The following is a 144,179-nucleotide window of genomic DNA, read 5'->3' on the forward strand; positions in this document are numbered from 1 at the left end:
GTACGAATACGGGTGCATACGAGTAGAATTGTTGATGAAACTGAACGAGGATGTAATTGTAAGCATTTTTGTTAAGTAGAAGTATTTTGATAAGTGTCTTGAAGTCTTTCAAAAGTGTATGAATACATATTAAAACACTACATGTATATACATTTTAACTGAGTCGTTAAGTCATCGTTAGTCGTTACATGTAAATGTTGTTTTGAAACCTTTAGGTTAACGATCTTGTTGAATGTTGTTAACCCATTGTTTATTATAACAAATGAGATGTTAAATTGTTATATTATCATAATATTATGATATATAATATATCTTAGTATGATATATATACAGTTAAATGTCGTTACAACGATAATCGTTACATATATGTCTCGTTTCGAAATCATTAAGTTAGTAGTCTTATTTTTACATATGTATTTCATTGTTAATACACTTAATAATATATTTACTTATCATTTAACATAATTAACCAAGTGTATCAATATCTTAATATGATTCATATGTACCTAGTAAGACGTTGTTATAACGATAATCGTTATAAATATCGTTTTCGAGTTTCTTAAATTAATAGTCTCATTTTTATGTATATAACTCATTGTTAAAATACCTAATGAGATACATACTTATAATAAAATCATGTTAACTATATATATAACCATATATATGTCATCGTATAGTTTTTACAAGTTTTAACGTTCGTGAATCACCGGTCAACATGGGTGGTCAATTGTCTATATGAAACCTATTTCAATTAATCAAGTCTTAACAAGTTTGATTGCTTAACATGTTGGAAACACTTAATCATGTAAATAACAATTTCATTTAATATATATATAAACATGGAAAAGTTCGGGTCACTACAGTACCTACCCGTTAAATAAATTTCTTCCCGAAATTTTAATTAGTTGGAGGTGTTGACGTATCTTCTGAAAATAAATGAGGGTATTTCTTATTCATCTGATCTTCATGCTCCCAGGTGAACTCGGGTCCTCTACGAGCATTCCATCGAACCTTAACAATCGGTATCTTGTTTTGTTTAAGTCTCTTAACCTCACGATCCATTATTTCGACGGGTTCTTCAATGAATTGAAGTTTTTCATTGATTTGGATTTCGTCCAACGGAATAGTGAGATCTTCTTTAGCAAAACATTTCTTCAAATTTGAGACGTGAAAAGTGTTATGTACAGCCGCGAGTTGTTGAGGTAGCTCCAGTTGGTAAGCTACTGGTCCGACACGATCTATAATCTTGAATGGTCCAATGTACCTTGGATTTAGTTTCCCCCGTTTACCAAATCGAACAACGCCTTTCCAAGGTGAAACCTTAAGCATGACCATTTCTCCAATTTCAAACTCTATATCTTTTCTTTTACTGTCCGCGTAGCTCTTTTGTCGACTCTGGGTAGTTTTCAATCTTTGTTGAATTTAGATGATTTTCTCGGTAGTTTCTTGTATTATCTCCGGACCCGTAATCTGTCTATCCCCCACTTCACTCCAACAAATCGGAGACCTGCACTTTCTACCATAAAGTGCTTCAAACGGCACCATCTCAATGCTTGAATGGTAGCTGTTGTTGTAGGAAAATTCTGCTAATGGTAGATGTCGATCCCAACTGTTTTCGAAATCAATAACACATGCTCGTAGCATGTCTTCAAGCATTTGTATCGTCCTTTCACTCTGGGCATCAGTTTGTGGATGATAGGCAGTACTCATGTCTAGACGAGTTCCCAATGCTTGCTGTAATGTCTGCCAGAATCTTGAAATAAATCTGCCATCCCTATCAGAGATAATAGAGATTGGTATTCCATGTCTGGAGACGACTTCCTTCAAATACAGTCGTGATAACTTCTCCATCTTGTCATCTTCTCTTATTGGCAGGAAGTGTGCTGACTTGGTGAGACGATCAACTATTACCCAAATAGTATCATAACCACTTGAAGTCCTTGGCAATTTAGTAATGAAATTCATGGTAATGTTTTCCCATTTCCATTCCGGGATTTTAGGTTGTTGTAGTAGACCTGATGGTTTCTGATGTTCAGCTTTGACCTTGGAACACGTCAAACATTTGACCTTAGAACACGTCAAACATTCTCCTACATATTTAGCAATATCGGCTTTCATACCTGGCCACCAAAAATGTTTCTTAAGATCCTTGTACATCTTCCCCGTTCCAGGATGTATTGAATATCTGGTTTTATGAGCTTCTCTAAATACCATTTCTCTCATATCTCCAAATTTTGGTACCCAAATTCATTCAGCCCTATACCGGGTTCCGTCTTCTCAAATATTAAGATGCTTCTCCGATCCTTTGGGTATTTCATCCTTTAAATTTCCCTCTTTTAAACTCCTTGTTGCGCCTCCTTTATTTGAGTAGTAAGGTTAGTGTGAATCATTATATTCATAGATTTTACTCGAATGGGTTCTCTGTCCTTTCTGTTCAAGGCGTCGGCTACCACATTTGCCTTCCCCGGGTGATAACGAATGTCAAAGTTGTAATCATTCAACAATTCAATCCACCTACGCTGCCTCATATTCAGTTGTTTCTGATTATATATGTGTTGAAGACTTTTGTGGTCGGTATATATAATACTTTTGACCCCATATAAGTAGTGCCTCCAAGTCTTTAATGCAAAAACAACCGCGCCTAATTCCAAATCATGCGTCATATAATTTTGCTCGTGAATCTTCAATTGTCTAGACGCATAAGCAATCACCTTCGTCCGTTGCATTAATACACAACCGAGACCTTGCTTTGATGCGTCACAATAAATCACAAAATCATCATTCCCTTCAGGCAATGACAATATACGTGCCGTAGTTAGCTTTTTCTTCAATAATTGAAACGCCTTCTCTTGTTCATCCTTCCATTCAAATTTCTTCCCTTTATGCGTTAATGCAGTCAAGGGTTTTGCTATTTTGGAGAAATCTTGGATGAATCTTCTGTAGTAACCAGCCAATCCTAAAAATTGACGTATATGCTTCGGAGTTTTTGGGGTTTCCCACTTTTCAACGGTTTCGATCTTTGCTGGGTCCACCTGGATACCTTCTTTGTTCACTATGTGACCGAGGAATTGAACTTCTTCCAACCAAAATGCACACTTTGAAAACTTAGCGTACAGTTTTTCTTTCCTCAATACTTCTAGCACTTTTCTCAAATGTTCTTCGTGCTCTTGATCATTCTTTGAGTAAATAAGTATGTCATCGATGAAAATAATGACAAACTTGTCAAGATATGGCCCACACACTCGGTTCATAAGGTCCATGAACACAGCTGGTGTGTTAGTCAATCCAAACGGCATAACCATAAACTCGTAATGACCATAACGCGTCCTAAAAGCAGTTTTTGGAATATCATCCTCCTTTACTCGCATTTGATGATATCCAGAACGTAAATCGATCTTTGAATAAACCGACGAGCCTTGTAGTTGATCAAATAAGTCGTCAATTCTAGGCAGTGGATAACGGTTTTTGATGGTAAGTTTGTTCAACTCTCTGTAGTCAATACACAACCTAAATGTACCATCCTTCTTCTTGACAAACAAAACAGGAGCTCCCCATGGTGATGTGCTTGGTTGAATGAAACCACGTTCTAATAGTTCTTGCAGTTGGCTTTGCAGTTCTTTCATCTCGCTGGGTGCGAGTCTATAAGGAGCATGAGCTATTGGTGCAGCTCCTGGTACAAGATCTATTTGAAATTCAACAGATCGATGTGGAGGTAGTCCCGGTAATTCTTTCGGAAATACATCGGGAAATTCTTTTGCGACGGGAACATCATTGATGCTCTTTTCTTCAGTTTGTACTTTCTCGACGTGTGCTAGAACATCATAGCAACCTTTTATTATTAGTTTTTGTGCCTTCAAATTACTAATAAGATGTAGCTTCATGTTGCCCTTTTCTCCGTACACCATTAAGGGTTCTCCTTCTTCTCGTACAATGCGAATTGCATTTTTATAACATACGATCTCTGCTTTCACCTTCTTCAGCCAGTCCATGCCAACTATTACATCAAAACTCCCTAACTCTACTGGTATCAAATCAATCTTAAATATTTTGCTACCCAGTTTAATTTCTCGATTCTGGCATATATTATCTGCTGAAATTAATTTACCGTTTGCTAATTCGAGTAAAAATTTACTATCCAACGGCGTCAATAGACAACTTAATTTAGCACAAAAATCTCTACTCATATAGCTTCTATCCGCACCCGAATCAAATAAAACGTAAGCAGATTTATTGTCAATAAGAAACGTACCCGTAACAAGCTCTGGGTCTTCCTGTACCTCTGCCACATTAATATTGAAAACTCTTCCGCGGCCTTGTCCATTCGTGTTCTCCTGGTTCGGGCAATTTCTAATAATGTGGCCCGGTTTTCCACATTTATAACAAACTACATTGGCATAACTTGCTCCAACACTACTTGCTCTGCCATTACTCGTTCCGACACCATTTGTGAAATGTCCCGTTCTTATTGATTAAAAACGTTCCATATTAATTGATTTCGTTGCGAGGTTTTAACCTCTATATGAGACGTGTTTCAAAGACTGCATTCATTTTTAAAAGAAACCATAACCTTTATTTCATAAATAAAGGTTCAAAAAGCTTTACGTAGATTATCAAATAATGATAATCTAAAATATCCTGTTTACACACGACCATTACATAATGGTTTACAATACAAATATGTTACATCGAAATCAGTTTCTTGAATGCAGTTTTTACACAATATCATACAAACATGGACTCTAAATCTTGTCTTTATTTTAGTATGCAACAGCGGAAGCTCTTAGTATTCACCTGAGAATAAACATGCTTTAAACATCAAAAAAATATTGGTGAGTTATAGGTTTAACCTATATATATCAAATCGTAACAATAGACCACAAGATTTCATATTTCAATACACATCCCATACATAGAGATAAAAATCATTCATATGGTGAACACCTGGTAACCGATATTAACAAGATGCATATATAAGAATATCCCCATCATTCCGGGACACCCTTCGGATATGATATAAATTTCGAAGTACTAAAGCATCCGGTACTTTGGATGGGGTTTGTTAGGCCCAATAGATCTATCTTTAGGATTCGCGTCAATTAGGGTGTCTGTTCCCTAATTCTTAGATTATCGGACTTAATAAAAAGGGGCATATTCGATTTCGATAATTCAACCATAGAATGTAGTTTCACGTACTTGTGTCTATTTTGTAAATCATTTATAAAACCTGCATGTATTCTCATCCCAAAAATATTAGATTTTAAAAGTGGGACTATAACTCACTTTCACAGATTTTTACTTCGTCGGGAAGTAAGACTTGGCCACTGGTTGATTCACGAACCTATAACAATATATATATATATATATATATATATATATATATATATATATATATATATATATATATATATATGTATATATATATATATATATATATGTATATATATATATATATATATATATATCAAAGTATGTTCAAAATATATTTACAACACTTTTAATATATTTTGATGTTTTAAGTTTATTAAGTCAGCTGTCCTCGTTAGTAACCTACAACTAGTTGTCCACAGTTAGATGTACAGAAATAAATCGATAAATATTATCTTGAATCAATCCACGACCCAGTGTATACGTATCTCAGTATTGATCACAACTCAAACTATATGTATTTTGGAATCAACCTCAACCCTGTATAGCTAACTCCAACATTCACATATAGAGTGTCTATGGTTGTTCCGAAATATATATAGATGTGTCGACATGATAGGTCGAAACATTGTATACGTGTCTAAGGTATCTCAAGATTACATAATATACAATACAAGTTGATTAAGTTATGGTTGGAATAGATTTGTTACCAATTTTCACGTAGCAAAAATGAGAAAAATTATCCAATCTTGTTTTACTCATAACTTCTTCATTTTAAATCCGTTTTGAGTGAATCAAATTGCTATGGTTTCATATTGAACTCTATTTTATGAATCTAAACAGAAAATATAGGTTTATAGTCAGAAAAATAAGTTACAAGTCATTTTTGTAAAGGTAGTCATTTCAGTCGAAAGAACGACGTCTAGATGACCATTTTAGAAAACATACTTCCACTTTGAGTTTAACCATAATTTTTGGATATAGTTTCATGTTCATAATAAAAATCATTTTCCCATAATAACAACTTTTAAATCAAAGTTTATTATAGTTTTTAATTAACTAACCCAAAACAGCCCGCGGTGTTACTACGACGGCGTAAATCCGGTTTTACGGTGTTTTTCGTGTTTCCAGGTTTTAAATCATTAAGTTAGCATATCATATAGATATAGAACATGTGTTTAGTTGATTTTAAAAGTCAAGTTAGAAGGATTAACTTTTATTTGCGAACAAGTTTAGAATTAACTAAACTATGTTCTAGTGATTACAAGTTTAAACCTTCGAATAAGATAGCTTTATATGTATGAATCGAATGATGTTATGAATATCATTACTCCCTCAAGTTCCTTGGATAAACCTACTGGAAATGATAAAAATAGATCTAGCTTCAAAGGATCCTTGGATGGCTTGAAAGTTCTTGAAGCAGAATCTTGACACGAAAACAATTTCAAGTAAGATTTCCACTCGAAATAAGATTGTTATAGTTATAGAAATTGAATTAAAGTTTGAATATGATTATTACCTTGTATTAGAAAGATAACTTACTGTAAGTAACAAAGGTTTCTTGATCTTGGATGATTATTTAGAATGGATTTAGAAAACTTGGAAGTAAACTTGCAATCTTGGAAGTATTCTTGATTTTATGAAACTAGAACTTTTGTAATTTATGAAGAACACTTAGAACTTGAAGATAGAACTTGAGAGAGATCAATTAGATGAAGAAAATTGAAGAATGAAAATGTTTGTAGGTGTTTTTGGTCGTTGGTGTATGGATTAGATATAAAGGATATGTAATTTTGTTTTCATGTAAATAAGTCATGAATGATTACTCATATTTTTGTAATTTTATGAGATATTTCATGCTAGTTTCCAAATGATGGTTCCTACATGTGTTAGGTGACTCACATGGGCTACTAAAAGCTGATCATTGGAGTGTATATACCAATAGTACATACATCTAAAAGCTGTGTATTGTACAAGTACGAATACGGGTGCATACGAGTAGAATTGTTGATGAAACTGAACGAGGATGTAATTGTAAGCATTTTTGTTAAGTAGAAGTATTTTGATAAGTGTCTTGAAGTCTTTCAAAAGTGTATGAATACATATTAAAACACTACATGTATATACATTTTAACTGAGTCGTTAAGTCATCGTTAGTCGTTACATGTAAATGTTGTTTTGAAACCTTTAGGTTAACGATCTTGTTGAATATTGTTAACACATTGTTTATTATAACAAATGAGATGTTAAATTGTTATATTATCATGATATTATGATATATAATATATCTTAGTATGATATATATACAGTTAAATGTCGTTACAACGATAATCGTTACATATATGTCTCGTTTCGAAATCATTAAGTTAGTAGTCTTATTTTTACATATGTATTTCATTGTTAATACACTTAATAATATATTTACTTATCATTTAACATAATTAACCAAGTGTATCAATATCTTAATATGATTCATATGTACCTAGTAAGACGTTGTTATAACGATAATCGTTATATATATCGTTTTCGAGTTTCTTAAATTAATAGTCTCATTTTTATGTATATAACTCATTGTTAAAATACCTAATGAGATACATACTTATAATAAAATCATGTTAACTATATATATAACCATATATATGTCATCGTATAGTTTTTACAAGTTTTAACGTTCGTGAATCACCGGTCAACATGGGTGGTCAATTGTCTATATGAAACCTATTTCAATTAATCAAGTCTTAAAAAGTTTGATTGCTTAACATGTTGGAAACACTTAATCATGTAAATAACAATTTCATTTAATATATATATATAAACATGGAAAAGTTCGGGTCACTACAGTACCTGCCCGTTAAATAAATTTCTTCCCGAAATTTTAATTAGTTGGAGGTGTTGACGTATCTTCTGGAAATAAATGAGGGTATTTCTTCTTCATCTGATCTTCATGCTCCCAGGTGAATTCGGGTCCTCTACGAGCATTCCATCAAACCTTAACAATCGGTATCTTGTTTTGTTTAAGTCTCTTAACCTCACGATCCATTATTTCGACGGGTTCTTCAATGAATTGAAGTTTTTCATTGATTTGGATTTCGTCCAACGGAATAGTGAGATCTTCTTTAGCAAAACATTTCTTCAAATTTGAGACGTGGAAAGTGTTATGTACAGCCGCGAGTTGTTGAGGTAGCTCCAGTTGGTAAGCTACTGGTCCGACACGATCTATAATCTTGAATGGTCCAATGTACCTTGGATTTAGTTTCCCCCGTTTACCAAATCGAACAACGCCTTTCCAAGGTGAAACCTTAAGCATGACCATTTCTCCAATTTCAAACTCTATATCTTTTCTTTTACTGTCCGCGTAGCTCTTTTGTCAACTCTGGGCAGTTTTCAATCTTTGTTGAATTTGGATGATTTTCTCGGTAGTTTCTTGTATTATCTCCGGACCCGTAATCTGTCTATCCCCCAATTCACTCCAACAAATCGGAGACCTGCACTTTCTACCATAAAGTGCTTCAAACGGCTCCATCTCGATGCTTGAATGGTAGCTGTTGTTGTAGGAAAATTCTGCTAACGGTAGATGTCGATCCCAACTGTTTCCGAAATCAATAACACAAGCTCGTAACATGTCTTCAAGCGTTTGTATCGTCCTTTCGCTCTGCCCATCAGTTTGTGGATGATAGGCAGTACTCATGTCTAGACGAGTTCCCAATGCTTGCTGTAATGTCTGCCAGAATCTTGAAATAAATCTGCCATCCCTATCAGAGATAATAGAGATTGGTATTCCATGTCTGGAGACGACTTCCTTCAAATACAGTCATGCTAACTTCTCCATCTTATCATCTTCTCTTATTGGCAGGAAGTGTGCTGACTTGGTGAGACGATCAACTATTACCCAAATAGTATCATAACCACTTGAAGTCCTTGGCAATTTAGTAATGAAATTCATGGTAATGTTTTCCCATTTCCATTCCGGGATTTCAGGTTGTTGTAGTAGACCTGATGGTTTCTGATGTTCAGCTCTGACCTTAGAACACGTCAAACATTCTCCTACATATTTAGCAATATCGGCTTTCATACCTGGCCACCAAAAATGTTTCTTAAGATCCTTGTACATCTTCCCCGTTCCAGGATGTATTGAATATCTGGTTTTATGAGCTTCTCTAAGTACCATTTCTCTCATATCTCCAAATTTTGGTACCCAAATTCATTCAGCCCTATACCGGGTTCCATCTTCCCGAATATTAAGATGCTTCTCCGATCCTTTGGGTATTTCATCCTTTAAATTTCCCTCTTTTAAACTCCTTGTTGCGCCTCCTTTATTTGAGTAGTAAGGTTAGTGTGAATCATTATATTCATAGATTTTACTCGAATGGGTTCTCTGTCCTTTCTGCTCAAGGCGTCGGCTACCACATTTGCCTTCCCCGGGTGATAACGAATCTCAAAGTTGTAATCATTCAACAATTCAATCCACCTACGCTGCCTCATATTCAGTTGTGTCTGATTAAATATGTGTTGAAGACTTTTGTGGTCGGTATATATAATACTTTTGACCCCATATAAGTAGTGCCTCCAAGTCTTTAATGCAAAAACAACCGCGCCTAATTCCAAATCATGCGTCGTATAATTTTGCTCGTGAATCTTAAATTGTCTAGACGCATAAGCAATCACCTTCGTCCGTTGCATTAATACACAACCGAGACCTTGCTTTGATGCGTCACAATAAATCACAAAATCATCATTCCCTTCAGGCAATGACAATATACGTGCCGTAGTTAGCTTTTTCTTCAATAATTGAAATGCCTTCTCTTGTTCATCCTTCCATTCAAATTTCTTCCCTTTATGCGTTAATGCAGTCAAGGGTTTTGCTATTTTGGAGAAATCTTGGATGAATCTTCTGTAGCAACCAGCCAATCCTAAAAATTGACGTATATGCTTCGGAGTTTTTGGGGTTTCCCACTTTTCAACGGTTTCGATCTTTGCCGGGTCCACCTGGATACCTTCTTTGATCACTATGTGACTGAGGAATTGAACTTCTTCCAACCAAAATGCACACTTTGAAAACTTAGCGTACAGTTTTTCTTTCCTCAATACTTCTAGCACTTTTCTCAAATGTTCTTCGTGCTCTTGATCATTCTTTGAGTAAATAAGTATGTCATCGATGAAAACAATGACAAACTTGTCAAGATATGGCCCACACACTCGGTTTATAAGGTCCATGAACAAAGCTGGTGTGTTAGTCAATCCAAACGGCATAACCATAAACTCGTAATGACCATAACGCGTCCTAAAAGCAGTTTTTGGAATATCATCCTCCTTTACTCGCATTTGATGATATCCAGAATGTAAATCGATCTTCGAATAAACCGACGAGCCTTGTAGTTGATCAAATAAGTCGTCAATTCTCGACAGTGGATAACGGTTTTTGATGGTAAGTTTGTTCAACTCTCTGTAGTCAATACACAACCTAAATGTACCATCCTTCTTCTTGACAAACAAAACAGGAGCTCCCCATGGTGATGTGCTTGGTTGAATGAAACCATGTTCTAATAGTTCTTGCAGTTGGCTTTGCAGTTCTTTCATCTCGCTGGGTGCGAGTCTATAAGGAGCACGAGCTATTGGTGCAGCTCCTGGTACAAGATCTATTTGAAATTCAACAGATCGATGTGGAGGTAGTCCCGGTAATTCTTTCGAAAATACATCGGGAAATTCTTTTGCGACGGGAACATCATTGATGCTCTTTTCTTCAGTTTGTACTTTCTTGACGTGTGCTAGAATAGCATAGCAACCTTTTATTATTAGTTTTTGTGCCTTCAAATTACTAATAAGATGTAGCTTCATGTTGCCCTTTTCTCCGTACACCATTAAGGGTTCTCCTTCTTCTCGTACAATGCGAATTGCATTTTTATAACATACGATCTCTGCTTTCACCTTCTTCAGCCAGTCCATGACAACTATTACATCAAAACTCCCTAACTCTACTGGTATCAAATCAATCTTAAATATTTCGCTACCCAGTTTAATTTCTCGATTCTGGCATATATTATCTGCTGAAATTAATTTACCGTTTGCTAATTCGAGTAAAAATTTACTATCCAACGGCGTCAATAGACAACTTAATTTAGCACAAAAATCTCTACTCATATAGCTTCTATCTGCACCCGAATCAAATAAAACGTAAGCAGATTTATTGTCAATAAGAAACGTACCCGTAACAAGCTCCGGGTCTTCCTGTGCCTCTGCCACATTAATATTGAAAACTCTTCCGCGGCCTTGTCCATTCGTGTTCTCCTGGTTCGGGCAATTTCTAATAATGTGGCCCGGTTTTTCACATTTATAACAAACTACATTGGCATAACTTACTCCAACACTACTTGCTCCGCCATTACTCGTTCCGACACCATTTGTGAAATGTCCCGTTCTTATTGATTAAAAACGTTCCATATTAATTGATTTCGTTGCGAGATTTTGACCTCTATATGAGACGTGTTTCAAAGACTGCATTCATTTTTAAAACAAACCATAACCTTTATTTCATAAATAAAGGTTTAAAATGCTTTACGTAGATTATCAAATAATGATAATCTAAAATATCCTGTTCACACACGACCATTACATAATGGTTTACAATACAAATATGTTACATCGAAATCAGTTTCTTGAATGCAGTTTTTACACAGTATCATACAAACATGGACTCCAAATCTTGTCCTTATTTTAGTATGCAACATCGGAAGCTCTTAGTATTCACCTGAGAATAAACATGCTTTAAACGTCAACAAAAATGTTGGTGAGTTATAGGTTTAACCTATATATATCAAATTGTAACAATAGACCACAAGATTTCATATTTCAATATACATCCCATACATAGAGATAAAAAATCATTCATATGGTGAACACCTGGTAACCGACATTAACAAGATGCATATATAAGAATATCCCCATCATTCTGGGACACCCTTCGGATATGATATAAATTTCGAAGTACTAAAGCATCCGGTACTTTGGATGGGGTTTGTTAGGCCCAATAGATCTATCTTTAGGATTCGCGTGAATTAGGGTGTCTGTTCCCTAATTCTTAGATTTCCAGACTTAATAAAAAGGGGCATATTCGATTTCGATAATTCAATGATAGAATGTAGTTCACGTACTTGTGTCTATTTTGTAAATCATTTATAAAACCTGCATGTATTCTCATCCCAAAAATATTAGATTTTAAAAGTGGGACTATAACTCACTTTCACAGATTTTTACTTCGTCGGGAAGTAAGACTTGGCCACTGGTTGATTCACGAACCTATAACAATATATACATATATATCAAAGTATGTTCAAAATATATTTACAACACTTTTAATATATTTTGATGTTTTAAGTTTATTAAGTCAGCTATCCTCGTTAATAACCTACAACTAGTTATCCACAGTTAGATGTACAGAAATAAATCGATAAATATTATCTTGAATCAATCCACGACCCAGTGTATACGTATCTCAGTATTGATCACAACTCAAACTATATATATTTTGGAGTCAACCTCAACCCTGTATAGCTAACTCCAACATTCACATATACGTGTCTATGGTATCTCAAGATTACATAATATACAATACAAGTTGATTAAGTTATGGTTGGAATAGATTTGTTACCAAGTTTCACGTAGCTAAAATGAGAAAAATTATCCAATCTTGTTTTACCCATAACTTCTTCATTTTAAATCCGTTTTGAGTGAATCAAATTGCTATGGTTTCATATTGAACTCTATTTTATGAATCTAAACAGAAAAAGTATAGGTTTATAGTCGGAAAAATAAGTTACAAGTCGTTTTTGTAAAGGTAGTCATTTCAGTCGAAAGAACGACGTCTAGATGACCATTTTAGAAAACATACTTCCACTTTGAGTTTAACCATAATTTTTGGATATAGTTTCATGTTCATAATAAAAATCATTTTCTCAGAATAATAACTTTTAAATCAAAGTTTATCATAGTTTTTAATTAACTAACCCAAAACAGCCCGCGGTGTTACTACGACGGCGTAAATCCGGTTTTACGGTGTTTTTCGTGTTTCCAGGTTTTAAATCATTAAGTTAGCATATCATATAGATATAGAACATGTGTTTAGTTAATTTTAAAAGTCAAGTTAGAAGGATTAACTTTTGTTTGCGAACAAGTTTAGAATTAACTAAACTATGTTCTAGTGATTACGAGTTTAAACCTTCGAATAAGATAGTTTTATATATACGAATCGAATGATGTTATGAACATCATTACTACCTCAAGTTTAGTAGGTAAACCTACTGGAAGTGACAAGAAATGATCTAGCTTCAAAGGATCTTGGATGGCTTGAAAGTTCTTGAAGTAGGATCGTGACACAAAAACAAGTTCAAGTAAGATTTTTACTCGAATTAAGATAGTTTATAGTTATAGAAATTGAATCAAAGTTTAAATATGAATATTACCTTGAATAAGAAATATAACCTAATGTATATAACAAAGGTTTCTTGATCTTAGATGATTACTTGGAATGGATTAGAAAGCTTGGAAGTAAATTAGTAAACTTGAAGGGATTTTTGAAGTGTTCTTGAAGTGTTCTTCCTATGATGATTATAGCTTGATTCTTGAAGTGATTTTTGATGAAGATGATGATTAACTACTGGAAAAATATGTTCATAATAGTGTGTGTGTGTTGAGAGAGAATTAGAAAGAGAATTGGAAGTGAAATGGAGTGAATGATGAGTGGTAATTGGTGAGTAGTGAGTGGGGTTAAAAGGAGTTCTAGTTAGTTGACTAGCTCATGGTAGAAGTTAAAATTGATTAGTCATACATGAAATAATCAAGAGTGGAATCCCATGCTAGTTCCTATTGGTATATACCCATAGTAAGTACGTTTTGAAGCTGTGTATAATACGGGTAAGAATACGACTAGAATTCTTGATGAAAGAAAAGAATGGGAAAGTAACTGTAACCATTTTCGTTAAGTATGAGTGTTTTGATATATGTCTTGAAGTCTTCCAAAAGTATTTTAATACATCTAAATACACTACATGTATATACATTTTAACTGAGTCGTTAAGTCATCGTTAGTCGTTACATGTAAGTGTTGTTTTGAAACCTTGAAGTTAACGATCTCAATTAATGTTGTTAACCCATTGTTTATTATATCTAATGAGATGTTAAATTATTATATTATCATGATATTATGATATATTAATATATCTTAATATGATATATATATACATTTAAATGTCGTTACAACGATAATCGTTACATATATGTCTCGTTTCGAAATCCTTAAGTTAGTAGTCTTGTTTATATGTATATAACTCATTGTTAATATACTTATGGAGATACTTACTGATCATAATCTCATGTTAACCATATGTATATCCATATATATATCATCATGTCGTTTTTACAAGTTTTAACGTTCGTGAATCGCCGGTCAACTTAGGTGGTCAATTGTCTATATGAAACATATTTCAATTAATCAAGTCTTAACAAGTTTGATTGCTTAACATGTTGGAAATATTTAATCATGTAAATATCAATCTCAATTAATATATATAAACATGGAAAAGTTCGGGTCACTACAGTACCTACCCGTTAAATAAATTTCGTCCTGAAATTTTAAGCTGTTGAAGGTGTTGACGAATCTTCTGGAAATAGATGCGGGTATTTCTTCTTCATCTGATCTTCACGCTCCCAGGTGAACTCGGGTCCTCTACGAGCATTCCATCGAATCTTAACAATTGGTATCTTGTTTTGCTTAAGTCTTTTAACCTCACGATCCATTATTTCGACGGGTTCTTCGATGATTTGAAGTTTTTCGTTGATTTGGATTTCATCTAACGGAATAGTGAGATCTTCTTTAGCAAAACATTTCTTCAAATTTGAGACGTGGAAAGTGTTATGTACAGTCGCGAGTTGTTGAGGTAACTCAAGTCGGTAAGCTACTGGTCCGACACGATCAATAATCTTGAATGGTCCAATATACCTTGGATTTAATTTCCCTCGTTTACCAAATCGAACAATGCCTTTCCAAGGTGCAACTTTAAGCATGACCATCTCTCCAATTTCAAATTCTATATCTTTTCTTTTAATGTCAGCGTAGCTCTTTTGTCGACTTTGGGCGGTTTTCAACCGTTGTTGAATTTGGATGATCTTCTCGGTAGTTTCTTGTATAATCTCCGGACCCGTAATTTGTCTATCCCCCACTTCACTCCAACAAATCGGAGACCTGCACTTTCTACCATAAAGTACTTCAAACGGCGCCATCTCAATGCTTGAATGGTAGCTGTTGTTGTAGGAAAATTCTGCTAACGGTAGATGTCGATCCCAACTGTTTCCGAAATTAATAACACATGCTCGTAGCATGTCTTCAAGTGTTTGTATCGTCCTTTCGCTCTGCCCATCAGTTTGTGGATGATAGGCAGTACTTATGTCTAGACGAGTTCCTAATGCTTGCTGTAATGTCTGCCAGAATCTTGAAATAAATCTACCATCCCTATCAGAGATAATAGAGATTGGTATTCCATGTCTGGAGACGTCTTCCTTCAAATACAGTCGTGCTAACTTCTCCATCTTGTCATCTTCTCTTATTGGCAGGAAGTGTGCTGATTTGGTGAGACGATCAACTATTACCCAAATAGTATCAAAACCACTTGCAGTCCTTGGCAATTTAGTGATGAAATCCATGGTAATGTTTTCCCATTTCCATTCCGGGATTTCGGGTTGTTGAAGTAGACCTGATGGTTTCTGATGCTCAGCTTTGACCTTAGAACACGTCAAACATTCTCCTATGTATTTAGCAACATCGGCTTTCATACCCGGCCACCAAAAATGTTTCTTGAGATCCTTGTACATCTTCCCCGTTCCAGGATGTATTGAGTATCTGGTTTTATGAGCTTCTCTAAGTACCATTTCTCTCATATCTCCAAATTTTGGTACCCAAATCCTTTCAGCCCTATACCGGGTTCCGTCTTCCCGAATATTAAGATGCTTCTCCGATCCCTTGGGTATTTCATCCTTTAAATTTTCCTCTTTTAAAACTCCTTGTTGCGCCTCCTTTATTTGAGTAGTAAGGTTATTATGAATCATTATATTCATAGATTTTACTCGAATGGGTTCTCTTTCCTTCCTGCTCAAGGCATCGGCTACCACATTTGCCTTTCCCGGGTGGTAACGAATCTCAAAGTCGTAATCATTCAACAATTCAATCCACCTACGCTGCCTCATATTCAGTTGTTTCTGATTAAATATGTGTTGAAGACTTTTGTGGTCGGTATATATAATACTTTTGACCCCATATAAGTAGTGCCTCCAAGTCTTTAATGCAAAAACAACCGCGCCTAATTCCAAATCATGCGTCGTATAATTTTGTTCGTGAATCTTCAATTGTCTAGACGCATAAGCAATCACCTTTGTTCGTTGCATTAATACACAACCGAGACCTTGCTTTGATGCATCACAATAAATCACAAAATCATCATTCCCTTCAGGCAATGACAATATAGGTGCCGTAGTTAGCTTTTTCTTCAATAACTGAAATGCTTTCTCTTGTTCATCATTCCATTCAAATTTCTTCCCTTTATGCGTTAATGCAGTCAAGGGTTTTGCTATTCTGGAAAAGTCTTGGATGAACCTTCTGTAGTAACCAGCTAGTCCTAAAAACTGGCGTATGTGTTTCGGAGTTTTTGGGGTTTCCCACTTTTCAACAGTTTCTATCTTTGCTGGATCCACCTTAATACCTTCTTTGTTCACTATGTGACCGAGGAATTGAACTTCTTCCAACCAAAATGCACACTTTGAAAACTTAGCGTACAATTCTTCCTTCCTCAATACTTCTAACACCTTTCTCAAATGTTCACCATGTTCTTGGTCATTCTTTGAGTAAATAAGTATGTCATCAATGAAAACAATGACAAACTTGTCAAGGTATGGTCCACACACTCGGTTCATAAGGTCCATGAACACAGCTGGTGCATTAGTTAAACCAAACGGCATGACCATAAACTCGTAATGACCGTAACGTGTTCTGAAAGCAGTCTTTGGAATATCATCTTCTTTCACCCGCATTTGATGATACCCGGAACGTAAGTCAATCTTTGAATAAACAGACGAGCCTTGTAGTTGATCAAATAAGTCGTCAATTCTCGGTAGTGGGTAGCGGTTCTTGATGGTAAGTTTGTTCAACTCTCGGTAGTCGATACACAACCTGAATGTACCATCTTTCTTCTTGACAAACAAAACAGGAGCTCCCCACGGTGATGTGCTTGGTCGAATGAAACCACGCTCTAAAAGTTCTTGTAATTGGCTTTGCAGTTCTTTCATCTCGCTGGGTGCGAGTCTGTAAGGAGCACGAGCTATTGGTTCAGCTCCTGGTACAAGATCTATTTGAAATTCAACGGATCGATGTGGGGGTAATCCCGGTAATTCTTTCGGAAATACATCGGAAAATTCTTTTGCAATGGGAACATTATTGATGCTCTTTTCTTCAGTTTGTACTTTCTCAACGTGTGCTAGAATAGCATAGCAACCTTTTCTTATTAGTTTTTGTGCCTTCAAATTACTAATAAGATGTAGCTTCGTGTTGCCCTTTTCTCCGTACACCATTAAGGGTTTTCCTTTTTCTCGTATAATGCGAATTGCATTTTTGTAACAAACGATCTCTGCTTTCACTTCTTTCAACCAGTCCATACCGATTATCACATCAAAACTCCCTAACTCTACCGGTATCAAATCAATCTTAAATGTTTCGCTAACTAGTTTAATTTCTCGATTCCGACATATATTATCTGCTGAAATTAATTTACCATTTGCTAATTCGAGTAAAAATTTACTATCCAAAGGCATCAATGGACAACTTAATTTAGCACAAAAATCTCTACTCATATAGCTTCTATCCGCACCCGAATCAAATAAAACGTAAGCAGATTTATTATCAATAAGAAACGTACCCGTAACAAGCTCCGAGTCTTCCTGTGCCTCTGCCGCATTAATATTGAAAACTCTTCTGCGGCCTTGTCCATTCATGTTCTCCTGGTTCAGGCAATTTCTAATAATGTGGCCCGGTTTTCCACATTTATAACAAACTACATTGGCATAACTTGCTCCGACACTACTTGCTCCGCCATTACTCGTTCCGACACCATTTGTTCCTTTCGTTCTATTAAACCCTGGTCCGTAGACCTCACACTTCACCGCGCTATGACCATTTCTTTTACATTTGTTGCAAAATTTGGTGCAGAACCCCGAGTGATACTTTTCACACCTTTGGCATAGCTGCTTCTGATTGTTGTTGTTGTTGCGGTTATTATTGTTGTTGGGATGATTGTTGTAGTTGCTGTTGTTGTTGTTGTTGTTGTTGTTGTTGTTGTTGGGCCATTTGTTGTAGTTGCGATTGATGTTGCGATTGTTGGGATAATTGTTGCGATTATTGTTGTAATTGCTGTTGTTGTTGTATTGGTGATTCTTATCACCGTTTTTCTCCCACTTTCTTTTGACTTGCTTCACATTGGCCTCTTCAGCAGTCTGTTCTTTAATTCTTTCTTCAATCTGGTTCACTAGTTTGTGAGCCATTCTACATGCCTACTGTATGGAGGCGGGCTCGTGTGAACTTATATCTTCTTGGATTCTTTCCGGTAATCCTTTCACAAACGCGTCGATCTTCTCTTCCTCATCTTCGAATGCTCCCGGACACAATAGGCACAATTCTGTGAATCGTCTTTCGTACGTGGTAATATCAAATCCTTGGGTTCGTAACCCTCTAAGTTCTGTCTTGAGCTTATTGGCCTCGGTTCTGGGACGGTACTTCTCGTTCATCAAGTGCTTGAATGCTGACCACGGTAGTGCGTACGCATCGTCTTGTCCCACTTGCTCTAGATAGGTATTCCACCATGTTAACGCAGAACCTGTGAAGGTATGCGTAGCGTACTTCACTTTGTCCTCTTTAGTACACTTACTTATGGCAAACACCGATTCGACCTTCTTGGTCCACCATTTCAATCCGATCGGTCCTTCGGTTCCATCAAATTCCAAAGGTTTGCAGGCAGTGAATTCTTTGTAGGTGCATCCTACACGATTTCCTGTACTGCTAGATCCAAGGTTATTGTTGGTATGTAGCGCAGCCTGTACTGCAGCTGTGTTTGAAGCTAGAAAAGTACGGAATTCCTCTTCATTCATATTCACGGTGTGTCGAGTAGTCGGTGCCATTTCCTTCAAAATAGTCAAATGGAACAAATTAATCATGCAGAATATTAAGAGTAGTTAATAGTATTTCGTAGCATAATATGAACTCATTTATAAAAGCTTTTTCTTCATATTAGCGTTTTATAAGTTTAAATTCGGGTAGTACCTACCCGTTAAGTTCATACTTAGTAGCTAATATACAATTCAACTACTACAATTATATATGAAAAACTGATTATAATAATATTTCGCGTTCAAACTTTTACACAATATTTTACAAACTTACAATACCGCTTATTTTACATATAGTATGAAATATAGCACACAATAAATTTGATACAAGATGGTTGTGAAGATAATTCTAGCTAGTACACAAGTCGTTCAGCAAAGGCAATAAAGACACGTAATTCATATGTCCAGAAACAAGTCATGCATTCTGGTTTTACTAGGATTACTTCCCATCCTTGGTCTTGTGGAACATAACCGTTATGGCCGTTGATAAGACAGCGTGTTGTAACGTCGTCAATGGGACGAGGGTTACGTAATGTCCAACAGTCCCGTAACAATCTAAAAACCTCATTTCTTACCCCAATTACTGACTCCGTCACTTGTGGGAACGTTTTGTTTAATAGTTGTAGCCCGATGTTCTTGTTCTCACTTTGGTGAGAAGCGAACATTACTAATCCGTAAGCATAACATGCTTCTTTATGTTGCATGTTAGCCGCTTTTTCTAAATCACGAAGTCCAATATTCGGATATATTGAGTCAAAATAATTTCTTAACCCATTGCGTAAAATAGCATTTGGGTTCCCCGCAATATATGCGTCAAAGTAAACACATCGTAACTTATGGATTTCCCAATGTGATATCCCCCATCTTTCGAACGAAAGCCTTTTATAAACCAAGGCATTCTTGGAACGTTCTTCGAATGTCTTACAAACTGATCTCGCGTTAAATAGTTGTGCCGAAGAATTCTGACCGACTCTAGACAAGATTTCATCAATCATGTCTCCGGGTAGGTCTCTTAAAATATTGGGTTGTCTATCCATTTTGTGTTTTTATACTGTAAAATAGAACAAGAGTTAGATTCATAAAAAAATACTTATTAATACAAGCAATTTTTACATATATCATAAAGCATAAGCACACTATATTACATATATTACACCACACGAATACAACTATCTTATTCCGACTCGCTTGTTTCTTCTTTTTCGGTTTTGGTTCGTTTTTCTCAAGTTTCTAGGGATATATGATGTTCCCCTAATACGAGCCGTCGTTTTCCACATTGGTTTAGAAAAACCTGGTGGTTTAGAGGTTCCCGGGTCATTGTTACAACTTAAGGACTTCGGGGGTTGACGATACATATAAAGTTCATCGGGGTTGGAATTAGATTTCTCTATTTTTATGCCCTTTCCCTTATTATTTTCTTTTGCCTTTTTAAATTCAGTTGGGGTAATTTCTATAACATCATCGAAATTCTCGTCGGAATCCGATTCATCGGAGAATTGGTAATCCTCCCAATATTTTGCTTCCTTGGCGGAAACACCATTGACCATAATTAACCTTGGTCGGTTGGTTGAGGATTTTCTTTTACTTAACCGTTTTATTATTTCCCCCACCGGTTCTATTTCTTCATCCGGTTCCGATTCTTCTTCCGGTTCCTATTCTTCTTCCGGTTCCGACTCTTCTTCCGGTTCCTCTTCGGGAACTTGTGAATCAGTCCACGAATCATTCCAATTTATATTTGACTTTTCATTATTATTAGGTGAGTCAATGGGACTTGTTCTAGAGGTAGACACCTATCACATAATATCAAACGCGTTAAGAGATTAATATATCACATAATATTCACATGTTAAAAATATATAGTTTCCAACAAAATTTGTTAAGCAATCATTTTTCAAGTAAACACGGTCGAAGTCTAGACTCACTAATGGATCCTAACAAACTCGATAAGACACACTAATGCAAAATTCTGGTTCTCTAAGACCAACGCTCGGATACCAACTGAAATGTCCCGTTCTTATTGATTAAAAACGTTCCATATTAATTGATTTCGTTGCAAGGTTTTGACCTCTATATGAGACGTTTTTCAAAGACTGCATTCATTTTTAAAACAAACCATAACCTTTATTTCATAAATAAAGGTCTAAAAAGCTTTACGTAGATTATCAAATAATGATAATCTAAAATATCCTATTTACACACGACCATTACATAATGGTTTACAATACAAATATGTTACATCGAAATCAGTTTCTTGAATGCAGTTTTTACACAGTATCATACAAACATGGACTCCAAATCTTGTCCTTATTTTAGTATGCAACAGCGGAAGCTCTTAGTATTCACCTGAGAATAAACATGCTTTAAACGTCAACAAAAATGTTGGTGAGTTATAGGTTTAACCTATATATATCAAATTGTAACAATAGACCACAAGATTTCATATTTCAATATACATCCCATACATAGAGATAAAAAATCATTCATATGGTGAACATCTGGTAACCGACATTAACAAGATGCGTATATAAGAATATCCCCATCATTCCGGGACACCCTTCGGATATGATATAAATTTCGAAGTACTAAAGCATCCGGTACTTTGGATGGGGTTTGTTAGGCCCAATAGATCTATCTTTAGGATTCGCGTGAATTAGGGTGTCATTTCCCTAATTCTTAGATTACCAGACTTAATAAAAAGGGGCATATTCGATTTCGATAATTCAACCATAGAATGTAGTTCACGTACTTGTGTCTATTTTGTAAATCATTTATAAAACCTGCATGTATTCTCATCCCAAAAATATTAGATTTTAAAAGTGGGACTATAACTCACTTTCACAGATTTTTACTTCGTCGGGAAGTAAGACTTGGCCACTGGTTGATTCACGAACCTATAACAATATATACATATATATCAAAGTATGTTCAAAATATATTTACAACACTTTTAATATATTTTGATGTTTTAAGTTTATTAAGTCAGCTGTCCTCGTTAATAACCTACAACTAGTTGTCCACAGTTAGATGTACAGAAATAAATCGATAAATATTATCTTGAATCAATCCACGACCCAGTGTATACGTATCTCAGTATTGATCACAACTCAAACTATATATATTTTGGAATCAACCTCAACCCTGTATAGCTAACTCCAACATTCACATATAGAGTGTCTATGGTTGTTCCGAAATATATATAGATGTGTCGACATGATAGGTTGAAACATTGTATACGTGTCTATGGTATCTCAAGATTACATAATATACAATACAAGTTGATTAAGTTATGGTTGGAATAGATTTGTTACCAATTTTCACGTAGCTAAAATGAGAAAAATTATCCAATCTTGTTTTACCCATAACTTCTTCATTTTAAATCCGTTTTGAGTGAATCAAATTGCTATGGTTTCATATTGAACTCTATTTTATGAATCTAAACAGAAAAAGTATAGGTTTATAGTCAGAAAAATAAGTTACAAGTCGTTTTTGTAAAGGTAGTCATTTCAGTCGAAAGAACGACGTCTAGATGACCATTTTAGAAAACATACTTCCACTTTGAGTTTAACCATAATTTTTGGATATAGTTTCATGTTCATAATAAAAATCATTTTCTCAGAATAAAAACTTTTAAATCAAAGTTTATCATATTTTTTAGTTAACTAACCCAAAACAGCCCGCGGTGTTACTACGACGGCGTAAATCCGGTTTTACGGTGTTTTTCGTGTTTCCAGGTTTTAAATCATTAAGTTAGCATATCATATAGATATAGAACATGTGTTTAGTTAATTTTAAAAGTCAATTTAGAAGGATTAACTTTTGTTTGCGAACAAGTTTAGAATTAACTAAACTATGTTCTAGTGATTACGAGTTTAAACCTTCGAATAAGATAGTTTTATATATATGAATCGAATGATGTTATGAACATCATTACTACCTCAAGTTTAGTAGGTAAACCTACTGGAAGTGACAAGAAATGATCTAGCTTCAAAGGATCTTGGATGGCTTGAAAGTTCTTGAAGTAGGATCATGACACAAAAACAAGTTCAAGTAAGATTTTTACTCGAATTAAGGTAGTTTATAGTTATAGAAATTGAATCAAAGTTTGAATATGAATATTACCTTGAATAAGAAATATAACCTACTGTATATAACAAAGGTTTCTTGATCTTAGATGATTACTTGGAATGGATTAGAAAGCTTGGAAGTAAATTAGTAAACTTGAAGGGATTTTTGAAGTGTTCTTGAAGTGTTCTTCCTATGATGATTATAGCTTGATTCTTGAAGTGATTTTTGATGAAGATGATTATTAACTACTGGAAAAATACGTTCATAATAGTGTGTGTGTGTTGAGAGAGAATTAGAAAGAGAATTGCAAGTGAAATGGAGTGAATGATGAGTGGTAATTGGTGAGTGGTGAGTGGGGTTAAAAGGAGTTCTAGTTAGTTGACTAGCTCATGGTAGAAGTTAAAATTGATTAGTCATACATGACATAATCAAGAGTGGAATCCCATGCTAGTTCCTATTGGTATATACCCATAGTAAGTACGTTTTGAAGCTGTGTATAATACGGGTAAGAATACGACTAGAATTCTTGATGAAAGAAAAGAATGGGAAAGTAACTGTAACCATTTTCGTTAAGTATGAGTGTTTTGATATATGTCTTGAAGTCTTCCAAAAGTATTTTAATACATCTAAATACACTACATGTATATACATTTTAACTGAGTCGTTAAGTCATCGTTAGTCGTTACATGTAAGTGTTGTTTTGAAACCTTTAAGTTAACGATCTCAATTAATGTTGTTAACCCATTGTTTATTATATCTAATGAGATGTTAAATTATTATATTATCATGATATTATGATATATTAATATATCTTAATATGATATATATACATTTAAATGTCGTTACAACGATAATCGTTACATATATGTCTCGTTTCGAAATCCTTAAGTTAGTAGTCTTGTTTATATGTATATAACTCATTGTTAATATACTTATGGAGATACTTACTGATCATAATCTCATGTTAACCATATGTATATCGATATATATATATCGTCATGTCGTTTTTACAAGTTTTAACGTTCGTGAATCGCCGGTCAACTTAGGTGGTCAATTGTCTATATGAAACATATTTCAATTAATCAAGTCTTAACAAGTTTGATTGCTTAACATGTTGGAAATATTTAATCATGTAAATATCAATCTCAATTAATATATATATAAATGGAAAAGTTCGGGTCACTACAATTTGTTCCTTTCGTTCTGTTAACCCCTGGTCCGTAGACCTCACACTTCGCCGCGCTATGACCATTTCTTTTACACTTGTTGCAAAATTTGGTGCAGAACCCCGAGTGATACTTTTCACACCTTTGGCATAGCTGCTTCTGATTGTTGTTGTTGTTGCGGTTGTTATTGTTGTTGGGATGATTGTTGTAGTTGCTGTTGTTGTTGTTGTTGTTGTTGTTGTTGTTGGACCGTTTATTGTAGTTGCGATTGATGTTGCGATTATTGGGATAATTGTTACGATTATTATTGTAATTTCTGTTGTTGTTGTATTGGTGATTCTTATCACCGTTTTCCTCCCACTTTCTTTTGACTTGCTTCACATTGGCCTCTTCAGCCGTCTGTTCTTTAATTCTTTCCTCAATCTGGTTCACTAGTTTGTGAGCCATTCTACATGCCTGTTGTATGGAGGCGGGCTCATGTGAACTTATATGTTCTTGGATTCTTTTCGGTAATCCTTTCACAAACGCGTCGATCTTCTCTTCCTTATCTTCGAACGCTCCCGGACACAATAGGCACAATTCTGTGAATCGTCTTTTGTACGTGGTAATATCAAATCCTTGGGTTCTTAACCCTCTAAGTTCTGTCTTGAGCTTATTGACCTCAGTTCTGGGACGGTACTTCTCGTTCATCAAGTGCTTGAATGCTGACCACGGTAGTGCGTACGCATCATCTTGTCCCACTTGCTCTAGATAGGTATTTCACCATGTTAACGTAGAACCTGTGAAGGTATGCGTAGCGTACTTCACTTTGTCCTCTTCAGTACACTTACTTATGGCAAACACCGATTCGACCTTATCGGTCCACCGTTTCAATCCGATCGGTCCTTCGGTTCCATCAAATTCCAAAGGTTTGCAGGCAGTGAATTCTTTGTAGGTGCATCCTACACGATTTCCTGTACTGCTAGATCTAAAGTTATTGTTGGTATGTAGCGCAGCTTGTACTGCTGCTATGTTTGAAGCTAGAAAAGTACGAAATTCCTCTTCATTCATATTCACGGTGTGTCGAGTAGTCGGTGCCATTTCCTTCAAAATAGTCAAATGGAACAAGTTAATCATACAGAATATTAAGAGTAGTTAATAGTATTTTGTAGCATAATATGAACTCATTTATAAAAGCTTTTTCTTCATATTAGCGTTTTATAAGTTTAAATTCGGGTAGTACCTACCCGTTAAGTTCATACTTAGTAGCTAATATACAATTCAACAACTACAATTTTATATGAAAAACTGATTATAATAATACTTCGCGTTCAAACTTTTATACAATATTTTACAAACTTACAATACCGCTTATTTTACATAAAGCATGAAATATAGCACACAATAACTTTGATACAAGATAGTTGTGAAGATAATTCTTGCTAGTACACAAGTCGTTCAGTAAAGGCAATAAAGACACGTAATTCATACGTCCAGAAACAAGTCATGCATTCTGGTTTTACTAGGACTACTTCCCATCCTTGGACTTGTGGAACATAACCGTTATGGCCGTTGATAAGACAGCGTGTTGTAACGTCGTCAAAGGGACGAGGGTTACGTAATGACCAACAATCTCGTAATAACCTAAAAACCTCATTTCTTACCCCAATTACCGACTCCGTCACTTGTGGGAACGTTTTGTTTAATAGTTGTAGCCCGATGTTCTTTTTCTCACTTTGGTGAGAAGCGAATATTACTAACCCGTAAGCATAGCATGCTTCTTTATGTTGCATGTTAGCCGCTTTTTCTAAATCATGAAGTCCTATATTCGGATACATTGAGTCAAAATAATTTCTTAACCCGTTGCGTAAAATAGCATTTGGGTTCCCCGCAATATATGCGTCAAAGTAAACACATCGTAACTAATGGGTTTCCCAATGTGATATCCCCCATCTTTCAAACGAAAGTCTCTTATAAACCAAGACATTCTTGGAACGTTCTTCGAATGTCTTACAAACTGATTTTGCCGTAAATAGTTGTGCCGAAGAATCCTGACCGACTCTAGACAAGATTTCATCAATCATGTCTCCGGGTAGGTCTCTTAAAATATTGGGTTGTCTATCCATTTTGTGTTTTTATACTGTAAAATAGACAAGAGTTAGATTCATAAAAAAAATTACTTATTAATACAAGCAATTTTTACATATATCATAAAGCATAAGCACACTATATTACATATATTACACCACACGAATACAACTATCTTATTCCGACTCGCTCGTTTCTTCTTCTTCGGTTTTGGTTCTTTTTGCCAAGTTTCTAGGGATATATGATGTTCCCCTAATACGAGTTGTCGTTTTCCACAACGGTTTAGAAAAACCTGGTGGTTTAGAGGTTCCCGGGTCATTGTTACAACTTAAGGGCTTCGGGGGTTGACGATACATATAAAGTTCATCGCGGTTGGAATTAGATTTCTCTATTTTTATGCCCTTTCCCTTATTATTTTCTTTTGCCTTTTTAAATTCAGTTGGGGTAATTTCTATAACATCATCGGAATTCTCGTCGGAATCCGATTCATCGGAGAATTGGTAATCCTCCCAATATTTTGCTTCCTTGGCGGAAACACCATTGGCCATAATTAACCTTGGTCGGTTGGTTGAGGATTTTCTTTTACTTAACCGTTTTATTATTTCCCCCACCGGTTCTATTTCCTCCTCCGGTTCCTCTTCTCCCGGTTCTGATTCTTCTTCCGGTTCTTCTTCGGGAACTTGTGAATCAGTCCAATATATATTCGACTCTTCGTTATTATTAGGTGAGTCAATGGGATTTGTGTTAGAGGTAGACATCAATCACACAATATCAAACATGTTAAGAGATTAATATATTACATAATATATACATGTTAATAATATATAGTTTCCAACAAAAATGTTAAGCAATCATTTTTAAAGAAAACACGGTCAAAGTCCAGACTCACTAATGCATCCTAACAAACTCGATAAGACACACTAATGCAAATTTTCTGGTTCTCTAAGACCAACGCTCGGATACCAACTGAAATTTCCCGTTCTTATTGATTAAAAACGTTCCATATTAATTGATTTCGTTGCGAGGTTTTGACCTCTATATGAGACGTTTTTCAAAGACTGCATTCATTTTTAAAACAAACCATAACCTTTATTTCATAAATAAATGTTCAAAAAGCTTTACGTAGATTATCAAATAATGATAATCTAAAATATCCTGTTTACACACGACCATTACATAATGGTTTACAATACAAATATGTTACATCGAAATCAGTTTCTTGAATGCAGTTTTTACACAATATCATACAAACATGGACTCCAAATCTTATCCTTATTTTAGTATGCGACAGCGGAAGCTCTTAGTATTCACCTGAGAATAAACATGCTTTAAACATCAAAAAAAATGTTGGTGAGTTATAGGTTTAACCTATATATATCAAATCGTAACAATAGACCACAAGATTTCATATTTCAATACACATCCCATACATAGAGATAAAAAATCATTCATATGGTGAACACCTGGTAACCGACATTAACAAGATGCATATATAAGAATATCCCCATCATTCCGAACCACCCTTCGGATATGATATAAATTTCGAAGTACTAAAGCACCCAGTACTTTGGATGGGGTTTGTTAGGTCCAATAGATCTATCTTTAGGATTCGCGTTAATTAGGGTGTCTGTTCCCTAATTCTTAGATTACCAGACTTAATAAAAAAGGGCATATTCAATTTCGATAATTCAACCATAGAATGTAGTTTCACGTACTTGTGTCTATTTTATAAATCATTTATAAAACCTGCATGTATTCTCATCCCAAAAATATTAGATTTTAAAAGTGGGACTATAACTCACTTTCACAGATTTTTACTTCGCCGGGAAGTAAGACTTGGCCACTGGTTGATTCACGAACCTATAACAATATATACATATATATCAAAGTATGTTCAAAATATATTTACAACACTTTTAATATATTTTGATGTTTTAAGTTTATTAAGTCAGCTTTCCTCGTTAGTAACCTACAACTAGTTGTCCACAGTTAGATGTGCAGAAATAAATCGATAAATATTATCTTGAATCAATCCACGACCCAGTGTATACGTATCTCAGTATTGATCACAACTCAAACTATATATATTTTGGAATCAACCTCAACCCTGTATAGCTAACTTCAACATTCACATATAGAGTGTTTATGGTTGTTCCGAAATATATATAGATGTGTCGACATGATAGGTCGAAACATTGTATACGTGTCTATGATATCTCAAGATTACATAATATACAATACAAGTTGATTAAGTTATGGTTGGAATAGATTTGTTACCAATTTTCACATAGCTAAAATGAGAAAAATTATCCAATCTTGTTTTACCCATAACTTCTTCATTTTAAATCCGTTTTGAGTGAATCAAATTGCTATGGTTTCATATTGAACTCTATTTTATGAATCTTAGCAGAAAAAGTATAGGTTTATAGTCGGAAAAATAAGTTAAAAGTCATTTTTGTAAAGGTAGTCATTTCAGTCGAAAGAACGACGTCTAGATGACCATTTTAGAAAACATACTTCCACTTTGAGTTTAACCATAATTTTTGGACATAGTTTCATGTTCATAATAGAAATCATTTTCCCAGAATAACAATTTTTAAATCAAAGTTTATAATAGTTTTTAATTAACTAACCCAAAACAGCCCGCAGTGTTACTACGACGGCGTAAATTCGGTTTTACGGTGTTTTTCGTGTTTTCAGGTTTTAAATCATTAAGTTAGCATATCATATAGATATAGAACATGTGTTTAGTTGATTTTAAAAGTCAAGTTAGAAGGATTAACTTTTATTTGCGAACAAGTTTAGAATTAACTAAACTATGTTCTAGTGATTACAAGTTGAAATCTTCGAATAAGATAGCTTTATATTTATGAATTGAATGATGTTATGAACATCATTACTACCTCAAGTTCCTTGGATAAACCTACTGGAAATGATAAAAATAGATCTAGCTTCAAAGGATCCTTGGATGGCTTGAAAGTTCTTGAAGCAGAATCATGACACGAAAACAATTTCAAGTAAGATTTCCACTCGAAATAAGATTGTTATAGTTATAGAAATTGAATTAAAGTTTGAATATGATTATTACCTTGTATTAGAAAGATAACCTACTGTAAGTAACAAAGTTTTCTTGATCTTGGATGATCATTTGGAATGGATTTAGAAAACTTGGAAGTAAACTTGCAATCTTGGAAGTATTCTTGATTTTATGAAACTAGAACTTTTGTAATTTATGAAGAACACTTAGAACTTGAAGATAGAACTTGAGAGAGATCAATTAGATGAATAAAATTGAAGAATGAAAGTGTTTGTAGGTGTTTTTGGTCGTTAGTGTATGGATTAGATATAAAGGATATGTAATTTTGTTTTCATGTAAATAAGTCATGAATGATTACTCATATTTTTGTAATTTTATGAGATATTTCATGCTAGTTTCCAAATGATGGTTCCAACATGTTTTAGGTGACTCACATGGGCTGCTAAGAGCTGATCATTGGAGTGTATATACCACTAGTACATACATTTAAAAGCTGTGTATTGTACGAGTACGAATACGGGTGCATACGAGTAGAATTGTTGATGAAACTGAACGAGGATGTAATTGTAAGCATTTTTGTTAAGTAGAAGTATTTTGATAAGTGTCTTGAAGTCTTTCAAAAGTGTATGAATACATATTAAAACACTACATGTATATACATTTTAACTGAGTCGTTAAGTCATCGTTAGTCGTTACATGTAAATGTTGTTTTGAAACCTTTAGGTTAACGATCTTGTTGAATGTTGTTAACCCATTGTTTATTATAACAAATGAGATGTTAAATTGTTATATTATCATGATATTATGATATATAATATATCTTAGTATGATATATAATATATCTTAGTATGATATATATATAGTTAAATGTCGTTACAACGATAATCGTTACATATATGTCTCGTTTCGAAATCATTAAGTTAGTAGTCTTATTTTTACATATGTATTTCATTGTTAATACACTTAATAATATATTTACTTATCATTTAACATAATTAACTAAGTGTATCAATATCTTAATATGATTCATATGTACCTAGTAAGACGTTGTTATAACGATAATCGTTATATATATCGTTTTCGAGTTTCTTAAATTAATAGTCTCATTTTTATGTATATAACTCATTGTTAAAATACCTAATGAGATACATACTTATAATAAAATCATTTTAACTATATATAACCATATATATGTCATCGTATAGTTTTTACAAGTTTTAACGTTCGTGAATCACCGGTCAACATGGGTGGTCAATTGTCTATATGAAACCTATTTCAATTAATCAAGTCTTAACAAGTTTGATTGATTAACATGTTGGAAACACTTAATCATGTAAATAACAATTTCATTTAATATATATATAAACATGGAAAAGTTCAGGTCACTACAATTATTACGATTTGATAAATATAGGTTAAACCTATAACTCACCAACATTTTTGTTGACGTTTAAAGCATGTTTATTCTCAGGTGATTATTAAGAGCTTCCGCTGTTGCATGCTATTATATGGACAAGATTTGGTGTCAGCATGTTTGTATAATATTGTTTAAAACTGCATTCGAGATTTATTTTGTTGTAACATATTAATATTTGTAAACCAATATGTATTGGTAGTGTGTAAGTGAGATATTTGTTAGATTATCATTTCTGGATAATCTAAGTGGTGTCTTGTTAACCTTGTCGATAAAATAAAGGTTATGGTTTGTTTTAAAAATGAATGCAGTCTTTAAAAAACGTCTCATATAGAGGTCAAAACCTCGCAACGAAATCAATTAATATGGAACGTTTATAATCAATACGAACGGGACATTTCAGTTGGCATCAGAGCTGGTATAACACCGTCCATGTGTGGCTGGTTAGTCGTAAAGGAGGTTCTCACAGTGTTACATGTGACGAAGCATTGGCTCTTACTCCTTGTGATCTCTTACGAGGGTTGGCAGTAGCCGAGAGGCAGGCCCTAAAATCAGTATCTGAGGTACACTCAGTAGTCATCAGGCGGTTAGCTGGGAAGGCACTGGGTGGGACGGTGGTTGTCCCCAATTGTATTTCAGTTGGTATCCGAGCGTTGGTCTTAGAGAACCAGAATTTTTACATTAGTGTGTCTTACCGAGTTTGTTAGGATGCATTAGTGAGTCTGGACTTCGACCGCGTTTTTCTTCAAAAAAAAATAATTGCTTAACTTTTTTGTTGGAAACTATATATTATTAACATGTAAATATTATGTGATATATTAATCTCTTAACGTGTTTGATATTGTGTGATAGATGTCTACCTCTAGTACAAATCCCATTGACTCACCTAATAATAATGAAGAGTCGAATATACTTTGGGAAAATTCACAAATTCTCGAAGAGGAACCGGAAGAAGAGGAACCGGAAGAAGAGGAACCGGAAGAGGAGGAACCGTAAGAAGAGGAACCGGAAGAGGAGGAACCGGAAGAGGAAGAACCGAAAGAAGAAGAGGTTCTGGAGGAAGAAATATTGATACCTACAGTAAATCGGTTAAATAAAAGAAAATCCTCAACCAACGGACCAAAGTCAATAATGGTCAATGGTGTTTCCGCCGAGGAAGCAAAATATTGGGAAGATTACCAATTTTCCGATGAATCGGATCCCGATGTGGATTCCGATGATGTTATAGAAATTACCTCGACCCAATTTAATAAAGCAAAAGAAAATAATAAGGGAAAAGGTATAAAAATAGAGAAACCTGATTCCAACCCCGATGAACTTTATATGTATCAGCAACGTCCGTATTTCCTAAAATGTAACAATAATTCGGAAACCTCTAAACCACCAGGTTTTTCTAAAACATTGTGGAAAACGACAGCTCGTATTAGGGGAGCGTCATATATCCCTAGGAAATTAGCAAAACGAACCAAGTCCGAAGAAGAAGAAACGAGTGAGTCGGATTAAAGAGTTGTAATCATGTTGTGTAATATATGTAATATAGTGTGCTTGTGCTTTTTTGATAAATGTAAAATTGCTTGTATTGTTTGTTAATTATCTTTTATGAATCTAACCCTCGTCTATTTTTACAGTATAAAAACACAAAATGGACGTTAAGGGTAAACAACCGAATATTTTAGAAGACCTACCAGAGGATATGATTGATGAAATCTTGTCCAGAGTCGGTCAGAATTCATTAGCACAATTAGTTATGGCAAAATTAACATGTCAAACATTTGAAAGACTTTCCAGAAATGCCTTAGTTTATATAAGGCTTTCCTTTTATAGGTGGGGTATATCACATTGGGGAGACCGTAAGTTGCGCCGTGTTTTCTTTAAAGCATTAAATGTGGGGAACCCAAATGCAATTTTTTGCTACGGGTTAAGAACCTATTTTGACTCAACATATCCCAACATAGGATTTCGTGAATTAGAAAGAGCTTCTAACATGTAACATAAAGAAGCATGTTATGCTTACGGGTTAGTGATGTTCGCTTCTCACCAAAGTGAGAAAAAGAACATCGAATTACAACTATTAAATGAAACATTTCCACAAGTGACGGACTCAGTAGTTGGGGTAAGAAACAAGGTTTTTAGATTGCTACGAGGCTGTTGGGCATTACGAAACCCTCGTCCTTTTGACGACATTACAACATGCTGCCTAGCCAATGGTCATAACGGTTACTTTCCACAAGATCAAGGATTGGAAGTCGTTTAAGTAAAACCAGAATGCATGACCTGTTTCTGGACTTATGAATTACGTGTCTTTATTGCCTTTGCTGAACAACTTGCGTATTAATTAGAATTACCTTTATAGCTGCCGTGTAGCAAGTTATTATGTGCTATATTTCATCCTATATGTATAATAGTGGTATTGTATGTTTGTAAAATATTGTATAAAATTTTGAACGCGAAATATTATTGTAATAAGTTTTTCATATAGAATCGTAGTAGTTGAATTGTATAATAGCTACTAGGTAAGAACTTAACGGGTAGGTACTACCCGAATTAAAACTATAAAATGCTAATATGAAGAAAAAGGTTTTATAAATAAGTTCATATTATGCTACGAAATACTATTGACTACTCTTAAATTCTATATGATTAACTCAATTCTTTTGGGCTATTTATGAAGGAAATGGCACCGGCGACTCGTCAGAATTTGAACATGAGCGAGGAAGACTTTCTTGTTTTCCTTGCAGCAAACATAGCCGCAGTACAGGCTGCGATGCAAAATAACAATAACTCTGGATCTAGCAGTGGAACTAATTCCATAAGAAATCGTGTAGGATGCTCCTACAAAGAATTCACTGCCTGCAAACCTTTGGAATTTGATGGAACCGAAGGACCAATTGGATTGAAACGGTGGACCGAGAAGGTCGAATCGGTGTTTTCCATAAGTAAGTGTACTGAAGAGGATAAAGTTAAGTACGCTATGCATACCTTCACAGGTACTGCATTAACGTGGTGGAACACCTATCTTGAACAGGTAGGACAAAATGCTGCTTACGCACTACCGTGGTCGGCATTCAAGTAATTGATGAACGAGAAGTACCGTCCTAGAAACGAAGTCAATAAGCTCAAGGTAGAACTTGGAGAGTTACGAACATAAGGATTCAACATTACCACATATGAACGACGATTCACAGAGTTGTGCCTATTGTGTCCGGGAACGTTCGAAGATGAAGAAGAGAAGATCGACGCGTTTGTAAAAGGGTTACCAGTAAGGATTCAAGAAGATGTGAGTTCACACGAGCCCGCTTCCATACAGAAGGCAAGTCGAATGGCTCATAAACTCATAAATCAGATTGAGGGGAGAATTAAAGAACAGGCGGCCGAAGAAGCCAACATGAAACAACTCAAGAGGAAGTGGGAGGAAAACGGTGACAAGAGTCACCAGTACAACAACAATAACAATTACAACCACAACCGCAACAACAATCGCAACAATAACCGCAATCCTAACAATAACTACAACAAACGTCCTAACAACAACAACAACAACAACAACTACAACAACCATTTCAACAATAATAACAATCCCAACAACAACCTCAATAACAACAAACAATAGAAACAACCATGCTTCAGGTGTGCAGAGTACCATCCGAATGTGTTTTGCACAACAGTTTGCACCAAGTGTAAGAGAAGTGGTCATGGCGCGGCAAAATGTGAGGTTTACGGACCAAAGAACAACAAAAATAAAGAAACAAATAAGGTCGGAACAAATAATGCCGACGTAGTTTGTTATAAATGTGGAAAACCGGGCCACATTATTAGAAATTGCCCAAACCAAGGGAATACTAATGGGCAAGGCCGCGGAAGAATTTTCAATATTAATGCGGCAGAAGCGCAGGAAGACCCGGAGCTTGTTACGGGTACGTTTCTTATTCACAATACATCTGCTTATGTTTTATTTGATTCGGGTGCGGATAGAAGCTATATGAGTAGATATTTTTGTGCTAAATTAAGTTGCCCATTGACGCCTTTGGATAGTAATTTTTTACTCGAATTAGCAAACGGTAAATTAATTTCAGCAGATAATATATGTCGGGATAGAGAAATTAAACTGGGGGATGAAACGTTTAAAATTGATTTAATACCAGTCGAGTTAGGAAGTTTTGATGTAATAATTGGCATGGACTGGTTGAAAAAGGTGAGAGTAGAGGTCGTTTGTTACAAAAATGCGATTCGCATTATGCGTGAAAAGGGAAAACCTTTAATGGTGTACGGCGAAAAGAACAATGCGAAATTAAATCTTATTAGTAGTTTGAAGACGCAAAAACTAATAAGAAAAGGTTGTTACGTCATTCTAGCACACATCAAGGAAGTTAAACCTGAAGAAAAGAACATCAGTGATGTTCCCGTCGCAAAAGAATTTCCCGATGTATTTCCAAAAGAATTACCGGGATTACCCCCACATCGATCCGTTGAATTTCAAATAGATCTTGTACCAGGAGCTGCACCAATAGCTCGTGCTCCATACAGACTCGCACCCAGCGAAATGAAAGAATTACAAAGTCAGTTACAAGAACTTTTAGAGCGTGGTTTCATTCGACCAAGTACATCACCATGGGGAGCTCCTGTTTTGTTTGTCAAGAAGAAGGATGGTACATTTAGGTTGTGTATCGACTACCGAGAGTTGAACAAGCTTACCATCAAGAACCGCTACCCACTACCGAGAATCGATGACTTATTTGATCAACTACAAGGCTCGTCGGTTTATTCGAATATTGATTTACGTTCTGGGTATCATCAAATACGAGTGAAGGAGGATGATATTCCAAAGACTGCTTTTAGGACGCGTTACGGTCATTACGAGTTTATGGTTATGCCATTTGGGTTGACCAACGCACCAGCTGTGTTCATGGACCTCATAAACTGAGTATGTAGACCATACCTTGACAAGTTTGTCATTGTTTTCATCGATGACATACTTATTTACTCAAAGAATGACCAAGAGCATGAAGAACATTTGTGAAAACTGCTAGAGTTGTTAAGGAAGGAAAAACTGTACGCTAAGTTTTCAAAGTGTGCATTTTGGTTGGAAGAAGTTCAATTTCTCGGTCACATAGTGAACAAAGAAGGTATTCAGGTGGATCCAGCAAAGATTGAAACCGTTGAAAAGTGGGAAACCTCGAAAACTCCGAAGCATATACGCCAATTTTTAGGAATGGCTGGTTACTACAGAAGGTTCATCCAAGACTTTTCCAGAATAGCAAAACCCTTGACTGCATTAACGCATAAAGGGAAGAAATTTGAATGGAAAGATGAACAAGAAAAAGCGTTTCAATTGTTAAAGAAAAAGTTAACTACGACACCTATATTGTCATTACCTGAAGGGAATGATGATTTTGTGATATATTGTGACACCTCAAAGCAAGGTCTCGGTTGTGTATTAATGCAACGAACGAAAGTAATTGCTTATGCGTCTAGACAATTGAAGATTCACGAGCAGAATTATACGACGCATGATTTGGAATTAGGCGCGGTTGTTTTTGCATTAAATACTTGGAGGCACTACTTATATGGGGTCAAAAATATTATATATACCAACCACAAAAGTCTTCAACACATATTTAATCAGAAACAACTGAACATGAGGCAGCGCAGGTGGATTGAATTGTTGAATGATTACGACTTTGAGATTCGTTACCACCCGGGGAAGGCAAATGTGGTAGCCGACGCCTTGAGCAGAAAGGACAGAGAACCCATTCGAGTAAAAGCTATGAATATAATGATTCATAATAACCTTACTACTCAAATAAATGAGGCACAACAAGGAGTTTTAAAAGAAGGAAATTTAAAGGATGAAATACCCAAAGGATCGGAGAAGCATCTTAATATTCGGGAAGACGGAACCCGGTATAGGGTTGAAAGAATTTGGGTACCAAAATTTGGAGATATGAGAGAAATTGTACTTAGAGAAGCTCATCAAACCAGATACTCAATACATCCTGGAACGGGGAAGATGTACAAGGATCTCAAGAAACATTTTTGGTTGCTGGGTATGAAAGCCGATGTTGCTAAATATGTAAGAGAATGTTTGATGTGTTCTAAGGTCAAAGCTGAGTATCAGAAACCATCAGGTCTACTTCAACAACCCGAAATCCCGGAATGGAAATGGGAAAACATTACCATGGATTTCATCACTAAATTGCCAAGGACTGCAAGTGGTTTTGATACTATTTGGGTAATAGTTGATCGTCTCACCAAATCAGCACACTTTCTGCCAATAAGAGAAGATGACAAGATGGAGAAGTTAGCACGACTGTATTTGAAGGAAGTCGTCTTCAGACATGGAATACCAATCTCTATTATCTCTGATAGGGATGGAAGATTTATTTCAAGATTTTGGCAGACATTACAGCAAGCATTAGGAACTCGTCTAGACATGAGTACTGCCTATCATCCACAAACTGATGGGCAGAGCAAAAGGACGATACAAATGCTTGAAGACATGCTACGAGCATGTGTTATTGATTTCGGAAACAATAGGGATCGACATCTACCGTTAGCAGAATTTTCCTACAACAACAGCTACCATTCAAGCATTGAGATGGCACCGTTTGAAGCACTTTATGGTAGAAAGTGCAGGCCTCTGATTTGTTAGAGTGAAGTGGGGGATAGATAGATTACGGGTCCGGAGATAATACAAGAAACTACCGAGAAGATCATCCAAATTCAACAACGGTTGAAAGCCGCCCAAAGTCGACAAAAGAGCTACGCTGACATTAAAAAAAAGATATAGAATTTGAAATTGGAAAGATGGTCATGCTTAAAGTTTCACCTTGGAAAGGCGTTGTTCGATTTGGTAAAAGAGGGAAATTAAATCCAAGGTATATTGGACCATTCAAGATTATTGATCGTGTAGTGACCCGAACTTTTCCATGTTTATTTATATTAAATGAAATTGTTATTTACATGATTAAGTGTTTCCAACATGTTAATCAATCAAACTTGTTAAGACTTGATTAATTGAAATAGGTTTCATATAGACAATTGACCACCCAAGGTGACCGGTGATTCACGAACGTTAAAACTTGTAAAAACTATATGATGTCATATATATGGATATATATATAGTTAACATGGTATTATGATAAGTAAACATATCATTAAGTATATTAACAATGAACTACATATGTAAAAACAAGACTACTAACTTAAGGATTTCGAAACGTGGCATATATGTAACGATTATTGTTGTAACGACATTTAATTGTATATATATCATATTAAGATATATTAATACATCATAATATCAGGATAATGTAATAATTTAACATCTCTTTAGATATAATAAACAATGGGTTAACAACATTTAACAAGATCGTTAACCTAAAGATTTCAAAACAACACTTACATGTAACGACTAACGATGACTTAACGACTCAGTTAAAATGTATATACATGTAGTGTGTCATACCCCGTCCTAATCCATCTAGACGAAGTCACCAACATCTGGTCCCATTGCGATGATCGGCTCCAAGTAATGTTTTTAAAATGAGCTAATGCACTGCGAAAGATTTCTTTAATACCTGAGAATAAACATGCTTTCAAGTGTCAACCAAAAAGGTTGGTGAGTTCATTAGTTTATCATAATAATCATTTCCATAATTTTAATAAACCACAAGATTTTCGTTTCCATTTCTCATAAATATACGTCCCATGCATAGAGACAAAAATAATCATTCATATGGTGAACACCTGGTAACCGACATTAACAAGATGCATATAGAATATCCCCATCATTCCGGGACACACATCGGACATGATAAAATCGAAGTACTAAAGCATTCCAAATTCCAGAATGGGGCTTGTTGGGCTCAACAGATCTATCTTTAGGATTCGCGTCAATTAGGGGGTCTGTTCCCTAATTCTTAGGCTACCAAGCTAAAAGGGGCATATTCGGCTTCGATCATTCGACCATATAATGTAGTTTCGATTACTTGTGTCTATTTCGTAAAACAGTTATAAAAATAGCGCATGTATTCTCAGTCCCAAAAATATATATTGCAGAAGCATTTAAAAAGGGAGTAATGAAACTCACGATACTGTATTTCGTAGCAATTATGCATATGATGGCACTGAACAAGTGCAGGGTTGGCCTCAGATTCACGAACCTATATCATTTGTATATATATTAAAACATATCTTTGTAATCGAATAAGTTTTATATTATTATATATTATTTCAATTATTTATATTTATATTTATATATATATAAATATATATATATATATATATATATATATATATATATATATATATATATATATATATATATATATATATATATATATATATATATATATACTTTTATATATGTTGTATATAAATATTTTAATAACAAATTTTGTTGTAATAATAATAATAATATTAATAGTAATTTTGGTAATAATAATAAAGTTATAATAATAATAATAATGATACTAGTAATAATAAAAATGATAGTAATATTGATAATATTGAAAATAATAAAATTAGTGTTAAAAGTGATAATAATGATAATAATAATAATAATTATAATATTCATAAAATTAATAGAAATAATAATATTCCTAAAAATAATAGTAATATTCATAAAAATAATAATATTGATAATAAAAATAATAATGATAAAAATAATGATAATAATATTAAAAATAATAATAATACCTTTAATAATTCTTATATTATAATTAATAATAATAATAGTAATAATAATAACTAAAATTCATAATTTACTAATAATTATAATAATGATAATAATAAGTATAATTCTAATAATAATAAGAATTATAATGATAATAAATATGATGTTACTTATAATAATAATAATAATAATAATAATAATAATAATAATAATAATAATAATAATAATAATAATAATAATAATAAGAATAATAATAATAATAATAATAAGAATAATAATAATAATAATAATAAAATGTATTTACTACCTTAATGAGTGAGTTCCTTAAAAAAAATACCTCAGTCCGGGCTCGAACCCCAGACCTCTCGCCTAAACATCTCCCTTCCCAACCACTGACCCATTCGATTGTTTCTGTTTTAAACCGCTCAACAATTTATTTAATATGTAAGAGCCGTTTGCCATCTATATCCTTCTTTTCATTATCACCATCGAATTTCTCCTAATTCAAGTTTGGGTTTCGACCCAACTAAAATCTAAATTTAATAGTGGCCCAGTTAACAATTGGACATAATCCTGGAAGCCCAACAATCAGTTTAATGTTCAATAACCGCTTCTTCATGCATTGAGTAGGTTAACACGACAGGAAAACAAAAGTGGGGTCTTCGATTTATCAATCAAGATTATCATTATCATATTTATCTAGATACTTTCATCATCAATCATTCGTCTTCACGAAACATCACCATCATTGCTCGATACTTTCCTTCTTCTTCATGTCATCATTAAACTTTTATCATCATCGTCCACTCTATTTTAAAAGAAATAGAAAAACAAACGCAGCACTTTGGTTGCTGCTCGAACAGCTGGAAAAGATAACAAAAGCAAACACGCTGCAGCCCTTCATTTTATGTTGGGTTGTGATGGTTGTGGCTTGGACAGAAACAGTAACCCAAAGCAAATAGTAGCAGGTTTATGAAGGTTTGAGTGGTAATTTTAAATTGTTTTTTTTCGGCAAAAATATATAAGAGAGAAAGGGATAGGCAGAGAGAGAGAAAAAGAAGAGAGATAGCTTGAAGTGGTGGTTACAGTGGTTAGAGAAACGGCAGTAGCAGGTGTAGCAATTCAGTGATCAAAAGATGTTCCAATAATGGTTTAGCGGGTTGTTTTCGAACAAATAGAAATAGGAACAAGTAGTAGTGGTATAGGTGATGATGGTGTGGTGACCTCCTGGTAAAAAAAAGAAAATCGTACCAACAGTAAACAAAGTGATGGTGGCGGTTCACATGGAAGAGGTGAAAGTGGTCGTGGTTGATTTTGGGTCTGTTTGCCACAGGAAATAGCCATAGTAGCAGCAGTAGTAGTTTAATGGTATATCAAGTGGTGATATTGTGGTGTTGGTGTTTGATTAGTGAATATAAACAGAAACAACAGATTGTAGTATTACCTATTGTTATTGTAACTGCGAATTGTTGTAGGTGGCTTGATAGTGAGGTAGTTTTTGGTTGTGGTGGTAATAAAAGAGGCGGTTAGTAGCTGAAACGGGCTACTGTGGTTGTTGAGTGATGTTTTACAGCTTCAACTGTAGCTGAACATGAAAACGGGAACTAGATGATTCAAGCAGAGATGAAAAAGGATCAAGTAAGTGTAGTAATGTTTTCAAGTGGTGTTCTTTGATAGAAAAATGATGGGTCAATGATGGTTCGTGGGGTGGTTGTAGGGTGTTGAGTGGTTCGATGGTAGTGGTGATGGTTCTGGTGGTTTGAGCGACGGTTGTTGGGAGATTATGGTGATGGTTTGATCATGATGGAACCATGGTGGTGGTAATGGCTCGACAATGGGTTTCGTCCAATGCAACAGAATCATTGAGCAATAATCGTAGCTGCGAAACAAGAAGACAATTGTGGTAGTATTGGGGTAAAGAGGGTGTGGTATAGTTGTTGTTTGGGTCGACAAGGAAAAGAAACAAAAAGGAAGAAAAAGTGATGAGGTAGTGTCGGTGATCTAGCTTGTTATGTACCTCCATAAACACATGTATATTATGTACATTTATAATATAATGAAAAGAAAAGTTGTAGGTGATAATGTGGGTGATGGTTTTAGATAGGAAGAAGGGAGACAATATTAAGTGGGTTGATTATATTATATTTACATATAGATGAGCGATAGATTCCATGAACAAACACAGTATTTTTCAATCTACTCAATTCACGGATGCAAAGGAATTGAAAAAGTGGGTGTTTGATTTGTGAATAAAAACAGAAAGGAGATGAATTGATTGAAGTCACGGGCATACAAAAGAAAAGAAAAAAAATAGGGTTTGAGAGGGATATCTAACAGAATTCGTCTATATCTGATTTATAATATAACATTACTAATTAATAAATATATTAATAATTAATATCATAATAATAACTAATAATAATATTAATAACAATATTAATAAGTTGTATTATAATAATGATAACATTAATTATAATAGTTTTAGTAATAATGATATTACTAATAATAATAATATTAGTAAATTTAATAAAGTAAATTAATATTAACGCATATTTATTTACATGGAATGAAAATTATAAATTTTTCCATATAATATTTTAAATTATTTATAATACAATATTCATATGAGTAACTATGTATAGAAATTATATATATATATATATATATATATATATATATATATATATATATATATATATATATATATATATATATATATTACATATATTAACCTACCATTGCTAATATTTAATTATTCGTTATTAACTTCGTTAAGAAAATAAAATGAGTATTCCTAAATAATGTATTCGAAGATTTCAAAATATATAATTTTATATGTTCTAAAATACTATATATATATATATATATATATATATATATATATATATATATATATATATATATATATATATATATATATATATATATATATATATATATATATATATATATTCAATATTCTTCATTTACATATATAGTTATGTTTTAAATAATAATAATAATATATATTATTTTATTATACATTATTAATTCTAACAATCACATCATATAATATTTCAATTTACATTTCTAATTATTATATATATATATATATATATATATATATATATATATATATATATATATATATATATATAAACACACACACATACACATATCTATTTACAATTAATTGTTCGTGAATCGTCGGAACAGGCGAAGGTCAAACGAATTCATGAAAACAGTTCAAAAGTTTTTGAGACTTAACATTACAGACTTTGCTTATCGTGTCGAAACCATATAAAGATTAAGTTTAAATTTGGTCGGAATTTCCCGGGTCGTCACAGTACCTACCCGTTAAAGAAATTTCATCCCGAAATTTGAGTGATATGGTCATGGCTAACAATAAAAATATTTTCATGACGAATGTGAGTTGATAAATAGAGTCTTATCATTATTGATTAATATAGATAAAACGATTCGATTACTTGAAGCGTACGAATGAAGCTATCACTAAAGAGTGAAATATGGTTCATCTTAACTTTTGACGTTGTCTCGATTAAATTCCGGAAATCAAGGGATTTAAAAGAAAATCTCCAAAATCTATAAGATTTAATTCTTCGGTGAATAAGGAAATTAGGATCTCTTTAATTAAATGCGATGATCTACCTCGATTGCTTTATCAAGTAATTTCATTATAAATTTACCTCTTCCGTTTTATTATTCTCACCATTCCTATACTTTCTTCCCTAATCCATACATCTAAAAATTGTAATAATGCTTAATCCAGTTCTGATCCTTGTTCTTATTCTGACTATCGTACCTGTCTTTATTCTTTTCCAACTCTCACCGGTGGATTCTATTCACTTCTGCTATTACCTTGGGGTTATAGTATTTCTAATTATCCCGTGTCTTTATCTTGCTATACGTATTGATATACACGGTTTGTAATTTCTGTGTTTGTGATCGGCTTTATATTTCTTGTTATGTTTCGGAGCTCCATGCTCTTGTTTTTTTTTCCCTGACTTCAAGTCAAGCGAATAATGGTCTAGAATTCATAGATATAGAGTTTCGATTGATCATAACGTTCTAAGCAGGAGAAAACGAAATCTCACGATTTGAGTTCTTAGATTACTAGAATCACTAAGGATGGAACTGTCAAGAATATATTTTTCTTGATATGTTCAGAGGTGAAATAGAATGAACGAGTCATGTAACATGACACATGATGACAGTATAATCTGTGAATCATCATGTTTCATTAGAAATTTAGCATGACTTACTGTAATATTATCATGTTGGCCGGGCATCATTATATTATACTAACCCATGCTTCAATTCCCAACACTTCTCCACAATTCATTCATAATTTATACTTAGATTTTACAGAAGTTTCCAATATAATGGAATTCAAAAAACACGAAGAGGTAAATAATTTCGGACAAGAATATTTATGAAAATATCCTCAGAAATATCGAAGATATTTATGATGATATTTTCAGAATTTCTAAGATCGAAGGTTGACGAAGAAAGATTTTCAACAAGATTTAACATGACTACAGAGCAAGATATTCTCTAAAGATTTCATCGGATACAAAATTATCTGCATTCTTTGAATATAGGGTTTGGTCCTTGTATTTGTCCTTGGTCTCCTTCAGGGTTAGCTCAATCCGTTTTTCAGTACCAAATTTTCTATCGAGCGTTCCCAACCTTCCATTCTTTATTTTCAACCTTTTGGCCATTTAGACCATCTACAATTTTGCTGTTTCATCTGTATTTAATGTTACCATATCTTAATCATCGGTTATCAATCAGAGGTGGTTACAAGAGAATTATGTTTTCAGATGATTAAACGCTGATGGTAATATGGTGGAATATAAAAGGTTCCCCGGTAACAATAAAAGAGCACGCATATATTTCAAGGTTATAATAAGATTGTTTCGAACGAAAAGTCAAAATTAACTTGCTGGAGCTGTGACAAAATTTGCTACTTTGAAAGGGATTACTAAGTTATTTTGGGTAATAATAACACTAAAGGAATTAGCACAGCTACGTGTTAAATGTTCACTCAGGTTCCAAGAGTTTTCAGGTGTATAACTATATGCATCAATCTTTTCTCTCGTAGATGAAGTGCGGTTGGCTCATCCTCTCGATTGAGGTGTTTTCAAGAATCATGAAAAGTTTGAACGCAGATTATAATTGTCAAGATATAAATGGGGTTTAAGATGAAATCAAGTGGCAACTTGAGGAAATATTTAACTGTAGTAGATGTAATTTATTTACGATTTTTTTAAGTCAAAATGTGTTGTAATTACTATTTCCTACTCTTTTAATAATTTTTAATTGTCCATGATAGTAGTCCAATAGTCCAATAGTTCAACTCAAACTAGTATATTATAAGGACATAGTCATATAGGAACAGTTAGCTAGGAGCAGTCAGCTAGGATTTTGTTAGCGTGGATTCTTAAAAAAATTTCTCATAGTTAATTTGTCTGTTTCTAACAAATTTTATTTTGTCAAATGTTTTCTTCATTATGCCACTTGTTGGATTCTGATAAGTCAAAATTCAAATATGAAATTGAATGAAAATGGTTATTCTGTGGTGAACGGATTCGTATATCTGTGGATGTAAGTAGGATAGTAAGTGACTGTTGAATCAGATTCGAAGAATGTACAGTGTAACATGTTAATGTGAGATCTAAATATTTCTAGGGTATTACCTACCCGTTAAAATATTCCCATCATTAATAGTTTGCATAAGAGATCTTTTAATTACAATCTTTATGAGAATATACCTACATATATATTTTCTTCAGATGTAATCATGGATTTAATGACTCAATAAGATATTAATCTTATTTGATTTACCGTTAGAACGAGAATATATCATCTTTAAGACTTTAGAGATTACATAATCGTCATGTAGAACGAAGATAATAGATGTAGATTGATATGTAGAACAAAGATAAAGTAGATAGAACGATAGGTAGAACGAAGATTATGCTCGCGGTACAGATGGTGATGTCGAGGCTCGTGATGTAGATGTTGTTGTCGGTGGTGCAAGTGTTGTTGGTGTTGAGGTTGGTGATGATGTTGGTGTAATAAATATAGCTTGTAAATCACGCACTATTCTTGTCAGGGTTTCTATCCTACCCTCTATCATTTCTATCAAACCACTCATCTGATTCAATAGATCTTGATTATCAATTCAAAGTTCCCTAACTTCTTCTAATATCCCTCTTTGATTGGTATTTGGAAGTAGAGGTTGAATATTTTCTGATATTGCAGTAGTGTGACCTTCGAGGCGGAATATTTTAGCAAGAAGGGTGAAAACAGTGTTGCGCATAGGTTCACCGATGAGTACATCATTTTCTCTGATGTTAAGGGGTACGTTTGGTTCGTGGTAGGGTTCGCCTTCTTCATTTCTCCATCGAGTGAGTAAGTCTCGGACCCACCCCCATCTCCTCCAGAAAGCAAAATAGCTAAATGGTTGAGGCACTTCTGGTTCATTGACTTCGGAGTCTACTTCAATATACACCTCGAAATCGTTCCCGAAACTAATGGAATCCAAGCTAGATGTAGGATCCATCTCTCATGATCAGTTAAAGGATTTTGATATGAAATGATTTTCAGATATCGAATGATATTCTAATTATATAGAATATCTATACATACTTCCAAAGATCCCGTGAATTACGGAGGAAATTAAGGAAACGTGTTAGACAAGATTTAATGTGATGGGATATGAATTTTTCTGTACACCATCTATGCAATAATTGCAATAAGACATGTCGAGACTGAAAATAATAGGTAGATATTTTTTTCGACAAATAATGGTAAGCAAAACTTTTGACATGTAGACCAGGTTCAAGTCCAAAATTATTAATGTATTCTAACAACTACTAGGTCGAAGTCTAGACTCATTAATGCATCCTAACGACTACCAGTTAGACACACTAATGTAAGACCTGGTTCGCTAAGGCCACCGCACTGATACCACATGTCATACACCGTCCTAATCCATCTGGACGAAGTCACCAACATCTGGTCCCATTGCGATGATCGGCTCCAAGTAATGTCTTTAAAATGAGCTAATGCACTACGAAAGATTTCTTTAATACCTGAGAATAAACATGCTTTCAAGTGTCAACCAAAAATGTTGGTGAGTTCATTAGTTTATCATAATAATCATTTCCATAATTTTAATAAACCACAAGATTTTCGTTTCCATTTCTCATAAATATACATCCCATGCATAGAGATAAAAATAATCATTCATATGGAGAACACCTGGTAACCGACATTAACAAGATGCATATAGAATATCCCCATCATTCCAGGACACCCATCGGACATGATAAAATCGAAGTACTAAAGCATTCCAAATTCCAGAATGGGGCTTGTTGGGCCCAATAGATCTATCTTTAGGATTCGCATCAATTAGGGGGTCTGTTCCCTAATTCTTAGGCTACCAAGCTAAAAGGGGCATATTCGGCTTCGATCATTCAACCATATAATGTAGTTTCGATTACTTGTGTCTATTTCGTAAAACAGTTATAAAAATAGCGCATGTATTCTCAGTCCCAAAAATATATATTGCAAAAGCATTTAAAAAGGGAGTAATGAAACTCACGATACTGTATTTCGTAGCAATTATGCATATGACGGCACTGAACAAGTGCAGGGTTGGCCTCAGATTCACGAAGCTATATCATTTGTATATATATTAAAACATATCTTTGTAATCGAATAAGTTTTATATTATTATATATTATTTCAATTATTTATATATATATATATATATATATATATATATATATATATATATATATATATATACTTTTATATATGTTTTATATAAATATTTTAATAAAAATTTTTGTTTTAATAATAATAATAATATTAATAGTTATTTTGGTAATAATAATAATAATAATAATATAGTTATAATAATGATACTAGTAATAATAAAATGATAGTAATATTGATAATATTGAAAATAATAATATTAGTGTTAAAAGTGATAATAATGATAATAATAATAATTATAATATTCATAAAATTAATAGAAATAATAATATTCCTAAAAATAATAGTAATATTCATAAAAATAATAATATTGATAATAAAAATAATAATGATAAAAATAATGATAATAATATTAAAAAAATAATTATACCTTTAATAATTCTTATATTATAATTAATAATAATAATAGTAATAATAATAACTAAAATTCATAATTTACAAATAATTATAATAATGATAATAATAATTATAATTCTAATAATAATAAGAATTATAATGATAATAAATATGATATTACTTATAATAATAATAATAATAATAATAATAATAATAATAATAATAATAATAATAATAATAATAATAATAATAATAATAATAATAATAATAATAATAATAAAATGTATTTACTACTTTAATGAGTGAGTTCCTTAAAAAAAATGCCTCAGTCCGGGCTCGAACCCCAGACCTCTCGCCTAAATATCTCCCTTCCCAACCACTGACCCATTCGATTGTTTCTGTTTAAAACCGATCAATAATTTATTTAATATGTAAGAACCATTTTCCATCTATATCCTTCTTTTCATTATCACCATCGAATTTCTCCTAATTCAAGTTTGGGTTTCGGCCCAACTAAAATCCAAATTTAATAGCGGCCCAGTTAACAATTGGACATAATCCTGGAAGCCCAACAATCAGTTTAATGTTCAATAACCGCTTCTTCGTGCATTGAGTAGGTTAACACGACAGGAAAACAAAAGTGGGGTCTTCGGTTTATCAATCAAGATTATCATTATCATATTTATCTAGATACTTTCATCATTAATCATTCATCTTCACGAAACATCACCATCATTGCTCGATACTTTCCTTCTTCTTCATGTCATCATTAAACTTTTATCATCATCGTCCACTCTATTTTAAAAGAAATAGAAAAACAAATGCAGCACTTTGGCTGCTTCTCGAACAGCTGGAAAAGATAACAAAAGCAAACACGCTGTAGGCCTTCATTTTATGTTGGGTTGTGATGGTTGTGGCTTGGACAGAAACAGTAACTGAAAGCAAATAGTAGCAGGTTTATGAAGGTTTGAGTGGTAATTTCAAGTTGTTTTTTTTGGGCAAAAATATATAAGAGAGAAAGGGATAGGCAGAGAGAGAGAAAAAGAAGAGAGATAGCTTGAAGTGGTGGTTACAGTGGTTATAGCAACGACAGTAGCAGGTGTAGTAATTCGGTGATCAAAAGATGTTCCAATAATGGTTTAGCGGATTGTTTTCGAACAATTAGAAATAGGAACAAGCAGTAGTGGTATAGGTGATGATGGTGTGGTGACCTCCTGGTAAAAAAAAAGAAAATCGTACCAACAACAAACAAAGTGATGGTGGCGGTTCACATGGAAGAGGTGAAAGTGGTCGTGGTTGATTTTGGATCTGTTTGCCATAGGAAATAGCCATAGTAGCAGCAGTAGTAGTTTAATGGTATAACAAGTGGTGATATTGTGGTGTTGGTGTTTGATTAGTGAATATAAACAGAAACAACAGATTGTAGTATTACCTACTATTATTGTAACTGCGAATTGTTGTAGGTGGCTTGATAGTGAGGTAGTTTTTGGTTGTGGTGGTAATAAAAGAGGCGGTTAGTAGCTGAAACAGGCTGCTGTGGTTGTTGAGTGATGTTTTACAGCTTTAACTGTAGCTGAACATGAAAATGGGAACTAGATGATTCAAGCAGAGATGAAAAAGGATCGAGTAAGTGTAGTAATGTTTTCAAGTGGTGTTCTTTGAAAGAAAAACGATGGATCAATGATGGTTCGTCTGGTGGCTGTAGGGTGTTGAGTGGTTCGATGGTAGTGGTGATGGTTCTGGTGGTTTGAGTGACGGTTGTTGGGAGATTGTGGTGATGGTTTTATCATGATGGAACCATGGTGGTGGTAATGGCTCGACAATGGGTTTCATCCAATGCAACAGAATCTTTGAGCAATAATCATAGCTGCGAAACAAGAAGACAATTGTAGTAGTATTGGGGTAAAGAGGGTGTGGTATAGTTGTTGTTTGGGTCGACAAGGAAAAGAAAAAAAAAAGGAAGAAAAGTGATGAGGTAGTGTCGGTGATCTAGCTTGTTATGTACCTCCATAAACACATGTATATTATGTACATTTATAATATAATGAAAAGAAAAGTTGTAGGTGATAATGTGGGTGATGGTTTTGGATAGGAAGAAGGGAGACAATATTAAGTGGGTTGATTATATTATATTTACATATAGATGAGCGATAGATTCCATGAACAAACACAGTATTTTTCAATCTACTCAATTCACGGATGCAAAGGAATTGAAAAAGTGGGTGTTTGATTTGTGAATAAAAACAGAAAGGAGATGAATTGATTGAAGTCACGGGAATACAAAAGAAAAGAAAAAAAATAGGGTTTAAGAGGGATATCTAACAGAATTTATCTATATCTGATTTATAATATGTACAATTACTAATTAATAAATATATTAATAATTAATATCATAATAATAACTAATAATAATATTAATAACAATATTAATAAGTTGTATTATAATAATGATAACATTAATTATAATAATTTTAGTAATAATGATATTACTAATAATAATAATATTAGTAATTTTAATAAAGTAAATTAATATTAACACATATTTATTTACATGGAATGAAAATTATAAATTTTTCCATATAATATTTATAAATTATTTATAATACAATATTCATATGAGTAACTATGTATAGAAATTATATATATATATATATATATATATATTACATATATTAACCTACCATTGCTAACATTTAATTATTCGTTATTAACTTCGTTAAGAAAATAAAATGAGTATTCCTAAATAATGTATTCGAAGTTTTCAAAATATATAATTTTATATGTTCTAAAATACTATATATATATATATATATATATATATATATATATATATATATATATATATATACATATATATATACTTCATTTACATATATAGTTATGTTTTAAATAATAATAATATATATTATTTTATTATACATTATTAATTCTAACAATCACATCATATAATATTTCAATTTACATTTCTAATTATTATATATATATATATATATATATATATATATATATATATATATATATATATATATATATATATATACACACACACACACACAACCATATCTATTTACAATTAATTGTTCGTGAATCGTCAGAACAGCCGAAGGTCAAACGAATTCATGAAAACAGTTCAAAATTTTTTGAGACTTAACATTACAGACTTTGCTCATCGTGTCGAAACAATATAAAGATTAAGTTTAAATTTGGTCGGAATTTCCCGGGTCGTCACAGTACCTACCCGTTAAAGAAATTTCGTCCCGAAATTTGAGTGATATGGTCATGGCTAACAATAAAAATGTTTTCATGACGAATGTGAGTTGATAAATAGAGTCTTATCATTATTGATTAATATAGATAAAACGATTCGATTACTTGAAGCGCATGAATGAAGCTATCACTAAAGAGTGAAATATAGTTCATCTTAACTTTTGACGTTGTCTCGATTAGATTCCGGAATTCAAGGGATTTAAAAGAAAATCTCCAAAATCTATAAGATTTAATTCTTCGGTGAATAAGGAAATTAGGATCTCTTTAATTAAATGCGATGATCTGCCTCGATTGCTTTATCAAGTAATTTCATTATAAATTTACCTCTTTCTTTTTATTATTCTCACCATTCCTATACTTTCTTCCCTAATCCATACATCTAAAAATTGTAACAATGCTTAATCCAGTTCTGATCCTTGTTCTTATTCTGACTATCGTATCTGTCTTTATTCTTTTCCAACTCTCACTGGAGGATTCTATTCACTTCTGCTATTACCTTGGGGTTATAGTATTTCTAATTCTCCCGTATCTTTATCTTGCTATACGTATTGATATACACGGTTTGTAATTTCTGTGTTTGTGATCGGCTTTATATTTCTTGTTATGTTTCAGAGCTCCATGCTCTTGTTTTTTTTTCCCGACTTCAAGTCAAGCGAATAATGGTCCAGAATTCATAGATATAGAGTTTTGATTGATCATAACGTTCTAAGCAGGAGAAAATGAAATCTCACGATTTGAGTTCTTAGATTACCAGAATCACTAAGGATGGAACCGTCAAGAATATATTTTTCTTGATATGTTCAGAGGTGAAATAGAATGAACGAGTCGTGTAACATGACACATGATGACGGTATAATCTGTGAATCATCATGTTTCATTAGAAATTCAGCATGACTTACTGTAATATAATCACGTTGGCCGGGCGTCATTATATTATACTAACCCATGCTTCAATTCCCAACACTTCTCCACAATTCATTCATAATTTATACTTAGATTTTACAGAAGTTTTCAATATAATGGGATTCAAAAAACACGAAGAGGTAAATAATTTCGGACAAGAATATTTATGAAAATATCCTCAGAAATATCGAAGATATTTATGATGATATTTTCAGAATTTCTAAGATCGAAGGTTGACGAAGAAAGATTTTCAACAAGATTTTACATGACTACAGAGCAAGATATTCTCTAAAGATTTCATCGGATACAAAATTATCTTCATTCTTTGAATATAGGGTTTGCTCCTTGTATTTGTCCTTGGTGTCCTTCAGGGTTAGCTCAATCCGTTTTTCAGTACCAAATTTTCTATCGAGCATTCCCAACCTTCCATTCTTTATTTTCAACCTTTTGGCCATTTAGACCATCTACAATTTTGCTGTTTCATCTGCATTTAATGTTACCATATCTGAATCATGGATATCAATCCGAGGTGGTTTCAAGAGAATTCTGTTTTTAGATGATTAAACGCTTATGGTAATATGGTGGAATATAAAAGGTTCCCCGGTAACAATAAAAGAGCGCGCATATATTTCAAGGTTATAATAAGATTGTTTCGAACGAAAAGTCGAAATTAACTTGCTGGAGCTATGACAAAATTTGCTACTTTGAAAGGGATTACTAAGTTATTTTGGGTAATAATAACACTAAAGGAATTAGCACAGCTATGTGTTAAATGTTCACTCAGGTTCCAAGAGTTTTCAGGTGTATAACTATATGCATCAATCTTTTCTCTCGTAGATGAAGTGCGGTTGGTTCATCCTCTCGATTGAGGTGTTTTCAAGAATCATGAAAAGTTTGAACGCAGATTATAATTGTCAAGATACAAATGGGGTTTAAGATGAAATCAAGTGGCAACTTGAGGAAATATTTAACTGTAGTAGATGTAATTTATTTACGATTTTTTTAAGTCAAAATGTGTTGTAATTACTATTTTCTACTCTTTTAATACTTTTTAATTGTCCAAGATAGTAGTCCAATAGTCCAATAGTTCAACCAAAACTAGTATATTATAAGGACATAGTCATATAGGAATAGTTAGCTAGGAGCAGTCAGCTAGGATTTTGTTAGCGTGAATTCCTAACAAAATTTCTCATAGTTAATTTGTCTGTTTCTAACAAATTTTATTTTGTCAAATGTTTTCTTCATTATGCCACTTGTTGGATTCTGATAAGTCAAAATTCAAATATGAAATTGAATGAAAATGGTTATTCTGTGGTGAACGGATTCGTATATCTGTGGATGTAAGTAGGATAGTAAGTGACTGTTGAATCAGATTCGAAGAATGTACAGTGTAACATGTTAATGTGAGATCTAAATATTTCTAGGGTATTACCTACCCGTTAAAATATTCCCATCATTAATAGTTTGCACAAGAGATCTTTTAATTACAATCTTTATGAAAATATACTTATATATATATTTTCTTCAGATGTAATCATGGATTTAATGACTCAATAAGATATTAATCTTATTTGATTTACCATTAGAACGAGAATATATCATCTTTAAGACTTTAGAGATTACATAATCGTCATGTAGAATGACGATAATCGATGTAGATTGATATGTAGAACAAAGATAAAGTAGATAGAACGATAGGTAGAATGAAGATTATGCTCGCGGTACAGATGGTTATGTCGAGGCTGGTGATGTAGATGTTGTTGTCGGTCGTGCACGTGCTGTTAGTGTTGAGGTTGGTGATGATGTTGTTGTAATAAATATAGCTTGTAAATCACGCACTATTCTTGTCAGGATTTCTATCCTACCCTCTATCATTTCTATCCAACCACTCATCTGATTCGATAGATCTTGATTATCAATTCGAAGTTCCCTAACTTCTTCTAATATCCCTCTTTGATTGGTATTCGGAAGTAGAGGTTGAATATTTTCTAATATTGCAGTAGTGCGACCTTCGAGGCTGAATATTTTGGCAAGAAGGGTGAAAACAGTGTTGCGCATAGGTTCACCGGTGAGTACATCGTTTTCTCTGATGTTAAGGGGTACGTTTGGTTCGTGGTAGGGTTCGCCTTCTTCATTTCTCCATCGAGTGAGTAAGTCTCGGACCCACCCCCATCTCCTCCAGAAAGCAAAATAGCTAAATGGTTGAGGCACTTCTGGTTCATTGACTTCGGAGTCTACTTCAATATACACCTCGAAATTGCTTCCGGAACTAATGGAATCCAAGCTCGATGTAGGATCCATCTCTCATGATCAGTTAAAGGATTTTGATATGAAATGATTTTCAGATATCGAATGATATTCTAATTATGTAGAATATCTATACATACTTCCAAAGATCCCGTGGATTACGGAGGAAATTAAGGAAACATGTCAGACAAGATTTAATGTGATGGGATATGAATTTTTCTGTACACCATCTATGCAATAATTGCAATAAGACGTGTCGAGACTGAAAATGATAGGCATATATTTTTTTTTTTTGACAAATAATGGTAAGCAAAACTTTTGACATGTAGACTAGGTTCAAGTCCAAAATTATTAATGTATTCTAACAACTACTAGGTCGAAGTTCAGACTCATTAATGCATCCTAAATACTACTAGTTAGACACACTAATGTAAGACCTGGTTCGCTAAGACCACCGCTCTGATACCACATGTCATACCCCATCCTAATCCATCTGGACAAAGTCACCAACATCTGGTCCCATTGCAATGATCGGCTCCAAGTAATGTCTTTAAAATGAGCTAATGCACTGCGAAAGATTTCTTTAATACCTGAGAATAAACATGCTTTCAAGTGTCAACCAAAAAGGTTGGTGAGTTCGTTAGTTTATCATAATAATCATTTCCATAATTTTAATAAACCACAAGATTTTCGTTTCCATTTCTCATAAATATACATCCCATGCATAGAGATAAAAATAATCATTCATATGGTGAACACCTGGTAACCGACATTAGCAAGATGCATATAGAATATCCCTATCATTCTGGGACACCCATCGGACATGATAAAATCGAAGTACTAAAGCATTCCAAATTCCAGAATGGGGCTTGTTGGGCCCAATAGATCTATCTTTAGGATTCGCATCAATTAGGGGGTCTGTTCCCTAATTCTTAGGCTACCAAGCTAAAAGGGGCATATTCAACTTCGATCATTCAACCATATAATGTAGTTTCGGTTACTTGTGTCTATTTCGTAAAACAGTTATAAAAATAGCGCATGTATTCTCAGTCCCAAAAATATATATTACAAAAGCATTTAAAAAGGGAGTAATGAAACTCACGATACTGTATTTCATAGCAATTATGCATATGACGGCACTGAACAAGTGCAGGGTTGGCCTCAGATTCACGAACCTATATCATTTGTATATATATTAAAACATATCTTTGTAATCGAATAAGTTTTTATATTATTATATATTATTTCAATTATTTATATTTATATATATATATATATATATATATATATATATATATATATATATATATATATATATATATATATATACTTTTATATATGTTTTATATAAATATTTTAATAACAAATTTTGTTGTAATAATAATAATAATATTAATAGTAATTTTGGTAATAATAATAATAATATAGTTATAATAATAATAATAATAATAATGATACTAGTAATAATAAAAATGATAGTAATATTGATAATATTGAAAATAATAATATTAGTGTTAAAAGTGATAATAATGATAATAATAATAATTATAATATTCATAAAATTAATAGAAATAATAATATTCCTAAAAGTAATAGTAATATTCATAAAAATAATAATATTGATAATAAAAATAATAATGATAAAAATAATGATAATAATATTAAAAATAATATTAATACCTTTAATAATTCTTATATTATAATTAATAATAATAATAATAGTAATAATAATAACTAAAATTCATAATTTACTAATAATTATAATAATGATAATAATAATTATAATTCTAATAATAATAAGAATTATAAGGATAATAAATATGATATTACATATAATAATAATAATAATAATAATAATAATAATAATAATAATAATAATAATAATAATAATAATAATAATAATAATAATAATAATAATAATAATAATAATAATAAAATGTATTTACTACCTTAATGAGTGAGTTCCTTAAAAAAATGCCTCAGTCCGGGCTCGAACCCCAGACCTCTCGCCTAAACATCTCCCTTCCCAACCACTGACCCATTCGATTTTTTTTGTTTTAAACCGCTCGACAATTTATTTAATATGTTAGAACCGTTTGCCATCTATATCCTTGTTTTCATTATCACCATCGAATTTCTCCTAATTAAAGTTTGGGTTTCGGCCCAACTAAAATCCAAATTTAATAGCGGCCCAGTTAACAATTGGACATAATCCTGGAAGCCCAACAATCAGTTTAATGTTCAATAACCGCTTCTTCGTGCATTGAGTAGGTTTACACGACAGGAAAACAAAAGTGGGGTCTTCGGTTTATCAATCAAGATTATCATTATCATATTTATCTAGATACTTTCATCATCAATCATTCGTCTTCACGAAACATCACCATCATTGCTCGACATTTTCCTTCTTCTGCATGTCATCATTAAACTTTTATCATCATCGTCCACTCTATTTTAAAAGAAACAGAAAAACAAACGCAGCACTTTGGCTGCTGCTCGAACAGCTGGAAAAGATAACAAAATCAAACACACTGCAGGCCTTCATTTTATGTTGGGTTGTGATGGTTGTGGCTTGGACAGAAACAGTAACTGAAAGCAAATAGTAGCAGGTTTATGCGGGTTTGAGTGGTAATTTCAAGTTGATTTTTTTTCGACAAAAATATATAAGAGAGAAAGGGATAGGCAGAGAGAGAGAGAAAAAAAGAAGAGAGATGGCTTGAAATGGTGGTTACGATGGTTATAGCAACGACAGTAGTAGGTATAGTAATTCAGTGATCAAAAGATGTTCCAATAATGGTTTAGCAGGTTGTTTTCGAACAATTAGAAATAGGAACAAGTAGTAGTGGTATAGGTGATGATGGTGTGGTGACCTCCTGGTAAAAAAAAAAGAAAATCATACCAACAGCAAAAAAAGTGATGGTGGCGGTTCACATGGAAGAGGTGAAAGTGGTCGTGGTTTATTTTGGGTCTGTTTGCCACATGAAATAGCCATAGCAGCAGTAATAGTTTAATGGCATAGCAAGTGGTGATATTGTGGTGTTGGTGTTTGATTAGTGAATATAAAAAGAAACAACAGATTGTAGTATTACCTATTGTTATTGTAACTGCAAATTGTTGTAGGTGGCATGATAGTGAGGTAGTTTTTGGTTGTGGTGGTAATAAAAGAGGCGGTTAGTAGCTGAAATGGGCCGCTGTGGTTGTTGAGTGATGTTTTACAGCTTCAACTGTAGCTGAACATGAAAACGGGAACTAGATGATTCAAGCAGAGATGAAAAAGGATCGAGTAAGTGTAGTAATGTTTTCAAGTGGTGTTCTTTGATAGAAAAATGTTGGGTCAATGATGGTTCGTGGGGTGGTTGTAGGGTGTTGAGTGGTTCGATGGTAGTGGTGATGGTTCTGGTGGTTTGAGCGACGGTTATTGGGTGATTGTGGTGATGGTTTGATCATGATGGAACCATGGTGGTGGTAATGGCTCGACGATGGGTTTCGTCCAATGCAACAGAATCATTGAGCAATAATCGTAGCTGCGAAACAGGAAGACAATTGTAGTAGTATTGGGGTAAAGAGGGTGTGGTATAGTTGTTGTTTGGGTCGACAAGGAAAAGGAAAAAAAAGGAAGAAAAAGTGATGAGGTAGTGTCGGTGATCTTGCTTGTTATGTACCTCCATAAACACATGTATATTATGTACTTTTATAATATAATGAAAAGAAAAGTTGTAGGTGATAATGTGGGTGATGGTTTTGGATAGGAAGAAGGGAGACAATATTAAGTGGGTTGATTATATTATATTTACATATAGATGAACGATAGATTCCATGAACAAACACAGTATTTTTCAATCAACTCAATTCACGAACGCAAAGGAATTGAAAAAGTGGGTGTTTAATTTGTGAATAAAAACAGAAAGGAGATGAATTGATTGAAGTCACGGGCATACAAAAGAAAAGAAAAAAAATAGGGTTTGAGAGGGATATCTAACAGAATTCGTCTATATCTGATTTATAATATGTAACATTACTAATTAATAAATATATTAATAATTAATATCATAATAATAACTAATAATAATATTAATAACAATATTAATAAGTTATATTATAATAATGATAACATTAATTATAATAATTTTAGTAATAATGATATTACTAATAATAATAATATTAGTAATTTTAATAAAGTAAATTAATATTAACGCATATTTATTTACATGGAATGAAAATTATAAATTTTTCCATATAATATTTATAAATTATTTATAATACAATATTCATATGAGTAACTATGTATAGATATTATATATATATATATATATATATATATATATATATATATATATATATATATATATATATATATATATATATATATATATATATATATATATATATATATATATATATATTACATATATTAACCTACCATTGCTAATATTTAATTATTATTAACTTCGTTAAGAAAATAAAATGAGTATTCCTAAATAATGTATTCGAAGTTTTCTAAATATATAATTTTATATGTTCTAAAATACTATATATATATATATATATATATATATATATATATATATATATATATATATATATATATATATATATGTATATATATATATATATGTATATATATATATATTCAATATACTTCATTTACATATATAGTTATGTTTTAAATAATAATAATAATATATATTATTTTATTATACATTATTAATTCTAACAATCACATCATATAATATTTCAATTTACATTTCTAATTATTATATATATATATATATATATATATATATATACACACACACACACACACACACACATATCTATTTACAATTATTTGTTCATGAATCGTCGGAACAGCCAAAGGTCAAACGAATTCATAAAAACAGTTCAAAAGTTTTTGAGACTTAACATTACAGACTTTGCTTATCGTGTCGAAACCATATAAAGATTAAGTTTAAATTTGGTCGAAATTTCCCGGGTCATCACATAGTGTTTTAATATGTATTCATACACTTTTGAAAGACTTCAAGACACTTATCAAAGTACTTCTACTTAACAAAAATGCTTACAATTACATCCTCATTCATTTTCATCAACAATTCTACTCGTATGCACTCGTATTCGTACTCGTACAATACCCAGCTTCTAAATGTATTTACTATTGGTATATACACTCCAATGATCAGCTCTTAGCAGCCCTTGTGAGTCACCTAACATATGTGGGAATCATCATTTGGCAACTAGCATGAAATATCTCATAAAATTACAAAAATATTAGTAATCATTCATGACTTATTTATAAGTAAACAAAATTACACATCTTTTATATCTAATCCATATACCAACGACCAAAAATACCTACAAACACTTTCATTCTTCAATTTTCTTCATCTAATTGATCTCTCTCAAGTTCTATCTTCAAGTTCTAAGTGTTCTTCATAAATTCTATAAGTTCTAGTTTCATAAAATCAAGAATACTTTCAAGTTTGCTAGCTTACTTCCAATCTTGTAAAGTGATCATCCAACCTCAAGAAATCTTTCTTATTTACAGTAAGATATCTTTTTAATACAAGGTAATACGCATATTTAAACTTTGATTCAAATTCTAAAACTATAACAATCTTATTTCGAGTGGAAATCTTACTTGAACTTGTTTTCGTGTCATGATTCTGTTTCAAGAACTTTCAAGCCATTCAAGGATCCTTTGAAGCTAGATCTATTTTTCTCATTTCCAGTAGGTTTACCAACTAAAATTAAGGTAGTAATAATGTTCATAACATCATTCGATTCATACATATAAAACTATCTTATTCGAAGATTTAAACTTGTAATCACTAGAACATAGTTTAGTTAATTCTAAACTTGTTCGCAAATAAAGTTAATCCTTCTAACTTGACTTTTAAAATCAACTAAACACATGTTCTATATCTATATGATATGCTAACTTAATGATTTAAAACCTGGAAACACGAAAAGCACCGTAAAACCGGATATACGTCGTCGTAGTAACACCGCGGGCTGTTTTGGGTTAGTTTATTAAAAACTATGATAAACTTTGATTTAAAAGTTGTTCTTCTGGGAAAATGATTTTTCTTATGAACATAAAACTATATCCAAAAATCATGGTTAAACTCAAAGTGGAAGTATGTTTTCCAAAATGGTCATCTAGACGTCGTTCTTTCGACTGAAATGACTACCTTTACAAAAATGACTTGTAACCTGTATTTCTGACTATAAACTTATACATTTTATATTTAGATTAATAAACTTAAGTTTAATATGAAACCATAGCAACTTGAAACACTCAAAACGGATTTAAAACGAAGAAGTTATGGGTAAAACAAGATTGGATAATTTTTCTTGTTGAAGCTACGTGAAAATTGGTAACAAATCTATATTAATCATATCCTAGCTAACTCATATTGTATTATACATGTATTCTAATATATTATGTAATCTTGGGATACCATAGACACGAATACAATGTTTTGACATATCATATCGACCCATCTCTATATATATTCCGGAACAACCATAGACACTCTATATGCAGTAATGTTGGAGTTAGCTATACAGGGTTGAGGTTGATTCCAAAATATTATATATACTTTGAGTTGTGATCTAGCCTGAGACTTGTATACACGAGATCGTGGATTGATTCAAGATAATATATATTGCTTTATTTTCTGTACATCTAACTGTGGACAACTAGTTATAGGTTACTAACGAGGACAGCTGACTTAATAAACTTAAAACAGCAAAACGTATTAAAAATGTTGTAAATATATTTTGAACATACTTTGATATATATGTACATATTTGTTATAGGTTCGTGAATCGACCAGTGGCTAAGTCTTACTTCCCGACGAAGTAAAATCTGTGAAAGTGAGTTATAGTCCCACTTTTAAAATCTAATATTTTGGGATGAGAATACATGCAGTTTTATAAATATTTTACAAAATAGACACAAGTAAATGAAATTACATTCTATGGCTGGATTATTGAACATAATATGCCCCTTTTTAGTCTGGTAATCTAAGAATTAGGGAACATACACCCTAATTGACGCGAATCCTAAAGATAGATCTATTGGGCCCAACAAGCCCCATCCAAAGTACCAGATGCTTTAGTACTTCAAATTTATCATATCTGAAGGGAGTCCCGAAATGATAGGGGATATTCTATATGCATCTTGTTAAGGTCGGTTACCAGGTGTTCACCATATGAATGATTTTTATCTCTATGTATGGGATGTATATTGAAATATGAAATCTTGTGGTCTATTATTACGATTTGATAAATATAGGTTAAACCTATAACTCACCAACATTTTTGTTGGCGTTTAAAGCATGTTTATTCTCAGGTGATCATTAAGAGCTTCCGCTGTTGTATGCTATTATATGGACAAGATTTAGTGTCAGCATGCTTGTATAATATTATTTAAACCTGCATTCGAGATTTATTTTGTTGTAACATATTAATATTTGTAAACCAATATGTATTGGTAGTGTGTAAGTGTGATATTTGTTAGATTATCATTTCTGGATAATCTAAGTGGTGTCTTGTTAACCTTGTCGATAAAATACATGTTATGGTTTGTTTTAAAAACGAATGTAGTCTTTGAAAAACGTCTCATATAGAGGTCAAAACCTCGCAACGAAATCAATTAATATGGAACGTTTATAATCAATATGAACGGGACATTTCAGACTACGTCACCGGTTAAGATGAACTTGCATTTACTCATTTCATTCTTTTGTTATAGCTTCACTCGTACTCTTCGAGTAGTCGGATTATCTTATCCATATTACCCTACAGTATTAAAACTCTATTTATCAACTCATATTAGTCTTGAAAACATTTTTATTGTTAACCATGACCACCTCACTCAAATTTCGGGACGAAATTCTTTAACGGGTAGGTACTGTGACGACCCGAAAATTTCTGACCAAATTTAAACTTGATCTTTATATGATTTCGATACGATAAGCAAAGTATGTAATGTTGAGTTTATAAAATTTTGGAACGATGTTCATATATTCAATTGACCTTCGACCATTGTTGACGATTCACGAACAATTAATTGTAAATAGATATGTGTGTATATATATATATATATATATATATATACAAATATAATTGAAGATATAAATTGAAATATTTTTGAAACATAATTATATATGGTATAATAAATGGTTTCGAATATAATGATTGTAATCAGTAGTTTGTAAGATGATTACGTAGATTATAAGTTTATTTAAAATGCATTTACTTTGATTGTTTGGATCTTAATACTCTGTATATCTTATTTGGGACTAAAAGCAAGCATGTAACAAACTTTTTATAAATAATTCTTACTAAGATTAAGACCAAAGGATATAAATTTATAAGAATTTTATTTTATGTAAATAATAAATAATTATGTATTAATTCGTTATAGTAATATTATTATTAATAATATCATTATTAATATTATTATTAATAATTATTATTATAATTTTTATTAATATCTTTAATTATGACAATTATTAATATTAATAGTATTAAAATTTTTAATATATTTTGTAAACATTAAATATTAATATAATAGATAAAGGAATCTGTTAGCACCCCAATCAGTTTGTTTCACTTTATCTAATTTCACGTGATTAAGTGTCGGCAAGCTAGATGTGGCTAGCTGGGGCCAGAATGATTGTTTAAATCAATCAACTACTGGTTTGATTGAAAGTTAGATATTCTTAGCTATCTAAAATATTATACATACATACAATAAAAGCTTGATCACCTACAACCTTCCACTACTTCATCACTTTCACATAGCTACCACGTCTCACCATCTTTATTAAAAACCCACCATGGTTTGTGTCATGTTTCTACATCGGGTGCCATCAAAAAGATCATCTAATGTCTGTTCAACACGAAACTTAGTTCAAGAACACCTCAAACGACATCAACCCCACGAATACTCATACTTGCAACTCATGAAACTACTATTCTATTTTTCTTCTTGTTCGAAGTATTGCAAACCCAAAAACAAGTAAATGTTACAACTACCCTACAACATCCTGCAACCCATCACCATGATTACAACATACTAGCTGTTTCCTTTTTGTTTCTTAATCGGTTCACCGTTTGAATAACACCATCGACTCAACCACCACTAACCATCATGTCGTCACCTCCCTATCATACATCAAAACCCATTAACCCACGCACCATGTTTTTTGTTTCATGTCTGACACCCAACCACCATGATCAACCACCTTCACCCGTCTTCATCAATCATTATTGTTTTCTTTTCGAATTTGAAACCAAACACCACAAGTTGCCACGTTAATTGTTATCTTATGTATGAGCACAACTCCGAACCTAACACTCTTTTTGCTACTATTTCTAATCCTTGCGGCTCGATGAAACTAAACTCATGTAACTCCACCATAATTATCAACCCCTCAACATTATCGACCAAAACCATGCGTGTATACTATTGTTTCTGCTCAAGTCCTCTTGTTACGATTTTGGTTCCATCAGGACTTCGACACTTCATTTCTCCATCATCACCCTCACCACGACTACTGCTACCACTTCGTTAATTACTCGCTAACATTTTCTAATTATGATTAAACAAAACCCAAAAGAAGTTCATCGCTACTATTACAGCTATATTTACCTGTTTTCTTTTTTTTTGTCTAATGTTGCTGTAACGAATAATTAGATATTGATGGTGACAAGGAGATGGAGAATGATTGTGATGGTCACTATATTTTCTGCTACTTGTCTATTTCTATTGAAAACCGAAGACCCCACATAAAATGATAACTTTCCAGCTGTGAAACTACCACTCAATATCTTTAATCGTAAGTGGCTCCTACAAATTTGCACTTTCTTTCTTTCTTCTTCTATTGAAAGTCACGAACCCAAAAGCCACAAGCCTTCAATTCCTTCGGTTATTTATTTTCTATTTTTGTTACCTATTTCTGTTTCTGACCTTATATCGAATAGATATTAATTATGATACATGAATATGATTAAAAGATGACGATGGGAAGATGATGTTAGATATTTATGGAAGTAATAGTGATCATGAATGTAACGGTTTACGATTGTTGAATGATGATGATAAGTGATAAAGAGATGAAATAATGATAGTGGACAACTTAAATTAAAGAAGATAGTGGATGCAAGTTGATGAGGAAGACCCCATGAATACAACCACCCACATTTTTTTTCCCCTAAACACAATTCCAGCCATTTAATTAGAACGTGTATATAGGCTGCAACGTGGGCCGGTTACTCTTGCAAAATTGGGCCGCAAACCTTTTTATTGCCATTTGGATCGGTTGAATCTTTTTGGGCCAATTAATGGACTGTCAGATTAAAACTCAATTATCTATAATCAATTCATCTTAAAAGTGTGATTGAGCCGTACTCACTATTGGGACAATAAATTAGAAGATGATCATGTTACAGGATGTAGTATTGATAGGATAATCATGATGATGATTATGATATAAGGATTAATGTTTAGGTGATGATAAACAAAATAATGAGATGATGAAATGGGATCATAAAGATGTGGTTCTGATCGACCAAATATGAAAAAAAGAGACAAAATTATATATATATAGTTTAGGAACTAAATCAAGAAAGCACAATTGAAGTAATGGTTTAGGTCGTTATCGGGTTAGCGGGAGGTCGCGGGTTCAAACCTGGACTTGGGCATTTTTTTAAGGGCTACTCCTTTAAGGTAGTTGTTACTAATACTCTTATTATTATTATTTCATTATTATTATTATTGTTATTGTTGTTATTATTTATTATTGATTGTTATTAAGTAATTATTATTATTATTATTATCAATATTAGAAATAAGATTATTAGTATAATTAATATTATTATCATTATTATTATTATTATTAAAATATATTATTATTATTATTATTATTATGAGTATTAGTATTATTATTATCATAAGTATTATTATTGTAACCATTATTACTAAAAGTAACATTATTTTAATTTTGTCATTTTGTTAAAACTTGTAATATCATTACAAGTAACATTATTATTATTATTATTATTATTATTATTATTATTATTATTATTATTATTATTATTATTATTATTATTATTATTATTATTATTATTATTATTATTATTATTTTTATTATTATTATTATTATTATTATTATTATTATTATTATTATTATTATTATTATTTGTATTATCAATATTATTAATATTAAAAATTACTATGGTTACGAAGATAAAGGTTTTAAAGGTATTGTTAAAGTTATAAGCATAAAAATAAAAATTTTATATATAAATATATATTTAATACACATAACCTAACTGCATTAATATTCTCTTATATAAAAATGAATATATATATATATATATATATATATATATATATATATATATATATATATATATATATATATATATATATATATATATATATATATATATATATATATATATATATATATATATATATATATATATATATATATATATATATATATATATATATATAATGAAACTTACTAATTTACTATATATATAAATTACATCACTAATAATAATACATATATTTGCTCGATTTCAATTACGTATGTTAATATATATACAAATGATATAGGTTCGTGAATCCAAGGCCAACCCTGCATTGTTCAATACCGTCATATGTATTTTTACTACAAAATACAATATTGTGAGTTTCATTTGCTCCCTTTTTTTAAATGCTTTTGCAATATATATTTTTGGGACTGAGAATACATGTACTGTTTTATAAATGTTTTACGAAATTGACACAAGTAATAGAAACTACATTATATGGTTGAATGATCGAAGCCGAATATGCCCCGTTTTGCTTGGTAACCTAAGAATTAGTAAACCAGTCTACTAATTGATGCGAATCCTAAAGATAGATCTATTGGGCCTAACGAATCCCATCCAAAGTACCGGATGCTTTAGTACTTTGAATTCATTTTTATCATGTTCGAAGGATTTCCCGAAATGATAGGGGATATTCTTATATGCATCTTGTTAATGTCGGTTACCAGGTGTTCACCATATGAATGATTTTTGTCTCTATGCATGGGATGTATATTTATGAGAACTGGAAATGAAATTCTTGTGGTCTATTAAAAATGATGGAAATGAATATTTATGTTAAACTAATGAACTTACCAACCTTTTAGTTGACACTTTAAAGCATGTTTATTCTCAGGTATTAAAGAAATCTTCCGCTGTGCATTAGTTCATCTTAAGGATATTACTTGGAGTCCTTCATGGCATATTTTGAAAGACGTTGCATTCGAGTTGTTGAATTCATCAAAATTATTATTAAGTCAATTTAGTTGGACGTATTATGAAATGGTATGCATGCTGTCAACTTTCAATGTAAAGGAAGTTTGTCTTTTAAAAACGAATGCAATGTTTGTAAAATGTATCATATAGAGTTCAATTACCTCACGATGTAACCAAATGTAATGTATTCGTCCAAATGGATTAGGACGGGTCGTTAGAAACACATGTTTGATGGACATGTACAAAAGACTTTACTGCCTTGAAGCTACAAATAATACATTGGTTTTCGAGAGATAAATGGCCTTAACATGGAGGAACTCCATTTTGATATTGGATTTACATGCCTTTTGGGAGAGTTGTAGAGTTTATAGATCAAGTTGTTGTTGGAGCTAATCGGTTCATTGTGTCCCACATTAGAAAGTGAAAGAAATAAATCTGCATTTATAAGCTTATGGGAACCTTCCTCTATCACCAATTGGTTTTAGAGAAATGTGAAACTCATGAGCTTATATGTTGTACATATTGGTGGACCTGAAAATGATCCTACAAATGGTATCAGAGCCTGGTTATAGCCCAGATGTGTGGACGGTGCAGAATGGTAGCGGAGGTTCTAACCGAGATGACTATGGACGTGATCGAGGAGGAGGTCGGGTGTCCGAGAAGAGTCGAGATGGTATTGAATGTGTCCATGAGAGTAGCGTAGAATGAACTGATTAAGGGGGTGATTGTTGGAGCAAATCGGTTCATTGTGTCCCACATCGAAAAGTGAAAGAAACAAATGTGCATTTATAAGCTTATGGGAACCTTTCACTATCACCAATTGGTTTTAGAGAAATATAGAACTCATGAGCTTATATGTTGTACTGTTGGTGGACCTGAAAACGATCCTACAGTTACAAGTATATCAATCGTCGACAAGGAGTTGGACACATGGTGTTGGCTACCAGACACAACTATGATTTTTTCTACAAGAGTACTACTAGAAATATCGATGAACTAATCATTCCAAGTAGACTTCAAGTGTGGGAACTCAACGAAACAATCTGATTCCACAAAAAATAGGTACATCTGTTTCGCGAGTAAAATTAAGGAAACTACAAGTTAGAGTCAACTTAGATATACGTGTTACCGATTTGAATTCCACTCATTGTCTCACGTGAGATGATGATATTGAAACTGTGGAACACTCTATCGTCTTCTGAAAAAAACGCTATTAACATATGAGAGCAACTTCTCAAATTGAGTATCAACGTAGTGTTCGAATATAATGGAAGCAATTTGGGTCATGGAGGGAAGTATGACAAGCTATTGAGTGAATAAGTGTGTGATATCCCTTTTTCAGCTTAGTGCGCTTCGCACACTGACCGAGATCAATAGGGACCGTTTTATAAATTTTGAAAGACGGAGGGCCTTATGTGCAATTTCTGGAGATAAACCCAGTTATCTTCTGAAAGTTCCAGCTATCTCTCTCATTATACTTCTTTATGAAAAAAAGAATGGGTTTTTTTAGATTGAGAAGTGAACTTAGGGTTTGAAGAACTTGTGCAATTGGAGCATTCATATTGAAAATTTGATCACTAGCTAGCAAGAAGAAGGGTTATCTTTAACCAATTTCGTCATCTCCATCATTTTTGTAAAAACCCTGCTTTTACACTATGTAATTTGAGGTTTTGATTAAATTATACTTATATTAAGTATTTTGGGTTAGAAATGTTAGATGATGATATAGATGATTTTAATAATGAAAACCTAACTTTATAATTCATGGCTTGTTGGGAATTGAGGTCACAACCATGTTAGGTTGTGACTAAATAAGGTTATAGTCATTATTTATCTCACCTTAAAGATGATAAACTTCCATGTTTGATTTCCAAATAAAATACTAAATATTAATTGTAAGGTTGAAGGTTGTGTTCATGAAAACAAACTTTAAAGTAAGCAGGTAAATAGCAAATCTTATGCTAGTTAAAGAAGTTTATGTAAAGTAGATGTCTTAAAAGAAGTTATTGTAGTCAAATCTACCAAGTGTCAAAATGGATTTGGGTCAAGAGGTAGTATGAAAGGAAGTGTGTTAAATCCTACCTCCTTAAGTGTAGCAAAGAAATGTGAATAGAAGGATGTTAATGAATAATACTTCTATGTACATTTTGTGCTTAGGTTTATAAGGAGTCGCTTATTGTTTGGCGAACTTGTGAGCGCTTATTTGCAAGGTGAATATATAGGTTGTAAATGGATCGCACGTCATTGACTTGTGTTGCGCAAGTGATTACTTGTGATTTGAATGGGGATTTTATCCCAATTTATGCTTAGTTGACTAGCATACGCTAGTGTTGGTATATAACACCCCGTCAAAATCTACTCGACAGCGCGTTAATCATTAGGTCCGACAACAATGGTCACGCCCTCTACATGAGACGTTTTCTAAAAGATTCGCATTTAATTTACTCCCTCCGTCCCTATTTAATTGTCACTAGACAAAAAACACACACTTTTAGAAAATCCCACTAATTTCATTTCCCACCAATTAAATATTTTCTCTATCCACTATAACCTATTTTAATTGGTTAATATACTAAATGAAAAATTAAAATGGAACATCCCAAAATAGTATAGTGGACAATAATATAAGGACAGAGGGAGTAACAAAGTTTCCCAAAATAGAAAGTTACTGTAAAAAAAGTAATCATTTGAAATCAATGGGAATGAGATAAAGTGTTTTTGAAATAATAACTGGATCTCCAGTTATGAAGCATGTGACCTCCAAGCAAACAACGGAAGCAAATCATCTAGTACCTAAGAATAAGACATGCTAAAAGGTCAACATAAAGTTGGTGAGCTATAGGTTTAGCCTCACAACAGTAATAAAAATAGACCACAAATGTTTTGTAGTTCAAAAGTTTGTAGACAACACCATGTCTCGTTTCAAATACTTGTAGACAAAACCATGTTCTGTTTCAAATGTTTGTAGACCACAAAATATCAAGTGTCAAGTTTGTAAACCACGATATTTAGCAATAATAGTTTCAAAAGTGTATTCATTTCCCGAGCACTCGAATTATGAAGCTTTAACTCTTATGAATAGTTGCCTACGTGATTTACTTTACCCTATACTTTTGTATACACTAATCACGTGTACAATTCACGTAGTAACATGCAACGCAGTATGCAGGGTCGGGTTCATCAAACCCAACAGATCTTCTGTATGATTCGCGCTTACATAAAGTAATTAACAAATTCGAGCTAATGGGTTTTTAGTCTGAACTCATGCAGTAAGTAGTTTGTTTCTAAATCAACATGTCTGTTGAAAAAAACTGTTTCAAACAGTATGTATCCACATCCCAAGTATAAACAGTAAACGTTCAAAAGAAAGTAGGTTTTTGAAATCTTGTATAATAAACTTTTGGAAAACTAGTAAGCATGTATTCTCACCCCAAAAACAGTAGAAAAAAGGGCCTATAACTCACCTTTAGCGCAGCTACAAGTAGCATAATAGTTAAACAAAATGTAGGTCCTTGACCCACAGACTCAACTTAAAGAATATAAGTTGGTCAATATGTGTCTAATAAGCTAGGTCAGTCCATAGGGTGCACATAGTCCTAATGCTGAAGTCCGACTCATAGTTACAATAAAAGTCAAAGAAAGTCAATGCAAGTCAACACATGTAAAATATAGTCAACATGGTCAACAAAAGTCAACCATATCCGTAGGTTACTCATTTTGGTCAATTAGTCAAACATTGGTCAACCAAAAAGGTTTTGACTTCAGTTTATGATTTTTAGAATTTCTAGTCGTTTACACTAATCGTACGCGCACCATACACATTATAGAAACACATTACAGAAACACATATATAGTACCGGTAGCACACAACAGTTTCAGCATGCACACCAGACTTGTAAATTCCATAACTAATTCTAGAAAAATAAAAATGACATGAGGTCAGTGGAAGAGTTTTGAAAACAAGATAAATTTTAATTTGTGAAAAGATGGTGTCTTTTGGTGTAGCCAATTGGTATAGTTTATTCACGAAGGTCAGACTAGCAGATTTCAAGGCAATTCAGAAACATGTTTTCGCTTTAAGCTTTTTTACCACATAACCAATCAAATCTGTAACACCCAGATTTTTTTTAATCACAGCGAAAGTACATTTAGTTACTAAAATAACCCTGGTTAATACTTACAAACCATAGTTAACAAGTTGTAAGACCCAAATATTTATTGTACATAATGTATTTATGGTGTACGATGCGTGTATGAAGTATACGAAGCACGTACGTGTTGCTTGCTCGAACATCGAAGGAAACTGGACGTTGTCTGAAGTGACAAGGTGTGTACGTATCTTTTCAACCCCAAATAAAGTTTGTGTTGATGTTTCAAAGCCTTACCATTGGAAAGGAAATCTTATTACGTTTCCAACGATATTTGATTCATCGAAAATGGAGCTACGGTCAAAAAGTTATGGCCAAAACACGAAACTGAAAACTGACCTGAAGGTTGGAGCGGCGCTCCACCTTATGGAGCGGCGCTCCGATCCCGTCTGATGCAATTTTTAGCCTTTTTAAAAGGTTTAAATGAGGGGTACTTTGGTCTTTTCACTAGGGGTCGGTTTGGTGTCATCAAAACTGATCCACTGATCATTGTGGATCACATTTCACCCACACAAACACTCTCTTCAACCCCTAGTGAGAGAAACCCACTTTTAGTGAGAGAGAGAGAGCTTGATTTGGTGAAGAAGGAGTTGGATTCTCACCAAGACTCGGGTTTTAAAGTTGTTCTACTCGTCAACGGCATCATTTTGGTGGTATTGGTAAGTTCGAACTCCGAATTACATTTGTTAGATTTGATATTCAAGTTAGGGTTTGAGTTTGATTTGTAGTAAAACCCTCATAGATGATGAAATGGGTTTATGGTGACTAGTTATTCTTGTCACTTGGCGGGTTTTGGGTTGGTTGACGATTTGGCCTTGATTAGGCTTTAATCTTGAGTTTAATCACTAGGTTTAGTGATTATGGAAGTGTTGGAACCACTTTAGGTGAATTTGGGTTGACTAATTTTGACTAGAGTCAAAATTAGGGTTTGATGATGATTTTGACCCAATTGTCGATTTAATAAGGTTTATAAGCTTAAAATGGATTAAGTTGAAGTATAAAACCGAGTTAAATATGTTTTGGTGTCAAAACTTGCTAATGGCGTGATATTGACTTCTTATGGGTCAAATTAGGGTTTAAGTGTCATTTTGGACAAGATAGGCGTTTAACACCTATGATTGGGTTTAATTGGCGTATTAGGACCATTCTCACTTGTGTTAGTGATTATTGGTTAATTTTGGGCACGGTTTGTACTTGGAAGTGCATTTGGGTCGAAATTGCACTAATTGTCAATTGGGTTGGTTTGTAAGTCAACCCTAATTGTGTTACTTGTTATGTGATAAATGGAATAGGTACATTCCATCGGCGATTGCGGATTTTGGTTTGGCATCCATCAAGACTTCAAGGTGAGTGTTAATATCCTATGTGCATATGTATGTGTAGGATGGGTGCGGGTCGGGTGAAGTGATTCTTGGCTATAGAGCTCACTTCACATATAGGTGGTTTTGATGGACTTGTGTATAGGTCCAATTGGCATGGTTGTGCGTTTTGGTTAATCACCTTTGGCGAAGTACACATTTGATGTGTACATTATCACACGTGGTTGTGATGTGGATGATATAACCCCAATGGCGAAGGGTTTTGATGTTGAGAAGTGAGTCGCGTGTAGTTCGGATTCACGATGATGCGTGTAGTTCGGTCATCTTATTGAGGTAGTAATCTCGTGTGGTTTCAGATTACTAAGGCTCATGTAGTTCGGCCAACCTCGATGTTGTCTTGTTGAAGATAGTAATCTCGTGTGGTTTCGGATTACTAAGGCTCGTGTAGTTCGGCTAATCTTCATTTTGTTGTTTGGTATTCGGTAATGGGTTAAGGGGTTAACCTTATTCATTTATATATTTTTATATATATATTGTTGTATTGTCGTGATGTAGCTAACCCTCCGGGTGTAGCTTCTTGGCGTTGTTCACATCGTCGTTGGTGAACTTATGTTTGTTGATGCATATTTAGCTTGTTGCTTAGTGATCGTACGGTATGCTTAGATTAGCTTGCCTTTATGCTTGGATGCTCCGGTATGCGGTATTTGTTTATTTATGTGGCGTGTCCATTTTATGCATATATATGTATGTATTATATTTTCACTCTTTAAGCGTTAGCTTACCCTCTCGTTGTTTACATTTTTATAGATTTGCTTGGATGAGGTGGCTCGGGTAAGCGTGGGAACTAGTGGATCGCGTAGTTGCTTTAGAAGGCTTGCTTTTGGATTTGATTAGGATTGGGTAGCGTATCCCCAATCGCCATGCTCGGTTTATTTTGTGTTAAAAATCATGTGGTTGAAAACTTGTATTTTGTACGAAAGTCGTAAAGCGGCCGACGTGGGCCCTGTCTCGTAAAACTCATTTTATTATTGGAACGTGTTAGTTTTAACTAATATAAAATGTTGTGAAAAGCGTTTGGTCTAAAAGTGTCAGGAAGCAAGAGATCTTTTTCGCAAAAAAGGAAAAGTTGGACAGACCGTTTTGGCGCGCCGCGCCACTGTGCTGTACAACAATATTTTTTTTAATTTGCATATTTCGATTGCATATGGGTTGGGTTGTTACAAGTGGTATCAGAGCATGGTCTAAGGGATTTAGGCGACTTGAGATAGGTGCCTAGACTTAGACTTTTGAGTGTGCTTAATTTGTTGCGGGAGTTGTAGGATTACGGGTCGGAATAGGTTATAGTTAGTGCCTTGTTTGTAGGTGGACTAACGTTTATATTAGTAATGCAGATATTATTAATATATTAATTGTGTTGTGATAATAATTCTCGCGTATGTGCATATCGCGTAGAATTTTGTTTGTGTTTGTTTATATCATCGAGCGAGGCGGTCGTTGTACTAACGAGTTGATACGGCGTGTGTGCGTAATAAGGACTTGTAAACCTTATTACGGGTGCAAATCGTGTCTAGCAAGTGATGTACGATGAGTGTTTAGCAAGATGTGGCGGTATTGTGTGTGTGCTTTATATGTTCGTGATCTAATCGCTTTGCATTCCTTAGAATGGCGACGGGAAAAGGGATCGAGACGAACGATTTGGAGTTTAACGCTAGAGTTGCCACCTCCGTTGCAGAGCAAATGGGTGCGTTGGAAGAAAGAATGGATAGGAGGTATTCCGAATTTTGGAGTAGCAATGAAATGGAGCGTTGTCTTAAGAGTTTCATGAGGACTAAACCTTCGATGTACGATGGGAAACCGGATCCCTTGGTAAGCACCACTTGGATCTCGGATATCAAAGGGTGTTTTCGAACGATTGAATGTCCTCCCGAGAAGAGGACAAGGCTCGCTACGAGCTTATTGCGGGGTAGAGCAAACGATTGGTTGGATGGTAAGATTGATCTTGTCAGTGGTGAACCGTTTATGGTGTTATCATGGGACGAGTTTAAAAAGGAATTCTTCGAGGAGTTCCGAACTTCAGCCGATTTGTCGGAAATGCGTAATGAGTTGCGAAATTTGCAACAGGGTTCTATGGATTTGAATACTCTCAAGACCGCCTTTCAGGCTCGTTTTTGCCCGGAGTATTTGGGGAATGATCATTGGTTGATGCAAGATTTCTATCGGACCTTGAATGATGACTTGAAGAATGAAATTAGCCGGGGTCAAGCGAAATCGTTTGCGGGGTTATTCGCCTTGGCTAGAGGTTTCGAGTCGTATTCACGATCCAAGAAGAGTGAACCTGCAAGTGAGAGGAGGGTTGTTTCGTATGGTGCTCCGAGTAAGAGGACTAAGGGCCCGAGTGTGAGCACGGGTAGTACACGGATGGGTATATCGGATTCTAGTGCGTCTAGATGTTACAATTGTGGCATGAGGGGTCACAAGTCTTGGGAATCTGCGGTACCAAAGGGTGATGGCATGGTGTGTTTCAATTGTCAAGAGGAAGGACATCGTAAGTCGGAATGTCCCAAGTTAGCGGGGACGGGTGCAGCAAGGAGACGTTAAGGTACGTTTCATTTTAATAAATATGTCTTTTGATTATTTATTATGCACCGTTGTGTTTGAGTTTATTAAATGCATTGTGTTGTGCATGTTGTTGTAATGGGTGACATTCCTAATGGAAGTACCCTATGGTGACGTTTGATTGTCGGGCGAAGGGCGTAAGACTTGGTGCAACCAAACATTCCTTAGTATTTGGGAAATGTTTCTACCAAGCCATGAAAATGGGTTTTGGTGTTCGGTTGTTAAGCGCGTGTTCGCTTGTGTGTTAAAGTTGATGAACCATGAGGTTCGGCGGGTGGGATGAAACCCTTGAAATCAAGTGTTTTGGATCTCGATGTATGTTGGTAAAGGAGTCTACGTGACGCGACATTAGGTGCCTCTTTTATACCTACTACTGTGGTGTTCGACTCCGATTATGTTGTGGTTACATTGTACTTAGGGTACCGAAGTGAAACCCTTAAGTACATGAGTGACTAGGTGGAATTTGACAAACTAAAGCAATTGGATGATTGCGAGGGTATGGTTTGTGTAATTGTGGTACACTTTTCGTTCGAAGTGTTTAAGGATTGATTGAAATCCTTCGTGTGCTCAAGGTTGGAGCAAGATGTGGAGATGGGTTGTGTGAACCCAAATGTTTGTAAAGTCTACCTTTGGTAGCATTGTACAGTTGTACAAGTTGTGGATATGGAACGTAGTTCCAAGTGGGGGAGTTACACTCCCGCACGAGGAGGCCTTAGGGTGAGATTTTGGATAATGCTTATGGTAGATCCGAAACTTGTGTTGAGGCCTAGTTTTGGTCGATTTGTTGTGGAGTACAATTTTGGTTAAAATTGTACTTATGATTTTTGGATTCGTAGATTATCACCGAGGTGGTAATGTGGTAAATCTCGTTGAGAGATAATGGACGTGTTTGGTGAGCAAGGTGAAATCCGTCGGTTAAGGGATGTGCGTATCGGATTCTCTTCTAGAGAATTATTGTTTTGTACCTATGTTTGATGTAGGTGGTTCTTGCTCGATTGTGTGAATGGTTAGTGGTATACGTTAGGATTCACTATGGCGTAGCAGGGCGCGATGTTACGCTACTCGTTGTTCGAGGCCAAAAGGGCGTTGATTGGTGAAGCATGACCTTCAGGGTCCGCTGACTTCATCATGGGAGTACGTGATTGGTGAAGCATGATCTTCGGGGTCCGCTGACTTCATCATGGGTGTGGTGTTATATCGGTGAAGCATGACCCTTGACGGGATCCGCTGACTTTATCTGGTGTTGAGATTGAGAGTAGTGTTATATCGGCATGGTATAACATTATCGGGAAAGTCGAGTACCGGTGGGAAATGCGAGTACCATTCCTGTGTTGAGATTATGGATCGTGTGTGTTTGCGGATTCACGATGACGCGTGTAGTTTCGGTCATCTTATTGTGGAAGTGAATCGCGTGTAGTTCGGATTCACCAATGACTCGTGTGGTTTCGGTCATTGTATTGAGGAGTGAGTCTCGTGTAGTTCGGATTCACAAATGACTCGTGTAGTTCTATCATTCTTTTGGGATAGTGACTCTCGTGTAGTTCGGATTCACTAAGGCGCGTGTAGTTTGGCCAATCCCGATTGTTGTTGCGGTGAAGGTAGTGAGTCGCGTGTAGTTCGGATTCACTAAGGCGCGTGTGTTTTCGGCCAGCCTTCATGTTGTGTGATCTATCAGTTATTTTATACACCGATGGTGGGGTCGTAAGGACCGTGTGGCGTGATCTATCGGTTGTTTTATACACCGATAGTGGGGTCGTAAGGACCATGATGTTTGATCTATTGGTTGTTTGATGCACCAATGGTGGGGTCGAAAGGACCATGTTGCGGGAACTATCGGTTATTTATACACCGATGGTGGGGTCGTGAGGACCGTGTTGTGTGATTAGTGATGTAATAGCTGTGTTTCGCTCACATGTTGTTACGGGTGTGACAATAGTCGATTTTGTACACCTTAGGATTAGCGTTGCCATAGTCGTTTTGGGCGCTTTTGGTTTTAGCCGTTGCTTATGATGTTAGGATAGTGGCGTATTTGTTGTATTGCACACTACAAAGGATGTTTAGTGGTAAGTGTAATCCGAAAGGATTCATGTGGTTCGATCTTCAACGTTCGGATTGTTGACTTTAGGTTGAGACTTGGTCATTTTTCAGCGTTGTCCTTGGTAAAGGTACGCTAAGGAATTGATATCTCGGTACGAGATGGGTTGAGTTTTTCCCGATATGGGGACTTGAGCAGGTTTTAGTGCTAGGATTGTGGTTTTGATAAATCGCGGGTGACGATTTTAGCTGTTAAAGGTGATTCATTGGGAAGAATTGTCTAGGAAGGTTCGGATTGGGACTTATGATTGAGGACCGTTGAGTAGGTCCGGATTGGTTAAGTGGAGAAGATCACGAGGATGTGATCGAGTTTAAGTGGGGGAGAGTGGTAAGACCCAAATATTTATTGTACATAATGTATTTAAGGTATACGATGCGTGTATGAAGTATACGAAGCACGTACGTGTTGCTTGCTCGAACGTCGAAGAAAACTGGACGTTGTTCGAAGTGACAAGGTGTGTACGTATCTTTTCAACCCCAAATAAAGTTTGTGTTGATGTTTCAAAGCCTTACCATTGGAAAGGAAATCTTATTACGTTTCCAACGATATTTGATTCATCGAAAACGGAGCTACGGTCAAAAAGTTATGGCCAAAACAAGAAACTGAAAAACTGACCTGAAGGTTGGAGCGGCGCTCCACCTTATGGAGCGGCGCTCCGATCCCGTCTGATGCAATTTTTAGCTTTTTTAAAAGGTTTAAATGAGGGGTACTTTGGTCTTTTCACTAGGGGTCGGTTTGGGGTCATCAAAACTGATCCATTGATCATTGTGGATCACATTTCACCCACACAAACACTCTCTTCAAACCCTAGTGAGAGAAACCCACTTTTAGTGAGAGAGAGCTTGATTTGGAGAAGAAGGAGTTGGATTCTCACCAATGCTCGGGTTTTAAAGTTGTTCTACTCATCAACGGTATCATTTTGGTGGTATTGGTAAGTTCAAACTCCGAATTACATTTGTTAGATTTGATATTCAAGTTAGGGTTTGAGTTTGATTTGTAGTAAAACCCTCTTAGATGATGAAATGGGTTTATGTTGACTAGTTATTCTTGTCACTTGGCGGGTTTTGGGTTGGTTGACGATTTAGCCTTGATTAGGCTTTAATCTTGAGTTTAATCACTAGGTTTAGTGATTATGAAAGTGTTGGAACCACTTTAGGTGAATTTGGGTTGACTAATGTTGACTAGAGTCAAAATTAGGGTTTGATGATGATTTTGACCCAATTATCGATTTAATAAGGTTTATAAACTTAAAATGGATTAAGTTGAAGTATAAAACCGAGTTAAATATGTTTTGGTGTCAAAACTTGCTAATGGCGTGATATTGACTTCTTATGGGTCAAATTAGGGTTTAAGTGTTATTTTGGGCAAGATAGGTGTGTAACACCTATGATTGGGTTTAATTGGCGTATTAGGACTATTCTCACTTGTGTTAGTGATTATTGGTTAATTTTGGGCGCGGTTTGTACTTGGAGGTGCATTTGGGTCGAAATTGCACTAAGTGTCAATTGGGTTGGTTTGTAAGTCAACCCTAATTATGTTACTTGTTATGTGATAAATGGAATAGGTACATTCCATCGGCGATTGAGGATTTTGGTTTGGCATCCATCAAGACTTCAAGGTGAGTGTTAATATCCTATGTGCATATGTATGTGTAGGATGGGTGCGGGTCGGGTGAAGTGATTCTCGTCTATAAAGCTCACTTCACATATAGGTGGTTTTGATGAACTTGTGTATAGGTCCAATTGGCACGGTTGTACGTTTTGGTTGATCACCTTTGGCGAAGTACACATTTGGTGTGTACATTATCACACGTGGTTGTGATGTGGATGATATAACCCCAATGGCGAAGGGTTTTGATGTTGACAAGTGAGTCGCGTGTAGTTCGGATTCACGATGACGCGTGTTTAGTATTCGGTAATGGGTTAAGGGGTTAACCTTATTCGTTTATATATTATTATATATATATTGTTGTATTGTCGTGATGTAGCTAACCCTCCGGGTGTAGCTTCTTGGCGTTGTTTACATCGTCTTTGGTGAACTTATGTTTATTGATGCATATTTAGCTTGCTGCTTAGTGATCGTACGGTATGCTTAGATTAGCTTGCCTTTATGCTTGGATGCTCCGGTATGCGGTATTTGTTTATTTATGTGGCGTGTCCATTTTATGCATATATATGTATGTAGTATATTTTCACTCACTAAACGTTAGCTTACCCTCTCGTTGTTTACATTTTTATAGATTTGCTTGGATGTGTTGGCTCGGGTAAGCGTGGGAACTAGTGGCTCGCGTAGTTGCTTTAGAAGGCTTGCTTTTGGATTTGATTAGGATTGGGTAGCGTATCCCCAATCGCCATGCTCGGCTTTATTTTGTGTTAAAAATCATGTGGTTGAAAACTTGTATTTTGTACGAAAGTCGTAAAACGGCCGACGTGGGCCCGGTCTCGTAAAACTCATTTTATTATTGGAACGTGTTAGTTTTAACTAATATAAAATGTTGTGAAAAGCGTTTGGTCTAAAAGTGTCGGGAAGCAAGAGATCTTTTTCGCAAAAAAGGAAAAGTTGGACAGACCGTTTTGGCGCGCCGCGCAGGTCAGTGGCGCGCCGCGCCACTGTGCTGTACAACAATATTTTTTTTTTAATTTGCATATTTCGTTTGCATATGGGTTGGGTTGTTACAAAAATCAACTTAGTTAACGTTATTACAATATTCCAAAACATCGGTGTTACATGATAACTTCATTAAAATAGAAAACATCAGAGTTAATCACATAGTCAAACATGTCTTCAAACCCTTCCGCAACACCCATCCTAAACAGTAGTACCTAAACCTGCAAGGGTGGAAATATGGGTGAATTAGCACAACTGCTAAGTGAATGGATACTATCTAACAGATCAAGCATAAATAACTAAACATGCAAAGGTCACAGATATGCTAAAGTCCTGAACTAGCATATAACAACAACTGACAATATAAGGATCGGCGGCTTGTACGAGCACAAGACTTAGTTGATCAAGCTACAGTCTTCCGATAGTCCGCTTTACTGACTCCACTGCATAACCATCCAGACGCAACACATGTGTCCTTCTATGCTATACTGAACAATCAGTAACACCATGACCCGACCAAGCTACCACAGTCGACCTCACGTCAACCCTGCCTTACCGCCTGGGTGGGTTCCCAACCTTACCGCCTCAGTTGGTATCCAACTAACAGTGCGCACATAATATCACAGATATTCAGTCATGCAATAGTCCTAACTAGCATGGAAATATCTAACTACACATGGTATTCATACTGAACATAAACATAAGAGTAAAGAGTCTGAACAAGTAGCGTGTCAGCTACTTAATACTCTATCCGGAGATAGACCCACTCACCGATTTCCAGCAATAAGCTCAGATAATCTATCACTGAGCGGTTTCCTTAACCTTATCACCTGAACATAAGGCAAATCAAGTTAGCTTCTGTCTGTTAACACAAAATAGTACAGTACAGAAAATCAGTCACAAAAAGGGCCGCTAAAAGTCCACCTAACACTTATGCATTTTCAGAATTTACATCCTGATAATCATAAGTCACGCGGACAACATAACGGCTAGGAAACAGCTAATGCATATAACAACTACTGATCTGATATGCATCCGTACGGTTGCACATGCATCCATACGGTTGCACATGCATCCGTACGGTTGCAAGTCCATCCGTACGGTTGCACACTTCCTGCCCGGTTGCACCAATACCACTGCATCCGTACGATTGCACTTGCACCCGTACGGTTGCACCATGTACCCGTGCGGTTGCAAGCTGCAACCGTACGGTTGTGTTCATCGTGCAGCAGCAGCAGAAAACTGAAGGGTTTCGACTAAAAATCACCAATTGGTGCTCTAGAGCTCGTTTCTTACCTCTAAACTGACCAAATCATGTACACTTAACATCAATAAGCATAAACCCACAAGATTTTGACACAAACAACATCAAAATCAACCATTTTGACTCAAAATTGCTCTTTTAACAAAGTTAACACAAAATCATCATTTTCTTAAAGATTAGAGCTTGAAACTCTTTGATTCTTACCTCAATAGACTTTGTAAATTGTAAAGAACAAGATGATATGAATGATTTGAGCTCTAGAACACAAATTAGAATTCTAGGGTTTGATGGAATGAGATTGAGAGTGTACGGGGTGTTTGAGAATTTTCCAGAAAATGAGAGAAGGAGCTGGTCACAAGCTTATATATGTGGATTAAATAACATACCTCATCACACACGGGTATTTACCAGTTATCTAATAACTTTCGTACTTAATTTGACTGCCCTAACGGAGTCCAAATTAAATAAACGAACCTGTTCTGTGACCCTTGTCACAAACTGGTCTTAACCAAATAATAAAATAACAATAAACATTATATTAAAATAAAAGCATAATTAACCACACAATTATGCCTAAGGGTAAAAAGGTCATCTTATATCTAGGCCCGATCTGAGGATGTTTCAAAATCAATTGTCCTAGGGTTTGTTTGATTGAGGGGGTTTCGATTGATATCAACTAACAACTAAAACTTGCACAATTAAACAAACCTAAATTTATCAATTAAACTAACAAGAAACAAGTAGTGAAGTATTAAGACTTAAAACAACTTAACTAAGACGTGTTCACTTATCTAATCCTCTCTATGCTTGGCTTTCCCCATTTTGCCTATATTGCTATCTCATTAGTTGTTGAACTATTAAATATGCATCACTACTAAACCTCAAATTAAATGATACTCCACAAATTCACATAAGCTTTATATCTTAAGATCGAGTTAAGCATGATTTGGTCATTGATATTGAGCTTAGGTTGAAATCACTTAAAACCCCCAACTATCGAAATCACTTAAGATAATCGGCATTACTATGTTGACTAGAGGCCAATTGAAAACTAACCTAGATCAAGAACACAATCACTTTCAATTCCTAAGCTAGTTGTCTAGATCACCTAAGGTGTTGAAGCACATATTGATTCCATTCTCAAATCACTAAGAGAGCTACACAACATATGTAATCAAAGTCAAGCCTAAAACAAACTCATAGCAATGGATCTTTAGCTAACTCAACAACACATGATCATATAATTCATTCAAACAACAATAATCAATTGATTTGGGGCAAACACTAGCATTAGAGATTCATAGATAAGCAAGCACAAGAAATTTAGCTAATCATAGCTAAAATTAAACTAATAATAAGCATAGAAATGTAAATCATCATCATCTTCAAGTTATTACAAGTAATCAATGCAAAATATGAAAAGTAAAGTGAATATTACAACCCAAAATGTAAAGAAGATGAAGATCTAAGCTAAACAATGATGAATCTTGAGCTAGCTTCCTTGAATCCACCCTTAAACACCAATGGATGTTGAAATTAGGGTTTTGTATGTGAAATTCGGACCTTAAGCAGCTGCTCCCAAAGATGCATATGAAAAATGACCTAATCTCGTTCCTTATATAGTGCTGAAAATCTGGGCTGAAACAGCGACAGGAGTGCCGCTTTTGGATAGGAGCGGCACTTTTGGCTTTAATAAGGAGCGTCGCTTTTGATCAAGAATGCCTCTTTTAGCTCTAAACAGGGACGACGCTTTTGTTGAGGAGCGATGCTTTTGGCTGAATAGGAGCGACGCTTTTATTGAGGAGCGACACTTTTGGCTGAATAGGAGCGACACTTTTCGCTGTAGGAACGGTGCTTTTGATCACTAGAGGAAAATGGAGCTGAAATGTGCATGAGAACGTCGCTTTTTCAGTTGGTGCGGCGCTTTTGGCTCACAGGAGCGGCGCTCTTGATTGAGGAGCGGCGCTTTTGATGCTGATTCTGAACTTTTCCATTTCCTTAGTCAATTTTGCCCAAGATTTGGTCAATTTTACACCAAATCCACTTCTTAGCCCTTAATTTACAATTTAGCTTAATAGTACATAAAATAGGCTCCAAGATAGTCATAAACCGAACAAAGTGAGGTAGATATCGCGAAATAAAACATATATAACTGGAGTGATATCAAACCCCCTAAATTTGAATCTTTGCTTGTCCTCAAGCAAACAATCGACGAAACAAGCTTTGGAGATAGAGAACAAATAAGTGAACAATGCCAAAGCACAAGAAGGTTAAGCTCAAAATGATACCTTTCATGAATATGCACTAGGTGGCTATAGTGTTCTCTAAAAACTTGCACTTGCTAGGACCAAGCACAATCATCCTCTTCTTCTACTAACACAAGCTTAACTCAAGCTCCAAATAATATCTTCAAATCTTCAATCCTCAAACACTAACATAAACATAATTCAAGCCTAAGTCTACCCGAACCAATCATGCCCCCGGTCGAAGTTAACTTCATCTACGAGAAGATCATCAAACACCAATCACAAAGTATCAAATCATTACAAACTCGAACTTGACCTCCTTGACCTTGACCAAATATGTAGGATTTACGGGATAGGCATAAACTCATCAAACAAATCGATCATATCAAATATAAGCCTACTAGAACAAACTCAAAGTGTACCCAAAATATGTAAAATGCACCCCAAAATGAATAAGGGCCATGAAAATCGCACACATCACCACTAATCATGAAATGCATCGTGTAAAGAATATGCTTCCAAAAAGAATGCTCACCTCATCAACCCGAAATGGCTATCCCTCTTCCACCTCCATGCCCCCAAAACACCTATTTTTCTTCAATTCCAAGAATGATTGTCAATTCCAAATATGTCGTCAATTCCAAGTATAGGGTTAAGGTGGGTGTGGCAAAGGTAAGGGACTGGGTACCCCACCTTTATTTGGTTACCCGGGCACGGGGTAACCAGAACTCATCAAGCTTTCTATCACAACTCTATGGTTTCTCTCATAGTAGGGCGAAAGCATTGATGGAGGTTCGTGGAATTAGGGTCCCACGTGACTAAATAAGAGAGTTCACCAATTCCAAATTTTTGAAGCACTAGGAAGACTTAACTTCCTTTCAAATAATCGAGCTTGACTTGGGAGACTTTACTCCCAAGTTTAGAATAAACATAACTTGGAAGACTTTACTTCCAAGCTTGGAAGACTTTACTTCCAAAATGAGATGATGCTTATCTACTTCCCACATAACAAGCTTTTATGCTTATTTAAGAAAAGTTAGGAAGTAGTTACTACCTTTTCGTTAATTGCATGCGCAAGGGTGCCATTGCTTTTGGATATGGGTTGTGTTTTCTAGCAATACTAGCACGAAGCCATTGCTCCTAAAAAGGATAACACTTTGTGAAGCTCAAGGCTCCTCTTCCCATGGCACTTAGCATAGCTAAATGTAAAATGGTGTAGATTAGGAAGTATCCTACACCAAGTGAATTAACCATTCAAGTTTATTTTTGAAACATAAGAGGGTGGACTTTAACCACCGAACTTTTTGAAACTGGGAAGACTTTACTTCCTTAAGTTTGAAAAACTTGGAAAAGACTTTACTTTTCCCCCAAAAATTTTGAAATTTTTTACAAGTTTTAACCATTTTAGGTGTTTATGATATGAACTAATGTAATGGTTAAAAACTTGTTCCAAATATTGTTCGACATTGCAAGCTTTGAACTTTATAATCCATGTGATACGTTAACTCGAAATAGCTTCAAAATGGCCCAAAATTTTAACTCTCCCCCCAACATTTAGCGTATGCAATGCCCTCATTGCATTAAAGCGGTAGAATAAGTGAAAATGAGGGGCATTTTGAAATAGAAAGGATGAGAGGGAAGAAAGTAAAGAACTGGCGAAGATCAAACGATCTTTATTGTTACCATTCGTATAATATGTAGTCACCAAGATGCTCGCATGTCATTGTACCACTTGATGATCCAAAAGAAGGAGCCAAGTGCATATGGCATTCCCTACAATTTGAAGTATGCTCACAAGGTACAAAATGTGCGGGGCCATACTCGGGGGAGTATATGTGCCCACAATAAGATCAAAGGGTTTCAACGTCATCACAAAAGTAATCAAAACAATCATAAGTTTAAAGACGAACTCCACCAAATAATTCAAGCATCATGATCACAAACAAATAATAATAATATCTATGCTAAACAAACAAGCACAAGATAGTAACGATTGTAAAGACCCATCCTAATCTATAAGAACGAATACAATAACATTTGGTTACATCGCGAGGTACTTGACCTCTATATGATATATTTTACAAACATTGCATTCGTTTTTAAAAGACAAACTTTCATTACATCGAATGTTGACGGTATGCATACCATTTCATAATATATCCAACTATAATTGACTTAATAATAATCTTGATGAACGCAACGACTCGAATGCAACTTCTTTCGAAATATGTCATGAATGACTCCAAGTAATATCCTTAAAATGAGCTAATGCACAGCGGAAGATTTCTTTAATACCTGAGAATAAACATGCTTTAAAGTGTCAACCAAAAGGTTGGTGAGTTCATTAGTTTATCATAATAAATCATTTTCATCATTTTAATAGACCACAAGATTTTCATTTCCATTTCTCATAAAAATATCTCCCATGCATAGAGACAAAAATCATTCATATGGTGAACACCTAGTAACCGACATTAACAAGATGCATATAAGAATATCCCCTATCATTCTGGGAAATCCTTCGGACATGATAAAAACAACATCAAAGTACTAAAGCATCTGCAACCATGGATGGGGTTCGTTAGGTCCAATAGATCTATCTTTAGGATTCACGTCAATTAGTAGACTGGTTTACTAATTCTTAGGTTACCAAGCAAAAGGGGCATATTCGGCTTCGATCATTCAACCATAGAAAGTAGTTTCACGTACTTGTGTCTATTTTGTAAAACATTTATAAAATTGCATGTATTCTCATCCCAAAAATATTAGATTTTTAAAATTGGGACTATAAATCACCATACTGTATTTTGTAGTAAAAATACATATGATTATATTGAACAATGCAGGGTTGGCCTCGGATTCACGAACTTATATCATTTATATATATATTAAAACATATAATGGTAATTGAACGAATTTATATATATATATATATATATATATATATATATATATATATATATATATATATATATATATATATATATATATATATATATATATATATATATATCTTTATTAGTTATATCCTTTTTATATTAATAATATATGTACGTCTCATATATTCATTCTGTATATAAAACTGGTAATTTTGTTATATTTTATGTTTTAAATATATTTTTATGTAAGTATATATCATTTGTTTGTTAAAAATAGTATTTATAGTAATACTAAAATTTTATTAATATAGATAAAAATGATAATAATTATAATACTTAATATTACTAAATAAGGTATTATTGTTAATAATTATATCAATGATAATAATAATGATATTTATGATAAAAACTGTAAAAATATAAATTTTTCGGTAAATGATACTTAGGATAATGATTTTAGTAATTATATATTAGTAGTACTCATTATAATATAAATAATCATACTTATAATAATAATAATAATAATAATAATAATAATAATAATAATAATAATAATAATAATAATAATAATAATAATAATAATAATAATAATAATAATGATTATGATACTTATAATGATAATTGTAAAATTGATAATAATTATAATACTAGTAATAATACTAATAATAATGTTATCAATTATAAAATGATACAAGTTTATATATATTTTTTTTTTTTGAAACTAATAATAAATTTTATTATTTTCATAGAAATATTAGTGATAGTACTAATAATCATAGTCCTAATAATGATAATAATACTATATTAATAATATTAATAATAATAACAATAATGTTAATGATATTTATTAATACTAATGATAATAATAATTGTAATACTTATAAATATAAGTATGATAATAATAATGCTAATAATAACCATATTAATAGTAATAATCATAATAATAACCATAACAATTATATTTACAACAACAACAACAACAACAACAATAATAATAATAATAATAATAATAATAATAATAATAATAATAATAATAATAATAATAATAATAATAATAATAATAATAATAATAATAATAATAATAATAATAATAATTAATTAATTAATTAAAAATGTAAACTACCTCAATTAATCGGTTTAAAAAAAAACTGTCACCAGCCGGAATCGAACCTTCGACCTCTCGCATACTCGAATCACTCCTTAACCATATCACTGCACTCTATTTTTCTGAATAAATCCCACTCGTTTTATTTATAACCCATTCCTTTTCTATTTCTATTCTTCTTCATCTTCTTCATTGAATATTCAATCGAACAAGAATCAAACCCGTATTATGTAACCCGTAATAATTGACATAGGACTTGAAATAATTTATAGATAACTTAAATTCGATAATTTAGTTAAATCAGGCAAAAAAAATAAAAATAAAAAGAAAGCAGCAGGCTGCTGTTCGCTGTTTAACATAGAAAAAAATTGATTTTGCTTTTTAAGAACATTTTAGGTAATTGTTACAAAATGAAATAGATTAGAAATCGTTCATGGAAACTTTCCAAAGCCTTAATTGAAACAGAAACATTAAAACGAGCTTGAATTTCACGATGAACACAAGTGTTGACTTTTTGATAACAAAACTTTGACTTGCGAATTCATTTTCGTTTTGTAAAATTGATTTCTGAAAGTTTGCAGATAGTTTGCTCAAAGGATTCCTAACTCAACTCCATTAACACAATTTAAAATTTGTTACAAAATCGTTAAATTTGAAAAATGGGTTGAAAACAGGGTACGTACCTCTTTTTATTTTTATTTTCTGTTCAATTAAATTGATAAAAATTGTTGTAGTTGTGATTGATAATGATGATGGAGAAACGAGTGGGATTCCTCCATAAAGTAGTTTGAAAGCTTGTTATATAAAATCGATGGTGTTAACACAGCTAAACACATAAGTCAGAAAAAAAAAATAAAGAAGGAATTGATGTGTAATAGATTTGTACCTCTTTTGTTTGTAACTGAGAATCCATAATATTTGCTGTACAAATTAAGAGACAACGACAAATATTAACTACAGGAAGAAAGCTATGTGAAACAGATAGGAATTTCAATTCGTACTTATATAATTGCATATAAATAATATTGATATTTATTAATTATAATTATATTTATGGTAATTAAAATACTACTATTAATAATAATAATAATAATAATAATAATAATAATAATAATAATAATAATAATAATAATAATAATAATAATAATAATAATAATAATAATAATAATAATAATAATAATAATAATAATAAAAGTAATAATAATAATATTATGATGATACTAATAGTTACAATAATAATGATCTTAATACGTTTATTAATGATATTAATGATAAAACAAAATAATAATAATATTGATAAAAATAATATGATAACATTGTTAATAACAAATAATAATAACAATGATTATGATAATACTAGTAATAATATAGCAAATTGCATGTAAACTTTTATGATATATATATAATACTAATAACTACAATAGTTATATAAATAACAATAATTTGTAGTTACATATATTATTATTACATATCGTTAATTATTTATATTTAATACTTATATGATATATATTAAATAAATACACAAATTGAATGTTTAACACTTATACATTTTATATATTATGATGATATACATACAATCAATATTTATGTATATCAATCATATAAATATGTATGTATATATATATATATATATATATATATATATATATATATATATATATATATATATATATATATATATATATATATATATATATATATATATATCACTACTACATTTTTAATTATGTTTTAATTATTAAGTTTAAGTTTGCTTTCATAATATCAAATCACATAATAGTTTATTAATCTATTTAATTTACGATATAATTATTTACATGTATAGTTATTTATATATATAAACATTTCTATTTACAATTAAAGGTTCGTGAATCGTCGAGAATAGTCACCGGGTAATTTAATAAATGAAAATAGTTCGAAATTGTTAAGACTTCAACATAACAGACTTTGCTTATCGTATCGAAATTATATAAAGATTAAGTTTAAATTTGGTCGGAAATTTTCGGGTCGTCACAGTACCTACCCGTTAAAGAAATTTCGTCCTGAAATTTGGTTGTGGTCTTCGTGGCTAACCATAAAAATGTTTTCATGAAGAATATGAGTTGATAGCTAGAGTTTGATCATTATTGATTAATATAGGTAAAATGATTCGATTATGTAAAGCGTACGAGTGAAGCTGTCACAAAAGAGTGAAATGAGAAAGATAAAGGTTCGTCATATCTTTTGACGTAGATAAGGTTGATTTCTGGAGTTCGAGAAATTTAAAGAAAATCTTTGTAATTAGATTTGATTCTTCGAAATTTAAGGAAATTAGGATCCTCTTCAATTAAATGCAATGATCTGTCTCGATTGCTTTGTCTGATATTTCTATATAAATCCACTAGCTTTATTTCCTTTATATTTTGAAGTTCCATCCTTTTGTTTTCTCTTCCCGACTTTAAGTCAAGTGAATAATGATCCAGAATTCGTAAGTACGAAGTTTTGAATGATCATGACTAATGTTCTAATAGAGAAATTGTAATAACACAATCTGGATTGGCTAAATTACCAGAATTCAAAAGAAAAGATAGATCTATCAAGAAATTTTGTTTTTGATATGTTTATATATTAGATAGAATGTAAGAGTCGTGTAACATGGCACATGATGACGTTATGGTCTGTGAATCATCATGTTTCATTAGAAACTCAGCATGACTTACTGTAACATAATCACGTTGATCAAGTGTCAATATATTATACTAACACATGCATCAGTTCCCAACACTACTTGAAAACTTTCATAATTTAGACTTGAAGTTTTACAGAATATAGAAACTAAACAGTTTCCTTTTATGACATAACACAGATAGAGCAAAGAGATAATTAATATCAGACGAGAATATTTATGAAGGTGTCTTCAGAAATATTGAGAATATTTATAATGAAAGATAAGATAATATCGTATAATTCTACAATCAAAATGTGATGAAGAAATTCATTCACAATGATTTAGAACAATTACGGAGTAAGGTATTCGTTAAAGATTTCATCAGAAACAGAATCATCATGATTCTTTATGTACAAGTTTAGTCCTTTTGATTTGTCTACATTCTTCTTCATAATTTTGCATAATTCGCTTTTTGGTACTAAATTTTCTATTGAGCGTTTCCAACACTCCATTCTTTATCATCATACTTTTGACTGTTAAGGTCGTTTACAGTTTCTACTGCTTCATTCAGCTTTTTAAATATTCATAGTATTGGTTCATAACCTGAGTGCTTTTCAGAATTTCAAAATGAAAGATCATAATTCTAAGAGATAAATGTTATATGTATACATATAACAATTGATGTAGAAACGTTTCGAGATTCGATATACTGATTGTTGATTCTCAGTAATTGGTATGGTAATTCTAGTTATAAGATGTGGATGAGTATATAATAGGGTTTTGATGAACAATTATAATGGTTCTCCGGAGAGACTTAAGCCAATGAGTAATGAAGTTGCTGGTAATTTTACTGATAATGTGGTGGAATATAAACGGTTTCCCGGTAACAAAGGTGAAGAGACAACGTATATATCAAGGTTATAATAGAGTTTATTCGAATGAAAAGTTGAAATTGATTTGTTGAAGCTGTGACAAAATTGGCTAATTTGAAGAGGGATTGTAAAGTTATTTTCGGTAATAATAACGCCAAAGGAGCTAACACAAGTACGCGTTAACGTTTACTCAAGTTCCGAGTGTTTTCAGGTGCGTAACTATATGCATCAATCTTTTCTTCCGTAGATTAAATGCGGTTGGTTCATCCTCTCGATTGAGGTGTTTTCAAGAATCATGAAAGGGTTGAACGCAAATTGTAATCGTCAAGATACAAATGAGGTTCAAGATGAAATCAAGTGGTAAACTTGAAGAATTGTTTAGTTTCATATGTTATAATCAATATTTTAATTCATTTTAACTGTCCAATGTTATTAGTCCACAGTCGATAGTCCACAGTTAACAGTCCAATAATTTATATATAGTTTAATATATAATATTCGAATTAATTAATACATATCGTGACCCGTGTACATGTCTCAGACTCAATCATAACTCAAAGTATATATATTATTATAGAATCAACCTCAACCCTGTATAGCTAACTCCAGCATTACTGCATATAGAGTGTCTATGGTTATTCCAAATAATATATATAGATGCGTCGATATGATATGTCAAAACCTTGTATACGTGTCCCGATATTTAAAGTGTGTAAAATAAATAACAGAAATTAAATGATAATAAATAAAGTGCATAAAGTAAATAACATAAATTAAATGATGATAAATAAAATTGCGATAATTAAATTGCGATAAATAAACTGCGATAAATAAAATGTAATCAGTTAGCTAGGAACAGTTAGCTAGGATTTTTGTTAGAGTGGATTCTTAATAGAATTTCTCATAGTTAATTCATTTGTTTCTAACAAATTTTATTTTGTCAAATATTTTCTTCATTATGCCACTTGTTGGATTCTGATATGTCAAAATCTAAATATGAAATTGAATGAAAATGGATATTCTGCGGTGAACGGATATGTATATTGGTGGTTGTAAGTAGGATAGTAAATGAATGTTGAATCAGCTTCGAAGAATGTACAGTGTAACTTATTAATGTGAAATCTAAATATTCCTCAGGTATTATCTACCCGTTAAAATATTTTCACCATTAACAGTTTGTACAAAAGAATTTTTAATTACAATCTTTATGAAAATATATATACATATATATTTTCTTCTGATGTAATCATGGATTTAATGAGTTAATATGATATTAAACTCATTTGATTTTGTAACATCCCGTTTTCCTGTGCTTACTTAAAGGTACAAACTTAATTATTAGCACGTTTATAACTTGTTCATTTATGTGATTAAATGAGCCAAAGTGTTAGTTCATGAGCTAATGCATGTATATGTGTGTATATATATATATGTATATGTATATATATTTGAGAATGCGTGCGTGAGCGTGTATATTGATGTGCCGCAATGGCGTTGAGTCGTGTGAGACTTAGGGTTGGAACTTAGTCATGAATAGGAAGAGCAAATGAGGTGCACTAGTTGTTGGAACCTTGGTTTGTGTTAAATGGTCGAAGTGATCAGGATCAGGCCACTGCCGCGCCGCGACAAAGTGGTCCGCGCCGCGGTAAAGCAAACAATTTTTAATCAGAAGTTGGGTTAAGAAGGGTTCATTTTCCTTCGATATGTCGCGCCACGACATTTGGGCCGCGCCGCGGAAATTCTGCTGGACAGATTCGGGTTCTAGCTCAATTTAAGGGATTTTAAGGGGTAAAATGGTAAATTCATATGTGGATCTGATGGGAGCTTTAACTCTCAACCACATACTCATTTATTTCATTTTCATTTTCTTTTTCTTTCCTATTTCTCTCCCAAAACACAAAACCCACCTAGCTTGATCTTGAGATTTGAAGTTGGAGATTTGTGAATCAAACCTAGGAGCGAGATTTAAAGTTGTTCCTTGTGTCTCTAGCTACGCGTTGATAGTCTCGGTAAGTTCTAACTCTAAGTTTTGAGTTTTAATTGGTTAATGACTAGGGTTTGGGTTACTAGAGATTTGTATGACCCATTTGAGGGTAAAATGGGTGAGTTTGGGCTATGTCGTTGTAATTAAACCCTAATAGCCATAACCTAGGGTTTTGACCTTGTGATTTAAGGTTGTAAGTGTAAATTGGTGTGGTTAGTCACTAATACACTTTAAGAATTATGAAAGATGTGTTAATGGGTAAGTTTGACATAAAATGGGTCAAAATGCACTAGTTGACCTAATTAGATGAAATGGGTATGGATTACCCTAAGTTTTGTGTTAATTGAAGTTAATAGACTTTAATTTACTAGTCTTAGCAATCGAAGTCGAGTCTTGGCCATTTATGGGCGGTTGTGAGTAGTTGGGTCATTTAATGCAAATTGGGTCATTAAATGCTCAAGTGGGTGTATTATGGTTAATTTCACTAGTTGTGAAATTGAATGTGAACTTAATGATTTAGGTACATTGCGTTGAAGCTCATAAGTGCTAAATCATCGTCCTTGTGTTAAGGTGAGTGGAATAATTATATGTTCATATATATGGCGTGTTTATTTGTGAATGTTATGGTATGAACCATGTGCCGGTAGTGCCATAACATGTATGTGACGGATATAGGATGTGAACCACGTGCCGGTAGCATCGAGTGTGAACCACGTGCCGGTAGCACTATAAAATGAGGCGTGAACCACGTGTCGGTAGCGTCAAAGTGTGAACCATGTGCCGGTAGCACTATAAAAGAGTGAGACTCAAATGCGTATGGTGTGAACCACGTGCCGGTAGCACCATAGCGTTATGGTTAACCATATTGTGTTGTGATTAGTTTAGCCTTATATATATATGGTGTTGAGTATATGCTAATGAGATTTTGTGTCAATGTACGACTTGTTGGCATTTCGGGTATGATTGACTTGCTATGTGAGTTACATGTTCGTACGAGGTATTTGGAAATTGTGATTTCAAATAGATGGGTTATATATATGTATGTATAACTATTGCATTCACTAAGCATTGGTTACCCTCTCGTTGTTTACCATTTTTATAGGTTCCAGCTTGGACAAGGGTAAGGGCATACGGTTGGATTAGTTGTCTCCCGGTGGTGTTGACAGGGGATGCTTTTGGGATAGCTTTTGAAGTGGCCGAACGTTTTGGGTAGTTTAGCCCCAAACCATGCTCGAGTGCCGTTTGGATTATAAACTATCATTTGTTGTTGGTCAAACTTGTATCACATTCGTTAATGGCCTTTGTGCCTTTTTGTAAACATTAAACTCGTAGTATGTTTTGATGAATCGTGTGGAATGGGTTACATATTTAATTGGCGCGTAAATGTGTATTATAAAAAAAAAATTTATCGTACGGAGTACGGGTTGGGTTGTTTCAAGTGGTATTAGAGCATGGTCTTAGGGATTTAGGCGACTTGAGATAGGTGCCTAGACTTGGACTTTATTGTGTGAGCGCTTTATGCGGGACTTGTAGGACTTTGGGTCTAATCGGAATTATTAGTGCCTTGGTTTATGTGAACTAACCTTGTGCTAATTGTTTTGTATTGTGTTTAGCAATCATCAAGCAAGACGGACGTTGTACTAGCGAGTTAATGCGACGTGCTCGTGTAACAACCATTAGCTACCGTTGTTACGAGTGCAATTCGTGTCAAACGAGTAATGTACGACGATTGTTGAGCAAGATGGGGTAGTGTGGTACGCATGTATATACTTACGTGTTATGCTTTTCGTTCATGGTTTAACCCTTTCCGTTTTATAGAATGAAGACAAGAAACGGACCCGATCATGATAACGGAAGTACAAGCGAGGACGTCGAATTTTCGGCTAAGGTTGAGGCCGTTTTTAAAAAGTTAAAAGCGGATTTTCTTACGGACGTCCGAAAGGTCTTCCAAGATTCGGTCGATGGGCAAGTGACCGATTTGATAAATGAACGAATGAAGGCCACTATCGAAGAGGCCCTTGATGCTAGAAACATTTATCCTCGCGGTGAAGGAGGTGAAGGAAGACGGGACTTCCACTACAAGAATTTCAAGGATACTCAACCTCCGATGTTTAATGGGGTGAGGGATCCATTGAAAAGCATTTGTTGGATTTCCAATATCGAGGGAGCTTTCCGTACCGCGGAATGTCCTCCCGAGAAGAAGACGAGATATGGGTCTAGCATGTTACGTGAAGAAGGCAAGTTGTGGTGGGACGATAAAATCAATTTATATGGTGAAGAGCAATGTATGAGCTTGACATGGGAGGAGTTTAAGAAGGAATTCTTCCAAGAATACCGAACTTCTTCCGACCTTGATAGAATCCGGGACGAGTTGCATCATTTGCAACAAGGTTCAATGGACTTGGTTACTCTCAAGTCTACCTTTTTGGCAAAGACTCGTTTTTGCCCGGAATATGTTGGTGACGATCACAAGCTAATGAAGGATTTCTACCGTACCTTGAACGATGAGTTAAAGGGTAAGATTAGTCAGGGAATGGCTAAGACTTTTGAAGAGCTATTCGAGTTGGCTTGGGGTTTTGAACCGGAGGTTCCGAGGAAGAGTGATTTCACGTTTTCAAAGAGAAAGTTTGAAGGTTCGAGTCATTCGAACTTTTCAAATAAAAAGAATAAGAAAGGCTCCGAAAGCGTAAATAGTGTGAAGAAGGGTGCTTCCGGGAGTTTCGGGCCCACGTGTTTTAATTGTAAACAAAGGGGACACATGGCCCGTGATTGTACCAATGGCCCGAACAAATTCACTTGCAATAATTGTGGTAAGGAAGGACACCGAAAGTTAGAGTGTCCCGATTTGAACAACGATGATGTTAAAAGGCTAGAGAAGGTGGCGGGCGATGTTTAAAGCTAAGGGGTATAAAATACTATTAAATACGATACAATTTTACACAAGATATTTATTTATTTAGAGAATGGATATACTTAAACCTTGCTACATAACTTATAGGCAGTGTACCTAATCGTACAGTAGTGTAGTTTTTAGTAAGTCCGGTTCGTTCCATAGGGAAAAAATCTTTAAACAAAGCTTAACGCTATATTAGTTTACTTTTATAAAAATACAAATATATATATAAGTAATATTATTATTATAAAGGGGGGTTTTTACCGTTTAATGACCGGTTTGTCGATTTTAAAACTTTAGTCGCAGTTAAAACCAAATGTAAAATAATAAATAAATACAAGACTTAATTTAAAGCGTAAAGTAAATAACGATAATGAAATTGCGAATAATAAAAGTGCGATAAAATAAACTTGCGATAATTAAAAGTACGATAATTAAAAGTGCAATTAAATACAATAACAATAAAAATGCGATAATTAGAAGTGCAATTAAATATAAAATAAAGGAAATTAAATATGAAATAAAATAATTATGCTTATTTAAACTTCCGTAATCATGATGTTTGACGTGTTGATTTTAGTTTTATGCCCATGGGTTAATTGTCCTTTATCCTGGATTATTTAATATGTCCATACGGATTTGTCCATAATAGTCCATCAGTCATAAATATAAAGAGCGAAAGCCTTCGTCAAATTATTCTTATTCCCGAAGTCAAATATTCCAACTAATTGGGGATTCGAATTGTAACAAGGTTTTAATACTTTGTTTAATGAATACACCAGGTTATCGACTGCGTGTAAACCAAGGTTTTACTACTTTGTTAACAATTACACCAATTACCCTTGAATGTAATTCACCCCTGTTTAAACAAGTCTATTAACTATTAATCCAGTTCCGTGTCCGGTAAAATGAATAATTATTGGTATTTATAGATATCCCTCCTACCGTACCCAGTCAAGCGTATGTGGTTATATATAAATACGTCGAATTATAAGTTTGTATATTAAATTAACAAGGTATTGTTTAGTTAATATAAAACCCATTAATAGCCCATAGTCTAATTTCCACAAGTGTCGTTCTTTTATCCAAACCCCAATTATGGTACAAAGCCCAATTACCCAATTTTAGTAATTAGCCCAACATCATGATTACTTCAGATTAAATAAGCATAATAATAACTTAGCTACGAGACATTAATGTAAAAAGGTTGAACATAACTTACAATGATTAAAAATAGCGTAGCGTTACACGGACAGAATGTCAACTTACACCCTTACAACATTCGCTAACATACCCTTATTATTAGGATTAAAATTAAAATTAAAATTAAAATATAAATTATAAATATAAATATTACGTATATAGATAGAGAGATTGATATTTTTAGATGAAAAATTGATCAGAATTCGTTGGGCTTTATAGGGAGTTTCAGTTTTTGGGGCTCCGCGACTCGCGGCCCATTCCTTCTTCAAACTCCGCGAGTCGCGGAGTTTGTAAATACAGCTCACTCCATTTTGGCTCTTTGTTTACCGGCGGTTTATTATATAAATATAATATATATATAATTTATATAATTAATTATATATTATATTATATTTATATACATAGTTAACTTGTAATTTTTAGTCCGTTGCGTCGAGCGTTGAGAGTTGACTCTGGTCCCGGTTCCGGATGTTCGAACGTCCTTGCGTACAATTTAATATCTTGTACTTTGCGTTTTGAATCTTGTACTCTTGTAATTTCGAGAAGTTTCTTATCAATAATTGGAACCTCTTTGATTGTCTTTTTACTTTTGAGCTTTTTGGTCGTTTGCGTCTTCAATTCGTCGAATCTGTCTTTTGTCTTCACCTTTTACTATTTAAACGAATATCACTTGTAAATAGAACAATTGCAACTAAAAGCTTGTCTTTCTTGAGGAATAATGCTATGAAATATATGTTCGTTTTTAGAATTATCAAATATTCCCACACTTGAGCGTTGCTTGTCCTCAAGCAATATCGTCTTGAAATACTATTAAATAACTTGTAATACTATTATATATTTTGTACATATATATATTTCGTACATATAAATACCTTGATAACTTGATGTTTTAGCATAGGGGTATAAAATATACTATTAAATTTTAGCAGGAAATACTATTAAATACGATACAATTTTACACAAGATATTTATTTATTTATAGAATGGATATACTTAAACCTTGCTACAACACTTATAGGCAGTGTACCTAATCGTACAGTAGTGTAGTTTTTAGTAAGTCCGGTTCGTTCCACAGGGAAAATCTTTAAACAAAGCTTAACGCTATATTAGTTTACTTTTATAAAAATACAAATATATATATAAGTAATATTATTATTATAAAGGGGGGTTTTTACCGTTTAATGACCGGTTTGTCGATTTTAAAACTTTAGTCGCAGTTAAAACCAAATGTAAAATAATAAATAAATACAAGACTTAATTTAAAGCGTAAAGTAAATAACGATAATGAAATTGCGAATAGTAAAAGTGCGATAAAATAAACTTGCGATAATTAAAAAGTACGATAATTAAAAGTGTAATTAAATTCAATAACAATAAAAATGCGATAATTAGAAGTGCAATTAAATATAAAATAAAGGAAATAAAATATGAAATAAAAGAATTATGCTTATTTAAACTTCCGTAACCATGATGTTTGACGTGTTGATTTTAGTTTTATGCCCATGGGTTAATTGTCCTTTGTCCTGGATTATTTAATATATCCGTCTGGTTTTTGTCTATAACAGTCCATCAGTCATAAATATAAAGTGCGAGTGTCCTCGTCAAATTATCCTTATACCCGAAGTTAAATATTCCAACTAATTGGGGACTTAAACTGTAACAAGGTTTTATTACTTTGTTTAATAATTACACCAGAATGTGGACTGAGTGTAACCCAAGGTTTTAATACTTTGTTATCAATTATGCCAAGTGTCCTTGTACATAATTTCACCCCTGTTTTAATAATTCTAGTGGCTATTAATCCATTCCCATGTCCGGTAAAATGAACGATTATTCGTACATATAAATACCCCGCCCATCGTGTCCGATCAAGTGTATATGGTAATTTATAGGGACGCCCAATTGTAAATCTTTATATTAACATTAACAAACTATCATTTAGTTAAACAAATATAAAGCCCATTAATAGCCCATAGTCTAATTTCCACAAGTGTCGTTCTTTTGTCCAAACCCCAATTATGGCACAAAGCCCAATTACCCAATTTTAGTAATTAGCCCAACATCATGATTACTTCGGATTAAATAAGCATAATAATAACTTAGCTACGAGACATTAAATTAAAAATGTTGAACATAACTTACAATGATTAAAAATAGCGTAGCGTTACACGGATAGAATTTTGACTTACACCCTTACAACATTTGCTAACATACCCTTATTATTAGGATTTAAAATTAAAATTAAAATTAAAATATATATATATATATATATATATATATATATATATATATATATATATATATATATATATATATATATATATATATATATATATATATATATATATATATATATATATATATATATATATATATATATTTACGTATATATTGAGAGAGAGATAGATTATGATAAAAAAGTTAAAAAAAAAAAATTAAAAAAATTATTTCAAAAATAACTTGATGTTTTAGCAGAGGGGTATAAAATATACTATTAAATTTTAGCAGGAAATACTATTAAATACGATACAATTTTACACAAGATATTTATTTATTTATAGAATGGATATACTTAAACCTTGCTACAACACTTATAGGCAGTGTACCTAATCGTACAGTAGTGTAGTTTTTAGTAAGTCCGGTTCGTTCCACAGGGAAACTCTTTAAACAAAGCTTAACGCTATATTAGTTTACTTTTATAAAAATATAAATATATATATATATAAGTAATATTATTATTATAAAGGGAGGTTTTTACCGTTTAATGACCGGTTTGTCGATTTTAAAACTTTAGTCGAAGTTAAAACCAAATGTAAAATAATAAATAAATACAAGACTTAATTTAAAGCGTAAAGTAAATAACGATAATGAAATTGCGAATAATAAAAGTGCGATAAAATAAACTTGCGATAATTAAAAAGTACGATAATTAAAAGTGCAATTAAATACAATAACAATAAAAATGCGATAATTAGAAGTGCAATTAAATATAAAATAAAGGAAATAAAATATGAAATAAAAGAATTATGCTTATTTAAACTTCCGTAACCATGATGTTTGACGTGTTGATTTTAGTTTTATGCTCATGGGTTAATTGTCCTTTGTCCTGGATTATTTAATATGTCCGTCTGGTTTTTGTCCATAACAGTCCATCAGTCATAAATATAAAGTGCGAGTGTCCTCGTCAAATTATCCTTATACCCGAAGTTAAATATTCCAACTAATTGGGGACTTAAACTGTAACAAGGTTTTATTACTTTGTTTAATAATTACACCAGAATTTCGACTGAGTGTAACCCAAGGTTTTAATACTTTGTTATCAATTATGCCAAGTGTCCTTGTACATAATTTCACCCCTGTTTTAATAATTCTAGTGGCTATTAATCCATTCTCGTGTCCGGTAAAATGAACGATTATTCGTACATATAAATACCCCGCCCATCGTGTCCGATCGAGTGTATATGGTAATTATAGGGATGCCCAATTGTAAATCTTTATATTAACATTAACAAACTATCATTTAGTTAAACAAATATAAAGCCCATTAATAGCCCATAGTCTAATTTCCACAAGTGTCGTTCTTTTGTCCAAACCCCAATTATGGTACAAAGCCCAATTACCCAATTTTAGTAATTAGCCCAACATCATGATTACTTCGGATTAAATAAGCATAATAATAACTTAGCTACGAGGCATTAAATTAACAAGGTTGAACATAACTTACAATGATAAAAAATAGCGTAGCGTTACACGGACATAATTTCAACTTACACCCTTACAACATTTGCTAACATACCCTTATTATTAGGATTTAAAATTAAAATTAAAATTAAAATATAAATTATATATATATATATATATATATATATATATATATATATATATATATATATATATATATATATATATATATATATATATATTTACGTATATATTGAGAGAGAGATAGATTATGGATATTAAATTGATCAGAATTCGTTGGGCTTTATAGGGAGTTTCAGTTTTTGGGGCTCCGCGACTCGCGGCCCATTCCTTCTTCAAACTCCGCGAGTCGCGGAGTTTGTAAATACAGCTCACTCCATTTTGGCTCTTTGTTTACCGACGGTTTATTATATAAATATAATATATATATATATATATATATATATATATATATATATATATATATATATATATATATATATATATATATATATATATATATAATTTATATAATTAATTATATATTATATTATATTTATATACATAGTTAACTTGTAATTTTTAGTCCGTTGTGTCGAGCGTTTAGAGTTGACTCTGGTCCCGGTTCCGGATTTTCGAACGTCCTTGCGTACAATTTAATATCTTGTACTTTGCGTTTTGAATCTTGTACTCTTGTAATTTCGAGAAGTTTCTTATCAATAATTGGAACCTCTTTGATTGTCTTTTGTACTTTTGAGCTTTTTGGTCGTTTGCGTCTTCAATTCGTCGAATCTGTCTTTTGTCTTCACCTTTTATTATTTAAACGAATATCACTTGTAAATAGAACAATTGCAACTAAAAGCTTGTCTTTCTTGAGGAATAATGCTATGAAATATATGTTCGTTTTTAGCATTATCAAATATTCCCACACTTGAGCGTTGCTTGTCCTCAAGCAATATCGTCTTGAAATACAAGAATCACTTCTTTATTCTTCACACTTTGTACATCAGTGATTTCTATACGGCAGTATAAACAATGGTAGTAACGATGTGGTTTACAGTCCCACATGACTATAAAATTTAGATCCATTAAGGAAATTGGATCTTTATGAAAACATTTGATCTTTTGAAAATTAAATCTAGTTTTTACCCTAGATAAGTTTTCCGGAATAACCCTTCACCGGTGTTTGCAAAATATTTTTGTGGGTTTGGTTGGTTTCAGATTTGAAAATTTTAGCTCAAAACTTATGGTTTTGTGTCACCCACTTGCTAACCTTGTATTTGGAAAGCAACACATCCAGTTTACTTGTCCCGTATATTACCTTTCGGTAAACTACCGTCCGGTTGTAAAGGAAAGCGTTGAACAAGCAACTGTTAAGGCAATGTCCCCTGACATGCTTTTAATTATGGTCTATAACGTGTCGGACGCAATTAATATCCTTAGTAGGAGCAATAGTAAAGCTCACCCTTATAATTTTTTTGGTCTGGCACAAGGTCCTGTCCTTGACCATGCTATGCAACCACCGTTCTTACGGTTGACACCCGATTTAGTTCAGGTGACCTAATGAATTCCAGGTGAATTCCTAGGATTTTACGTTCAATGGTAATGAACGCATTGAAAATGGGTTTTTAGAAAACAAATCGGTTTGTAATTTTATCAAAATATTTTCTCGTTCAAGCTCGAGTTTAGATATCATTGAATTCCATGAGTTTGAATTCTCAATCTTTAAGGTCAATCTCTAGGATTGAGTAATATCAGGCTTAAAAGCTGATTTTTAATCTTTAAGGAGATTATCCTTTCTGGGGATCTGATTCATTAGTCTTATCCAGCTAATTTGCACGGTGCCCCCCATTGTACGAGATAAATCCTTCTCATGGTTAGGATAAATCTGACCACTTGGCGACCTTGTTTAATGCTGAGGTCCGTGGATTTCCTGCTGATTTTAGTGATGACTTTTCTAGATTTTTCGTCAACCTACAGCTGGTCTGGACGACAACTTCCTGACCTAAATCAAGAAGCGCGTTTCTTTTTCAGAAGACTTTACTTCCTTTTAATGATGGAATTGATTCATCGTGTAGATCCATCTTTCTTACAGTAAATCAGGTAAAAAAAAATTTTAGTTTAGTCCAAAGCAAAAGTATTTTCAGTTATTTGTACAAAAATATGTGACATATGTTTTGAATAACTTGGAGAATTTTCCCATACTTGGCTTTTATTTTCCTTTTTATTGTCCTCTATTCCATTTTAAATGAATTTTAACATTTTGGTTTGTTTCTCAATTTATGTCCTTTTCGAGGTAACAATAATTTCGGTGTTAAAACCTAGTTTTATCGTTCATAAATATGTATAAACATGATTTTGAGTTCATTTAATTGAAAATTTTGAAAAATTTTACTAGAATTGGGTAGTCAGTATATAAGACTAGGGCTGTTCTTTATTATCAGAGAGCACTAGATTCTAATACAACTACTACTTTACTAGTATTTTTAATGGTAACCAAGTGTTTATGATAAAAATTTTTAAAAATCCGAAAGAATTTAACCCCTTCCCACACTTAAGATCTTGCAATGCCCTCATTCGCAAGAAATCAGTAACAATTTAAATTATTGAGGGTGATTTGTGTGAAAATGATTAAATTTTACCAAAGTTTCCAAACATATTTGTGTTTTCTTGCTGAATGATAAATGGTGCATATCATTTGTTCATTCCGTCTTGTTGTTATTTCACATATATTTTGCATCTTGTAGTCAAAATTAGTTGCTTTTGCTGAACTTAATGCCAGTCTTTGAAAATGCATTGTTTTACCCTGTTGTGTACAAAAGATAAACTGCAAACATATATACATATTTTTGAAGTTTGGTATATTACCCCACATTCAAAAATTATTAAATTCTAAGAATAAAAGTTAGAAAATTATAAAAACTATTACAATATTAAATAAGTATTAAACGTATCAACATTACAAATTACAAAATAAATAAAACTAAGTAGACTAGGGATGATACTGATACCAGTAGGGGTTCCATGCATAACCGTAGGTGCTATAAAATGCTTCGGCTGGGTTATACGTAGGATACGGTGGTTGAATCTCTATAGACCAGGGAGGGAATATGGGCTTTGTAGTAGGAATATAGTTTCTACCTATATGTTGGCAATAAGCTATGATTTGGTTTTGATGAACTTGCCAATCTTCAAATGCTCTATGTCTAGCATTTTCGTACTCCTGTGAAGCTATAAACCTTTACATTTCTTGCATTTCATTTCCCCCTCCTACATTACCTTGCTGTTGGTTTCTCTCAACCTGTGGATGTCTACCATGGTATTGTACTGAGGCGTTATTTCGCCTCTTCAAAACTTTCGCACCATGGTATACATTTAAACCTATTGTATCGTGGGGTTCTGGTTCTTCGACTAATAATCCCCCCCGACTTATATCCACACCGAGATATTCAGCAATCAAAGTAATAAATATACCACCTCCTATTATGCTATGCGGTCTCATCCCCCTAACCATAGCTGATAAATAATAACCCACACAATAAGGTATACTTACAGCGCTTTGTGGGTCTCGAATACACATATGGTAAAACAAATCCTGTTCATTTACCTTTTCCTTGTTCTTACCTCTTTGTGTAATCGAATTAGCTAAAAACCTATGAATTACTCTTAATTCAGCTCTATCTATATCTAAATAAGAGTAATTTCCCCCTTTGAATCGGTGATGGCTTGTCATTTGACTCCATACACCATGTTTATCAAAATTTTCATCTATCTTTCTACCATTTAGTATCAACCCTCTACAATCAGCAGATGCTAACTCTTCAGGCGTATATATACGTAAAGCCTGAGCCATGTCTAGTAAAGACATGTGGCGCATCGAACCTTCTAACAAAAATCCAATAAAAGATCGATCGGTTAAACTAGCTACCCGATCATTTAATTCTATACTACACAACAATTCTTCACACCATACTTTATATACAGGTCTACGCATGGTGAATAAACGTACCCAGTTGTTAAAAGTAGAATTACCATACCTCTGTGCAAGTAATTCCCTAATTGGCTCGGCCAATTCTACAGCTTCTAATGGTCCCCATTCTATGACCCTAGGTACCTCAACAACTTTAGAATGAAGAGTATGCAAACCCCTTTGGTATTTTGGATAATCTATCCAAAGTCTGTCAAATCTCAGGTTCGGGTGCAAATCTTCCAAGTGCATATCAGAAAATGTCATGACTGGATGAGGTATATCTTGTTTGTAGTAGTTATCCACCTCCTGTTGTTCCGCATTCTTAGCAGGAGCATTGCGAGCTTGGGATGAAGATTCACCCATTTCAGCCTGCAAAACACATCAAACACAATTTTTGTGCATCCAAATATGCATTAGTATTAGCAAAATCATCAATCAAAATAATTACAATGACATGATAAATTTATATCAAACTTAAGCTCATTTTCATATTTTCATCAAATCTACAATTTTTCAAATAAGCATATACGAAAATGTTCGCCAAATTCATAAGCATTCAACTCAAATAACATGTCAAAATAATCATTACTAGCAATTAAACAAGTTTCAAATGGCATTATCTCTCAAAAATCAAGTTCATGAATTTTAGACTTGAAAAAGTCCACTTTAATTCTCAAAATCATGTTTAGGCTCAAAGTTTGGATCATTTAACTACCTAAACATGTTACACTACTTAATTTAGCAACAATTCATGACAAAAATCGGCCATAACCTGTTTATATCAAAAAGCCCTAAATTTTCTCAAGAACACAAACCCTAGATTACTAAAAATTTGAAGTTTAAGGCTTCTAATCATGTTAAATAGCATCAATCTAGGTTATACAAGCATAATACATAAACAATTTAAGCATAATTACACTAAAAAGCATCAAAATCAAATTGGGTATAAAATTGCTCAAGAACACTAATTTTCGGATTAAATGGTGTTTAGGTGTAGAAATTTACCGTTTTTCTTGAGTAATTCCTTGATAGCATCCTTCTTAACATGATTTTAGTAAAAGATTTGATGATTAACGGTTAAAAATTGTGATTTTGGGGGTGTTTTTTCGGGTTTTTGCGGCTGTGTTTCACAGTATTTGTGGTGTGGGGATGTTCAACTGATCAGTTTTTGCATTTTTATTTTTTCTGAGTTTTGGTCCCTCCGCGAGTCGCGATGTTCCAAGCAGCAAACTCCGCGAGTCGCGGAGTTTGTTTTTTTTTCTTTTTTTTAACATCTTATACTAATTAAAACAATTAAGTAATTAATTTTAAAATTTTGTTTCCCTTGTTATTTAGGACGAGGTCGTTTCGGATCGATGTCCTAGTCCGTCCCTCGACAAAATTTTAAAATTTGTCTTTTTCAAGCGATTGTTTTAAAAGCTTAGATTTTTTTAGTTTTTTTTTTTTAATGTTTTTGGCATACTTTAATTCAATAAGATTAAAATAATGATAATAAAAGTTCTCGTCCCTCCCTCGGGTAAAGCAATTTCGGTTCAACGACCTAGTCTTCAACTTACGACGAATTTTAAAAATCATATTTTTAACTTAATGAGATAAAGTAAATTTTTGTTTTTAAATTCACACAACTTAAATATAAAATTCAAAATTAATATTAAAAATTCACACCAAACTTAAAATTTGAAATGCATAAAATTAAAAATTCATATTTTAAAAATTAAAAATTCACACCAAACTTAATTTAAAAATTCATATTATAAATTCACACTAAACTTATATTAATTTTTCAAATATTTACAATTTTAAATATATTGATTTTACAAAGTTTATAATATTAATTTAAGATTTATATATTAATTTTAAAAACATTGTAAAAATAAAATTAAAAATTTTTTTGGCTTTTTATCCCACTTTAATCAATCAAATATTATCAAAAATATGCGCCCCTCTTTTCGGTAAAGTAATTTCGGTTCCAAGACCTAATTTAACTCATGACGAATTTTTGAAATATTTTGGGTTGATTGATTAAAGATATTTATACCTTAAGAATAAACGTTAAATTTCGCAGTGATGTAATAAATTTTTGAATGATATCAATAATTTCGGTCGCCAAACCTAATTTTATTCAATACCAATTTAATACTTTATAGCGAACAAATTAGCGTTTATTATCAAAAGGTTAAAAAAAATAAAAAAAAAATAAAAACTGTACAAACATACCTATGAAATAGATTTCTTAGTTATATGATCTATCCCATTCATAAGATAGTCGGTTTAATTGGTTTTCCATGGCTACATAGGCGTAACCTCGAGCATTCAGTGTTTTTTCTTTTAAACATATGAATGGTCCGTCTCTGCATAAAGTAACAAATTCGGTGTTTGAATAGGTTTGATTATTTGAACATTTACCTCCATGTGCCATTTTCTGCATTTGTGACATCTTTCTAGGTGTCGTGCTCTTCTTTTCGCTGCGAATTTTGATTTTCCTTTACCAAATTGTAACTTATTATCTTCGCATCTGGATTCTTTTCTAACTCCGTCCAATCTTTCTCTGATTACTGATACTATTTCACTCGGAAGTGTGTCATTATTACGTTTAGTGATCAAAGCGTGTAGCATTAGACCATGGTTTAGTTCACAGGCAGTCTTCATTTCCTAAAAAAAATAAAAATTCAGAATGGGGGGAGAAGACTAGTTCTTTAGGGTCTGCTAGGGAAAGACCGTTCGGGTTCCATTTTCGAGAACTACACGAAAACAGACAATCTAACTCTAACAGAAATACATAAACCCCCTATACTTAGTTAGCTGTGGTATCGAAATTGTGATTAACTTCATTGTCTTCTTCCATCGGACCATGTATGTAATGTTTAACTCTGTGACCATTAACTTTAAATTCAATCCCATTTGAATTTATTAATTCTATCGTTCCGTATGGGAAAACTCTTTTGACTATGAATGGTCCAGACCATCTTGATTTCAATTTTCCAGGAAATAGCTTGAATCGTGAATTGAAAAGAAGAACTCTGTCTCCTTCTTTAAATTCTTTTGAACTTCTGATTCTTTTATCATGCCATTTCTTCGTTCTTTCTTTATAGATTAACGAATTTTCGTATGCTTCATGTCTTAATTCTTCTAATTCGTTTAGTTGACTTAATCGTAGACGTCCGGCTTCATGTAAATCAAGATTACATGTCTTCAAAGCCCAAAATGCTTTGTGTTCAATTTCTACTAGAAGATGACATGCTTTTTCATAAACAAGTCTAAAAGGTGTGGTTCCAATTGGAGTTTTGTAGGCTGTTCTAAAAGTCCAGAGTGCATCCTCCAATTTAATGGACCATTCCTTCGGATTTGATCCTATGGTTTTCTCTAGAATAAGTTTTAAAGCTCGGTTGGTATTTTCAACTTGTCCACTTGTTTGTGGATGATATGCGGTGGAGATTTTATGAGTTACTCCATATCTTTTAAGAACTTTCTCAAGTTGATTATTACAGAAATGAGTACCCCGATCACTTATTAAAGCTTTCGGTGTTCCAAACCTTGCAAAAAGTCGTTTTAAAAAGTTGACTACAACTCGTGCATCGTTAGTTGGGAGAGCTTGTGCTTCCGCCCATTTAGATACATAATCAATGGCTACGAGAATATATAGATTATTATGAGATTTTGGAAATGGACCCATAAAGTCAATACCCCAAATGTCAAATACTTCACATACTTGTATGACATTTTGTGGCATTTCATCACGTTGACTTATTTTTCCGGCCCTTTGACAAGCATCACAGGATTTGCAAAGAAGGTGTGAGTCTTTGTAAATTGTAGGCCAATAGAATCCAGCATCATAAACTTTTCTTGCTGTTAGTTGAGGCCCATAATGCCCTCCTATTGGTCCTGTGTGATAATGGTTTAATATTTTACTGGCTTCATCTCTGAATACACATCGGCGTATTATTCCATCTGGACAACTTTTAAACAAATGTGGATCTTCCCAAAAATAGTGTTTTATATCACTGAAGAATTTCTTTCGTCTTTGGTACGATAATCCTTTTTCAAGGAATCCACAAACTAAGTAGTTTGCATAGTCTGCAAACCATGGAATTTCATTATAATCTCTCTTCAATAGATATTCATCAAGAAAGTTGTCTTGTATGGCCGATTCATTTAGAACTTCTAATTCGGGATTTTCAAGATGAGAAACATGATCAGCGGCGAGATTTTCTGCTCCTCTTTTATCTCGGATTTCAATATCAAACTCTTGTAAGAGTAAGATCCAACAGATTAATCTTAGTTTAGCATCTTGTTTCGAAAATAGGTATCTAAGAGCAGAATGGTCGGTATAAACCACCGTTTTTGCTAGAACGAGATATGATCGAAATTTGTCAAAAGCAAAGACAATAGCAAGTAGTTCTTTTTCAGTAGTTGTATAGTTCGTTTGTGCTCCTTGTAACGTCTTACTAGCATAATATATAGGTTGAAATCGTTTTTCAATCCTTTGTCCTAAAACGGCTCCCATTGCAAAATCACTTGCATCGCACATTAGTTCAAATGGTAGATTCCAATTTGGTGTTATCATGATCGGCGCATTAGTGAGTTTCTCTTTAAGAATATTAAAATATTTGATACACTCATCTGAAAAGATGAATGGAGCATCCTTTTCTAGGAGTTTATTCATAGGAGTGGCAATTTTAGAAAAATCTTTTATGAAACGTCGGTAAAAACCGGCATGCCCTAGAAAACTCCTAACTCCTCTAACATTGGTGGGATGTGAAAGTTTAGCAATTACATCTACTTTAGCTCTATCCACTTCAATTCCTTCTTTTGAAATTTTATGTCCAAGAACGATGCCCTCTTTAACCATGAAATGGCATTTCTCCCAATTAAGTACTAGATTTGATTGTTCGCATCTAATAAGCATTCGTTCAAGATTAGCTAGACATGTTTCAAATGTATCACCGAAGACTGAAAAGTCATCCATGAAAACTTCCATGCATTCTTCTATCATGTCGTGAAAAATTGCCATCATACACCTTTGAAAGGTTGCAGGGGCGTTGCAAAGTCCAAATGACATGCGTTTGTAAGCAAAAGTACCATAAGGGCACGTGAATGTGGTTTTCTCTTGGTCCTCGGGTGCTATTGGAATTTGAAAATATCCGGAAAATCCATCTAGAAAACAATAGTAACTATTTCCGGCTAATCTTTCCAACATTTGATCTATGAAAGGTAAGGGAAAGTGATCTTTCCTGGTGGCGTCATTTAATTTTCTATAATCAATACACACACGCCATCCTGTTACAGTCCTAGTAGGAATAAGCTCATTTTTCTCATTTGTAATGACAGTCATGCCACCCTTCTTAGGCACGCATTGAACTGGGCTTACCCATGGACTATCAGAGATTGGATAAATTAGACCTGCATCTAGCAGTTTAATAATCTCTTTCTTAACTACATCTTGCATATTAGGATTTAGTCTTCGTTGGCATTGCACATACGTTTTATGACCCTCTTCCATAAGGATTTTATGTGTGCAATACGAAGGACTTATTCCTTTAATATCATGAATCTTCCATGCAATGGCTGGTTTATGAGCTTTCAACACAGAAATGAGTTGTGATTTCTCATTTTCAGTAAGAGAAGACGATATTATTACAGGTAATTCAGATTCACCATGTAAATAAGCGTATTCCAAATGGTTTGGAAGTGGCTTTAACTCTAATTTCGGAGGTTCTTCTATCGATGATTTGTATCGATATCTGTCTTCTTCTTTTAGCATTTGGATTTCTTCTGTTGTTGGTTCATATCCATTAGCTATTAGTGTAGCTAACATTTCAGTTTCATCAATTGGTTCAGTACCTTCTCCTAAAGAACATTCTCCTGTTCCTTGTAATTCTGGAAATTCTTCTAATAATTCTGCATGTGCATCTATAGTTTGAATATAATAACATGTATCATCTGCAGATTGCGGTTGTTGCATTGCTCTATCAACTGAAATGGTAACACTCTCGTCCTCTATACTTAGGGTCAGTTTCTTACCGAACACGTCTATTATTGCTTTAGCCGTATTTAAGAATGGTCTTCCTAATATGAGAGGAACTTGAGAATCTTCTTCCATATCCAGAACAACAAAATCTACTGGAAATACTAAAGTACCAACTTTAACTAGCATGTTCTCCATTATCCCTCTAGGATATTTTATTGATCTATCGGCTAGTTGTATGCTTATTCTGGTTGGTTTCAATTCTCCAAGGTCTAGTTTAGCGTATAGTGAATATGGCATTAGATTTATACTAGCACCTAAGTCTGCCAATGCTTCTATTGAACTAAGACTACCCAGAAAACATGGAATTGTGAAACTTCCTGGATCAGATAGTTTTTCTGGTATCTTATTCAACAGCACTGCTGAACAATTAGTATTCATGGTAACAGCCGAGAGTTCTTCCATTTTCTTTCTATTTGAGATTAGATCTTTCAAGAATTTAGCATATCTAGGCATTCCTGAAATCACATCAATGAAAGGAAGATTTATATTTATCTGTTTAAACATATCCAAGAATTTGGATTGCTCGGCTTCAAGTTTCTCTTTCTTCATTTTACTCGGGTAAGGAAGTGGTGGTTGGTATGGTTTAACATAAGGTTTAGCCTTAACTGTGTTATCTTCATTAACCTTTTCAACTACCGGTTCTTTTTCCTTATCTTGATTAGGTTGTGGTTCTTGTGGAGTAGGAATAGCTTCATCAGAAGTTACAGGTACTTCAGGTGGTTTAAGTGTTGTACCACTTCTTGTGGTAATGGCTTTAGCTGTTTCATTCCGGGGGTTAGCATTTGTATCACTAGGTAAACTTCCCGGTTTTCTTTCACCTATTAACCTTGCTAGGTTACTTACTTCTTGTTTGAAATTTTGAATAGAAGCTTGTTGATTTCTAAATGCTTGAGCATTTTGTTCATTAGTTTGTTTCTGAGATGTGAAAAACTGTGTTTGAGTTTCAACTAGCTTCGTCATCATATCTTCTAAATTCGGCTTTTTATCATCGGTTTGTTGTGGTGGTTTGTTTTGAAAATTAGGTCTTTGCTGGTTGTAAGTATTATTGGATACTTGTTAATTGCTAGGACCTTGTTGGTTGTTGTATGGAATATTTCTGTTATAGTTCTGGTTTTGATTGTAAATAGGTCTTTGGTTTATGTATGAAATATTCTCTCTTTGTTCCATTGTTAATTCAATACTGAGACAATCTTTTGTCAAATGTGGTCCTCCACACTGCTCACAACTAATTCGTATTGAGTGAATATCTTTAGTCATCTTTTCCATTCGTCTCTCGACAGCATCTATCTTTGCGGAAATGGAATCTAAGTCATCGCTAGAATCGGCTCTAGCTGTTTTAGATGATCTAATAATATCTTTTTCTTGGTGCCACTCATGTGAGTGGGAAGCAGTGTTATCAATAATTTTGTAAGCATCAGTTTTAGTTTTCTTCATAATAGAACCACCAGCTGCTATATCTATGTCTTTCCTTGTAGTGATGTCGCATCCTTGGTAGAATATTTTTACTATTTGACAGGTGTCTAAACCATGTTGCGGACATCCTCTTAATAACTTTCCAAATCTTGTCCACGCCTCATATAGAGTTTCATTTGGCTTCTGTGTAAACGTAACAATTTCTGCTTGAAGTCTTACGGCTTTAGATGCAGGAAAGAATTGTTTAAGAAATTTTTCAACTAAAACATCCCATGTATCAATCGCCCCTTCAGGTAACGATTCCAACCAATCTTTGGCTTCTCCCTTTAAAGTCCAGGGAAATAACATGAGATATATCTGTTCATCCTCAACTTCTCTTATTTTAAATAGAGTGTAGATCCTATTAAAGGTGCGTAGATGTTCATTTAGATCTTCCTTCGGCGCACCACTAAATTGGCATTGATTAGTCACCATGTGTAGAATTTTTCCTTTGATTTCATAATCTGGTGCATTAATGTCTGGATGAGTAATTGCGTGACCTTGGCCAGTGCATTTAGCTCTCATTCGGTCTTCCATACTTAATAGTTCAGTTACTTCCATAATTGAATTTGTTGAATCGGAATCACTAGAGGATTCTGATTTAATGGTTCGTTCCTCAACAATCTCTGTTTGAATGATTGGTGGTTCTGGAGGAAAATTTAGTGGTTCAGGATCTATGAATCGTCCCTGAATATTCTCCGGATTTTCAATTGTGAGGTCGGGTTCAAAAAATGGATTATCGGAAATTTGAACTGGAGTACTTGGTCGACTGGATGACGATTCTAAAGAAAAATCAACGGCGGTAATATTTGCTAAATGTCTTGATCTAGTTACAGGTGGTGAACGTACAAAATGTGGTGAACGTCTTGCTCGGTGCATTCACTGAATATCCTATTAGTTTTTTTTAAAAAGGAAAGAAAAATTATAATAAGTTATCCAATCAATAGACTTTTCTGATTTTGCCCACATTTCGAATAGCCAAAAGATGCAGCAGAGGGGCAGGATTCGTTTGGTCTCAATATAATTGAGGACTGTTTGGCTCCAATAATCCGGTCCACGTACAAATCCAACTATTACTACGAACCAGAAAATTTTGATGTCTATCAATTTAACCACTTAAAATAAATTTTCGTAATTTTAAGAAATTTAGATAAGAAGTAGAATAAAAATCTATGTCCTAAAAACTAGAATAGCGAGAAATAAGAAAGAAAAAGAGCGTGTCGAAAAAGGTCGTAAAAGAAAAATGGTTGAAAAATAAAAGGTGACGGAAAAATAAAAGAAACTTATAACACTTAAAAACACTTGACTAACCTAACCTTATTACCACAACTAACTTAAAATTATAATCGCAAATTAAGATTACTAATTGGAATGATAATTGATACATAGGTAAAAGTCGTCTAAAAATATTAAAGCTTGCAGGAAAAACTAAATCGCAAATTGAGATTACTAATTCGACGCGTTTTTTTTTATATATATATTCTGTTTTATATTTTCTGTTTAAATCAAAATATTTATATAATAAAAACTTATATTTAAAAACTAAAATAAAAATAGAACTACTTTATAATTTTAAAAATAACTTAAAAATAGATTTATCTATATATTAATTTTTTTTTTCGGTTTTTTTATGTTCTAAATAAACACAAAATATTTAAATAAAACTTATATTTTTATAAAATAAAAATAAAGAAACTTTATAAAACTTAAATATTTAACAAACTCTTAAAAATGTTTATATTTTTGTTTTCTTTTTATATTTTCGAATAATTAAAAACGTATTTTTACAAAAGTGAATTTTAATAAAAGTAAACTAAAAAAAAATCTTTTTTTTTAAATATTTAGCGTTGCGCTTTCGGTGTTTAAGACTGTCCCCGGCAGCGGCGCCAAACATAACTTGATATTTTAGCAGAGGGGTATAAAATATACTATTAAATTTTAGCAGGAAATACTATTAAATATGATACAATTTTACACAAGATATTTATTTATTTATAGAATGGATATACTTAAACCTTGCTACAACACTTATAGGTAGTGTACCTAATCGTACAGTAGTGTAGTTTTTAGTAAGTCCGGTTCGTTCCACAGGGAAAATCTTTAAACAAAGCTTAACGCTATATTAGTTTACTTTTATAAAAATACAAATATATATATATGTAATATTATTATTATAAAGGGGGGTTTTTACCGTTTAATGACCGGTTTGTCGATTTTAAAACTTTAGTCGCAGTTAAAACTAAATGTAAAATAATAAATAAATACAAGACTTAATTTAAAGCGTAAAGTAAATAACGATAATGAAATTGCGAATAATAAAAGTGCGATAAAATAAACTTGCGATAATTAAAAAGTACGATAATTAAAAGTGCAATTAAATACAATAACAATAAAAATGCGATAATTAGAAATGCAATTAAATATAAAATAAAGGAAATAAAATATGAAATAAAAGAATTATGCTTATTTAAACTTCCGTAACCATGATGTTTGACGTGTTGATTTTAGTTTTATGCCCATGGGTTAATTGTCCTTTGTCCTGGATTATTTAATATGTCCGTCTGGTTTTTGTCCATAACAGTCCATCAGTCATAAATATAAAGTGCGAGTGTCCTCGTCAAATTATCCTTATACCCGAAGTTAAATATTCCAACTAATTGGGGACTTAAACTGTAACAAGATTTTATTACTTTGTTTAATAATTACACCAGAATGTCGACTGAGTGTAACCCAAGGTTTTAATACTTTATTATCAATTATGCCAAGTGTCCTTGTACATAATTTCACCCATGTTTTAATAATTCTAGTGGCTATTAATCCATTCCCGTGTCCGGTAAAATGAACGATTATTCGTACATATAAATACCCCGCCCATCGTGTCCGATCGAGTGTATATGGTAATTTATAGGGACGCCCAATTGTAAATCTTTATATTAACATTAACAAACTATCATTTAGTTAAACAAATATAAAGCCCATTAAAAGCCCATAGTCTAATTTCCACAAGTATCGTTCTTTTGTCCAAACCCCAATTATGGTACAAAGCCCAATTACCCAATTTTAGTAATTAGCCCAACATCATGATTACTTCGGATTAAATAAGCATAATAATAACTTAGCTACGAGACATTAAATTAAAAAGGTTGAACATAACTTACAATGATTAAAAATAGCGTAGCGTTACATGGACAGAATTTCGACTTACACCCTTACAACATTTGCTAACATACCCTTATTATTCGGATTTAAAATTAAAATTAAAATTAAAATATAAATTATATATATATATATATTTACGTATATATTGAGAGAGAGATAGATTATGGATATTAAATTGATCAGAATTCGTTGGGCTTTATAGGGAGTTTCAGTTTTTGGGGCTCCGCGACTCGCGGCCCATTCCTTCTTCAAACTCCGCGAGTCGCGGAGTTTGTAAATACAGCTCACTCCATTTTGGCTCTTTGTTTACCGACGGTTTATTATATAAATATAATATATATATATATATATATATAATTTATATAATTAATTATATATTATATTATATTTATATACATAGTTAACTTGTAATTTTTAGTCCGTTGCGTCGAGCGTTGAGAGTTGACTCTGGTCCCGGTTCCGGATTTTCGAACGTCCTTGCGTACAATTTAATATCTTGTACTTTGCGTTTTGAATCTTGTACTCTTGTAATTTCGAGACGTTTCTTATCAATAATTGGAACCTCTTTGATTGTCTTTTGTACTTTTGAGCTTTTTGGTCGTTTGCGTCTTCAATTCGTCGAATCTGTCTTTTGTCTTCACCTTTTATTATTTAAACGAATATCACTTGTAAATAGAACAATTGCAGCTAAAAGCTTGTCTTTCTTGAGGAATAATGCTATGAAATATATGTTCGTTTTTTAGCATTATCAAATAATTGTTTAAACATTACATACATGGTCCGATGGAAGTTGACAACGAAGTTAATCACAATTTCGACACCACAGCTAACTAAGTATGGGGAGAATCAAGTCTTTAAAGGATAATATGTATTTCTGTTAGAGTTAGATTGTCTGTTTTTATGTAGTTCTCGAAAATGGAACCCGAATGGTCTTTCCCTAGCAGACCCTAAAGAACTAGTCTTCTCCCCCCATTCTGAATTTTTATTTTTTTTAGGAAATGAAGACTGCCTGTGAACTAAACCATGGTCTAATGCTACACGCTTTGATCACTAAACGTAATAATGACACACTTCCGAGTGAAATAGTATCAGTAATCAGAGAAAGATCGGACGGAGTTAGAAAAGAATCCAGATGCGAAGATAATAAGTTACAATTTAGTAAAGGAAAATCAAAATCCGCAGCGAAAAGAAGAGCACGACACCTAGAAAGATGTCACAAATGCGGAAAATGGTCACATGGAGGTAAATGTTCAAATAATCAAACCTATTCAAACAGCGAATTTGTTACTTTATGCAGAGACGGACCGTTCATATGTTTAGAAGAAAAAACACTGAATGCTCGAGGTTACGCCTATGTAGCCATGGAAAACCAATTAAACCGACTATCTTATGAATGGGATAGATCATATAACTAAGAAATCTATTTCACAGGTATGTTTGTACAGTTTTTATTTTTTTATTTTTATTTTTAACCTTTTGATAATAAACGCTAATTTGTTCGCTATAAAGTATTAAATTGGTATTGAATAAAATTAGGTTTGACGACCGAAATTATTGATATCATTCAAAAATTTATTACATCACTGCGAAATTTAACGTTTATTCTTCAGGTATAAATATCTTTAATCAATCAACCCAAAATATTTCAAAAATTCGTCATGAGTTAAATTAGGTCTTGGAACCGAAATTACTTTACCGAAAAGAGGGGCGCATATTTTTGATAATATTTGAATGATTAAAGTGGGATAAAAAGCCAAAAAGATTTTTAATTTTATTTTTACCATGTTTTTAAAATTAATATATAAATCTTAAATTAATATTGTAAACTTTGTAAAAACAATATATTTAAAATTGTAAATATTTGAAAAATTAATATAAGTTTGGTGTGAATTTATAATATGAATTTTTAAATTGTAAGTTTGGTGTGAATTTATAATATGAATTTTTAAATTAAGTTTGGTGTGAATTTTTAATTTTTAAAATATGAATTTTTAATTTTATGCATTTCAAATTTTAAGTTTGGTGTGAATTTTTAATATTAATTTTGAATTTTATATTTAAATTGTGTGAATTTAAAAACAAAAATTTACTTTATCTCATTAAGTTAAAAATATGATTTTTAAAATTCGTCGTAAGTTGAAGACTAGGTCGTTGAACCGAAATTGCTTTACCCGAGGGAGGGACGAGAACTTTTATTATCATTATTTTAATCTTATTGAATTAAAGTATGCCAAAAACATTAAAAAAACTAAAAAAATCTAAGCTTTTAAAACAATCGCTTGAAAAAGACAAATTTTAAAATTTTGTCAAAGGACGGACTAGGACATCGATCCGAAACGACCTCGTCCTAAATAACAAGGGAAACAAAATTTTAAAATTAATTACTTAATTGTTTTAATTAGTTTAAGATAAGATGTTAAAAATATATATATATATATATATATATATATATATATATATATATATATATACAAACTCCGCGACTCGCGGAGTTTGAAGGTTCAAACACCGCGACTCGCGGAGGGACCAAAACTAAGAAAAAAAATAAAAACGCAAAAATTGATCAGTTGAACATCCCCACACCACAAATACTGCGAAACACAGCCGAAAAAACCCGAGAAAACACCCCTAAAATCACAATTTTTAACCGTTAATCATCAAATCTTTTACTAAAATCATGTTGAGAAGGATGCTATCAAGGAATTACTCAAGAAAAACGGTAAATTTCTACACCTAAACACCATTTAATCCGAAAATTAGTGTTCTTTAGCAATTTTTTCCCCAATTTGATTTTGATGCTTTTTAGTGTAATTATGCTTAAATTGTTTATGTATTATGCTTGTATAACCTAGATTGATGCTATTTAACATGATTAGAAGTCTTAAACTTCAAATTTTGAGTAATCTAGGGTTTGTGTTCTTGAGCAAATTTGGGGCTTTTTGATATAAACAGGTTATGGCCGATTTTTGTCATGAATTGTTGCTAAATTAAGTAGTGTAATATGTTTAGGTAGTTAAATGATCCAAACTTTGAGCCTAAACATGATTTTGAGAATTAAAGTGGACTTTTTCAAGTCTAAAATTCATGAACTTGATTTTTGAGAGATAATGCCATTTGAAACTTGTTTAATTGCTAGTAATGATTATTTTGACATGTTATTTGAGTTGAATGCTTATGAACTTGGCAAACATTTTCATATATGCTTATATGAAAAAGTGTAGATTTGATGAAAATATGAAAATGAGCTTAAGTTTGATATAAATTGATCATGTCATTGTAATTATTTTGATTGATGATTTTGCTGACACTGATGCATTTTTGGATGCACAAAAATTGTGTTTGATGTATTTTGTAGACTGAAAGGGGTGAATCTTCATCCCAAGCTCGCAATGCTCCTGCTGAGAATGTGGAATAACAGGAGGTGGATAACTACTACAAACAAGATATACCTCATCCAGTCATGACATTTTCTGATATGCACTTGGAAGATTTGCACCCGAACCTGAGATTTGACAGACTTTGGATAGATTATCCAAAATACCAAAGGGGTTTGCATACTCTTCATTCTAAAGTTGTTGAGGTACCTAGGGTCATAGAATGGGGACCATTAGAAGCTGTAGAATTGGCCGGGCCAATTAGGGAATTACTTGCACAGAGGTATGGTAATTCTACTTTTAACGACTGGGTACGTTTATTCACCATGCGTAGACCTGTATATAAAGTATGGTGTGAAGAATTGTTGTGTAGTATAGAATTAAATGATCGGGTAGCTAGTTTAACCGATCGATCTTTTATTAGATTTTTGTTAGGAGGTTCGATGCGCCACATGTCTTTACTAGACATGGCTTAGGATTTACGTATATATACGCCTGAGGAGTTAGCATCTGCCGATTGTAGAGGGTTGATATTGAACGGTAGGAAGATAGACGAAAATTTTGATACGCATGGTGTATGGAGTCAAATGACTAGCCATCACCGATTCAAAGGAGGAAATTACTCTTATTTGGATATAGATAGAGCTGAATTAAGAGTAATTCATAGGTTTTTAGCTAATTCGATTACACAAAGAGGTAAGAACAAGGAAAAGGTAAATGAACAGGATTTGTTTTACCATATGTGTATTCGAGACCCACAAAGCGCTGTAAGTATACCTTATTGTGTGGGTTATTATTTATCAGCTATGGTTAGGGGGATGAGACCACATAGCATAATAGGAGGTGGTATATTTATTACTTTGATTGCTGAATATCTCGGTGTGGATATAAGTCGGGGGGGATTATTAGTCGAAGAACCAGAACCCCGCGATACAATAGGTTTAAATGTATACCATGGTGCGAAAGTTTTGAAGAGGCGAAATAATGCCGCAGTACAATACCATGGTAGACATCCACAGGTTGAGAAAAACCAACAGCAAAGTAATGTAGGAGGGGGAAATGAAATGCAAGAAATGCAAAGGTTTATAGCTTCACAGGAGTACGAAAATGCTAGACATAGAGCATTTGAAGATTGGCAAGTTCATCAAAACCAAATCATAGCTTATTGCCAACATATAGGTAGAAACTATATTCCTACTACAAAGCCCATATTCCCTCCCTGGTCTATAGAGATTCAACCACCGTATCCTACGTATAACCCAGCCGAAGCATTTTATAGCACCTATGGTTATGCATGGAACCCCTACTGGTATCAGTATCATCCCTAGTCTACTTCGTTTTTATTTATTTATTTTGTAATTTGTAATGTTGATACGTTTAATACTTATGTTAATATTGTAATAATTTTTATAATTTTCTAACTTTTATTCTTAGATTTTAATAATTTTTGAATGTAGGGTAATATACCAAACTTCAAAAATATGTATATATGTTTGCAGTTTATCTTATGTACACAACAGGGTAAAACAACGCATTTTCAAAGACTGGCATTAAGTTCAGCAAAAGCAACTAATTTTGACGACAAGATGCAAAATATATGTGAAATAACAACAAGACGGAATTAACAAATGATGTGCACCATTTATCATTCAGCAAACAAACACAAATATGTTTGGAAACTTTGGTAAAATTTAATCATTTTCACACAAATCACCCTCAATAATTTAAATTGTTACTGATATCTTGCAAATGAGGGCATTGCAAGATCTTAAGTGTGGGAAGGGGTTAAATTCTTTCGGATTTTAAAATTTTTACTTTATACACTTGGTTACCATTAGAAATACTAGTAAAGTAGTAGTTGTATTAGAATCTAGTGCTCTCTGATAATAAAGAACAACCCTAGTCTTATATACTGACTACCCAATTCTAGTAAAATTTTTCAAAATTTTTAATTAAATGAACTCAAAATCATGTTTATACATATTTAGATAAGAAGTAGAATAAAAATCTATGTCCTAAAAACTAGAATAGCGAGAAATAAGAAAGAAAAAGAGCGTGTCGAAAAAGGTCGAAAAAGAAAAATGGTTGAAAAATAAAAGGTGACGGAAAAATAAAAGAAACTTATAACACTTAAAAACACTTGACTAACCTAACCTTATTACCACAACTAACTTAAAATTATAATCGCAAATTGAGATTACTAATTGGAATGATAATTGATACATAGGTAAAAGTCGTCTAAAAATATTAAAGCTTGCAGGAAAAACTAAATCGCAAATTGAGATTACTAATTCGACGCGTTTTTTTTTATATATATATTCTGTTTTATATTTTCTGTTTAAATCAAAATATTTATATAATAAAAACTTATATTTAAAAACTAAAATAAAAATAGAACTACTTTATAATTTTAAAAATAACTTAAAAATAGATTTATCTATATATTAATTTTTTTTTTTCGGTTTTTTTATGTTCTAAATAAACACAAAATATTTAAATAAAACTTATATTTTTATAAAATAAAAATAAAGAAACTTTATAAAACTTAAATATTTAACAAACTCTTAAAAATGTTTATATTTTTGTTTTCTTTTTATATTTTCGAATAATTAAAAACGTATTTTTACAAAAGTGAATTTTAATAAAAGTAAACTAAAAAAAAATCTTTTTTTTTAAATATTTAGCGTTGCGCTTTCGGTGTTTAAGACTGTCCCCGGCAGCGGCGCCAAACATAACTTGATATTTTAGCAGAGGGGTATAAAATATACTATTAAATTTTAGCAGGAAATACTATTAAATATGATACAATTTTACACAAGATATTTATTTATTTATAGAATGGATATACTTAAACCTTGCTACAACACTTATAGGTAGTGTACCTAATCGTACAGTAGTGTAGTTTTTAGTAAGTCCGGTTCGTTCCACAGGGAAAATCTTTAAACAAAGCTTAACGCTATATTAGTTTACTTTTATAAAAATACAAATATATATATATGTAATATTATTATTATAAAGGGGGGTTTTTACCGTTTAATGACCGGTTTGTCGATTTTAAAACTTTAGTCGCAGTTAAAACTAAATGTAAAATAATAAATAAATACAAGACTTAATTTAAAGTGTAAAGTAAATAACGATAATGAAATTGCGAATAATAAAAGTGCGATAAAATAAACTTGCGATAATTAAAAAGTACGATAATTAAAAGTGCAATTAAATACAATAACAATAAAAATGCGATAATTAGAAGTGCAATTAAATATAAAATAAAGGAAATAAAATATGAAATAAAAGAATTATGCTTATTTAAACTTCCGTAACCATGATGTTTGACGTGTTGATTTTAGTTTTATGCCCATGGGTTAATTGTCCTTTGTCCTGGATTATTTAATATGTCCGTCTGGTTTTTGTCCATAACAGTCCATCAGTCATAAATATAAAGTGCGAGTGTCCTCGTCAAATTATCCTTATACCCGAAGTTAAATATTCCAACTAATTGGGGACTTAAACTGTAACAAGATTTTATTACTTTGTTTAATAATTACACCAGAATGTCGACTGAGTGTAACCCAAGGTTTTAATACTTTGTTATCAATTATGCCAAGTGTCCTTGTACATAATTTCACCCATGTTTTAATAATTCTAGTGGCTATTAATCCATTCCCGTGTCCGGTAAAATGAACGATTATTCGTACATATAAATACCCCGCCCATCGTGTCCGATCGAGTGTATATGGTAATTTATAGGGACGCCCAATTGTAAATCTTTATATTAACATTAACAAACTATCATTTAGTTAAACAAATATAAAGCCCATTAAAAGCCCATAGTCTAATTTCCACAAGTATCGTTCTTTTGTCCAAACCCCAATTATGGTACAAAGCCCAATTACCCAATTTTAGTAATTAGCCCAACATCATGATTACTTCGGATTAAATAAGCATAATAATAACTTAGCTACGAGACATTAAATTAAAAAGGTTGAACATAACTTACAATGATTAAAAATAGCGTAGCGTTACATGGACAGAATTTCGACTTACACCCTTACAACATTTGCTAACATACCCTTATTATTCGGATTTAAAATTAAAATTAAAATTAAAATATAAATTATATATATATATATATATATTTACGTATATATTGAGAGAGAGATAGATTATGGATATTAAATTGATCAGAATTCGTTGGGCTTTATAGGGAGTTTCAGTTTTTGGGGCTCCGCGACTCGCGGCCCATTCCTTCTTCAAACTCCGCGAGTCGCGGAGTTTGTAAATACAGCTCACTCCATTTTGGCTCTTTGTTTACCGACGGTTTATTATATAAATATAATATATATATATATATAATTTATATAATTAATTATATATTATATTATATTTATATACATAGTTAACTTGTAATTTTTAGTCCGTTGCGTCGAGCGTTGAGAGTTGACTCTGGTCCCGGTTCCGGATTTTCGAACGTCCTTGCGTACAATTTAATATCTTGTACTTTGCGTTTTGAATCTTGTACTCTTGTAATTTCAGACGTTTCTTATCAATAATTGGAACCTCTTTGATTGTCTTTTGTACTTTTGAGCTTTTTGGTCGTTTGCGTCTTCAATTCGTCGAATCTGTCTTTTGTCTTCACCTTTTATTATTTAAACGAATATCACTTGTAAATAGAACAATTGCAGCTAAAAGCTTGTCTTTCTTGAGGAATAATGCTATGAAATATATGTTCGTTTTTTAGCATTATCAAATAATTGTTTAAACATTACATACATGGTCCGATGGAAGTTGACAACGAAGTTAATCACAATTTTGACACCACAGCTAACTAAGTGTGGGGAGAATCAAGTCTTTAAAGGATAATATGTATTTCTGTTAGAGTTAGATTGTCTGTTTTTATGTAGTTCTCGAAAATGGAACCCGAATGGTCTTTCCCTAGCAGACCCTAAAGAACTAGTCTTCTCCCCCCATTCTGAATTTTTATTTTTTTTTAGGAAATGAAGACTGCCTGTGAACTAAACCATGGTCTAATGCTACACGCTTTGATCACTAAACGTAATAATGACACACTTCCGAGTGAAATAGTATCAGTAATCAGAGAAAGATCGGACGGAGTTAGAAAAGAATCCAGATGCGAAGATAATAAGTTACAATTTAGTAAAGGAAAATCAAAATCCGCAGCGAAAAGAAGAGCACGACACCTAGAAAGATGTCACAAATGCGGAAAATGGTCACATGGAGGTAAATGTTCAAATAATCAAACCTATTCAAACAGCGAATTTGTTACTTTATGCAGAGACGAACCGTTCATATGTTTAGAAGAAAAAACACTGAATGCTCGAGGTTACGCCTATGTAGCCATGGAAAACCAATTAAACCGACTATCTTATGAATGGGATAGATCATATAACTAAGAAATCTATTTCACAGGTATGTTTGTACAGTTTTTATTTTTTTATTTTTATTTTTAACCTTTTGATAATAAACGCTAATTTGTTCGCTATAAAGTATTAAATTGGTATTGAATAAAATTAGGTTTGACGACCGAAATTATTGATATCATTCAAAAATTTATTGCATCACTGCGAAATTTAACGTTTATTCTTCAGGTATAAATATCTTTAATCAATCAACCCAAAATATTTCAAAAATTCGTCATGAGTTAAATTAGGTCTTGGAACCGAAATTACTTTACCGAAAAGAGGGGCGCATATTTTTGATAATATTTGATTGATTAAAGTGGGATAAAAAGCCAAAAATATTTTTAATTTTATTTTTACCATGTTTTTAAAATTAATATATAAATCTTAAATTAATATTGTAAACTTTGTAAAAACAATATATTTAAAATTGTAAATATTTGAAAAATTAATATAAGTTTGGTGTGAATTTATAATATGAATTTTTAAATTGTAAGTTTGGTGTGAATTTATAATATGAATTTTTAAATTAAGTTTGGTGTGAATTTTTAATTTTTAAAATATTAATTTTTAATTTTATGCATTTCAAATTTTAAGTTTGGTGTGAATTTTTAATATTAATTTTGAATTTTATATTTAAATTGTGTGAATTTAAAAACAAAAATTTACTTTATCTCATTAAGTTAAAAATATGATTTTTAAAATTCGTCGTAAGTTGAAGACTAGGTCGTTGAACCGAAATTGCTTTACCCGAGGGAGGGACGAGAACTTTTATTATCATTATTTTAATCTTATTGAATTAAAGTATGCCAAAAACATTAAAAAAACTAAAAAAATCTAAGCTTTTAAAACAATCGCTTGAAAAAGACAAATTTTAAAATTTTGTCAAAGGACGGACTAGGACATCGATCCGAAACGACCTCGTCCTAAATAACAAGGGAAACAAAATTTTAAAATTAATTACTTAATTGTTTTAATTAGTTTAAGATAAGATGTTAAAAATATATATATATATATATATATATATATATATATATATATATATATACAAACTCCGCGACTCGCGGAGTTTGAAGGTTCAAACACCGCGACTCGCGGAGGGACCAAAACTAAGAAAAAAAATAAAAACGCAAAAATTGATCAGTTGAACATCCCCACACCACAAATACTGCGAAACACAGCCGAAAAAACCCGAGAAAACACCCCTAAAATCACAATTTTTAACCGTTAATCATCAAATCTTTTACTAAAATCATGTTGAGAAGGATGCTATCAAGGAATTACTCAAGAAAAACGGTAAATTTCTACACCTAAACACCATTTAATCCGAAAATTAGTGTTCTTTAGCAATTTTTTCCCCAATTTGATTTTGATGCTTTTTAGTGTAATTATGCTTAAATTGTTCATGTATTATGCTTGTATAACCTAGATTGATGCTATTTAACATGATTAGAAGTCTTAAACTTCAAATTTTGAGTAATCTAGGGTTTGTGTTCTTGAGCAAATTTGGGGCTTTTTGATATAAACAGGTTATGGCCGATTTTTGTCATGAATTGTTGCTAAATTAAGTAGTGTAATATGTTTAGGTAGTTAAATGATCCAAACTTTGAGCCTAAACATGATTTTGAGAATTAAAGTGGACTTTTTCAAGTCTAAAATTCATGAACTTGATTTTTGAGAGATAATGCCATTTGAAACTTGTTTAATTGCTAGTAATGATTATTTTGACATGTTATTTGAGTTGAATGCTTATGAACTTGGCAAACATTTTCATATATGCTTATATGAAAAAGTGTAGATTTGATGAAAATATGAAAATGAGCTTAAGTTTGATATAAATTGATCATGTCATTGTAATTATTTTGATTGATGATTTTGCTGACACTGATGCATTTTTGGATGCACAAAAATTGTGTTTGATGTATTTTGTAGACTGAAAGGGGTGAATCTTCATCCCAAGCTCGCAATGCTCCTGCTGAGAATGTGGAATAACAGGAGGTGGATAACTACTACAAACAAGATATACCTCATCCAGTCATGACATTTTCTGATATGCACTTGGAAGATTTGCACCCGAACCTGAGATTTGACAGACTTTGGATAGATTATCCAAAATACCAAAGGGGTTTGCATACTCTTCATTCTAAAGTTGTTGAGGTACCTAGGGTCATAGAATGGGGACCATTAGAAGCTGTAGAATTGGCCGGGCCAATTAGAGAATTACTTGCACAAAGGTATGGTAATTCTACTTTTAACGACTGGGTACGTTTATTCACCATGCGTAGACCTGTATATAAAGTATGGTGTGAAGAATTGTTGTGTAGTATAGAATTAAATGATCGTTTAGCTAGTTTAACCGATCGATCTTTTATTAGATTTTTGTTAGGAGGTTCGATGCGCCACATGTCTTTACTAGACATGGCTCAGGCTTTACGTATATATACGCCTGAGGAGTTAGCATCTGCCGATTGTAGAGGGTTGATATTGAACGGTAGGAAGATAGACGAAAATTTTGATACGCATGGTGTATGGAGTCAAATGACTAGCCATCACCGATTCAAAGGAGGAAATTACTCTTATTTGGATATAGATAGAGCTGAATTAAGAGTAATTCATAGGTTTTTAGCTAATTCGATTACACAAAGAGGTAAGAACAAGGAAAAGGTAAATGAACGGGATTTGTTTTACCATATGTGTATTCGAGACCCACAAAGCGCTGTAAGTATACCTTATTGTGTGGGTTATTATTTATCAGCTATGGTTAGGGGGATGAGACCACATAGCATAATAGGAGGTGGTATATTTATTACTTTGATTGCTGAATATCTCGGTGTGGATATAAGTCTGGGGGGATTATTAGTCGAAGAACCAGAACCCCGCGATACAATAGGTTTAAATGTATACCATGGTGCGAAAGTTTTGAAGAGGCGAAATAACGCCGCAGTACAATACCATGGTAGACATTCACAGGTTGAGAGAAACCAGCAGCAAGGTAATGTAGGAGGGGGAAATGAAATGCAAGAAATGCAAAGGTTTATAGCTTCACTGGAGTACGAAAATGCTAGACATAGAGCATTTGAAGATTGGCAAGTTCATCAAAACCAAATCATAGCTTATTGCCAACATATAGGTAGAAACTATATTCCTACTACAAAGCCCATATTCCCTCCCTGGTCTATAGAGATTCAACCACCGTATCCTACGTATAACCCAGCCAAAGCATTTTATAGCACCTATGGTTATGCATGGAACCCCTACTGGTATCAGTATCATCCCTAGTCTACTTCGTTTTTATTTATTTATTTTGTAATTTGTAATGCTGATACGTTTAATACTTATGTTAATATTGTAATAATTTTTATAATTTTCTAACTTTTATTCTTAGATTTTAATAATTTTTGAATGTAGGGTAATATACCAAACTTCAAAAATATGTATATATGTTTGCAGTTTATCTTATGTACACAACAGGGTAAAACAACGCATTTTCAAAGACTGGCATTAAGTTCAGCAAAAGCAACTAATTTTGACGAAAAGATGCAAAATATATGTGAAATAACAACAAGACGGAATTAACAAATGATGTGCACCATTTATCATTCAGCAAACAAACACAAATATGTTTGGAAACTTTGGTAAAATTTAATCATTTTCACACAAATCACCCTCAATAATTTAAATTGTTACTGATATCTTGCAAATGAGGGCATTGCAAGATCTTAAGTGTGGGAAGGGGTTAAATTCTTTCGGATTTTAAAATTTTTACTTTATACACTTGGTTACCATTAGAAATACTAGTAAAGTAGTAGTTGTATTAGAATCTAGTGCTCTCTGATAATAAAGAACAGCCCTAGTCTTATATACTGACTACCCAATTCTAGTAAAATTTTTCAAAATTTTTAATTAAATGAACTCAAAATCATGTTTATACATATTTATGAACGATAAAACTAGGTGTTAACACCGAAATTATTGTTACCTCGAAAAGGACATAAATTGAGAAACAAACCAAAATGTTAAAATTCATTTAAAATGGAATAGAGGACAATAAAAAGGAAAATAAAAGCCAAGTGTGGGAAAATTCTCCAAGTTATTCAAAACATATATCACATATTTTTGTACAAATAACTGAAAATACTTTTGCTTTGGACTAAACTAAAAACTTTTACCTGATTTACTGAAAGAAAGATGGATCTACACGATGAATCAATTTCATCATTAAAAGGAAGTAAAGTCTTCCGAAAAAGACACGCGCTTCTTGATTTAGGTCAGGAAGTTGTCGTCCAGACCAGCTGTAGGTTGACGAAAAAATCTAGAAAAGTCATCACTAAAATCAGCAGGAAATCCACGGACCTCAGCATTAAACAGGGTCGCCAAGTGGTCAGATTTATCCTAACCATGAGAAGGATTTATCTCGTACAATGGGGGCACCGTGCAAATTAGCTGGATAAGACTAATGAATCAGATCCCCAGAAAGGATAATCTCCTTAAAAGATCAAAAATCAGCTTTTAAGCCTGATATTACTCAATCCTTGAGATTGCCCTTAAAGATTGAGAATTACAAACTCATGGAATTCAATGATATCTAAACTCGAGCCTGAACGAGAAAATATTTTGATCAAAATTACAAACCAATTTGTTTTCTAAAAACCCATTTTCAATGCGTTCATTACCATTGAACGTAAAATCCTAGGAATTCACCTGGAATTCATTAGGTCACCTGAACCAAATCGGGTATCAACCGTAAGAACGGTGGTTGCATAGTGGTCAAAGACAGGACCTTGTGCCAAACCTACAAATTATAAGGGTGAGCTTTACTATTGCTCCTACCAAGGATAGTAATTGCGTCTGACACGTTATAGACCATAATTAAAAGCATGTCAAGGGACATTGCCTTAACAGTTGCTTGTTCAACGCTTTCCTTTACAATCGGACGGTAGTTTACCGAAAGGTAATATACGGGACAAGTAAACTGGACGTGTTGCTTTCCTAATACAAGGTTAGCAAGTGGGTGACACAAAACCGCAAGTTTTGAGCTAAAATTTTCAAATCTGAAACCCACCAAACCCACAAAAATATTTTGCAAACACCGGTGAAGGGTTATTCCGGAAAACTTATCTAGGGTAAAAACTAGATTTAATTTTCAAAAGATCAAATGTTTTCATAAAGATCCAATTTCCTTAATGGATCTAAATTTTTATAGTCATGTGGGACTGTAAACCATATCGTTACTACCATTGTTTATACCGCCGTATAGAAATCACTGATGTACAAAGTGTGAAGAATAAAGAAGTGATTCTAGTATTTCAAGACGATATTGCTTGAGGACAAGCAATGCTCAAGTGTGGGAATATTTGATAATTCTAAAAACGAACATATATTTCATAGCATTATTCCTCAAGAAAGACAAGCTTTTAGTTGCAATTGTTCTATTTACAAGTGATATTCGTTTAAATAATAAAAGGTGAAGACAAAAGACAGATTCGACGAATTGAAGATGCAAACGACCAAAAAGCTCAAAAGTACAAAAGACAATCAAAGAGGTTCCAATTATTGATAAGAAACATCTCGAAATTACAAGAGTACAAGATTCAAAACGTAAAGTACAAGATATTAAATTGTACGCAAGGACATTCGAAAATCCGGAACCGGGACCAGAGTCAACTCTCAACGCTCGACGCAACGGACTAAAAATTACAAGTTAACTATGTATATAAATATAATATAATATATAATTAATTATATAAATTATATATATATTATATTTATATAATAAACCGTCGGTAAACAAAGAGCCAAAATGGAGTGAGCTGTATTTACAAACTCCGCGACTCGTGGAGTTTGAAGAATGAATGGGCCGCGAGTCGCGGAGTCCCAAAAACTGAAACTCCCTATAAAGCCCAACGAATTCTGATCAATTTTTCATCTAAAAATATAAATCTCTCTATCTATATACGTAATATTTATATTTATAATTTATATTTTAATTTTAATTTTAATCCTAATAATAAGGGTATGTTAGCGAATGTTGTAAGGGTGTAAGTCGAAATTCTGTCCGTGTAACGCTACGCTATTTTTAATCATTGTAAGTTATGTTCAACCTTTTTACATTAATGTCTCGTAGCTAAGTTATTATTATGCTTATTTAATCCGAAGTAATCATGATGTTGGGCTAATTACTAAAATTGGGTAATTGGGCTTTGTACCATAATTGGGGTTTGGATAAAAGAACGACACTTGTGGTAATTAGACTATGGGCTATTAATGGGTTTTATATTTGTTTAACTAAACAATACCTTGTTAATTTAATATACAAACTTATAATTCGACGTATTTATATATAACCACATACACTTGACTGGGTACGGTGGGCGGGATATCTATAAATACCAATAATTATTCATTTTACCGGACACGGAACTGGATTAATAGTTAATAGACTTGTTGAAACAGGGGTGAATTACATTCAAGGGTAATTGGTGTAATTGTTAACAAAGTAGTAAAACCTTGGTTTACACGCAGTCGATAACCTGGTGTATTCATTAAACAAAGTATTAAAACCTTGTTACAATTCGAATCCCCAATTAGTTGGAATATTTGACTTCGAGAATAAGAATAATTTGACGAAGGCTTTCACTCTTTATATTTTTGATCTTTTAAGGAGATTATCCTTTCTGGGGATCTGATTCATTAGTCTTATCCAGCTAATTTGCACGGTGCCCCCCATTGTACGAGATAAATCCTTCTCATGGTTAGGATAAATCTGACCACTTGGCGACCCTGTTTAATGCTGAGGTCTGTGGATTTCCTGCTGATTTTAGTGATGACTTTTCTAGATTTTTTCGACAACCTACAGCTGGTCTGGACGACAACTTCCTGACCTAAATCAAGAAGCGCGTGTCTTTTTCGGAAGACTTTACTTCCTTTTAATGATGGAATTGATTCATCGTGTAGATCCATCTTTCTTTCAGTAAATCAGGTAAAAAATTTTAGTTTAGTCCAAAGCAAAAGTATTTTCAGTTATTTGTACAAAAATATGTGACATATGTTTTGAATAACTTGGAGAATTTTCCCACACTTGGCTTTTATTTTCCTTTTTATTGTCCTCTATTCCATTTTAAATGAATTTTAACATTTTGGTTTGTTTCTCAATTTATGTCCTTTTCGAGGTAACAATAATTTCGGTGTTAACACCTAGTTTTATCGTTCATAAATATGTATAAACATGATTTTGAGTTCATTTAATTAAAAATTTTGAAAAATTTTACTAGAATTGGGTAGTCAGTATATAAGACTAGGGCTGTTCTTTATTATCAGAGAGCACTAGATTCTAATACAACTACTACTTTACTAGTATTTCTAATGGTAACCAAGTGTATAAAGTAAAAATTTTAAAATCCGAAAGAATTTAACCCCTTCCCACACTTAAGATCTTGCAATGCCCTCATTTGCAAGAAATCAGTAACAATTTAAATTATTGAGGGTGATTTGTGTGAAAATGATTAAATTTTACCAAAGTTTCCAAACATATTTGTGTTTGTTTGCTGAATGATAAATGGTGCACATCATTTATTAATTCCGTCTTGTTGTTATTTCACATATATTTTGCATCTTGTCGTCAAAATTAGTTGCTTTTGCTGAACTTAATGCCAGTCTTTGAAAATGCGTTGTTTTACCCTGTTGTGTACATAAGATAAACTGCAAACATATATACATATTTTTGAAGTTTGGTATATTACCCCACATTCAAAAATTATTAAAATCTAAGAATAAAAGTTATAAAATTATAAAAATTAATACAATATTAACATAAGTATTAAACGTATCAACATTACAAATTACAAAATAAAAAAAAAAAAACTAAGTAGACTAGGGATGATACTGATACCAGTAGGGGTTCCATGCATAACCATAGGTGCTATAAAATGCTTCGGCTGGGTTATACGTAGGATACGGTGGTTGAATCTCTATAGACCAGGGAGGGAATATGGGCTTTGTAGTAGGAATATAGTTTCTACCTATATGTTGGCAATAAGCTATGATTTGGTTTTAATGAACTTGCCAATCTTCAAATGCTCTATGTCTAGCATTTTCGTACTCCTGTGAAGCTATAAACCTTTGCATTTCTTGCATTTCATTTCCCCCTCCTACATTACTTTGCTGTTGGTTTTTCTCAACCTGTGGATGTCTACCATGGTATTGTACTGCGGCGTTATTTCGCCTCTTCAAAACTTTCGCACCATGGTATACATTTAAACCTATTGTGTCGCGGGGTTCTGGTTCTTCGACTAATAATCCCCCCGACTTATATCCACACCGAGATATTCAGCAATCAAAGTAATAAATATACCACCTCCTATTATGCTATGTGGTCTCATCCCCCTAACCATAGCTGATAAATAATAACCCACACAATAAGGTATACTTACAGCGCTTTGTGGGTCTCGAATACACATATGGTAAAACAAATCCTGTTCATTTACCTTTTCCTTGTTCTTACCTCTTTGTGTAATCGAATTAGCTAAAAACCTATGAATTACTCTTAATTCAGCTCTATCTATATCCAAATAAGAGTAATTTCCTCCTTTGAATCGGTGATGGCTAGTCATTTGACTCCATACACCATGCGTATCAAAATTTTCGTCTATCTTCCTACCGTTCAATATCAACCCTCTACAATCGGCAGATGCTAACTCCTCAGGCGTATATATACGTAAAGCCTGAGCCATGTCTAGTAAAGACATGTGGCGCATCGAACCTCCTAACAAAAATCTAATAAAAGATCGATCGGTTAAACTAGCTAAACGATCATTTAATTCTATACTACACAACAATTCTTCACACCATACTTTATATACAGGTCTACGCATGGTGAATAAACATACCCAGTCGTTAAAAGTAGAATTACCATACCTCTGTGCAAGTAATTCTCTAATTGGCCCGGCCAATTCTACAGCTTCTAATGTTCCCCATTCTGTGACCCTAGGTACCTCAACAACTTTAGAATGAAGAGTATGCAAACTCCTTTGGTATTTTGGATAATCTATCCAAAGTCTGTCAAATCTCAGGTTCGGGTGCAAATCTTCCAAGTGCATATCAAAAAATGTCATGACTGGATGAGGTATATCTTGTTTGTAGTAGTTATCCACCTCCTGTTGTTCCGCATTCTCAGCAGGAGCATTGCGAGCTTGGGATGAAGATTCACCCCTTTCAGTCTGCAAAACACATCAAACACAATTTTTGTGCATCCAAATATGCATTAGTGTCAGCAAAATCATCAATCAAAATAATTACAATGACATGATCAATTTATATCAAACTTAAGCTCATTTTCATATTTTCATCAAATCTACACTTTTTCAAATAAGCATATACGAAAATGTTTGCCAAGTTCATAAGCATTCAACTCAAATAACATGTCAAAATAATCATTACTAGCAATTAAACAAGTTTCAAATGGCATTATCTCTCAAAAATCAAGTTCATGAATTTTAGACTTGAAAAAGTCTACTTTAATTCTCAAAATCATGTTTAGGCTCAAAGTTTGGATCATTTAACTACCTAAACATGTTACACTACTTAATTTAGCAACAATTCATGACAAAAATCGGCCATAACCTGTTTATATCAAAAGCCCCAAATTTGCTCACGAACACAAACCATAGATTACTCAAAATTTGAAGTTTAAGGCTTCTAATCATGTTAAATAGCATCCATCTAGGTTATACAAGCATAATACATAAAAAATTTAAGCATAATTACACTAAAAAGCATCAAAATCAAATTGGGAAAAAAATTGCTCAAGAACACTAATTTTCGGATTAAATGGTGTTTAGGTGTAGAAATTTACCATTTTTCTTGAGTAATTTCTTGATAGCATCCTTCTCAACATGATTTTAGTAAAAGATTTGATGATTAACGGTTAAAAATTGTGATTTTGGGGGTGTTTTCTCGGGTTTTTTCCGGCTGTGTTTCGCAGTATTTGTGGTGTGGGGATGTTCAACTGATCAGTTTTTGCGTTTTTATTTTTTTCTGAGTTTTGGTCCCTCCGCGAGTCGCGGTGTTTGAACCTTCAAACTCCACGAGTCGCGGAGTTTGTATATATTTTTTTATTATTATTTTTTTAACATCTTATACTAATTAAAACAATTAAGGAATTAATTTTAAAATTTTGTTTCCCTTGTTATTTAGGACGAGGTCGTTTCGGATCGATGTCCTAGTCCGTCCTTCGACAAAATTTTAAAATTTGTCTTTTTCAAGCGATTGTTTTAAAAGCTTAGATTTTTTTAGTTTATTTAATGTTTTTGGCATACTTTAATTCAATAAGATTAAAATAATGATAATAAAAGTTCTCGTCCCTCCCTCGGGTAAAGCAATTTCGGTTCAACGACCTAGTCTTCAACTTACGACGAATTTTAAAAATCATATTTTTAACTTAATGAGATAAAGTAAATTTTTGTTTTTAAATTCACACAATTTAAATATAAAATTCAAAATTAATATTAAAAATTCACACCAAACTTAAAATTTGAAATGCATAAAATTAAAAATTCATATTTTAAAAATTAAAAATTCACACCAAACTTAATTTAAAAATTCATATTATAAATTCACACCAAACTTACAATTTAAAAATTCATATTATAAATTCACACCAAACTTATATTAATTTTTCAAATATTTACAATTTTAAATATATTATTTTTACAAAGTTTACAATATTAATTTAAGATTTATATATTAATTTTAAAAACATGGTAAAAATAAAATTAAAAATCTTTTTGGCTTTTTATCCCACTTTAATCAATCAAATATTATCAAAAATATGCGCCCCTCTTTTCGGTAAAGTAATTTCGATTCCAAGACCTAATTTAACTCATGACGAATTTTTGAAATATTTTGGGTTGATTGATTAAAGATATTTATACCTTAAGAATAAACGTAAAATTTCGCAGTGATGTAATAAATTTTTGAATGATATCAATAATTTCGGTCGTCAAACCTAATTTTATTCAATACCAATTTAATACTTTATAGCGAACAAATTAGCGTTTATTATCAAAAGGTTAAAAATAAAAATAAAAAAAATAAAAACTATACAAACATACCGGTGAAATAGATTTCTTAGTTATATGATCTATCCCATTCATAAGATGGTCGGTTTAATTGGTTTTCCATGGCTACATAGGCGTAACCTCGAGCATTCAGTGTTTTTTCTTCTAAACATATGAACGGTCCGTCTCTGCATAAAGTAACAAATTCGGTGTTTGAATAGGTTTGATTATTTGAACATTTACCTCCATGTGACCATTTTCCGCATTTGTGACATCTTTCTAGGTGTCGTGCTCTTCTTTTCGCTGCGGATTTTGATTTTCCTTTACCAAATTGTAACTTATTATCTTCGCATCTGGATTCTTTTCTAACTCCGTCCAATCTTTCTCTGATTACTGATACTATTTCACTCAGGAGTGTGTCATTATTACGTTTAGTGATCAAAGCGTGTAGCATTAGACCATGGTTTAGTTCACAGGCAGTCTTCATTTCCTAAAAAAAATAAAAATTCAGAATGGGGGGAGAAGACTAGTTCTTTAGGGTCTGCTAGGGAAAGACCGTTCGGATTCCATTTTCGAGAACTACACGAAAACAGACAATCTAACTCTAACAGAAATACATAAACCCCCTATACTTAGTTAGCTGTGGTATCGAAATTGTGATTAACTTCATTGTCTTCTTCCATCGGACCATGTATGTAATGTTTAACTCTGTGACCATTAACTTTAAATTCAATCCCATTTGAATTTATTAATTCTATCGTTCCGTATGGGAAAACTCTTTTGACTATGAATGGTCCAGACCATCTTAATTTCAATTTTCCAGGAAATAGCTTGAATCGTGAATTGAAAAGAAGAACTCTGTCTCCTTCTTTAAATTCTTTTGAACTTCTGATTCTTTTATCATGCCATTTCTTCATTCTTTCTTTATAGATTAATGAATTTTCGTATGCTTCATGTCTTAATTCTTCTAATTCGTTTAGTTGACTTAATCGTAGACGTCCGGCTTCATGTAAATCAAGATTACATGTCTTCAAAGCCCAAAATGCTTTGTGTTCAATTTCTACTGGAAGATGACATGCTTTTCCATAAACAAGTCTAAAAGGTGTGGTTCCAATTGGAGTTTTGTAGGCTGTTCTAAAAGCCCAGAGTGCATCCTCCAATTTAATGGACCATTCCTTCGGATTTGATCCTACGGTTTTCTCTAGAATACGTTTTAAAGCTCGGTTGGTATTTTCAACTTGTCCACTTGTTTGTGGATGATATGCGGTGGGGATTTTATGAGTTACTCCATATCTTTTAAGAACTTTCTCAAGTTGATTATTACAGAAATGAGTACCCCGATCACTTATTAAAGCTTTCGGTGTTCCAAACCTTGCAAAAAGACATTTTAAAAAGTTGACTACAACTCGTGCATCGTTAGTTGGGAGAGCTTGTGCTTCCGCTCATTTAGATACATAATCAATGGCTACGAGAATATAGAGATTATTATGAGATTTTGGAAATGGACCCATAAAGTCAATGCCCCAAATGTCAAATACTTCACATACTTGTATGACATTTTGTGGCATTTCATTACGTTGACTTATTTTTCCGGCCCTTTGACAAGCATCACAGGATTTGCAAAGAAGGTGTGCGTCTTTGTAAATTGTAGGCCAATAGAATCCAGCATCATAAACTTTTTTTGCTGTTAGTTGAGGCCCATAATGCCCTCCTGTTGGTCCTGTGTGACAATGGTTTAATATTTTACTGGCTTCATCTCCGAATACACATCGGCGTATTATTCCATCTGGACAACTTTTAAACAAATGTGGATCTTCCCAGAAATAGTGTTTTATATCACTGAAGAATTTCTTTCGTTTTTGGTACGATAATCCTTTTTCAAGGAATCCACATACTAAGTAGTTTGCATAGTCTGCAAACCATGGTATTTCATTATAATCTATCTTCAATAGATATTCATCAGGAAAGTTGTCTTGTATGGTCGATTCATTTAGAACTTCTAATTCGGGATTTTCAAGACGAGAAAGATGATCAGCGGCGAGATTTTCTGCTCCTCTTTTATCTCGAATTTCAATATCAAACTCTTGTAAGAGTAAGATCCAACGGATTAATCTTGGTTTAGCATCTTGTTTTGAAAATAGGTATCTAAGAGCAGAATGGTCGGTATAGACCACCGTTTTTGCTAGAACGAGATATGATCGAAATTTGTCAAAAGCAAAGACAATAGCAAGGAGTTCTTTTTCAGTAGTTGTATAGTTCGTTTGTGCTCCTTGTAACGTCTTACTAGCATAATATATAGGTTGAAATCGTTTTTCAATCCTTTGTCCTAAAACAGCTCCCATTGCAAAATCACTTGCATCGCACATTAGTTCAAATGGTAGATTCCAATTTGGTGTTATCATGATCGGCGCATTAGTGAGTTTCTCTTTAAGAATATTAAAAGATTTGATACACTCATCTGAAAAGATGAATGGAGCATCCTTTTCTAGGAGTTTATTCATAGGAGTGGCAATTTTAGAAAAATATTTTATGAAATGTCGGTAAAAACCGGCATGCCCTAGAAAACTCCTAACTCCTCTAACATTGGTGGGATGTGGAAGTTTAGCAATTACATCTACTTTAGCTCTATCCACTTCAATTCCTTCTTTTGAAATTTTATGTCCAAGAACGATACCCTCTTTAACCATGAAATGGCATTTCTCCCAATTAAGTACTAGATTTGATTGTTCGCATCTAATAAGCATTCGTTCAAGATTAGCTAGACATGTTTCAAATGTATCACCGAAGACTGAAAAGTCATCCATGAAAACTTCCATGCATTCTTCTATCATGTCATGAAAAATCGCCATCATACACCTTTGAAAGGCTGCAGGGGCGTTGCAAAGTCCAAATGGCATGCGTTTGTAAGCAAAAGTACCATAAGGGCACGTGAATGTGGTTTTCTCTTGGTCCTCGGGTGCTATTGGAATTTGAAAATATCCGGAAAATCCATCTAGAAAACAATAGTAACTATTTCCGGCTAATCTTTCCAACATTTGATCTATGAAAGGTAAGGGAAAGTGATCTTTCCTGGTGGCGTCATTTAATTTTCTATAATCAATACACACACGCCATCCTGTTACAGTCCTAGTAGGAATAAGCTCATTTTTCTCATTTGTAATGACAGTCATGCCACCCTTCTTAGGCACGCATTGAACTAGGCTTACCCATGGACTATCAGAGATTGGATAAATTAGACCTGCATCTAGCAGTTTAATAATCTCTTTCTTAACTACATCTTGCATATTAGGATTTAGTCTTCGTTGGCGTTGCACATACGTTTTATGACCCTCTTCCATAAGGATTTTATGTGTGCAATACGAAGGACTTATTCCTTTAATATCATGAATCTTCCATGCAATGGCTGGTTTATGAGCTTTCAACACAGAAATGAGTTGTGATTTCTCATTTTCAGTAAGAGAAGACGATATTATTACAGGTAATTCAAATTCACCATGTAAATAAGCGTATTCCAAATGGTTTGGAAGTGGCTTTAACTCTAATTTCGGAGGTTCTTCTATCGATGATTTGTATCGATATCTGTCTTCTTCTTTTAGCATTTGGATTTCTTCTGTTGTTGGTTCATATCCATTAGCTATTAGTGTAGCTAACATTTCAGTTTCATCAATTAGTTCAGTACCTTCTCCTAAAGAACATTCTCCCGTTCCTTGTAATTCTGGAAATTCTTCTAATAATTCTGCATATGCATCTATAGTTTGAATATAATAACATGTATCATCTGCAGATTGCGGTTGTTGCATTACTCTATCAACTGAAAAGGTAACACTCTCGTCCTCTATACTTAGGGTCAGTTTCTTACCAAACACATCTATCATTGCTTTAGCCGTATTTAAGAATGGTCTTCCTAATATGAGAGGAACTTGAGAATCTTCTTCCATGTCCAGAACAACAAAATCTACTGGAAATACTAAAGTACCAACTTTAACTAGCATGTTTTCTATTATCCCTCTAGGATATTTTATTGATCTATCGGCTAGTTGTATGCTTATTCTGGTTGGTTTCAATTCTCCAATGTCTAGTTTAGCTTATAGTGAATATGGCATTAGATTTATACTAGCACCTAAGTCTGCCAATGCTTCTATTGAACTAAGACTACCCAGAAAACATGGAATTGTGAAACTTCCTGGATCAGATAGTTTTTCTGGTATCTTATTCAACAGCACTGCTGAACAATTAGCATTCATGGTAACAGCCGAGAGTTCTTCCATTTTCTTTCTATTCAAGATTAGATCTTTTAAGAATTTAGCATATCTAGGCATTCCTGAAATCACATCAATGAAAGGAAGATTTACATCTATCTGTTTAAACATATCCAAGAATTTGGATTGCTCGGCTTCAAGTTTCTCTTTCTTCATTTTACTCGGGTAAGAAAGTGGTGGTTGGTATGGTTTAACATAAGGTTTATCCTTAATTGTGTAATCTTCATTAACCTTTTCAACTACCGGTTCTTTTTCCTTATCTTGATTAGGTTGTGGTTCTTGTGGAGTAGGAATAGCTTCATCAGAAGTTACAGGTATTTCAGGTGGTTTAAGTGTTGTACCACTTCTTGTGGTAATGGCTTTAGCTGTTTCATTCCGGGGGTTAGTATTTGTATCACTAGGTAGACTTTCCAGTTTTCTTTCACCTATTAACCTTGCTAGGTTACTTACTTCTTGTTCCAGATTTTGAATAGAAGCTTGTTGATTTCTAAATGCTTGAGCATTTTGTTCATTAGTTTGTTTCTGAGATGTGAAAAACTGCGTTTGAGTTTCAACTAGCTTCGTCATCATATATTCTAAATTTGGCTTTTTATCATCGGTTTGTTGTGGTGGTTTGTTTTGAAAATTAGGTCTTTGCTGATTGTAATTATTGTTGGATACTTGTTGATTGCTAGGACCTTGTTGGTTGTTGAATGGAATATTTCGGTTATAATTCTGGTTTTGATTGTAAATCGGTCTTGGCAGTTGATAATTATTCTGATAATTATTTCCAGGCCTTTGGTTTATGTATGAAATATTCTCTCTTTGTTCCATTGTTAATTCAATACTGAGACAATCTTTTGTCAAATGTGGTCCTCCACACTGCTCACAACTAATTCGTATTGCGTGAATATCTTTAGTCATCTTTTCCATTCGTCTCTCAACAGCATCTATCTTTGCGGAAATGGAATCTAAGTCATGGCTAGAATCGGCTCTAGCTGCTTTAGATGATCTAACGATATCTTTTTCTTGGTGCCACTCATGTGAGTGGGAAGCAGTGTTATCAATAATTTTGTAAGCATCAGTTTCGGTTTTCTTCATAATAGAACCACCAGCTGCTATATCTATGTCTTTCCTTGTAGTGATGTCACATCCTTGGTAGAATATTTGTACTATTTGACAGGTATCTAAACCATGTTGCGGACATCCTCTTAATAACTTTCCAAATCTTGTCCACGCCTCATATAGAGTTTCATTTAGCTTCTGTGTGAACGTAACAATTTCTGCTTGAAGTCTTACGGCTTTAGATGCAGGAAAGAATTATTTAAGAAATTTTTCAACTAAAACGTCCCATGTATCAATCGCCCCTTCAGGTAACGATTCCAACCAATCTTTGGCTTCTCCCTTTAAAGTCCAGGGAAATAACATGAGATATATATGTTCATCCTCAACTTCTCTTATTTTAAATAGAGTGCAGATCCTATTAAAGGTACGTAGATGTTCATTTGGATCTTCCTTCGGCGCACCACTAAATTGGCATTGATTAGTCACCATGTGTAGAATTTGTCCTTTGATTTCATAATCTGGCGCATTAATGTCTGGATGAGTAATTGCGTGACCTTGGCCAGTGCGTTTAGCTCTCATTTGGTCTTCCATACTTAAAGGTTCCAGATTCTCCATAATTGAATTTGTTGAATCGGAATCACTAGAGGATTCTGATTTAATGGTTCGTTCCTCAACAATCTTTGTTTGAATGATTGGTGGTTTCGGAGGAAAGTTATTGGTTCAGGATCTACGAATCGTCCCTGAATATTCTCCGGATTCTCAATTGTGAGGTCGGGTTCAAAAAATGGATTATCGGAAATTTGAACTGGAGTACTTGGTCGACTGGATGATGATTCTAAAGAAAAATCAACGGCGGTAATATTTGCTAAATGTCTTGATCTAGTTACAGGTGGTGAACGTACAAAAGGTGGTGAACGTCTTGATCGGTGTATTCACTGAATATCCTATTAGTTTTTAAAAGGAAAGAAAAATTATAATAAGTTATCAAATCAATAGACTTTTCTGATTTTGCCCACGTTTCGAATAGCCAAAAGATGCAGCTGAGGGGCAGGATTCGTTTGGTCTCAATATAATTGAGGACTGTTTGGCTCCAATAACCCGGTCCACGTACAAATCCAACTATTACTACGAACCAGAAAATTTTGATGTCTATCAATTTAACCATTTAAAATAAATTTTCGTAATTTTAAGAAATTTAGATAAGAAGTAGAATAAAAATCTATGTCCTAAAAACTAGAATAGCGAGAAATAAGAAAGAAAAAGAGCGTGTCGAAAAAGGTCGAAAAAGAAAAATGGTTGAAAAATAAAAGGTGACGGAAAAATAAAAGAAACTTATAACACTTAAAAACACTTGACTAACCTAACCTTATTACCACAACTAACTTAAAATTATAATCGCAAATTGAGATTACTAATTGGAATGATAATTGATACATAGGTAAAAGTCGTCTAAAAATATTAAAGCTTACAGGAAAAACTAAATCCCAAATGGAAATAACTTAAAAAGAAACTAAAACTTAAAAAAGGCGTCGCAAAATTCTAAAGTACCTAAATCTTAGTCTAAAGAAAAAGCACTTAAGGAATTCTACGGCAAAGCCTAAAAATCTAGAAGTAAAAATAACTATGTCAAAAACTATGAATTAAAACTAAATACGAGCGAAAAATACAAATATTACGCTAAAACGATTAAAAAGGGACAAAATATAAAAATATACAAAAAGTTGTAAAAAGTACAATTTTTATAAAAATATTATTTTTATATTAATTATTTATTAAAACTATTAATTTTATATTTTATTAAACTAATTAAAACAAAATAAACTAATAAAAACTAAATATTATAATAAATATACCCTAATTAGGGTTTAAGTTTAAATATAATTAATAAAAACCCGTAATTAATGCTGCTACGGCTTCTGTGTACCCGTGTCAGACTGTCTCCGCGAGTCGCGGTATTCGAGGCTGCAAACTCCGCGAGTCGCGGGGTTCCAAAATTCAACTCTGGTACAGTTTTTTAATTCGACGTTTTTTTTTTCTGTTTTATATTTTCTGTTTAAATCAAAATATTTATATAATTATAACTTATATTTAAAAACTAAAATAAAAATAGAACTACTTTATAATTTTAAAAATATCTTAAAAATAGATTTATATATATTAAAAAAAAAAATTTCGGTTTTTTTTTATGTTCTAAATAAACTGTAAGATCCTGTGTTCTTTTGGTTTGGACGCCGTCCAAAAATCTGGGACGCCGTCCCATTATGAAGGCCTGGACGCCGTCTAGAAATCTGGACGCCGTCCAGATGATCTGTCGAGCCAGATTTGGGTTTTTAAATATTTTAGATGGGTAAATTGGTAATTTCACTTGGTGGACGAATTAAAGGCCCTAGATCAGTTTGGTTGAGCCTCATTACTCCATTCCTAACCACCAAACTTCATCCACTTAAATCCTAGTGAGAGAGTGTGATTCAAGTGTGAGAAAGCTCAAATCGGAGAAGAAGAAGCTTGTTTCGGGTTTTAGCTCGAGCATTAAAGTTGTTCATCTCCTCGTTAGGGTAAGCCCTAAACTTGATTACCTTAGTTTAATGTGTTTAAGGGTTAGGGTTTGGATTAGTATTGCACATAAAACCCATTTGTGAGTAATTTGGGGTTTAAGGGTAAGTTTGGGTCATGAAGACCCAAATGGTGACTAACCTAGGGTTTTGAAAGGGTAAATGGTGTAAATGGGTCTTAAAGACCTAAGTAAATACTAATACACTTATAGTTAATGTTAGTGGGTGTGATTTGGGTTGTGGGTGACCCAAATGGGTGTGTTGACCTAGAAATGGGTCAAATGGGTCTTTGATGACCTAGGTTGTCTTGCATGTATGAAAACGAGTTAACTTTGTGGTTAAAAGTGTGTTAAGACCTTAATTGGCTAGAGTTAGGGTTTTTGGTGAAGTTAACCCATTATTAGGGTTAAGGGTGTAAAATGGGTCGGGATTGCACTTTGGGACAAAAGACTCTAGATTTTTGAGTGAGTTGCTTGACCGACTTGAGTTGTGAATTGATTATGTGCTAAAATGTAATAGGTACGTTACATTGAAGTGGCAAGTTCGGTTATCTTTCACGAAGACTCTAAGGTGAGTGGAGTAATTATACGTATGTGTATATGACGTATTTATTTGTGGGTGTTATGGTATGAACCACCGAGCCGGTAGTGCCATAACATGTGTGTGATCGAGTGTGAACCACGAGCCGGTAGCACTATAAACTAAGATGTGAACCACGAGCCGGTAGCATCGAGTGTGAACCACGAGCCGGTAGCACTATAAAAGAGTACGACTCAATTGCGTATGGTGTGAACCACGAGCCGGTAGCACCATAGCGTTATGGTTAACCATATTGAGATTGTTGATTGTTTGGCATATTGTTTAAATATATTGTGTTGAGTATATGCTAATGCGGTTTTGTGATAATGTGCGACTTGTTAAGTATTTCGGGTATGATGTTATGCTAATTTGAGTTTCAAGTTCGTACAAGGTATTCGGTAATTGTGATTGCAAATAGATGGGTTATATATATGTATGTATAATTATTGCATTCAGTAAGCTTTGGTTACCCTCTCGTTGTTTACCTTTTTTTATAGGCTCGGGCGTTGACAAGGGTAAGAGCGTTCAATTGGATTAGGGATCTCCCGCTTGTTTTGTTAGGGGATATTTTTGGGTGTTAGCTTTTGGAGTTCGACCGAGATTGGGTAGTTTAACCCCAAACACCATGCTCTAGTGTCGTTTGGAACTTAAACTTATATTTGGTCGAAACTTTCATTTTTGAACGAAACTCGTAAAATGGGCGATGTGGGCCTGTTGATGTAAAACTTGATTTGATGATGAAAATCTCTTAGTTTCATTTATATTGACTTGTGGTAAAAAGGTTTTCGTTTGAAAGTGTCGGGAAGCGGGTTTTCCGCTCGTGTGAGTTGGACCCGTGATCAGTAGCTGGAAGACCATTGGGACGCCGTCCCAATTGCTTGGACGCCATCCCAGTTGTTTGAGCTGGACGCCGTCCCAAACTTTGGACGCCGTCCCACCCTTTTGAGCTGGACGCCGTCCAGGATTCTGGACGCCGTCCAGATGCACTGCCTTAAAATTTTTTTTTTGGTACGCGTTTTTGGGTTTATGAAGTCGGGTTGTTACAAGTGGTATCAGAGCATGGTCTAAGGGAGGTGCCTAGACTTAGACTTTATTGTGTGAGCGCCTTATGCGGGACT

This window comes from Rutidosis leptorrhynchoides, chromosome 10, assembly GCF_046630445.1.
Source record: "Rutidosis leptorrhynchoides isolate AG116_Rl617_1_P2 chromosome 10, CSIRO_AGI_Rlap_v1, whole genome shotgun sequence".
Taxonomy (NCBI): domain Eukaryota; kingdom Viridiplantae; phylum Streptophyta; class Magnoliopsida; order Asterales; family Asteraceae; genus Rutidosis; species Rutidosis leptorrhynchoides.